Source organism: Myotis nattereri, assembly GCF_964212035.1.
Source record: "Myotis nattereri genome assembly, chromosome: 10".
NCBI classification, from domain to species: Eukaryota; Metazoa; Chordata; class Mammalia; order Chiroptera; family Vespertilionidae; genus Myotis; species Myotis nattereri.
This window is the reverse complement of record NC_138085.1, coordinates 81,279,482-81,419,946: the sequence shown is the minus strand read 5'-3', so window position 1 is coordinate 81,419,946 and position 140,465 is coordinate 81,279,482. Positions and strand designations below refer to the sequence as shown.

Below are 140,465 nucleotides of genomic sequence, written 5' to 3'. Positions count from 1 at the left end.
ACAGCATGAAGGAATAGACTTATTATTTAGAAAACACATTTAATTTTTAAACAATCATACTATGGAAATATTGGCTAAAGTGGAAACACTATATGAGAATTTTTTAACGTGAGGCACATTAATTCAGTGGCAAGTATTTATTAAGTTCAGGCATAGTGCATTAGGGGTTTGCTTATTTTGTCCACACTTACACTTTTTAAAATTGACTTGAGAGATGGAGAGAGAGAGAGAGAGAGAGAGAAACATCGATTCGTTGTTCCACTTATTTATGCACTCATTGGTTGATTCTAGTACGTGCCCTGACCGGGGTCAAACCCGCAACCTGGGCGTATCAGAAGGACGCTCTAACCAACCGAGCTCCCCGGCCAGGCCCACAGCCACACCTTTAAGGGCACGGAAAGAGCCAGCGTTGCACATGAAGAATCACTGGCAGCTTGAGGTGTGTGCACACGGGACCTTCTGGTTCCCCCGCGGGCTAGGCTGCCTCAGATCTTATCGGCTCCCTGCTGTCAAGGTTTGACAAGTCTGGTCTCCACCTTCTGAACATTCTTAGAAGTAGGAAGTGATGCTATTGATTAGAAATGCGAGTGCTGCCACAGCGAGCCTAGAATCAATATTTGACCACTGTTACTGTGCTGCCTGCGGTCTGCAGGCAGACGCTGTGCCCTGCAAAGGGCAGGGAGGCAGAGGCAGACCCAGTGTGGCCTGGGGCCGAGCCCAGCGATCTTGCCAGGTGCTTAACCACAAAGACATCACTGCTCCGTTTTTTGGTTTTTTTTAACAGGACTTTGTAAACTATGAAGAGCTATACAATTTTATGGAATCCTCGTTATTTTGTTAAGAAGCAGAAAGTGCCCTAGCTGATGTATCTCAGTGGTTAGAGTGTCTCTCAGGGAGGTGTGTGTGTGTGGGGGTGGGGGGGCGGTCTGTGGTCAGGAGGGCAGACTTCACCCCGAGAGAAGCCGGGGATGGATTTAAGCAGGGCCTGCCATGGGCAGATTTGTAATTCGCATATGTGTATCTATGTCCATGTCATTGACATTTCTCACATCTCCAGCTTGGTAGATGAAATAAAGGCAGCCTTCCTTAATATTCAAAGCTTAATGCCCAGATCCCCCTCCCCTACCACCCAGATTAGCAGAAAGACTCTGTCTTCAAGATTCTCTTGCCCAAATATTTCTAAAGACCTCCCTCCCCTCCAGTCGGCTGTCTCACGGCACAGCTCCTTGCCAAACCCAGGTGGACAGCGCATCCACACAACCATGCTGATAATCAAGAACGTGCGTCCGTATTTTTCTCCATGAGGCTGCAGCCAGACAAGCCCACGATGCGTACACGTCAGCGAATACCCGTGATCACACAACAGGCTGTTTGGTCATTGGTAAAAAGAGATCCTCTTATGCAGGATGCCATGCGTCCGACTTTTTTCTCCCAACATCACCTTCTGGACATCCTACTCGTCCAGAAAGCTCTGATTGTCATGGCTGCACACGTCGTGATGTGAAAATAACACACTTTCTTCACCTGGTCCTGTGTTTACTGATAATCACTTTGTGTCTGGCTTTTGCCGCTGTGAACAATGCTAACACATGCGTGCACACACACACGTGCACACACACACACATGCATACCCCTTTGTTAGAGAGACAATGTTCTTTCTTTGCAATAGAGTCGCAGAAGTGGGATTTCTGGGCGAAATAGATGCAGCCAGTCAACACTATTTCTCATGTCTGCTAAGTGCTTAGTCAGTGCCTGTTGCGTAGTAAATACTCAATAAAGTGACATCACCGTTATTCTCATTGTTAGCTGGAGTCCCATTGGGAAAAGTGCAGTCATTTCTTAGATCTCCACGCAGATAAACTGCACTGACTTTAAAGGCCGGGTTATCTAATCACCGAGCTCACCCGCCCTTTGTTTACAGGAAGTCAAAAGGAAGTGGGGCTTCCCTGGGAAACCGAAATAGACAGGACCGCTTACCTCACCACGCTCCTGTGAGGCAGGAACTGGGAAGCCGCAGGCCTCGCTCCTGTAATTGGAGATGCTTGTTTTGTGTTTTGTTTTCATTGTTAGCAGCTTGTTTGTCTGATTTGAAAAAGAAAAAGGGGGCTCATTAAAGGGGGTTCCCTGTTGTGAGAAAGGAACCATTTGTCGCCTTCGAAGGAGGTGAATGAATGCGGTCCTGTGTCAATGAGGTGAATGGCGTGTGCATGTGTGCGTGTGCGTGTGCGTGTGTGTGTGTGAACCCTCACTGCTCAGGGCAGAGGCTGGCGGGGGCACAGCGGGCAGTTTCTGGTTGGAAGGCTCTCATGACGTCCAGGTGCCCGCCCTCATCGTCGACCAAAGCCCAGGCCGCTCCAGCGTGGGGAGGGCGCGTGCCCGGCGGTGGGTTCAGGACGCAGGGCTCCTCTGTTGGACCAAGCGGGACGTGCAACAGATTTCCAAGTCGCCACCGCCGTGGCATCTCGCAGGGTGGCCAAGGGCCAGGGCCGGGCCCTGGACACAGCCTGGCCGCGTCCCCGAGGGCCTCTGGGAGTGAACAGGCGCACACAGTGTAAGGAAACGGGAAACAGGAACCCCCGTTGTCTGCGCTTTGTTCCGCTTTCGTCTGGATGCCAGTGAGCCAGGCAGCGGGAGGCCCGAGTGGGTGTCCTCGCCCCTGAGCTGCCCAGTGGGGGTGCCCCGGGCCACAGAGTGAAAGAGGCTTCGGGTCACCGTCTCTCAGACATCATCTCTGTTCCCCCGCCCTCTGGTCCGCATGCCTGACTTCTGACTGGCTCGATGTTTTTGGTTTTTTGTTGTTAATATATTTTTGTTGATTTCAGAGAGGAAGGGAGAAGGAGACAGAGATAGAAACATCAATGATTTGCCCTAACCACTTTGGCTCAGTGGATAGAGTGTCAGCCTGAGGACTCATGGGTCCCAGGTTCGATTCCGGTCAAGGGCATGTACCTTGGTTGCGGGCACATCCCCAGTAGGGAGTGTGCAGGAGGCGGCTGATCGATGTTTCTCTCTCAGTGTTTCTAACTCTCTATCCCTCTCCCTTCCTCTCTGTAAAAAACCAATAAAATATATATATATTTTTTAAAAAAAGAAACATCAATGATGAGAGAGAATCATGGATGGGCCGCCTTCTGCACGCCCCCTACTGGGGATCAAACCCCCAACCCGGGCATGTGCCCTGACTGGGAATTGAACCCAACCTCCTGGTTCATAGGTTGATGCTCAGCCACTGAGCCACATCAGCCGAGCCTGGAATGAGGGCATTTCCAACCGGTGCTGGAGCCTGACGCTGAGTCTGACCCGGTGCCAGCGCAGTGCTGACAGGATTCACTCTGAACCCACCTGCTCGGCCTCTGTCTGCGGAGTCTGGGCCTCAGGCTGCCATGGGGAGGGCCGAAGGGCTCGGCTTCCTTCATGAGCCCCAAGTTCAGAACAGGCCTGGTGAGCTGGCCGGGGTGAAGCTGCTCCTTCCGGTTCCCCCCCATTCTCCTGGGAGGGGAGCGTTTCTCGCTCCCCCCCCCTCCTGGCTGGGTGCTCCGTGTCTGTCACCCCAGGGAGGATGAACTCCCTCCCACCCTCCCAGGAGACTCCCTCGGGCGCCCAGGGCGGGTCCCCTCCAGCCCCAGCTCCTGAAGCATCCACTCCCCTGCTCCAGCCCAGGGTCCCCGCCTTCTGAGCGCCCTTCTCTCCGTCAGAAATGTCCCTCCTCCTCTGGCCAGACTCCAAGCTGACCTCGCTCCAGCTGGTTATTGCGTCCCCAGCGCCCTTCCCTGACCTCCTGTGGCTACAAGGGTGTTTTGCTCTGACTCCTAGTGTCCCAGCGATTTTGGTGATGAACTTTTTTTCCCCCTGAATCCCCACTGGACTCCATCTCATTCTCCATCACATCCTGTGGCACCTCGGCCAGTGCTCAGCACATAGTAAGTCCTCCCAGCACTGAAGGAATGAGCATGACCTCACCCCCCACGCCCTCAGCCTGACTTGCGCCCAGACCCCCACGGCCCCCGCTGGCCTGGCGGGGCATCTGCCCAGCGGAACCAGAGCCCCTGCAGCTGTCCCCAGGCCGCCCCTTCACTGCCGCCTTCGGCGCCTAAACTCGAACAGGCTGGGCTTCCCTTGGGGTCTGCTTCTTCCTTCCTGTCTGTCTCTTGCTCTGCTGGCCGTCACCGTGATGCGGGAGGGACGTCTGGAACACAGGCCATGGTGTGTGTCAGGCTGGGGTCAGGGTGGCGGCGGGAGCCAGTGCAGGGGAGTTAGCTCGCGGGATTTGCAGATGGCTGCCTCCATGCCCACCTGCAAGGATTTCAGAGATGAATTAATCAGTCCTTGGCCTCCAAGAGCCTAGCTCAGCCGCGGGCAAACTACGGCCCGCAGGCCGAATCCGGCCCGTTTGAAATGAATAAAACTAAAAAAAAAAAAAAAGACCGTACCCTTTTACGTAATGATGTTTACTTTGAATTTATATTAGTTCACACAAACACTCCATCCATGCTTTTGTTCCGGCCCTCCGGTCCAGTTAAGAACCCATTGTGGCCCTCGAGCCAAAAAGTTTGCCCACCCCTGGCCTAGCTGGTGTGGCTCAGTGGATGGAGCGTCGGCCTGCGGACTGAGGGGTTCCAGGTTCGATTCAGTCAAGGGCACATGCCTGGGTTGCAGGCTCGATCCCCGGTGGGGGGTATGCAGGAGGCAGCCAATCAATGATTCCCTCTCATTGATGTTTCTCTCTCTCTCCCTCTCCCTTCCTCTCTGAAATCAATAAAAAAAACCATTTTTTTAGAGAAGAATGAGCGCCAATAGTAGTGTGTGTCACTTGTTAAGCACCTGCCACGTGTGGGGCACTTAGGACTCCCCATCTTCCAGGTGTATATCGGCCTTACAGTGTGTGGCTTCGTACTCTTTTATCGGCTACAAACTTCAGCTACATCTATCAGCGGGTGGAAGCTTCTGGCCCAGGATTTAAAACCAGACCTTGGCAAAGAATGGCCACAACGTGTTCCTGACCAAGATGTCACTGGGGCCCTGGCCGGGTAGCTCAGGTGGTTAGAGTGTCATCCGGATAATCCAAGGTTGTGGGTTCGATCCCCAGTCAGGGCACATACAGGAAGCAACCAATGAATGCATCCAGTGGAACAACAAATTGATGTTTATCTCTCTCTAAAATCTATAAATTAAATAAAATTTAAAAGGACGTCCCTCGGGGGCTGACTAATCTTAAGAGCGCCTGTGAGCTTCTCCTCCCAGTCCCTTCCTCTCTGGGACCCTCACACAGCAGAGCGGGGGCGGGAGGGAGGGTGCCAGGCCCTCGGCCACAGCACTCAGCTCTCTGTTCTGCCAAGAACACCTGCGTCTAATTTAGAGGGTGACTCAGAAGTCCCAATCCCAAAATAGGCGACACGGGCCCACACACGCTGTGGCCCCCTCTTCCACCGCGTCACAGTAACCCCCACTTCCCACCCTGTTTTCTGAGACTGGAAAGGAGCAAAGCCGGGGCAGCGGAGCAGCTGTTCCCAACCTCAGCCCTGGACCCCGTCACGTTGGCAGGCACACATCCCCGTGCCAGTACTTGGTGAGAAACAGGCTGAAAAAGTGCCACTCACTGAGACTTAGTAAGCGGTGGGCTGTGCGTGTGCGTGTGCGTGTGCGGGGAGTGTTATTAAGAAAAATGTCTGCCCGGCCGGCGTGGCTCAGTGCTTGAGCATCGACCCATGAACCAGGAGGTCACGGTTCGATTCCTGGTCAGGGCACATGCCCGGGTTGCGGGCTCCAGCCCCAGAGTCGGGTGTGCACGAGGCAGCTGATCAATGGCTCTCTCTCATCATTGATGTTTCTATCGCTCCCTTCTTCTCTAAAATCAATAAAAATATGTTTTTAAAAAAGAAATAAAAAAGTCTATCTGCAGAGTTTTCACCTTTGGGTTCTCAAACCAAAGGCACCACACGGAGTTGCCAATCACACCGAGATGCCAGTCACACGGAGATGCCAGTCAGCTAGGAGGACTTGACCACCTCCCACTCCAGGGGGACTTCTCTTCCCTCTTTTGCAACTTGGTGTCTCCATGCGCCTGAGGACCAAAAAGAGTTTTCTTTTCCCACCAAGTAAATAAGTCTACGGCGAGAAGCAGGGCTCAATCCTAGATGTACTGGGAGAGACACCCTATTTGCTCGAAAAAGGTTCTGCTTAGAACTAATCCCAGCCACACACCCGTGGATTTTCGAGCAACCAGATATCTTTGGAATCCACTCCTAAGGACACATGATGGCAAAAGTCCACTGTTTTAGAGGAGAGAAACCACGACGTAGGGGGAGCACACTGGTGTGGGGTGCGGGGGACGCCCTGCCCTGCCCTGCCCGCCCCGGGCGCCCTCTGTGAGCTGGCCGGGCCCTCCCCGTCTGGCTGGCCCTCCCTCTCCTCTGCAGCCGTCTCTCTCATGAAGTGCTTCCTCCGGCAGACGGGCCCTGTGCTGTTTTGAGGTCTCTCTGTGGCATCCCTGGAATGTCCGTCTTCCCGGCTCGGCTGTTCTTTCTCGGGAGCATGAAGGCAGGGAAATAAAGGGGCCTATTTATGCTGGCCAGGCCTCCACAGGGCGCATCTCACTGCGGAGCACTGAAGGCCGTTAATGTCTCAGGGACAACCTGTGAACAGCCTGGCGCCTCTCCAAGGGGGCGGATGTGCTGCCCCCTGGCTCTTGACCCGGGCTGGGTGCAGCCTCCGGCCGGGGTGCCTGCAGCTGCGCAGTGCTGGCGCCTCCCCCTAGCAGAGCTGCAAGCTCCCTCCTCCTCCTCCTGGCCCCGAGGGCCCTGAGCTCACGGCTGGCTTTGCGGGATCAGTGCCAAGCTGCCAGCGGCGACTTCTCTAAGGAGACTGGTCACCAGCCTGCGGACAGCCCCCTGGAGTGGACAGCACGCTTTCATATGCAACCAACCACCCATTCTCCCCTCACAAAACTCAGAGATGTGGGCCTTACTCTCCATATTTTAATATATATATATATTGATTTCAAAGAGGAAGAGGGAGGGAGAGACAGAAACATGAGTGATGAGAGAGAATCATGGATTGGCTGCCTCCTGCGCCCCCTACTGGGGATGGAGCCTGCAAGCCGTGCATGTGCTCTGACCGGGAATCGAACCGGGGTCCTCTTGGTTCCTGGGTTGAAGCTCAACCACCGAGCCACACCGACTGGACTCAAAGTTTCTATTCTTGATTCAGAGCTGATGCTTCTCATCTCTGCTAGGCCCTGGGATGGGCGGCCCGTACTGGCGGGCGCTACGCTGCCACGTGCAAACAGAGCCACGGAACTCGGGACAAACCCTGAACCGTCAGGCGATGCCCCCAGGACCCAGGGAGACGGCTCTGACAGCTTCCCTCGGTTTAGTTCCGGGACTCTCGCGGCCCTTTGGCCCCTGAAATATCCCTGTATCTTTGTGTAACAGAATGTTCTATTAGGGCTCGCATTTATGTAACCCAATGACCTATTAGGATTAAAACAATTTTTTAAATGAAAATATCCAGCAGCTGCTATGTAGAGAGACGAAGATAAAAAGGCCCCTGTGAGGCTGGTCCTGGGTGCCTCCCTGACACCGTAGCCCAGGCCAGCCCTGGCTGGGCAAAGCCAGGCCCTCAACGTCTGCAGAGCTCCAGGTGGGCACAGGGCCCTGGGCAGGGAGAGGGCCCCTTTCTCCCACCCACTGAGAGGGAGGGCTGCAGAGGGCATGGAAGGTGTCCCAGCCAGAGCCGGCGTGGGAGGACGGCGAGGCCCCGGAGCAGCGGCCGTGTCTGCGAGCTCTGGGCTTCCTCCCGCTTCGAAGGCACCAGGTCAGCTTCTTTGCAGGTAAGAGGCAGCCCAGCTCCCCAGCCCCTCCAGCTCCCCAGCCCCTCCAGCTCCCCAGCCCCTCCAGCTCGCCAGCCCCTCCAGCTCGCCAGCCCCTCCAGCTCGCCAGCCCCTCCAGCTCCCCAGCCCCTTCAGCTCGCCAGCCCCTCCAGCTCCCCAGCCCCTCCAGCTCGCCAGCCCCTCCAGCTCCCCAGCCCCTCCAGCTCCCCAGCCCCTCCAGCCTGCCCGCCCCCCACCCCCTGCAGCAACAGGCCTCGTGGACATAGAAGAGGAGCCCTCGGCCTCCTCAGGTCGCCGTTGCCATCTAAGGCTGGACTGCAAACTTGGGGGTGGGGGGCGGGAAGGGGGAGAGAGCCCCCAGCTCTGCCTCCAGTGACACCCTCTTTCCGCTGAAGCCATTTTGAGTGAGACTCTGTCCCTGTGATCAAAAGACCCTCGTCATGTCGGCGCCGGAGGAGGCGAGGGCGGGACGCTGGCCCTGGTCCAGGTCGGGCCCCAGCGAGGGACGTTGGCCCAGAGGCCTTTCCTTCAGGCTCCTCGTGCAGCCAGGTGGCTCGGACCCCTTGTCCTCCAACGGGCACAGCAGCAGCACCCACCGCGGGCGCCTGGGAGCCATGGAGAGCCCCTCCCCATTTCAGCAGGTTCCACACTCCCATCCCCACGCCCCTGCAGTTCAGAGCGGGAGCTAAGGAGGACAGTCCCTGTAGGACCTTAGAAAGGCTGCCCGGGAGGCGGGATGGGCGCTGCCTGCTGACAGGTAGGCACTGCTTGTTGGGCCATGAAACATTGTGGAATCAGGTGGTGGTGATGGCTTTACAGCTCTGGTGACACTGAACCCTGAGGTACACACTTTATTTTACTATTATTTTTGTTGTTAACCCTCCCCCGAGGATATTTTTTTCCATTGATTTCTAGAGAGAGTGGAAGGGAGGGGAGTGACACAGAGAGAGAAACATGGATGTGAGAGAGACACATCGATTGGTTGCCTCCCGCATGCCCCCGACCAGAGCCAGGGATTGAGCTTGCAACCTAGGTACTTGCCCTTGACCGGAATCGAACCCAAGACCCTTCGTCCACGGCTAACACGCTATCCACTGAGCCAAACCAACCAGGGCGAGTTATACACTTTAGACGGGCACATTTTCTGGTAGGTGAATTATATCTCAATACAACTCCTTTTTAAAAAGAGATATGGGTGTTGAGAAAGAGAAACAACCAACCTCAGGACACTCCGGCCCAGCGTTTTTCTCAGAGACCCGCGATTCCTCCCCAGGGAGCCTGCGTCTGCCCCGTGCCTCCCGGCTCTGTGCACTGGGCTGGCAGGAAGCATGATGGTGGATGGTGCGGTGGCTGGGAAGCGACTTGGGAAGGAAACCGTGAGGGGCTCAAGGCGGAGAATGAGGGTGGACAGCAGCCCCTCTCAGCAGCCATCGTGTCCCCTGCCTCTCAGCCCCTCCCCACCCGACCTCCATACAACCTCCTCCGCCACCAGACAGCTTGGGGGAAAGTGCGTCACGTTTGCAATTCTCTGCAGAGCCCACTGCAGCTGGCTGGACACAGGACATTTGTGCTAAAGAATGTTAAAGCACAAAGCTTTAGAAAACGAGGGGCCAGTCCCGGAGACCCCAGGGCCTGGGAGCTGGAGGGCATGTGGGGGATCAGGCCTCTGAGATCCCAGGCCCAGCCACACCTGGCCCAGGGGCGCCCCTGACCCCACGCCCCCCTCAGGTTGACTTCTGTCCCAGGCTCCCCTGGCAGGCGTGAGTAATAGCTGCTGAACACGCGATGGTTGCCCAAGCTCAGAGTTTTTGGCGAAGGAGACATTTAAGGAAATGAGACGATTCGGTAAGAAATGGATCCTTGGCCTGGGGAGGGCTCCGCTCACGTTCTGATTCCGAGGAGCCTGGTCACCAGCTTCCCTGGGGAACTGCATGTTCCCCTCCAGGTTGCAAACATCCATGAAACATGTCGCCACCCTCGGTGCTCCGAGCCACCCAGAAAGGGCGTCTACAGGCAGGCGTGGTCTCAGGGCTGGGCCGAGTGACGCGTCACAGGCGAAATGCTCCCCGCCCCCTCCCCACCCCCACTGTTTTTATTATTAGTTTGCCTATTAAGCAGACAGAATCCACCCAAGATTAGCGCTTTGCCGGAGTTTCTGGGGCGCATGATAAAGCACAAATATTTCCCTTTCCAAGACTCTCTGAACTCCCAGCAATATTTCTATGGCTGTCCGTCTCCTATTCACAGAAATAAACCAGCTAAACTCAGCTTCCCTCCGCCCTCCGCCTTTTCCAGGCCGTGGGACGTCTGAAATAGCCTTGTTTGTTGTCGCAGCTCCTGGCTGTGATAAATGTTCCTCCCCAAAACCGTCAGGGGACCTCTGGGAACTCAGTGCTCTGATGCGGAGACTCGGGGATGGGCTCGTGGGCCCCGGGCAGGGGCCGCCTGCCCCCACGCTGTCTCCTTCTCCTTTAAAGTGGACGGAGCCCGGCCCGCGTGGCTCAGGGGTTGAGCGTCGACCTAGGAACCAGGAGGTCACAGTTGGATTCCCGGTCAGGGCACAGGCCCGGGTTGCTGGCTCGATCCCCAGTGGGGGGCGTGCAGGAGGCAGCCGATCTATGATTCTCTCTAATCATGGATGTTTCTATCTCTCTCTCCTTGTCGCTTCCTCTCTGAGATCAATACAAATGTTTAAAAAATAAACACACAAAGTGGACTGAGACCAGGTTTCAGAGCCGGATGGAGCCTCCACGTCTTAGTCTGTTCTGCTGCTGTAACGGAAACACCATGGGCGGGTGGCACACACCACAGACATGTCCCCTCACAGCCTGGAGGCTGGACGGCCAAGATCGAGGTGCTCTGTAGAGTCGGCGTCTGGTGGGACCCAGCCTCCGGGTTCTTGGAGGGACGTCCTCTCGCTGCGTCCTCAGGTGGCGGAAGGGGTGAGGGAGCTCTTGGGGGTCTCCTGCATAAGTACGCGCGCCCCATTCCTGAGGATGTCCCATTCTCCACCCTCCGCCCTGATCAATCCCACAGGCCCTGCCTCCAGGCACCATCCCATTGGGGAGGAGGTTCTCAGTGTGTGGCCTTTGGGGGCTGCAGGTATTCAGTCTGTCTCCCCTGTGGAGCCACTTATTACCCATGCGACACTGGGCAGTTCTTTTACTTCTCCAGCCCCAGGTTTCTAACCCTATTTAGTCAGGAAGAGAAATAAGTGATAATATGTGAAAAGTGCTCGGCTCCAGTCAGAGTTTTATTTAATGACTAGAGGCCCGGTGCACAACATTTGTGCACGGCGGGGGGGGGGGGGGGGGGCTCAGCCCGACCTGTGCCCTCTCGCAGTCCGGGACCCCTCGGGGGATGTCAGCCTGCCTGCTTAGGCCCGAGATGTCCTTAGCACTTCCTTGGAGGCGGGAGAGGCTCGGGCCACTGCCACAGCACTCGCGATGAGGGCGGGGGCAGGGGGATTCCTGCTGGCACCCGCCTTGGCTGGCCTGGGACCTTCGGGCTGAGGGAAGCTCCTGAGTTGAGCATCTGCCCCTTGGTGGTCAGTGCGCGTTGGTCTGCCATTCAGTCGATTTGCATATTATGGTTTTATTATATAGGATAATTCTTTACTGTTAACCTCTTGCCCCGGCAGGGAAAGATGTCCCGGGGATGTAACATACAGCCTGGTGACAATTGTCAACAATATCATGTTGTACATGTGAAGGTTGCTGGGAGCCTGGATCCCAGAAGTCTCCTCACAAGAGAAAAACATTTTGTAACCACGTGGCGTGATGGGCGTTAACTAGATATATTGTGGTGACCAGTTCCTAAGGTATAGGTATATCAAATCATTAGGTTGCACTCCTGAAACTAATATGTTATATGTCAAATATATCTCAATAAAAGAAAACACACAGTGAGAAAAAAGCAAATGAGTTATTTTTTTTAAAACCTGTTTATAGCATCCTGATTATTTCTACTGTGCTTCAGCCCCCCCACTCCCCCCACCCCCACCCCCACCTCCCAATTTGTTTCCACCCTGACCTAGCATTTGGGGACCATGGGTTAGAGGACAGATGATGGCTTACAAGCTGTCAGGGTGGCACCAAATTTCAACCCCAGGAACCAAACCTGTTGGCATGTCCCTTGCTTCTCTGTCACACCATCTCCTGGGCTAAATACACCTCAACTCGAAATCAAGAGGCAAGGCCAGGCCCTTCCCCCCACGCCCAGCTCCCTCACTCTCAGGGCTCACCTCTCCCCAGTGTCCACAGCCGCTGGCTCCGCTCCGCAGGGAGCGGAGATGCTCGCCTTCTTGCTAAGGCTCGGGCGGCTGGAAGGCCTCCTCTTGCTCCTGTTCTGTCCAATTCAGATGGGTGCTCACCCAGTGCTTCCCGCAAGACAGCAAGGAGCTTTCCTTTCTTCTTTCTCTTTTAAATTGTTACTTTATTTTTTAAAATATGTTTGTATTGATTTCAGAGAGGAAGGGAGAGGGAGAGAGAGATAGAAACATCAATGATGAGAGAGAATCATTGCTCGGCTGAGCCCACAGCCCGGGCATGTGTCCTGACCGGAATGGAGCCGTGACCTCCTGGTTCATAGGTCGCCACTCAACCACTGAGCCACACCGGCCGGGCTCGCCAAGGAGCTTTCCAGTATCAAGGATGCGAAGGGACACACTTAGGAATGAACTGTGTCAGGGAGGCAGGGTGACTGGTCACCTGAGAGAAGCCCAATGTCTTCCTGGGGACCCTGATTTCCCGTAGGTACGCATGGGACCCCATGTTCTCTAAGGAGTCTCAGGACTCTGACATCCGGGAGCCCAGCGACCCTGAAAGCTGTTTACTATGGTAGTAAAAGGGTCCCGAGTTCGTGTCTAAATTTCCTGGCAGCTAAAACGAAGGGAGGAATGTAGTATTGGATTACACAGTTTTCTTTTCTTCTTCTTTTTTTTTTTTTTCAGACAAAAGAATGCATGCAGATTGATTTGCAAGAGCCTGACATTTCCCTGGGAGGAAGCTCCGGGGACCGGGGTTATGGGATGCAGCGTGGCCTGCACCACACTGCTCCCCAAGACCGGGGCGCTGTTCCAACGGAGGAGGCTGGTGGGGCGTTTCCAGAAAGACAGAGGTCGCCGGGGACGGCGTAACTCACGGAGGGCCTTGCCTTTGATGTCCCTGTGCGGCTGGGACAGCTCTGGCGGAGCCCAGTGAGGACGGTGCTTCACCCACACTGAGCCTGGGCGCTCACTCCGGGGGCCTCACCGCCAGACCCAGTGCGGACGGCTGACAGGTTATCAAACACCACACACACACACACACACACACACACACACTATGCATAGCCATGCACTGACAAGTGTGTATGTGTTTTTTTTAATCTGAGCCTCTGCCGGTTTTGCAGATGGTTATCTGTGAAAATCTGTCCATTGGAAGACGTGTGTGTGTGTGTGTGTGTGTGTGTGTGTGTGTTGGGACTTCTGGTCTTAGCTGCTCACCTGATTTCACAAGGCTGCTTCCTGGCCAGTGCCGCTCAGGTCGTGGCCAGCAGTGAACCAGGGCTCCAGAAACCCACGTGTAGGTCGTCCCGGGCCCTAGACCCAGGGTAACAGCCACCACCAGACGCGGAACAACCCGTGTGTTCCAAAGGTTTCGGCCCGAGCGTGGGTCCTGTGGGTCCCCACCTGGCACCTGGCTTCAGTCGGCGGAGCAAACAGAGTTTATGGCCCTTCTGGTTGGAACAGTAACTTTTTACGACACGCAAGGTGGCTGAGTGGCGATCAGGGAGAGAACGCCAAACCGCCCCCTCCTCCGCACCCTCGCTATTTGCCATGGGCGGTGCCTGCCCTGCGTGTTAGCTTTCTAATCTCCCAGCAGCCCCGTCTGGTAGGTGTTGGGGCTGCCACTGTCAGATTCTGCTCAGAGAGGCTCGGAGACTTCACCGCGCTCACACCGCAGCCGGCAGGCCTGGTTCAAATCCAGGTTTCCCGATCCCTCCACCAGCATTCCTTTTCTTTTCTTTTCCCCAATGTTGCTCAGCCCATTTTGATGGCAATTCTACTCGTTAAAATTTCATCTCTGAGCCCAGCCAGCATGGCTCCATGGCTGAGTGTCAATCTATTATGAACCAGGAGGTCACGGTTCGATTCCCGGTCACGGCACATTCCTGGGTTGCAGGCTCGATTGCCCCACATGCAGGAGGCAGCAGTCAATGATTCTCTCTCATCATTGATGTTTCTCTCTCCCTCTTGCCTCCTCTCTGAAATCAATAAAAATATATTTTAAAAAATTTTATCTCTTAGTTTAGTTAAACCCTAGGCTCCCCCACCTCCGTGGGCTGATGCCTCTCACACCTGGGTGGGTAAGGCCCTGCTGCTGTGTGCGCATCGCTGGACTGAGGATTCACGGAGGGCTCGGCGAGGCTGGCACGGCGAGCGCCTCAGACTGGGTTCAGAGGGGTAGCGGCGGAGTCCACAGCACCCTGCCCAGCTGCACAGCGTGCTAAGCTGGCTTCTGTGACCCTCTGACTGGGTTGTGCCCTGCCTTCTGCCCGGGGACCATTAGTGGACACTTAGGTGTTACCCAGACCCCTTCCCCAGAGGACTCGCCTCGGTCGTGGCCGGGAACACTGTCATCAGACACGCTCGGCTGTCCTCCTTCAGAGCCTGCCCTCCTGGGCTGGCTGCGTCCAATAGGGATGGAACAAAGGCGTGGTCAGCTCTGTCCACAGGGAGACGACCATGAAGGTCATTGCGGCCCCCTCTCCCTCTGCCCAATCCTGCTCCTTTCCCTCCTCTCCCAGGGGAGGGTACCAGTGACACTTTAAAATATATATATATTTATATATATAAAATTGATTTCTGAAAGGAAATGAGAGGGAGATAGAAGCATCAATGATGAAAGAGAATCACTGATCGGCTGCCTCCTGCACACCCCACACTGGGGATCGAGCCCGCAGACCAGGCCTGTGCCCTTGACTGGGAATGGAACTGTGACCTCCTGGTTCATAGATCGACGCTCAACCCCTGAGCCACGCCGGCCGGGCTGGCAGTGACACCTCTTAACAAACAGCCTGTCCGTAAACCCTTCTCCAGGTCTGCTTCCTGGGCCAGCCCACGCCCGCACCACGGCCTCCTCCCTCCTCCGCACGCCTCGGGGCCTGGACCAGCGGCCCTGCCCGGCCCTGTTCTGCCAGCACCCTTCTCCCAGCACTCCACCGCACCCTCCCTGGTGCGCCTCTGGCTTCGGGGGCGCCGCCGCGTAGCCATCCTCTCGGGCGCTTCTGAATTCGCAGTCCTGGGGCTCCTGGGGGTGGCGGGTCTTCTGTGGCCCCCCAAGCCCCTAGGACCTTCTCACAGACGGTGGAGCCGTCATCGGACAGCTTCCGGCCCAGAGGGACGCGCTGTTCACGACTCCCACAGCCACCAATTTAGTCCAAAACCCAGGCCATGGCTGCGCTTCATCACCTGCTTTCCAAGTCCTCCTGCCCCCAGAGGGAGTGAGCTGATCGGGCATCGGCTGGAGACAAGAAGTAAGTAGATGCAGTTGCTGGGCTCTGAGGAGCTGGTGTCTGCTCGCCTCCGCAGGGTGTCCTTGCTCTGGAGGATCTGAGATGAAAAAAGGTCCCGGCCCTTCTGCTCAGCAGGTGGGAGCCACTTTATTATTATTAATGAAAGTCTGAGGACTAGGACTTGGTCAGCTGAACTCCTGCAGGGGTATCACCGTATCCGCCCTGCCCACCACACTGTGCCTCCTGCTGAAAGGGAGCACATGGCTTAGGATTCTTTGGTTGCAAGTGACAGAAATGAACTTGACCTAGTCGAACAACAACAGAAGCCAGAAAAGGCGGGAGGGGAGATTACTTTAAGGTGTCACCCCAACCTAAGGTCGGAAATGTTTCGAGGACCCAGCAAGGGATCAGACGCATGCTCTAGGACCTGTCCCTGAATTCTGCATCTGTGCATCAGTCCATCAGTCTGTGTGCATATGTGTATGTGCATATGTGTGTATGCTTCTGCATGCATGTGTATGTGTGTGTATCTTTCTCCAGACCAAGTGCCTCATGATGGCAAATAACCAATTGTCCGTTCCAGGCTTTCTTGTATAAGCAGATCAAGATACTAACGGAGCTCTTTCTTGGACTCAATCCTAAATTCCTGGGGATACAATTTTGTTGGGGGTTTTAGTTGGATATTAACCTCTGATGCAATTAGGCATGGATGCTGGGGACGACCATGCAGTGCAAGCCTGCAGCCAGGACCCACCCCGTGGATCTGATGGACAGCCCTGAAGTGGGCACTGCCAGCCAGCCTTGCAGGTTCCAGCGAGGCAGCTCACTGCGCTCCCCGACCGAGGCAGCGATGGTTCTGCTGCAGGTTAAAATCCTGGGGTCCCGTGATCCCCTGCAATGCAAGTGCGGCAACCAAGAGCCTCTGCTGACATCTGCACACGTTTCCTGAGCTCACCTGGGTGCAGTCTGGCCTTCACGGATCATACATCCCAACAGAGGGCCACCGAGAGGTGAAAATACAATGAACTGTGAAATGGGAGGCGATCATCTCTGTTTAATAAGAGAGACTACCGGTTGTCAAATGATTTTTATGTACCAGGCGTTTTATCTCTAAACTTCACAACACATTTTGCAGGAGACATTATTATATGTCCATTTTACATATCTGAAAACTGATGCTCGGTGAGGTTAATTAACTCCCTGCACAATCCCGTTGCTAGTTTGTAATGCAATTTAAGATTTGATTCCAAGACTGGTTGGTTCTACAGCAGTATGTTCCCAGAAGGGTGTTTCGTCTCCTAAATGACTAATAGATCACACAAGTAACACCTCAGTAATTCAGTAATTGCATGACTCAGGAATGCCATCAGAGGCTACGTGATGCCAAAACCAGTCAATGAAAATGAAGCATTCCAGACTTCAGTTTATCCCAGCCATTTATGGGATGGGAAGACCTCACTAAATTAATTCACTATTCCTGTCTTGTGCTTATCGATTGCTCTGACAACCATGCTGTGTTGCCTTGGTCTAGGCTTACGGTACAAACCCAGAGTGACACGGGGAAGGAGGAGCTACTTAGCGCCCAGGGTCTTTGGTTGAGCAGGGAAACAAGGGAAGAGGTGGGTGTCTACTGCGCACGAGGGCGGGGTAGTGGAGTAGAGCTGGGAGTCCCAGTATCTGCTGTCTCGCTCCAGCCTGGCCTCTTAGCAGGGCTGGGACTCACGCCGACAGTCACTCACTGGGCTCCAGCTTCCTCATCTCTAAAATGGTCTTAATAAATCCCACTTACCTCTCTCTCTGCACCGGAATAATAACAGCTAATCAGTGTGTGATCATGCAAGTTCCCATCCTATACTACTATAATAAAAGCCTAATATGCAAATCGACTGAACAGCGGAATGACCATTCACTATGATGCGCACTGACCACCAGGGGGCAGACACTCAATGCAGGAGCTGCCCCCAGCCTGCAGGCCCCAGGCCAGCCAAGGTGGGTGACAGCAGGGGGGCTCCCCCCAGCCGGTGGCAGCAGTGGGGGGCGGGGGGCGGGGCCGGCAAGCAGGCAGTGCCAGGCCGGCCAAGGCAGGTGCCAGTAGGGGGCCCCCCCGATTGCCCCTCTGGTTGCCCCACAGATTGGCCCTGATTGCCAGCCAGGCCTAGGGACCCTACCCGTGCACAAATTTCATGCACCGGGCCTCTAGGCTACTAATAACAGTGACACTTTACTGCCACTCTCATTTATTTCTTCACAACTATAAGAGGTTGAGCTTCTTATTTGACCCATTTTACAGATGAGGCAACGGGGAGCCCACAGGGTGAAATAACGTGGCCAAACCAAGTCAGCGTGGACCCAGAGCCTCCGCAGAGCACTGCTCTGCTGTCCTGGAAAGAGTCTATCACTTGTAAAACTGACATTGTTGTCAGACAAGGCCCGAACCCAGGAGGCCACGCAGAGGGGGACCTCTGCAGGGTGGGAGCTGAGGTCAGGGACAGACCCTCTGTGCCTGACTGCCTCACCTTGCTCATCATCACCAAGGAAACCAGCAAGCGCTCCTTTGCTGTTGCCATGGAAACCATCTCACCTTCACCATGGAGACAGCCAACTGGCAGGCAGCTCCTTGAGTGGGAGGAGGTACCTGCAGGGGGAGGGGGAGAAGTGCCCCCAGACACTCCTTTGTTGCCTGAGAGGCAGCCTCTGGAGCAGCCAGCCAGGCCTGGAAATGCCCCTCTGCTCAGGAATGCGGAGGCATTCCCGGAGGTACCTGCAGAGCTCAGTGTCAAGGCCAGGATGTCCTGGAGAAGCAGAGGCTGGAAGAATGGTTTTCTGCAGGTATTTCTGGCAGCGGCCCTTTCGCTAAGCCGCCTTTGTCCGGGTCGGTGGAAATGCTCACGTTTTCATGCCCCACAGATGCTGGAAATCTGCCAGGCCAGCCCCCCTCCTTGTCTGAATTTGCTTCCCACCTGCTGGGGGACCTTGGGTGACTCAACAGCCGCTCCCGGCACCTGCCCAACAGGGCAGAGGGCATCTCATTGCCTGGGGCTCCAGACCAGGACAAGCTGTATTTTCTATTTGTATTGATTTCAGAGAGGAAGGGAGAGGGAGAGAGAGAAGAACAGCAATGAGAGGGAATCATGGATCGGCTGCCTCCTGCACGCCCCACACTGGGGATCGAGCCCATACCCGGGCCTGTGCCCTGACGGGGAATCAAACTGTGACCTCCTGGTTCATAGGTTGACGCTCAACCCCTGAGCCACGGCGGCTGGGCACGGGTGTTTTTTTTCAGTGTTTTTTTTTTAAAGCATGAAGCCCCAACCTAGCCTGCCAGACGTTAATTTTGGGGGATAAGGACGTAAACATGCATAAACTGCCCTCACTCTGCAGGGGCAGGTGCGTGATGAAGTCAGATGGCGCCCCTACCGCCCTGATCCGTGGCCCGCCCGACAGCCCAGGTGCCAGCTGGGTCTCTGTGTCTTAGTTTCTTTGGAAGTAAAATTAGGTTAATAATAGCATCTACCTTTTAAGGTAAATGAGAGAAACTGTGCAAAAGCTTTTAGCACTGTGCCCAGCCCGTGGCAACACTCAATGCACCCTCCCCATTATTTCATAAAGGGTGTTTGGCAACAAATAAAGAAAAGGGGGGTGAAGAAGCAGCACCCGCTCTCAGCCAGAATGACAGGGATGAAATCGCATGTGTTCACATTTTGGAAAAAGACACTACACTGTCCTCATGGATTCCCCATTTCGCCAGGGGGACCCTGAGAGTCTCTGGCGTTAGTGATATTTAGGTTCTTTTTTAAAGATTTTCTATTGATTTCTAGATAAAGCGGAGGGGAGGGGAGAGAGAGAGAAACATCCATGTGAGAGTGGAACATGGATCTGCTGCCTCCTGCACGCCCCCTGTGGGGGATCCAGCCCGCAACCTGGCCTAATCTCTGCCCCTTGATACGTGCCCAGCAGATCAGGGCTGGACGTTTTCCATTTCCCACCAGATCTGCTCTCCGCTCTTCTCCACCGGCTCTCATGTGGGAAGCTGACCTCACCGCTGCACACCCTCTGGCCCCCAGGTGGGCTTGGCCAATGGGAGGCACCAGCAGGAAGTGGGCGGGGGCGGGAGGAATCGGCGATGGGGTGTCCATGGCTTGGGGGTGGCAGTGGCTCCTGCCTGGTGGCCCTCTCCCGTGGGCACAGCTCTCAGCCGATTGCAGGAACTGCTTCTCTCTCTGCCCCTCTGGGCTGGTGGGCGCAGGCCCTTTCCGGCTCTTGCGGCCCCAGGATGCTTCCCTCCCGCATCCCGATCCCCTCCGCTGCGCAGACCTCCGTAAGCAGTTGGTTTATGCTCCGTGACTCAGCTCTGTGGGGAGTGTGTTTCCTGCTGCAGGCCCGGATGACAGGGCTGCTGCTGGTGCTGCTTTTAGTGGGAGAGCCATGTCTGACTTCCTGTGCGATCCCACGGAGTCAGCAGGGCTTCCTGAGCCTTGGTTACATGAGAACACAACCCCCAGCCTTTCCTGGTTCAGAGGGCAGAGTGAGCATTAAATGAGCTAATATGGGAGGAGATGCTCTGGGGGGAAAGTGTGATCGTCACTCTATTATTAAAGATCATAAAAGTAATCCAGGTTGTGCCTGCCCGTAGGTCGCCTCGGATCCGTCTCCTCTCCAGCACCAGAGCCGTGACTCAGGCTGGGGTCCCTGGCAAAGCCACTGCCCTTTGTTGCAAAGCCCCGAGCTGCTGAAAGCCGAAGCCCTGTGACCAGACACAGCACAGTTCTCAGTGCTGGGGTGCAAGGCTCCGCAGAGCCCCTCGGAGCCCCCTCCCGGAGCAGATGCCCCTGCCCTGGCGGCCCCTGGGCCGGGTGGTTTAGTGGAGCCCTGGGCCTGGCTGAAGCCACGTGAGCACCAGCAGAGGGAGGGTGGGTGGAGCTGAGTCGGGAGAGCGGGTGTGGCCTTGGGCTGCTGCCAGCTCCTGGAAGAGAGAAAATGGCGAGTGGAGTGCCTCGGCCTGGTGGGCTGGGATTGCCCCAGAGCCGGGAGCCAGGACCATGGCCCAATTGGGGCTGGTTTTATCGCTTGTGCCCATTTCAAAAAAGGAGCCTGCGCCTTGCGGGCCTCTCCTGCCCTGCTTCCGGCCTCAGCGTCAGGTGCGCCCATTGCCCACCTCCCAGCCCATCCTCGCCCCAGGCATGACAACAGGGACAGCAGAGCAGCAAGGCTGAGCAGTGGCCTTGGTCATCAAGAAGCCTCTGCCCCAAGTTATTGACAATCAGAAGCCAATACCCGTGAAGCTACAAAAATAACCATCAGGAATTGGGTTAGGACTGGGCTCTGCTATACTCAGCAGAAACCTGTAGTTGATTATTCAAACAGGTTTGTTTTTTTCCTTTTCTATTATTATTATTATTATTATTATTATTATTATTACTAGAGGCCCAGTGCACAAAAATTTGTGCACTGGCGGGGGCGGGGGGGTGGGTGTCCCTCAGCCCCACTTGTGCCCTCTCACAGTCTGGGACCCCTCGGGAGATAACCACCTGCTGGCTTAGGCCCGCTGCCCGGGTGGCAGATGGCAGTCCCGATCCCTCGGTGCCTGCCCCACCTCCTCAGGTCGCGCACACGGCAGGGCCGATCCAGAGGTTGAGGTGCCACCCCAGGTCGCACACACAGCAGGGCCAATCTGAGGGTTGGGGCGCTGCCCAGGGTTGGGTCACACACGGGATGCCTGGACGGCGGCCAGGCGGGCCAGTGGATCGCTGCTGCCCCACCCAGCCGCCCCAGTTGGGTCGCACACAGGATGCCCGCCACCCCAGGTCGCAGATAGCAGACCCGGATGGCAGCAGGGCAGGCGGGATGGTGCTGTCCCGCCCTGCCTGCAATATGCAAATTAGCCGCCATCTTTGTTGGTGGTTAATTTGCATATCATGCTGATTAGCCAATGGGAGGTGTAACAAAGGTACGGTCAATTACCATGTTTGTCTATTATTAGATAGGATTATTATTATTTTTATTTTAATCCTTACCCAAGGATATTTTTTCCATTGATTTTTAGAGAGAGTGGAAGGAAGAGGGAGAAACAGAGAAACACCCATGTGAGAGAGACATCGATGGGTTGCCTCCCACATGCCCTGACCAGGGCCTGGGAGCCTGCAACTGTGGTATGTGCCTTTGACCAGAATCGAACCCAGGACCCTCAGTCCGATGCTCTATCCATGGAGCCAAATCAGTTAGGGCTCTTTTTCCTTTTTCTGTTTGTAAAGAGGGAAGCAGACAGCCTCGGACTGTTCCAGCTGCTCAGGACGATGTGGCCGTGGTTCTCACCGTGCTGATGGAGGCTCACCTCGAAGCATCCTCCGCCCCCCAAGCCTGAGACAGGAGGAGGAGGCCAAGGGCTAACTGAAGACGCTCGACACTATTTCCTTTTGAAAGCTGACCCCCACGTGACATCTCACCCGGGATATCGCTAGCACATCTGGGTGGCAGGGGTTTCTGTGGTCTGGCCTAGGGGTCTCAGCCCTCACTGATCACATGGTGCCCACGGGAAAGTCTGCTCCGACCTTGAACTCTGTGTCCAGTTGACCTTTTGGGCATGGACCAACGCCATGTTGGAGAATGTCTGGATCAACCGAATCAGGCACGTCCAGTCCGGCAGTGAGGGTGGACTGGGACCGCTGGGAGGAGGTTGAAGATTTGGAGAGGAAGGGAGGGGAACACAGGCAGCACAACAGTGTGGCGCCGATGGGGGGGGGGGTGTGCAGGGGGCTCCGGCACGCGTGGCTACCTGCAGTCACCAGGCAGCTCAAAGGTGAACACGGCTTCCCACAGCCCCACCTCTTGTCAAGAGCCTCCCCCGGACCCTCCCTCTTCTGTCCGTCTCTGGTCGATGGGAAACCGTGTGTGGCCCACGCCTGGGCCTGCTCCTCAGGGCTCCTGACACTGGCTCAAGCGATGGGCGGGTGTGGGAGACTTGCAGGGCTTCCAGACTTCAGCCAATCCCTCGGACCTGGGACGGAAGTTCTGTAGAGAATTCTGTTACGGTCAAGTGCCAGGGGATCTATTTATCTGTGCCTGAGATTCTCATCTCTCTTTTAAAGAAAAATACCACACATTTGGCCAACAGGCAAAGTGGAAAAAATGTCCTGTTGAACAAATATCCAGAATGGCTGCTCAGAATGCTTGAAATGATGAACTGTGTGAAAAAAATGCCCGTGGCAGATTGTCAGCAGGCTATATTTGGGGGGTCCAAAGCCAGGGGCCCTGCCAGCCGGCTCACACAGCCCTCCTGTTTGTCTGTGTCTATTTATAACCATCCACACATTCACTAACCAAAAATGCAGTGGGCTCGGACTTCGCTTATAAATGACTAAAATGTTCTGGCCGGCTCAGGTCACAGCACGTGACCGCCTTTGATTCCGCCCGAGATTAGCCTTGCTTACCGGAGAGGGGATTAAACAATGTACAGAAAACAACGTAATTGGACCCTTTGGGAATTTAAAAGTATGAGAACAAGTTTTTTTCTTCATTTCCTTTTTAAAAACGGAATTCACATCAACAAAACTTTATTAAGCACTAACTATAGGAACAGCTTTGTGAGACCTCAATCTGAGGCAGACAGTCTCTGATCCCATGGAGTTTTCTGGGGAGGCACAGACACGAAAATAAAACATCGGAAAGGATGACCGGTGCCTTCATAGAGCAGCTGACAGATGTGTCGGGCACACAGAGGAGAGGGAACGGGATGAGCACCTGTGTGGCTCCGGCATCCATCCCTGCTGCTCCCTGGGGGTTGGGTGGTGGGGGGGGGGGGCACCTGGTTCAGAGGAAGTAGATCCTCCCTCCCAGCGCCCGATGTTGAACACAGGACCTGGCTGGCCCAATCAGTGCACTCCATCCCTCTGGGCACAGTGATTGGCTTCGGGGTGACCATGCCCTTTAAGCAGCCAATCGGAGTGAAGATCAAGCCTTTGGCGGGAAATGCTAAAACGAAGACGCCCTGTTTTTGTTGGATGGGAAGGAAGGAAGGCGGCCAGGGGCTGCTGGAAGGTCGGTCTTCAGGTGAGGTTGACTGCAGAAGGTGAATGAAGAGACAAGAAAGAAACCAGTCCCCAAATTACCGCAACATTCCTTACCTAACACCACGTAGAAGCAAGATTTGAGAATTAATTCTGGCCTCGCCGAGAGTGTCCTAAGTGAACTATTAATGGAACGACTTCCGTGTTGTTTGGAAATTGCAGATCCCTGGGCGGGAAGGCCACAATGTCTTGCTCTCTCCAGTTGCCTGAGGCAGCGTTCTGGGGTTGTCTCGGTGAGCCCACCGGGTTCTGCATGATGAGGGCCGGCCTTCTGTGCTTCCAGGCAGAAGTTCAACGACGAGTGTCCTGGACACGCTTCCATTTGGGGCCCCCACGGTGGCCATGTCTGTGGGCAAGGTGGAAGGGATCATCCACGAGGAGGAAGTGGCCCCAGCGTTGAGATAAGATCCTGCGGTACATGGGCTGGATGAACCCAATCTGACCACTTGACATTTTGAGTCTAGAAAACCTTTCAATTTCTAGACTCTGGCAGGAGTAAGGGAACATCTTGGGTGTTTATGAAATCCAGTGACCTCTTGAATCCGTTCCGCTTGAAGGAAAAGTTGAATTTCTGGGCCCCAGTTTCCCCAGGCTTTCCAGAATGGACGCGTGCCATCAGCTCCCCCTGCAGGTCTGAGGCCTCTCTGCCAGGCGTTCCCGGAGGTCCACCGGGAGCGTGGCTTCTGGAGAGACAGACCTCTCAGGGATGGAACACGTCCACGGCTAGGAATTGGCCCGCCTTTCTGCCACACGAGGGAAGGCACCTGGGTCTGAGCCTGAATGATACATAGATGTGCCACAGGAAAACAAGAGACCAACCAGAATTCCAAGGCCTCGTGAGTACATTCCTTGCACAAAATGCATTTCTAATATTCTATTATCGCTCTCCTTCGTAAGCGCCATAGCTTTTTAATAGATTCATCACAGATAAAATTGTCTCTGTGAGAACCATGTGCTGAGAAATGACGCATATGCCTGTGGTATGGTAAGTCCACAACTTGTTTCTCAAGCAATTGTGGATTGTCCCAAATTTTATATGCTAGTTGTCTCATTCATTCATTCATTCATTCAAGAAATACTGTGAGCCCTAGCCAGTTTTGCTCAGTGGATAGAGCACCGAACTGTGGACTGAAGGGTCCCGGGTTCGATTCCAGTCAAGGGCACATGCCCAGGTTTCGACCTCTATCTCCAGTAGGGGGCATGCAGGAGGCAGCTAATCAATGATTCTCTCATTAATGTTTCTATCTCTCTCCCGCTCCCTCTCTGAAACCAATAAAAATCTATATTAAAAAAATACTGTGATATGTAATTGGTATGTAATAGATCTTATTTTAGGCACTTGAATAAAGCCAGGACCTTAGCCTAAGGTCCGATCCTGTGGAGGTTAAGTACCAGGCGGAAGACATACAATAAACTCATGTATAACTATTTCATGTGGGGACACACTTTTCTAGAGAGTGGTCAAGGTCAGTTCAATCGGAACCCGGAGAGAGTGAGACAGTCATCCATGCCAAGTTGTGGGTAAAGGGCATTTTAAGAGCAAAAACAGGAAGTGTAAATGGCCTGGGGCAGAAATGAGTTGGATGTGTTCTCGATTCAGCAGGAACGCCTCTGTGACTACAACAGAGCGAGTTGAGACAGTGATAGGAGAGGTGGGCAGGATCTTACAGAACATGGCAAGGAGCTTGGGCTTTATATGAACAGTCATTGGAGCCCTTCATATGTGATGTGGAGCAATGAGATCTCATTTATGGTTTTAAAATTTCCCTCTGGCTCCTGTGTGGAGAGAAGACTCCAGGAGAGTAAGTGTGGAGCCAGAGAATCTAGTGCGGGTGGGGTGGGGTGGGGTGGGCTGCTGCAGAATTCCAAGGGAGATGTGACGGTGGCTTGCTGGCAGTCATCAGAGTGGTAAGAAGCAGAGAGAAATTCTGGGTACATTCTGAGGGGAGAGCCCTAGGATTTGCTGGTGAATTGAGTGGGGAAGTGCGAGAGAGAAAGATATCAAGTGTGACTGATGCTGGGTTTTGGGCTTGGGCAACGGGGCAACTGACTGAAATTGGGTAGATGGAGGGGCAAGGTCCGATGGGGGTGTGGAATACGCGAGTTGAAGAAACGTACTCACGCAGGCAGGTGGATGGGAGAGTCGGCAGCACAGGCTCCACACAGGACTGTCTTGGGGAAACGATTTATGGCGAAAGGCGATGGTACAGCGGTGAGGAGCCTGGCCTCGCCTTTCTCGTTGTGAGATGATGGGGTCGCTGGTCTCTGAGGGCCCTTTCAGGGCAGAGATGAGACAGAGCGTCCACATTTACCTTCACGGAGCAATGGGAGTGGGCTGGGATGTAAAACCAGGAAGAGAAGAGCCAGAAAGGACGAGCAGCTGGTCTGAAGGACCTGAATCGGAAGCTCATCTTTGCAACCGTCGGTGCTGCTGCCAGAAGGGGGCTGCCGGGGAAGGAGTGGAAGGAGAACTTGCTCAAAGGAAGCAGGGCCTGCGGGAGGGGCGGGAGGGGCCGCCAGCCCGTTCCCTTATCACCGGGCCGTAAGCACGGGCACCTGTGTCTGCCAGCAGCTGTGCAGCTCAAGAACCAAAATGTCCAGAGGGGACTTTTTTTTTTCATTTTTAAAAAATATCTTTATTGATTTCAGAGAGGAATAGAAACATCAATGATGAGAGAGAATCCTTGATAGGCTGCCTCCTGCACACCCCCCATTGGGGATCAAGCCCGAAAACTGGGGGTGTGCCCTTGACTGGAATTGAACCCGGGACCCTTTGGTCTGCAGGCTGATGCTCCATCCACTGAGCCGAAGGGGCTAGGGTGACATGGGAGAATCTTAAGTGCAATTTAAGCTTCATGTGTATGGTGCTACGCCTGCCCACCTGAAAAGGTTCCATACTGTATGATTCCAGCTCTAGGACATTCTGAAAAAGGCAAACACTGTGGAGACAATAAAAAGAGCAGTGGCTGCTGGGAGGTGAGGGTGGCGGTGGACGGGGAAGGAGGGGAATCGATGGGGGTAGGGGGTTTTGGATGGGGAAACTATTCTGTACCGTACTGTAATGGTGGCTACGAGACCCTGTGCATATGTCAAAGCTCACAGAACTGTATGACACAGGGTGAACGCTAATGCAACCTTCCAACTTCAGTTAATAATAATAATGTATTGATACGGAGTCATCCACTGTAGCAGATTTCGCACTAATAGATGCGATGACAGCGGGGGAAATGGGAACTCTGGACTCTGCAGTTTTGCTATGTGCCTAACACTGCTCTTAAAAACAAAGTCTGTTTTTAAAAAGTCATTGAAAGTCAAGTCCAGCAAACACAGATTTTAGAATTGTAGACTCCTCCACCGTCCTGCCCAGCGTGTTTCTTTCTCTTCCAGGTACAGTGGCACAAAGTGAGAACAACACACACCTCACGTCTTCCCTCATCCGTCCTGCAGTTCTGTAGGGAGGTGTTTCCATGTCCCCATGACCCACTCAACTCATCCGGTTAAGTTGCTGCTGTAAAGAATGCGACCACTGTTCTCACTGCGTAAGCGTGGTTTTATGTGGGGGGCACCCCATCATCTTTTTTTTTTTTTAATTCTCACCTGAGGATATTTTTTCCATTGATTTTGAGAGATTGTGGAAGAGAGAGGGAAAGACAGAGAGAAACATCCATGGGTTGCCTCCTGCACGAGCCCTGACCAAGGCCCGGGCCAGGGAGGAGCCTGCAACCGAGGTACGTGCCCTTGACTGGAATCGACTTCAGGACCCTTTGGTCCCCAGGCCAACGCTCTATCCACTGAGCCAAACAAGCCAAGGCCCCATCATCTTCACGGGAGAGGGAGTCAGTGGAAAGATTACACTTTCCCTTTCGGATCTGTCCACTACGTGTAAGAGCTATTTCTAGAAGAAAGGCCTTGATACCCCTGCCAAATTGTAGCTTCGTCAACTCATGCCAAGTGAGTTGTGTTCCAGGGACGGCGACTCATCCAGTTGGCATCACCCCACACGGCCAGCGACTCAGGATCCAGCAGCTCGGGTGCTGACGTCAAACGGATGTGAGGATCCTACCAGATTGGAAACGTGAGCTTGCCCACAGATGTTCCAACCAGCTGACAAGTGAATCCTCAAATGCTCCCCGTCTCTGGTTTGTTTAAAAAGTCCAAGTAATTCTTCATGGTCTCAGATTGCTGTGGACGGTCGCCCACTGGAGAAACAGGGCAGAAATGAAGGGGAGACTTGCTGAGGCGGGGGAGGGAAAAAGGCCCCGAGTAGGAAAAAGAAGTTCCGCTGCCGAAAAAAAATAGACGGAGATTCCGGACCGAGAAGCCCCATTTTTAGGAAAGTGGGCTGTGCTGGTTTATTTTTAAAGCGGGAGGCCGTGAATGGCACGCTGCATGCCGACCTCTCCCCTGGTTTATTTCCTCCACGCCCACTCGCCCTTTGCCCCACTTTCCTTAACTCTCTTTAAAAAGTAGTGGACTGCGCATTTTCGTAAGATGTTGGCAATGCTGTTCGGTGCAATGTGAAGTGTCAGTAAAAACGCCGTATTCAAAGCGTGAATGATAACTTTCCAGATGGGCTGTGACATTATTGTGGGTCCGTCTGCTGAAAATCTCTCACATCAAATTCCCTCTCTGAATATAAATCAAAATCTAAATAGTTGCCCAGCTGGCGTGACTCAGGGGTTGAGCATCGACCTATGAACCAGGAGGTCACGAGTTCGATTCCCGCGGTCAGGGCACATGCCTGGGTTGCAGGCTCCATCCCCAGTGGGGGGCGTGCAGGAGGCAGCCGATCCATGATTCTCTCTCATCATTGATGTTTCTATCTCTCTCTCCCTCTCCCTTCCTCTCTGAAATCAATAATTACATTTTTTAAAATTCTGAATAGTTACCCTGGAATACATGTGTGTGTCTATGTGCAGCCCTGCCCGCCAGAGGTACCTGATTAGTATTAACTGCGAAACCAAAGCCAGAAGCAGGGGGCCCCGTTCACCTGGTCTCATGACACCACATGTTTCAGACCCATACGCACCGGTCAGAGGAGGAGAGAATTGATCAGTGATAAAGAAATGGAACTAGGTAGTATGCTTGTCACAATTCGATAGTTATTATTTGCCACAACTTCTGAAGAGTTGTCCAAAGATTAAGACACGTTCTCATGGCTACAGTATTGAGCCCAAAAGTTTCTAGTTGCTTAAACCACATAACCTGGCCCTGGCAGGGTGGTTCAGTTGGTTAGAGCATCGTCCCGATACGTCAAGATTTCGGATTAGATCTTGGGTCAGGGCACATGCAAGAATCAACCAATCAGTGCATAAATAAGGGAAATAAATTGATGTTTCTCTCTCTCTCTCTCAAATCAAAAACAAAAACCCACAGAACCTGGCATGGGTGTCACCTTTAAAAAAATTTTTTTTTTTTATTGATTTTAGAAGAGGAAGGGAGAGGGAGAGATAGAAACATCAATGAAGAGAGAGAATAATTGATTGGCTGCTTCTTGCACACCCCCTACTGGGGATCAAGCCCACAGCCTGGGCATGTGCCCTGACCATGAATTGAACTCATGACCTCCTGGTCCATAGGTTGATGCTCAAGCACTGAGCCACGCTGGCCGGGCAGGCAAGTCACCCACCCTCTCAAGCTTCAGCTTTCTTGTTTCTCAAGTGAGGATAAGGGTACCTCCCTGACAAGAGAATGTGGAAACTCAACTATTTATATCCCGAACTCCAGTGACTGGCATGAGAGAAGGGCTCAGGAAGATGAGCAGATAACCGTCACTAATAAATGCAGCAGGAGTCATAAAAGCAGGTCGAGGCCCCTGCATGATCCAGTCACGGCCCCAAAATGATACGACATCTACCTACCACGCGATTTTCCTTTTGCACCGAGTTAAACCCAGCAGTGTAACTGAGAAGAAATGGCTAATCTTTAAAAGGGTTGTAAGTGTATTTTCAAAGTTAAATATTAGACGAGGGTCTGTCTACAGACAACCACTCCGGCTGGTGACACCATTTGCGACTGAAGTTTGCATGAGAGGGGCTGAAAGAATTTTGTGAAGTCCTGGACAGGATGTCCAGCTCCTCCGCGAGCTGACAAGTGCTCAGCAGTGGAGCGCCTGCTCGTTATAAATAGCAAGCCAGTGTCCCTCACCAGATGATGCGACTGAATAAGTCACCACGTGCTGGACGGACACTTCTAGAAGGGTTTTAACTGAGCCACATTCCAATGTTCCTTTTAAGTCTGAACTAGTATTTCTTTCCTAGCACTAACACATTTTGTTTTAATCCTCACCCGAGGATATTTTCCCACTGATTTTTAGAGAGTAGAAGGGAGGGGGTGAGAGAGAAACATGGATGCGAGAGAGACACATTGATGGGTTGCCTCTTGCCGGTGCCCCCGTCAGGGCCAAGGGATCAAACCTGCAACCCAGGTACATGCCCTTCACTGGGAATCACACCCATGACCCTTTGGTTAGCAGGCGGGTGCTCTAACCGTTGTACCACGCCAGCCAGGGCTACCAGGGCTTTCTTACAGGACCCTGACAGGTACAGCACTTGGAAGCGAATGGTTGTTGCCCTGGCTAGGCGGCTTGGCTGGTTGCACACTGAAGGGTCTCAGGTTTGATTCCTGGTCAGGGCACATACCCAGCTTAGGGTTTGGTCCCTGATTGGAGCACATACAGGCGGTAACCAATCGATGTTTCTCTCTCTCTCCCTCTCTAACGTCAGTAATTTAAAAAACAAGCATATCCTTGGGTGAAGATTAAAAAAAAAAAGACTGGGTTTGTCTACCACCTTCGGCACACATCTTAGGACATTTATGGTACTTGCTGCTCCCTGACCATGGGGTCCAATGTCACGGCCCCGTGTGATGCTGTGAGGGTGTCAAGACAATTAAGGTCTCTGGAGACTAGATTATGGCAGGAACAGAAAACTCGGCATAGGCAGGTATTGTGCCTTCTTAATGGCTGTAATTTTTCTTCCCGTCACTCCATTTGAATTTTAATATGTAAAAATTACTATCAATTCCCTTTATCAACAAAATGCTATTCCCTAGCACCTGCTTCATTGAAAGCAGGTGAAGAAACCCAAGTCACTCAATTCTCCACCAGATGGCAGCGTCACCTGGACCTGTGGCCTCCCTCCCGACAGGGCGTCCTCTTCTGGGGAGGGAGGGACAAGTGGGCACACGTGAGCGCTGGGACGAAGAACAGGCAGCTTCGGGACAGGCCTTTTCCTTTTAGAGCAAATCCAGTTTGTTGGTTTGTGTGTTTGAAAAGTCAGGCTTTGCTTTCAAATTCTTGGGAATGGGCTGAAGCCAGGTCACTTTCCTCATCCAGCAAAAATGTACCGACCACTACAGAAATGTGGGGAGCATAAGCCTGGGGGTGGGGTGGGGTGGGGTGGGGTGGGGGGGTGGGCTGGGCCCCTCCACCGAGAGCAGGAAATGCCGGTGGGGAAAGCCGACTGGAGGGTGGGTGGCTACCCAACGCACTGTCGGGCCTGGCCCGAGGGGGTGGAGTGGAGGGCGGGTGTCAGCGGGGATGTAGCTTTGAAAGCAGAGAAGAGGGGGCAATTCCAGGCAGAGGATGAGAGCAAAAGGCAGGGACGGGAAGTCAGTGGGTTGCAGGTCCAGCCACCAGAACAATGCAGGTGAGTGGAGGGAGGGCTTGCACGGGAGTAAGATTGGAAAGCGAGGCCTAAAGGGAGCATGGGAGCACCCCAGGCCCCCGAGGGGGGTGAAGGACAGGAAAGGACAGTGTGCAGAGTTGTCAGCGTGCGGGGAAGGCAGGGCTGGGGGCCGGCTCGGGGCTGCAAAAGCAGCTGTAAGAAGACACACCGGACACTGGAAGATGGGGAATATTCCTTTATATCACACATCTATGGTTACAAAGAACTGTTGTTCACATGATCTCATTATATCCCCGGACCAATCTGTAAAGCTGAACACTTGTCACATTTCGAGAGGAACTGCTGCTCAGAATCAATGCTCTCACCTCTGGCCACGATTCCTTGGTTGGTTTTTGGGGAGACTACCTTCCTTACCCCCGCCCCCATTCCTTCTCAGGAAAGGCCTTTTCTCCTATTTCCCCTTCAATACAGATGCTCGGGGCCCCTCCTCTTCTCCGGCTCTACCCTCGTTGGATCAGCGGTCGCCAACCGGCGGTCCGCGTAGCACTGGTGACCCGTGAGGTCCGAAAGGTTGGCGACCGCTGCACTAGATGACCTCACCCTCTCAGGGTTCTGGCCACCACATGTAGACTGACAGCTGCCAGTTCTACTCTGCAGCCCCAATCTTCTCCTTGAGACCTGACCCATATACACTCCTGCTTAAGTCCCACACGGGAGCACTCCCAGCAGCCCAGGCCTGGAGAGAACGCCGGGGGCGGGGGCTGCTGGGGGAGGAGGCCGGGGGCACGGAGCACAGGGGAGAGCCACTGGAGTGCAGAGGGATGTGCATCCTCCACAGTCAGCACTATTTTTCAATATTTTGATTCCTATTTTAAACCTTTTTATACATGATCCTAATTTCAAGTTGCTTCAAATTTTTCTTTGAAAACGAGACATTTACAATAAAAGTCTGAATGATGCTTCCAAGATCCCATCTGGCAGACAAGCCATGTACGTTTAGTCTGGTTTTACAATCCACTCGCTGGTTTGTTCAGCGATGGAGCACGCCTTTGTCAGGCATCGTGCAAGGCTCTGGGCGTAGCACTAATTAAGACAGAGTCCCTCCAGGAGCTCACAGTCTCATGGTAACTCGAGTGAGCTGAGGCACAGGGTGGTACGTGATTTACCGGTGAGGTAGACATAGCTAGGTACTTGGAAAAGGGGCTGGAGCGGGAGAGAGGGCAGGGGACAACTAAAGCCTGAATGCTCCCCTCTGAGCGAGGAGCAAGGCTGCACACAGAAACATCGCAAACCTGCTGGCAAAAAGCTTAGAACAGCTTCCAGCTGTCACCGTCATCCAATTCCTGTCTCACACTCTTTAAGCCACTACCTGATGGAATCTCCACACTTTCCCTGAAGGTGTGAGGCACGCCACCCGTCTGCTCAGACAGTAGCTGCAGGTCACCTGGACCCCATTCCACCACTGGGAATCAGACTGAAAGTCTTTAATTAAACCCATGATCTTTAAGTTCAGAAGATGCTAATAAGTTACAGATACCGCAGAAGTCAGAGGATCTGTTAATTTCCATATATACATTATTTTGGCTATACAATGGCGAGGAGACTCACTGAGACACACAGAAGCGACCTAAGCACTATACAGATATATACAGACATCACACTTAGATGGCGTGTGCACGCCCACCCACTGCGCAGCAGCTAATGCAGACGTGAACTCGCGTAAGGCAACTGCTTTTGTGATGACGATACATGATCCTCGAAGGGAGTCCACGCGGACTGACCGTTTCGGGTTAGTGATACTCTGCGGAAGGTAGTAGGCAGGATATCTAGTCCACTGACAAAAAGCAGTGAGTTATAAGAAGAGTTGCTTCTGAATGTGGAAACCATAATCATCCGGGAATCTAAGCAGTGAGCCACTCAAAGACACTACTGGCCTGTGCCACTGCCTGAGGGGCACTTCACAGTGGCTGATCGCTGAGGATCAAACGCGATGCTAATCATCCACGCGACGCTCCAAAGCCACTCAACACACGGGGCTCAAATCCCGTCAGTCACTCACTTCACTTTGCTGTGGAGGATTTTCTTCTGAAAAATAACAAACACAAGAAATTCTTCTAATGAGGGTTTAAAAAGCAACCGGGTAACAGCACACAATTCAACTGCAGAAAAAAGACGAAGAACCCTGGTCAGGCGCCACGTGAACGGCCTGAGGCTGACGTTCGGTCACAGGAACACACTGGAGGGCAAACATGTAGCCGAGAGCCCCCGCCGAGACTGTGGACGGCCTTCTCCAGCCACAGACCTCCCCAGCTGGTCCACACGGGGACACCGCGATCCCAAGGTCTCACTCTCAGCAAAACCACACGGAAGTTAACTGTCAGGTTCGAGTACGTTCTCCCAGGCGGCGGGTAGCTTTCATTTTGCTGGTAGTTTCCTTTGCTGTGCAACTTTTTAGTTTGATGTAGCCCCATTTGTTTATTTCTTTTGTTTCCCTCCCCCAAGAAGACAGATCAGAAAAAATACTGCAATGTGAAATGTCTGAAAGTTTACTGCCTATGTTTTCTTGTAGGATTTTTATGGGTAAGTCTAACATTCCCCCAACACCCTTTATTGAAGAGGCTATCTTTACCCCATTGTGTGTTCTTGCCCCCTTGTCACATTTTTTAAAAATATATATATTTTTATTGATTTCAGAAAGGAAGGGAGACAGATAGAAACATCAATGATGAGAATCATTGATTAGTTACTTCCTGCACGCCCCCTACTGGGGATCGAGCCCACAACCAAGGTACATGCTCTTGACAGGAATCGAACCCGGGACCCTTCAGTCTACAGGCTGATGCTCTAGCCACTGAGCCAAACTGGCTAGGGCTCCCTTGTCAAACATTAATTGACCATGAAGGTGTGGCTTTACTTCTGGGCTCTCTATTCTGTCCCGCTGACCTATGTGTTTCTCTGCCAGCCCCAGGCTGTTTTGATTACTGTGGCCTTGATGTCATACCACCTGATACCAAGTAGTGCGATTCCTCCAACTTTGTTCTTCCTCAAGATTGCTGTACCTGTTCAGGGTCTTTTTTGCGTTGAATCTACAGACCGCTTTGGGTAGTACTGGCATTGTAATGATGTTAATTCTTCTTACCCATGAACACAGTATATGCTTCCACTTATTTGTATCCTCAATTTTTCCCCCAGAAACCTCTATAATTTTATTCAGCAACATCACCCAGTACATTTTTAAAAAGTATTATACAACTTAAAAATCACAAGGACCTGACATTTCCCGAGACCAGAAAAGCGGCGTTTACCTTTGTCAGGCGTTTCTGAGTGTTTGCTTTTCTTAGCCGCCGAGGGGCCTGCCGCTGCCGAGCCCTTCCTGCCGGAGCGCCCCTGCTCCACCTCACACAGGTAGACGTCGATGGGCCCCTTGGTGCTCCGGATGTGCACCGTGATGGAGTCCTGGCAACGACACGCAAGCGTCAGCGTCAGCCACGGGTTCCGAACTGTGTCTGCCGCTCACCGGACAGAACTACGGGTTCCAAGGGACTTTTCTAAACATGTAAATGCAGAGAATTTCCTTTCCATGTTTGAGAAGACCATGTACTAAGCTTCTGTGACATTAAAAACGGCTCCTTGACCACAGAATGATGGTTCCAGAGCCATCGCGCACTGATGGGAACGCCTCAGTCCTCAAGGGCCCACTTTCCTCCCCGCGGGGTTGACTGACCCCTTCAAGGAATCTGTACGTGAGCCAGAACCCAGTGTCCTGACGACAGACAAACCGAGACTCCCCTGTGGTCCCAGGTGACCAGGGTGTGTTTCGATTTCCAGACCACGAAAGAGCTAGCTGCAAGACCATTCTTTTGTCCACATGAAAAAGCAGCTGAGATCAAGACAAAATATACCTCCTGTGATTTAAGCCACTGGAACCCACGAGCACCAGGAAGTTGGGAGCTTCTACAGGGAATGATGCCATGTTCTTAAGGAACAGCTCCAGTTAGAAACGGGTCCTTTGTTCTGACTGGGAGTGGGTTCGACCGTCAGCCTTTCTCCTCCCGTCCGAGCGGTGGGCCTGGGCTGGGTAGCACGGCAGCGCTGCCCCTGCTGCACAGCCCAGTGATCTCGGAGCAGAGCCCAGTGAGAGGCCTCAGGACCCCGTGCCGCCCTTCCTACAGCCTCCTGGGACCACAGGTAGCTGGAGAGCATCTGCACCCCCTTGGACAGTGCCTGCTGGGACAAGGAAGGTGGGTGTCCAGTCCTCCTCCCTACAGGGAGGTAAATCCCTACAGCATCACTGAGCACCCCTGGCCGACCAGCCTGTCAGAGCCGACCGTCTGTCCCAGGAGTGGCCACACTCCTTGGTTCCGACTCCATCCTTACCAAGCAACTGCTGATGACAATTTCCTTTCAGTACTAACGTCCCTGCAGGGGGAAGAGTGTGCTGGGCACTGCAGCTTGGTAAGAGTAATATTTTCACTCACAGGGCAACTGCACTTTTCACTGTTACTGTAGGACGTAATATTCTAGTTTCCTCAGCAGTCTTTTCTGAGCTGAGTTAGTGAATTAATCCCCTAGAGCAGTGGTCGGCAAACTCATTAGTCAACAGAGCCAAATATCAACAGTACAACGATTGAAATTTCTTTTGAGAGCCAAATTTTTTAAACTTAAACTATATAGGTAGGTACACTGTTATTAACTTCATTAGGGTACTCCTGAGGCTTAGGAAGAGCCACACTCAAGGGGCCAAAGAGCCGCATGTGGCTCGCGAGCCGCAGTTTGCCGACCACAGCCCTAGAGCCTTGGCTGACACCAGATTTCCTTCTGGAACTTCAGGACTTCAGCCAATTCCTGGTGATTCCTCCAAGGGGCCGATAGCCCAACAGTTGAGAAGACAAACGCTCGGGGTTGAAGTCTGGTTGTTTCTCACTCTGTGACCGCGAGCAAGTTCACTAATCTTCTGTGCTTAGGTTCCTCGTGTTGCGCTTGTTGTGTGATGTCAGTGAAAATGCGCACAGGGCCTTGAGCAGGACCAGGGTGCCTGCGAGGGTCACGCAGTTAGCGAGGCTGCCAAGCCGCAGAGCCTCGGCAGCTGCCCCCCCACCCCCCGCCCGAAGGCTCCCTACAAATGCAGGTCACCTACTTCTCTGGGGGCGGGGACGTCCAGCCTGGTCTCTGCCGGCGCTCTCACCGCGATGACTATCTGCTCGTGGAAGGCCCGGATGCTGTGGATGTCTTGGTACGTCACATACGCGAGCGTAAACCAGTCAAGGATCTGCAGAGGTCTGCTCTGTGGGGAGGTAACTCAGCTCTTGTCACACAGGAATGCGAGTGGAATGTCAGAATATGACCAACGATTAGGGGGGCAGCTGGTAAAAATATTTCCACACAGAATTCACATTTCATGTCTCAGTGTTTTACATTTATAACTCAATTTAAGAGTTCCTTTAAACTGTACTATTGTGATTATGATGACAATTTCTGGAGAAAAATATTAATAAAGTCTGAATTCCCAAGACAAACACAACTGATAAAGGTATCAAGTGCACCCACCCAATTCCATTCCCTCCTCACTGCTAGCACTCACGCTAAGAACCTCTGGGAGAAAATGTTCAGAGTTTAAGGGATAAGAAACCTTAAAATTGAGGTGGAAAAAAATCTCTAAAAAGTAGAAACATCCCAGCCGGTGTGGCTCAGCTATTGTCAACCTATGAACCAGGAGGTCACGGTTCAATTCAGGTCAGGGCACATGCCCGGATGCATGCAGGAGGCAGCCGATCAAGGATTCTCTCATCACTGATGCTTCTATCTTTCTCTCCCTGTCCCTTCCTCTCTGAAATCAATAAAAAAATATATTTTTTTTAAAAAAGTAGAATCAACTTAGAGAATTTAGTTTTTCAGGATTATCACCTAAATGGGATTTCTCGTCCAACCACCTGAATTTTTGTACTTGGTTGCTGGGTTGAGTAAAATTATAACAAGTGCGCGTTTTATTGGGTTACCAGCATTCCTTTTTACTCCACAGACCTCCCGACTGAGTGTAGTAATGTTAGCAATGGCCTTTCTTTTAACAGCGACTGGAACAGCAGCCTAGACTGCTGTCACGTTTACATAAATTGGAAGCACAGAAAGCTCGGAGTCGGTAACAGCTCCCCGAGGTGCCACCAGGGGAGCCCAGCAGCAAACAGCTCAGGAGCCCCAAAGATCAGCTGCAGAGACAAGTCTCCCCTCTGATCCAGACACTGAGCTGAAGAGAATGCTGACGCGCACGACCTCGGCCTTGGGGCCTGGAGGCGCAGTCGAGGCGCCATTTCAATGCCATTCATTCCGTTTCAGAAGTAAACGTGATGGAGAAATGAGGGGAAATAGGACTGTCACAAAAGCCAACAAGCCTTCTGCCTATAATACAGCAGCCAGGTCCCGGAGGAACGAGAATGCCCGCTAGTTTAACTGTAAATGCAACGTCAGCCTCAGCATCTTACTGCACGGCTCAGGCCAGGACGCAGCACTGAACGGAACCACCGCCACACCGAGACGCTCCGGGCCAGGATGGGTTACTAGGCTACACGACTAAACCTTTACGCCCTTCAACTTCTAAAAATCTGATTCTGTCTCATCTATATTACAGGCTAACCCCCCAGGCTGGCTACTCTTGAAGGCAGCTGCTCTGGGAGGAGACAGCTTTCGAGAGGCACGGAGCTAAAGGATATCTTTCATTGTCTTTGTCATCCGTCAACTCGAACAGCTGCTGAGCACAATCCTTAATCAACTCGTCCAGAGCCTCTTCCATGGCCGACAGGTCGGACAGCTCTTCCCGCAGCTTCTTCTGTTGGGGCACTGCTCCGAAATTGTTGAGATCGGATCCTCTTGGAAAGCAGGGGACAAGACCACCATCGGCCGCGCGCAGATGGCAGAAGGACCAGACTGGTTAGTGCCCTTCCCCAAGCTTTCGGCAGCTGTTTCCCACGGACAGACACTCCGACTCCCCCCCTGCCCTCCCTTATTCCCCATTACCATTATTCTCCCTCCGCACAGGCTGGGCCTTCCCCACTTCTCGCCCCTTTCACAGGGACTTAACCAAACAGCATAACCCCACGGGAAGCTCAATGAAGAGGCAGGGAAGGCTAACGAGACGATCACTGCACTGAGAGTCGGCGGTGCCCAGTGTGAGCCCAGCTCTACTGCACGCAGCCTGACTTTCCCAAGTTAGGGTCTTTCAGGGCCTCGGTGTCTACATATGAAAAGCAAGTCCTGGCTAAACGACAGTTCCTCTGCTAAAGTTTTCAGTCTGTATTCTTCCCTACTGTGCATATTATACCTAGTTCTATATGAATATAATGATTATATTCATTGTTCTTAAAACATTTATTTTCTTTATTATTGTCTAACCCAATACACGACCTGAGTAACAACTGCTCTTTTTTTCTTCAAGCTTAATGAAAATAAAGACAGAAAAGACTGCTACCGCTATCTTTTCCTTGCTCATTTTCAACCTGATTCCCATTAGTGATTCAGAAAACAAACGATAATAACCACACCCCGTGCTGTTTAATGTTATTTAGTAAACATGTTCCAATTAGACTTCAATCTGCATTTCTGTACTATTGGAAAAACACACCTCCTTGATAAACCCCTTTCCTCTCATCACCTTTAATTACTTAGAGTCATTCTGTGATCTTTGTTGGAGCTTCGTTTGCCTGCAAGGTCTCTCTGTACTGACATGCTGGGACTGTTTCTTACCGGATGCTTGGAGCTATTCCCCAGGCCACTTGCCTATTGTAAGCTAACAGCTTTCTTCTTATGGTATGTGCAGCCCCCTCCCCCCCCCCCCCCCGCCCCATACACCCAAATCTACCGACATCTATACTGTAAGGGCCTCTGTCACGTGACCCTTCCCAATCACATGTTGTCTTTAGCAATTGCCCTTTCGACATTAAGTCTACCCTTTTTCATTGAGGGCCATGAGTTTGTAAGTGTGATCCATCGCCTACCCACATCATCACGGGGGGTGGGAGGGGGTGACACTGTCCTCCAGAACAGCGACCCCAGCCCTGGGCTCTAAGTGTCTATTGCACTGTCTGCAAGAACCACTGTGCTACAACCTCACCTGATTCCGCTGATATGAATCATCAATATGAACTGAAGAAATACTTTGAAAAGTGAGTATCTTCAAACCAATCATATTCCACTTAACTTATCCATAATATCCTACTGTCTCTGACTCTTCAGTAGGAAAAAATAGCTATATATTTTGTGGGACAACGTGAAAAGATTTTATAGAACGCCTTTTCTAACAGAAGTCAAGTTTTCTCTCGTGAAACACTGCTCATACCCAGTTTGCGTTAAGCATGGCCTTGTCACCTAACGAGAAGGGAAAAAGCCATGAAGATTGAAGCCAACTCACATCCATCGAATGTGGTTCTTCGATTTTTTTTCAACCAGGTCGATCCCATCTAAGACATTGGTGATGTCATACACTCTTCGTTTCCGGACGCCCAGCTTTGTGGCAACCTTGTTTAAGTCAAGAATCCCCCCAGGAGCATTTCTGACGAGATCCATAAATTTCCGAGTTAAATACACCAGTGACACATCAAACCGAGGTGTCTTCACTTTTAGAGTTTCTGGGAAACAAAACAAACCCATTTGTAAAATTTTAAATATCATTTCTTTCTAAATTCATCCTGATTAGTAAGCACAGACACCTACAGAAATTCTACACACTGACCAAATCACAGCTAATTTTTATGAAAGATTTAGGAAATAATTTTATGAAATAGTTTCTCAAACTGGATAAAAATTAGCCCATCCCAGGTAAAAGGCTTTAGACCAAGCATGTCAAACTCACGGCCCACAACAAATATTTTTGAGGCCCAGCCAATATAAGGGTATGTAAGAAACGTTTTAATAAAAATTTTGTAACTTAGTTCTTACAATATCCTGTTATACATAATTATTAATAACGAACTACAACGTTTGCTAATGACTGCTGACTATAATCGTGCTGCATCCATTTCCCGTACACGCAGGCTCACCATCTCTCTCCACTAATATTAGCAGCGAATATTTTAGCAGCCGATTGCCGTGCCATTAGTCTTGGGCTGACTGGAGGCGGTGTCTGAGGACTGGCCAGAACTGAATGTTACAATTCTCCTCATCTTTCCCAATTTGATACTGAAAAAGAGTTCTTATGGTTTGGTGTGCAAATCACGTAGCTGTTCTAGTGTGGAGTATATGAATTTTCTTTTTCTCTACGTCCACAGCATACCACAGTCAGGGTGCCTCAAAAGAAATATTCACACCCCCTCCATCCGAAGTGCCCCGTCCAGAACCTCTGCAACGGCACACGCTGCTTCAAGACCACACGGTTTTTCCAAGAAAAGCACCTATTTCATAACATGAATGTCTCCTTTGTGCAGGCCATTCCTACACTTGAGATTAAACAGGCTTAAAAAGAAATTAAAAAAAAAAATTTTAAGTGTAACTAGAAGAAAGTCACAATTCTACAACAAACCTTGGAAGATTACAAATTAGAAATTCTAACTTTAAGAAGCATGCAGCTAGTCCTGGCCGGTTGTGGGTATAATCATTGAAAGGTTGTGGGTTCGATCCTCAGGGTGCGTACAAGAGGCAACTGATCAATATTTCTCTCTCACATTGATGTTTCTCTATCTCAGTGGTTCTCAACCTTCCTAATGCCGCGACCCTTTAATATAGTTCCTCATGTTGTGACCCCCAATTTCATTGTTACAAATGGAACATAATTAAAGCATAGTGACTAATCACAAAAACAATATGTAGTTATATATGTGTTTTCCGATGGTCTTAGGCGACCCCTGTGAAAGGGTCGTTCAACCCCCAAAGGGGTCACGACCCACACGTTGAGAACCGCTGCTCTATCTCCTCCTCTCCCTTCCTCTTTCTCTAAAATCAATAAAAAATAAACTAAAAGAAATAAAATAAAAACCATGCATTTAATTAAACTAGATTACTAGCAAGACATAGTACTATAAGCTCAGGACAAGTTTCCTATCATGTTAGTCCTTTTATAAAGAACAGACATGAGTTAAACACCTATAACTTGAAAGTGGCTGTAGGGAGATAATGATTAAAAAGATCTCCACACTAAAAGCTTTCCCGAGTCTAGCAAAGGACTTGACCACAACACCGTGAGGGAAGTGCTAGCGAGGGATTTAGTTACTTAAGATGAAATGAAGCCGTAACTGGAGCGGGAGCTGGGAAGCCTCCAGCAGGGAGGTGCTGGGAAGAGAAGAGAGACGAGGAAGGGGTCCTCCACTCTGACGGGGACACACACGTCAAAGGACAGAGCAGCGTTTGAGGCCACGGCGCCTGGGCGTCCGCAGGCAGCGGCTGTGGCAATGGGCGAGCAGCGAGTGCGGGCGCGGGGACGAGAGGTGGCCTTCCAGGGCCTTGCCGCTCCGTCCATTCCCTCCTGCCTGCTCCTTCTAGGGGTATGAGGTGGCTTATAAACTAACACAAATAAGTAAAGCCAAGTAAATGGGGAGCCGGGGCCTTCTCTGGAGTCAGGTGGAGTGACATCGCAGTCCCATTTCCGTCCCGGGAAAATCACCCGGCAGCAGAGGGCTGAGCCTGGGAGCAGGTGGCCTACACGGGAGGCGGTGCCCGCCTCAGGCTGGGAGCAGCTGAACTGCAGGCAGCGGTGCAGCACAGTGGTTAGAGTGTGGGCTGCAGCCAGAGAGGCCCACGGCGGGCTGAGCCCTGACTGAGCAAGTTACTTACCCTCTCTGGGCCTCAGTTACTCGTCTCTACAGTACGAGTAACAGCCCACACCCACATTCTGGAGGGTTGCTGTGACCGTCCACGCAAAGAGCTAACACGGGCCAGGTCTGGTGAGAGCTCAATGAGTGCCAGACAGTTCACGAAGCTGGTGGCGTGGGGCAGAGGGAGGAGCACCTCCAGGGTAAAACCTGAAGACCCACTACGGTGAGATGATGGCTGAGGGAGAAGTGAGGGCTGACGTTAAGGTTCTACATGGGCATCACGTATGCACCGTGGTCCAGTGAGCGCAGGGCCACATGAGGGGGCAGCGAGGAGTGGGCGCTCTCCTAACCGTTTCCAGGACAGGGAGCGGGGGCAACCGCAGTGCCTCCCCTTTCACTGACCGACTCTGCCCAGGGCAGGAGTCAAAGGAAGAGACAGGAAATCCCAGGAGCCAGGAGGGAAGGGCCGGCTCCTGCCTCCTGCCGGTCGCTGGTTCTGCGGACGGCAGCGTGGACGGCCCCCAGCCTTCGGGGAAACGCAGCCGAGCGGACACGCGCCGTGCACAGCAGTCAGCCCACATCCCCAGGAGACGCCAAGGGGTGCACCTCAGCGCAAATAACACATCTTATTTCAGTCTCTCGTCAACTCATGTCCATTTAAAAGTACCCACTTAAATCATAGTTCAAACTCAAAACCTAAGACCGATTCAAGAATCAACTTACTTCTCATGGACACATACTGTACATTATCTTCTAAGTTAATCATTATTTTTGATGGCTGGAAAAAAGAAACAAAGAGAAATTTAACTCAGTAACTTAAAAACAACAATGCACATGAACCGCATTTTACTGGATAATATAGAGATTTTCTTTTTCGCCCTGGGGTAATAATTTGGGTGTGAGAGAACCAGTCCTTCTTCCAAATTACATCTAGTCTCGCTGTAATCATATCTGGCTGTGTCATAGATTCAAATCTCTAAAGTAGTTCAAGAGAGAAGGGGAGGAGACATGAGGAGGGAGAGAGAAAACACGGATAGGAGAACATGTGACTGAACGGCCATCCATTTGCTGACTGCATCAGATACGGAGGAAGAAAGAAACGCCGAAATGACCAGGACGCTCCCTGACTCTGGAAGGCTCCGTCGGGGTTCAGCGATGTCTAAGTCAGTAAGTGCTCCGTGTGAGTGGCTCCCACAGACGTGCGCGGGCTCTCCCAGGCAGCCGCGCGTTCCCATCAGTCGATGCACACGGAGCAGCCCTTCTCCGCTGGGCAGTTCCGCGCTGCACAGCCAGCGGCTCTGGCATTCAGACGAACAAAGGCTCCTGTGAATTCCTGAACAACCAGGAAGTGGTGGCTCACATCAGCGTGTCGCCGCTTTATTAGCTATTCAGACAGTGAGAGTTTACAGAAACCTTCCGACGCCGCTGCGGACACAGGAACCCCCGTAAGCTGCCTGCTTACAGCGAAGCAGTGAGGTGGCTCCAGACGGGCTGTGACCAACCAGGGTTAGCTCCTGTCCGAGTGGAAAACCTGGCCTCCAACAGGCACAGCGAAGCGGAGGTAAAGTGAGTTCTACGAGGTGCTCCCCGAGAAGGGTCAACAGGCTACCGTGCATGCACACCGAGGGACTCAGGGTTCCCAGGGAAGGGCATGCTAGCACCAGGCTCAACATGGAAGACCATGAAAGCACACTAAGGAGTTTAGACTTTCTGTTTTAACCCGTGGAGACTCACCACAGATTTCTGAACAATAATATGGCGTATGCAAGCTCATAGTTTGGGAACGTAAGTCTGGAGAAAAAGCAAAAAGACTGGGGCCTGGGAAAGCCTGAAGGTGAGCAGCTACAAAGCTCTCTGTTGATGAGTTACAAATCCTGGGCACCAGGGCTTCCATATTGTCTATGACATGATGACCGCCCCTACTAACAAGTTAACTTGATATGGAGCAATTCCCTGGAAAGAGAATTGTTGGGGTCCAGCCCCAGCAGGTCCAGGGGTTCCCAAAGGTGTGGACGGAGTCGGCAAAGAATGAATGACACATAGGCAGCGTTCAGGTGATCATCATAGCCAGGTTCTCTAGCCAGGTTCTCCAGCCAGGTTGTTGTTTTATTGTCTTGTTACATCTGTATTTATACCAGTTGATTTTAATCCTGTCAATTTCTATTGCAAAGGTTAGGGCATTTCTTATCTCCATTCCAGGTGTAAAGATTATGTAGCTTAAGCATGACTGTTTGTAGTTAAAGTGATTAACTACCTACCTGGCACTTAGTTAAGGGGTTTTATCTCCTCCCTAACTTCAGGGAAAAATCCCTACCTGGGGAAACAACCTTTCTCAGAGAGGTGACCTTGGTTAAAACACATAGCGCCAAGGGGAGCAAACATATTAAAAACAGCATGCTATACACGCCAGGTCCCTTGAAACATATGCTGTGCAGATGTTTCTTTCCTGCAGCAACCGTGTCAAGCAGCAAGGATGGACCGGCTTCCGGCAGAGAATTATGCTGTAAGATTAACTGCGTGTCAGGACTTAAAGAAAAATGTAGTCCTGCTGGGGTGTGCGGAATCCATCCTCCTCATGTCACTTAGCCCCAGATCACCGCATGCACCTCACCCCTGGAGAGACTGGCGGGCTCTACACCCTGAAAGGCCCTTGTGAGGCGTCACCCGAGAAAATGGTGACAAGGTGGAGTGGAGTGGGGCTGCCACTTGAGCTGAGGATAACAGGCCCCTCAGGGTCACCCGTTTCCTTTTTATTCTGAAACAATCTCAGCCTCAGAGAAGGTGCAGCAACGGTGCGAAGAACTGCCACCTCCCGTCTCGGCCAGTGTTGCTGAGAGGGCAGAGCGTCAGCTCAACACTGAATGGTCCAGGGCTCAACAGTCAAGGGCACGTACTTGGGTTGCAGGTTCGATCCCTGGCTCCAGTCCAGGTCTCTCTCACAACAATGTCTCTCTCTCTCTCCCCCTAAAAATCAATGGAAAAAGTATCCTCAGGTGAGGACTGACCCAAAAAAAACAAAAACAAAAACAAGCCACATCCCTTTCACCCAAATATTCATGTTTTTACATGACTTTATCATGTTTTGTCCCATACCCACACATGCTTTTTTCTCGGAATCATTCATGCCTGAAGAATTCCATGTGTAGCTCGGGGCATTCCCGAACACGACCACAGTATAATTACCGACAAGTCTGTTCAAGACTAAGCAGTCTTGGAAAAGAGCCAGTGGAACCTGGACCCTGAGGGCACTGGCTGCACCGCCGGAGGAGCACGCTGCTGGCAGCTGGAGCTGGCACCTGGAGCGGGCACCCTGGCTGTGCTGAGAGCCTCAGCACCCGTCACTGCAGCGGTGTGGACAGCAGATGGTCACGGTCATCTAACTAGGAGGCTGCCGTGCACAGGGTGGACGGTGGCACCTGGTTGTCCCTTGCAGTTCATAGTCAAATGTATTGAGGAAAGACCTGGTAAACAACCAGGTAGTGGCTTTAACAATTTTGAGTGTCTCCAGAAGCTAAAAATTCATGACTTCCGAGAAAGACCGAATCTAAGGCGCTGCCAGGAGAACAGCCGAAAAAGGGAGGCACGGGCACGCCCGCACGCTTCTGGGTAACGCCCCAGCGCACCTGCCACCCTCAGGTCCTGGAGAGAGTGCCAGGGGAGCCGCACAGACCACCCCCACCCCAAGCCCAAGGTAGAGGGTTTGTCTCGAAGAAATCTGTGGGCAGGACGCTGGTCTACTGCGTAAACCACAAGTTTCAGTTTCTGACAGAACTGGGGAGCAGAGGGGACCGAGGTGCAGAGGGGATCGGGGTGCAGAGGGGATGGGGTGCAGAGGGGCCGGGAGCAGAGGGGACGGGGTGCAGAGGGGCCGGGAGCAGAGGGGACGGGGAGCAGAGGGGACCGAGGTGCAGAGGGGATCGGGGTGCAGAGGGGCCGGGAGCAGAGGGGACGGGGAGCAGAGGGGACCGGGGTGCAGAGGGGATCGGGGTGCAGAGGGGCCGGGAGCAGAGGGGACCGAGGTGCAGAGGGGCCGGGAGCAGAGGGGACGGGGAGCAGAGGGGACCGGGGTGCAGAGGGGATGGGGGTGCAGAGGGGCCGGGAGCAGAGGGGACCGAGGTGCAGAGGGGCCGGGAGCAGAGGGGACGGGGAGCAGAGGGGACCGGGGTGCAGAGGGGATCGGGGTGCAGAGGGGCCGGGAGCAGAGGGGACCGAGGTGCAGAGGGGCCGGGAGCAGAGGGGCCGGGAGCAGAGGGGACCGGGGTGCAGAGGGGATCGGGGTGCAGAGGGGATGGGGTGCAGAGGGGACGGGAGCAGAGGGGACGGGGAGCAGAGGGGACCGGGGTGCAGAGGGGACGGGATGCAGAGGGGATTGGGGTGCAGAGGGGACGGGGAGCAGAGGGGACGGGGAGCAAAGGGGTTGGGGAGCAGAGTGGACGGGGTGCAGAGGGGACCAGGGAGCAGAGGGACGGGGAGCAGAGGGGATCGGGGTGCAGAGGGGGCGGGGTGCAGATCTGGGGGCCGGGGAGCAGAGGGGACGGGGTGCAGAGAGGACGGGGTGCAGAGGGGACGGGGAGCAGAGGGGATCGGGGTGCAGAGGGGATGGGGTGCAGAGGGGACGGGAGCAGAGGGGACCGGGTGCAGAGGGGACGGGGAGCAGAGGGGACCGGGGTGCAGAGGGGACGGGATGCAGAGGGGATTGGGGTGCAGAGGGGACGGGGAGCAGAGGGGACGGGGAGCAAAGGGGTCGGGGAGCAGAGGGGACGGGGTGCAGAGGGGACCAGGGAGCAGAGGGACGGGGAGCAGAGGGGATCGGGGTGCAGAGGGGGCGGGGTGCAGAGGGAACCGGGAGCAGAGGGGACGGGGTGCAGAGGGACCGGGGTGCAGAGGGACTGGGGTGCAGAGGGGACCAGGGACTAGAGGGGACGGGGTGCAGCCGCGGGCCCGGCCGGGGGGGCTGCCGATCCAGGAGACGCTCAGACCAGCTTCCCGCGCAGGGACCGAGGCTGCCGAGCCTGGGACCCGACGGGACCCGATGACGCCCCCACTCCCCGCCCCGCGGCGCCCGGGCGCTCAGGACTCGGCCGTCGCGCGGACTCACCAGCAGGCCCTCCACGTTGATGGGGTCTCGGCACCGGCGGCGCACCGTCTCCTCCGCCGGGTCCACGAGCTCGCTGGGCAGCCTGCGCGCCGGCCGCTGCTGACTCATGCCGCCCGCGGCCCCCGCCCCCCGCGAGCCGCCCGCCTTCCCGGGCCGGGCCGGTCGCCGCCCCCGGAGCCCGGCTGGAGCAGCGCCCGGGCCGCGGACGGACGCGCAGGGCCCACGGCGCGGAGGTACCGCGCGGGCTGGAGGCGAGCAGGTCACTCGCGCCGCCCCGGGCGCCCCGCCGCCATCTCCCGCGTGCGCAGTGCGCCGCCCCCAGTGCGCAGGCGGCCGCGGGAACGCCCGGCCAATCCGCTCCCGGGGCGGCGCCCGAAAACCCGGCGGCGGATCCGGGACGGGATGCGAGGGCGAAGGAAGAGGCGGAGCTGGGATCCCGGGAAGGGAACCGGGCAGGGGGGTGGGGGTGGAGATTGGGGGGTGGGGGGTGGAGATTCGGGGGTGGGGGGTGGAGGGAGCACACAGAAAACAGGGGCCGGGAAACTGCAGCTGTTCCTCGGAATTTTATTATTTTCTTAATCCTCACCTGAGGATATTTTTCCTATTGATTTTTGGAGAGTGTGGAAGGGAGGGGGAGACACACAGACAGAGAAACATCCATGTGAGAGGGACACATGGATTGGTTGCCTCCCAGATGGAGCCTGCAACAGAGGTATGTGTGCCCTTGACCTTGACTGGAATCGAACCTGGGACCCTTCAATCTGCGGGCCAATGCTCTATCCATTGAGCCAAACTGGCTGGGGCAGTTCCTTGGAGTTCCTGACACTAAGGACAATAGGAACTGAAAGTGCTGAGTGGGCAGAGATGTTAACTTATTATTATTACCAGAGGCCCGGGGCATGAAATTTGTGCACAGGTTGGGTCCCTAAGCCTGGCCGGCGACCAGGGCTGATCTGTGGGGTGACCGGCGGGGCGATCCAGAGACTCCTGCTGGCACCCACCTTGCCTGGCCTGGGGCCTGCAGCCTGGGGGCAGCTCCTACATTGAGCATCTGCCCCCTGGTGGTCAGCGCACATCATAGTGACCAGTCATTCCACTGGTCGTTCTGCCATTCGGTCGATTTGCATATTAGACTTATATTATATAGGATTTAAAAAAATTTTTTTGGTATTATTGACTGTCCCCCGCCCCCGCCTTTACCCCCTTCCACCCAGCACAGGAGATATTTATCTGAAGTTGGCACAATTTGACTCAATCTCAAATTCCAGGGGCGGAGATGGGTAAAGAGAACCCTTCAGATGTGTTTTCAAATCCTGGCTCCTTCTAAATGTACAAGACCTGAAGCAGGTTACCACATTGCCCCGTGCCTCAGTTTCCCATTCTGCTAAATGGGAATAATGGCAGTACCTACTCATAGGGTCGTTGTGAGGATTACATGAATTAATGAATGTAGATTACGTAGAGCAGGAACAAGCACACGTTTGAAACAGAAAGGCGTGGACCGTGGTAAGGACAGGGTCGGAGCCAGGGGATTGGTGCAGGGGTTGCACTCACGTAGCCTGGGGTGGGCAGGGGAGCTTCTGGAGGAAGTCATCTCCCCACCAGACCATAAGCCGCTTGAGGTCAGAGGCATTCTCTAATTTTCACATCTCCAGCATGTAGCACCGTATCTGGCAAATATAAGTGCTCAGTAAATGTTTGCTAAATGAATGACTTCAAATAAAGCTAGGGGAAGTCTCTGGAAGGTTGGGTTTTGTTGCAGAATGAAGACTTCCCAGAGCAGTTAAAAGGTGCTTTTACCGCCCTGCCAGGGGGGGCGCAGCGGTTGAGAGTCGACCTGGTCAGAGCACATGCCCGGGTTGGGGCTCAATCCCCAATGTGGAGTGTGCAGGAGACAGCCAATCAATGATCCTCTCTCATCATTGATTTTTCTCTCTCTCTCTCCCTCTCCCGACCTCTCTGAAAATTCAATAAAAATATATTTAAGGAAAAGAAAGAAAAAGATGCTTTTACCAACTGGAGTCTGGGAGAGGGCAGGCTCTGTGGACCGGGAGTGGCTGCTGTGAATCAGCGAGGTGTGAATTCTGCATCCGGATTCTGCTAAATGCTCTGCCTGCGTTTTTCTCATTCAGTTCTTATATTAGAACTGAGAGATGGGTGCGGTTTTCTGCCCAATTTACAGATCAGGAAGATTACAAACATTATGCCAAGTCCTGGCAGGAAGTGGCAGGGGCAGGATTTGACACCACAATGGATTGATTTACTCTTCCGATCCTCGAGAAGGCCCCTGAGAGCTGACTGGGTTTTCTGCAGCCAGAAACGGAGTCGGGTGAGTGAAAGTGGGGTGTGGGTCAGGATGGGGGTGGCAGCGGGGAGTCAGGGCACTTACAATTCCTGCGACTTGGCAGGAAGTTGAGTGAGTTCACGCCCTGTGCAGCCACGGCCACCTGCTAAGAGTAGGGGGCATGGCAGAGTGGAAGATCTGGGAGACCTAGCAGGCGCTCAGCAAATATGTGTACAAGGATGGTGGCGAGGATGGGGGACAGCAGAGGAGACTGACTTGGGAAACGTAAGATTGAGGGGTCACATGGACATTCCTTACCTGTCTGGTGCGTGGCTGTCTCACAGTGGCTGCGGCACACATATCCTCCCACCGGAGCTGGAGGAAGAAGAGGCGTGTGTAGGAAGCACAGCAACCTCCATCTTGTATAAAAACTGCCGTCTGGAATTCTCTGCTGTTGTGAGATAGTCCCTTGTTCTGTAAACTCTGTCATTTTTAGACAGTCTCTTATTCTACAAAATAACTGCTTTAGTTTGAGTAATAGAAAAAGATAAAAATTTAACTGTCTGACCTTGCAAGCTGTCCATCTGACGTAAGGGGCTAATACTGATAAAAATTCCCATATTCTTATACCAAATGTTTGTTCTTTATGTTTCCAAGATTACAAACTGTCTGTGACCATAGCTCACACAGAGCTCTTTGTAAAATCTGCAAAGAAGCTCAAAAGGTATAAATACAAGAAACTTCCCGTGTGACTTCGCTCAGAGATTTGGAAGAAACACCTCCCTCTGGGCCGCGCAATAAATGGCCCCTAATTAATGGGCTCCTGAAGGCGTCTTGTACCTCACTCGCTGAGTTACAACACGACGTGTAGAGGGTGCGGAGGAGACAGGGCGGCAGTCGGACTGCTCCCCGTTAGTTTTTTGTGTGGAACCAGCTGGTCATGGAACGCTGGGGCAGGAAGGGATCCTGGAGGCCATTTGGTCAAACCCAGGAGGGAGGGAGGTGACTTGCCTTAGAGAGAAAAGATGGTCTTTTCCTTGCAGGGTCGGTACACTTTAAAAAACACACACATATATTTGTATTGATTTCAGAGGGGAAGGGAGAGGGAGAGAGAAACACCAATGATGAATCATTGATCTGCTGCCTCCTGCACGCCCCCTACTGGGGATCGAGCCCGCATCCCGGGCCATATGCCCTTGACCAGAATCGAACCTGGGACCCTTCAGTCCACAGGCCGATTATCCACTGAGCCACACCAGCTAGGGCCGGATCAGTACACTTTTTGTGAAATTGAGAGGAGGACAAACACCAGCAGGAGAGGAGTGTTGGAGGGAGGGGAAGGATGCTGATAGAGGAGGGGGCATGGAAGAAGGAAGAGGCAGACCCGCCGGAGCCAGGCTTGCGTCAACACTGGCCAGTATCTAACCTTCAGGCCCCCGGGGTCTGTGTTGTGAACATGCACGTGTGTGTTAGAGATAAGACACGTCCGGTCGGGGTGTGCAGTCCATCTTCCACGGTGGCAGGAACGGTGCGATTTCACGGGGGCTGTTTTCTACCCGAGTCTCAAAGCTCCCGACTCCAACTGCGGTGACTGCAAACAGTTGTAAAATGACATCAAACGGAACAAGAGCAGGGCAGTTAACTCTTCGTTCCGAGGTTTTGTTCAGAACCCGACTGGCTTTCCGGGGAGCTGGCGGGAGGATGCTCGCCATGAGGTTTTCATTGGTCCAGGCACACGGACCCAGGCTCTCCACGAAGCAACAAGATTGGCCTCCTGCTTCCGGATGAAACAAACAAAAAGTGCTCCTGCAGCCACAGGCACCGCCAGGACAACCCCCCGTGCAAGCTGTCCCAGGCGACCGGTGGGAAAGCTGCGATGCCCGCCTCAGTGAACCCCAGTTCGAGGCACGAAGGCCGTCAGCTCCATTTCCAGAGGGGCTTTCAGCCCTCCCCTCCCGGTTCCCACTGCTCCCCGACTGTTTCCACTGCTTCCTACTTCCTTCCTCCCTTCATCTCTCCGCCCGTCACTGTCGCGGGACTCTACACTGTCACTGTCAAAGGAAACATTTGGGTAACTGGTTTTTTTTGTGCGTGTTTTTTTGTTGTTTTTTTTTAAATCCTCACCTGAGGATTTTTTTCCCCCATTGATTTTTAGAGAGAGTGGAAGGGAGGGAGGAGGGGGAGAGAGAGAGACAGACAGACCCGCCGGAGCCAGGCCTGTGTCAACACTGGCCAGTATCTAACCTTCAGGCCCCCGGGGTCTGTGTTAGTGAACATGCACACCTGTGTGTTAGAGATAAGGCACGTCCAGTCTGGTGTGCAGTCCATCTTCCACGGTGGCAGGAACGGCCACCAATGTGAGACAGACACATCCATGGGTTGCCTCCCGCACGCGCCCCGACCGGGGCTGGGGATCGAACCTGCAACCCAGGTCCATGCCCTTGACCAGGAATCGAACCTGAGACCCTTCGATCTGTGGGCCGACGCTCTGACCACTGGGCAAAACTGGCTAGGGCTTGGGTAACTGCTGACCTCCCATCACCAGAGACTCTGGGGCACAGACGTCACCGCATGGCTCCTCTGCTTCCGGGTAAAATCTGTCCGGGTGCTTTGTGTCACCTCCCCTGGGCACGGGGCACTTGCCCGCCAGGCTGTCGCCCGTCACACTGCTGGAGGTCAGGGGTCGAGTCCCCCGCCATCAGGAGCCCCCGACCACCTTGTCAGGGGACACTGGTTGGGTCGTGCTCCCTGGTCCCGTCACATGAATCTTCCCTCAATCCCTCGGAATCTGCGTCGCTGCAGAGCCTTCTCACAGGTTGTGTTCTTTGCCCAGAACCTGCTTCCTTTGATGTTCCCTCTAGCAAACTCCCCGTTTTAGACGTCCTTCCCCGGGAAGCCTTCCCCGAACCCCCAATGAGGTCAGCACCCCAGCCTCCTCCCCATGGGGTCTGCTAAGCCCCTGGATTGATGTCCTTAATAACATTTCATCGTCAATAGCTACGTTACGTTCTAAATAACAAAACAGAATTCGAAAAAAATGAACACCTCTGCTGCGGCTAACCTTGCAGTTTAAAGTCTAGAGCAGAGCCAGAGAACACAAGATAAAAAGGCAACATTTTGTATCAAGTGTTCTAAGCACACCTTGCAATGGATTCTGTTTGGACTCAGCGTTATCAAATTACTGCTAAGTTTAGCAACTTCTCTTTTTCCTCCTGCTTGAATTTTAGGCTGGGTGAAACCCATTTTTCTTGGTTGTTTTTTATTTTTATTTTTTTAAATTAGTGTAGGTTTAAAGTTGTTTTATCTGGGAGGAAGGGTGCCATAGCGCCAGCAATGGGAATTCCCGGGAGTTTAGTTGATATGGGACCCACTTCAGAAAACTTGCGCTCAGAGCGTCAGGTGCTTGACTGTGCATCTGGCACAGATCTGCAGGGCTTGAGTTTACTTTGTTAGAGATTTTATCACAGCAAAGCTCCGTTGGTAATAATTCAGATGAGCCATTTGTGCACTGGTCCGAATGTAGTGAGTTATCAAGAGTGGATGTACAGTCTGTTACAGATGAGCCATTTGGATATTTTCTTTTGTATTTTCTGTATGTAGGAGTATGATTACAACTCACTTGAATTGTGTTGGGGGAAAAGAGAAACGCAGTCAGCAAACTTGAAATCTTCTGTTTTGTTAGCTAGTTAACCTATCATTTACTTAATGTGAAGTTAAACTGTAATACCCTCTCCTCAAAGAAAAGAAAGTGGCCAAGTATTAGGCAATAATCACATTGGTTTCAGACTTAGACTGTAAAAAATTGTAATGTTTTTAGACCGTTGAGAAATTTTGGTCAAAGAAAAGGGTACGAACAAAAGCATTTTAATTCATTTTTTGAATAGATACATTGACATAAACACTGAAAAGTCCCCCATCTCATCCCCATCTTTCAGCATAGAAACATGGATGGGAGGTTTTGGAAAAATGTTTCTGTACACATAATAAATATGAACGGAGCATCTTCCCAATCAAACTTTTATATAACGTTCATCTTTTCTCATTGGGTGGGGGCAGTGCTAAACAGTCAGGTGTGACTATGTTGCAACTATATAAACATACATACATATATATGTGTGTATATATATAATATATATAATGTTTTATTTTATTTTTTCCATCACCATTTATCCCCTCTGTCAACTATACATATATTGATTTTTTACAGAAAAGAAGGCAGAGGCATAGAGAGTTAGATATATCGATGAGACAGAAACATCCATCAGCCGCCTCTTGCACACCTCCTACTGGGGATGTGCCCGCAACCAAGGTACATGCCCTTGACCAGAATCGAACCTGGGACCCTTCAGTCCGCAGGCCGACACTCTCTCCACTGAGCCAAATCGGTTAGGGCTCAACTATATTTTTAAAGAGTTCCATCAAAGTTGAATTCTCACATTCAGTCCACTTGAATTCTATACAAGCACAATTTGGTTTGCTTGCTCATGTCCTGTTGATTGTTAAATGTTCGACTTATATGTTCACCTCCCATGAACTGCCCCCATGAAATCTACCTGTTGCACTAACTTTGCCCTCCGACTCTTGTCCTTGTTTGTCTACTCCAGTATTTGATACCCGCCAAGATGGCACTAGCAGGGCAGGTACACGCTGGTCTCTCATTAGCTGAAGTAATAGTGCCTGGGCTCGCCACCAGGTGGAGCAGTTTCACTTCAGGGCGGCCAAACCGAGCAGCTGGATTTGGGGTGGCCAGAATTCCTGGTAGAGGGGAGGTGGATTGGGTGCAGAGCGGGTGCAGTCAGATTTCAGGGTAAGGTTCCAGGTGGGGAACCCCCACACCTTTAGCCACGGAGTTGCTATTGATCAAGGTGGAGTTTAGTATCTAGTCCACACCATGCGCAGCAACAAGCCTAGGTCCTGCTGCTACGAGGCCTTAGCAGGGGCTCCGGTCCAGTGCAACTGGTATGCTCATAAGAATAGGAAACGTGGACACAGGTACGCTTAGAGGGAAGGCGATGGGAGGGACGCGGGGAGACAGCCGCCTACCATTCAAGGAAGAAAGAAGCCTGGACAGACCTTTCCTCGCGCCCGCAGGTGGACCCCATCCTGCTGACATTGGGTTGGGGGCTCCCAGCCTGCAGCTCTCAGAGTCAATAGATGTCTGTCGTTCTAGCCACCCGGTTCGTGGTGCTTTATTACAGCAGCAAACGAATTGGCCTACCGCGCACCTTTTGGGATGACTTAAGCAAGCTGGGTTCAAGCACTTCCTACCGCCGGGGAACATCTTCCCCGGAAAGCGACCATGAACGTTAGCTGGGTTACAGCCTGGAGCTATATCACTGAGCGAGAATACACTTTACTCTTAAGCCCTTCAGAAGCGCCCCTTTAATAAAAACTCGGGGCATACTGATAACAAATGATTCTAAACTACATGATGTACACAAATGAGGCTCCTCAAGGCTCCATCCCAGTCCACCCAGGGGCATTTTATTTTATTTATTTATTTTTTAAAATATATTTTATTGATTTTCTACAGAGAGGAAGGGAGAGAGAGAGTTAGAAACATCGATGAGAGAGAGACATCGATCAGCTGCCTCCTGCACATCTCCTACTGGGGATGTGCCCGCAACCCAGGTACATGCCCTTGACCGGAATCGAACCTGGGACCTTTCAGTCCTCAGGCCGAGGCTCTATCCACTGAGCCAAACCGGTTTCGGCCCCTGGGGCATTTTAAGTGGCTGGTTGTGATGCATGTGACTGCCAGAGGACGCGGTCTGTGCCCCGGGAGGAAAGGAAGGAGACTGTGCACATGTAGGTACATGTGTGACTGGGTGAAGCAAACATACACACATATGCAGACGTGGGAGAGGAGTTTGTATCTGGGTGCAGTTGTGTGAAAAATGCGTGCATGGTACGAAGAAAACAGTAGTAGAGTAGTGCCTGCCAGAAACAGAAACATGAGTGCAAGGGGCATGTATATGTGAAGGGGAGAAATGCTAGTGTGAAAAAGTGTGTGTGTGTGTGTGTGTGTGTGTGAGAGAGAGAGAGGGAGAGAGAGAGAGAGAGAGAGAGAGAGAGAGAGAGAGAGAGAGAGAATTGGTGTCTGTGGAAAGAATGTGAGTGGCATATATATGTGAAAAAGAGCCATATGGATGTTTAAGCACTTATGCTGTCTGCATTTAAGGAAGCAGATCTGTGTGTAAGGAATACATGTGTGAAGCACACACATAGACACGAAGGGGAAACGTGTATGAGGACAAGGGCATGTGTGTGTGTCTTGAGAATGATGCCGGTCAAAGAAACAAACGTGCCCAGGAGCCATGTCTGATCGCCTGCCTGCCCGTGGCCCCTCCCGGAACGCTGGCGTCCTGAATGAGTGGGTGGAGAGCCACCGCTCCTGCCACGTGTCAGGTTGGCCACAGAGGCTTCCATTTGCTCCCATTCTTGTCAACATTTAAACGAGGTTGATTTTCCTCATTTAAGAACATATCTTGAAGTTACTTTTTCAAGTTTTGGTTCAAGTTCAGTCAAGACATAAAATAAGCCCTAGCCGGTTTGGCTCAGTGGATAAAGTGTTGTCCTGCAGACTGAAGGGTCCCGGGGTCAATTCCGGTCAAAGGTACATGCCGGGGTGTGGGCTTGATCCCCAGTGGGGGGCGTGCAGGAGGCAGCCGATCAATGATTCTCTCTCATCATTGATGTTTCTTTTCTCTCTCTCTCTCTCCCTCTCCCTTCCTCTCTGAAACCAATAAAAATAAATAAAAAGTCTTTTTTAAAAAAGACATACGTGGGTCAGCTTCAGTTCAGGAAAAGCAAATCTAATCATTATATATGGGTGCTCATGCTTAAATCAATGGCTAGAAGCAAAAGGATGATTCATTAAGCAGGAAAAAATACACAACTTTTAGAAATTGAATCTCATTTCTTATCTAGTTAATTCTTAATTGGTAGGAGTCTATTCATTTCTAAGATTTATTATAGATATTCAAAAACAGAATTAAGTGGCTTCCCCAAAGCCATTGTATTAGGTAACTAAGGTATAGGGCATCTTCCGAGTAATGTTTCCCTAGTAGTACCATTATACTCACTTTGATTCTTAGGTTGAGCCAAATTATATTTTTGTCTTTATTAAAAGTGACTTCCTTTTTAGTGTTGGTTTCAAGGAAAGAAATAACCCATGTTCTGTAGAATTTTATAAATTGATAAAATGTCAGCTGTCAAAATTTGAGGGGGGGACAGCATTTCTTACAGTGAACACTGGTATAGCAGTTGCACCAACTTAAACGGCAGAACAAACAGAGTGGCTAATGTTAACTCAACATAGCTGCCTCTCCATGTGTTCACAGGCGTTGTTGAAAAAAATGGGCTGTGCCCTAGGAACACGAATGCAGTTTCAAGAGTGTTCGCTGCAGTCATGTTTGTCACCATGAGAAACTGGACCAGCTCAAATGTCCATCGGAAGAATGTACATAGGAATTGTGCCATGTTCACACAAGTGGAATACTAGTTGGCAGTGAAATGAATAACGGGGAGCTATGTGTATGGTTAGATGGATCTTACATTGTACTGAGCGAAACAAACGGACCGGTTACAGAACAAAGCACAGAGGATGATAACACAGAGAATGTTGTGAAGCTGGTAACCATGCTATACCTCGTTTATGAACACATGCTTATTTATGTAGTAATAGCATCAAAACATGGATGGGATGTTTGGGGAGAATACTGGGGTGGGGGCAGGGGTAGGGCAGGGAGCAAAGAATTGGGATCAGGGACCAGGGAGGGCTGTCCAGGGACTGTGTACTGTGATTTATTTCTTACGCGAACATCTCCAGCAAGCATGGCTGCGCGTCAGGACTGGCTGGGTCTGGGGCACACAGGGGCGCATGATGTCAATCTCCCTGCTTAGGTGTGTTTGGAATATTTCATTAGGAGAAAAGGAAAATGCTGGTGTTGCCAATCATAGCACGGAGATGTGCAGAGATTCATTCGGGCAATATTTGCCCCGAGGACTTGTGGGTTTTCACTTGCTGGGGGCTATACCCTCATTCAACCTTGACGGCCTCCCCTGTCTGCACGGACACTGTTAGGCCATGGCCACATGGGGGTCGTGGGAGGGAGTGGCCAGGAGCGGACAGGGTTGGCCGGCTGACTAGTTCTGCACCCCCTGCAGGTTCCTGAAACCATCACGGGTCTTTCCTTAAAGAAAGAAAGATCTCCGAGTTTTACGGCGGCCCCGTGCTCATGGCTCCGGACCACCTCAGCACCAGTCCCCAGCAAGGTCTGCAAACACTTCTCAGGTTGTTCCTTCGTTCCTTCCTTCCTTCGTTCTTCTGACCAACACTATGTCCAGGATATTTGCCTGGGTCCCAGACCCAGGTGCCCGTGTTTCCAGAATCTTCCTTCTCCTCTGCTAGCCTCATGCAGAGGCGGCCGCTCCCGGATCTGGGCAGTTGGAGAGCCGGTTCCCCAACCTGCGCCCTTGGAGCCGGTCCTTAGCCGGGAGGGAGTGGGCATGGGCTGCCAGGGTCCTGCGGGGCGGCCGGGACCCCTGGCGTGGGGTCGGTGGGAGGCTTGGGCTCCTCTCCGGTGTCTCCCAGACCTGCGAGTCCCCTCTGGGCGTCTGGGTCCCAGTGGCAAAATGACCTCTGTTCTCCAAGGTTCTTCCAACTTCTGCCCACACTCCCTGCGCCGCTAAGTCCCTGCGGCTGGAGGGGCTCCCAGCTGTGTCCCGTGGGCACGTCTGAGGGGTGTGCACCGGGGCGATGCGAGGCCGCTGGGGGAGAAGGGGGGCCCTTCGCGCAGAACCGGGAAGGAATGGACACTTCCTGAGCCCGGCGGCGCACCTCGCCCAGTGCCTGGCACCTCGGGTGCGGAGTTGGGCATTTCCTCGAGGTGGGCGCACGGACAGCGCCAGGGTGCCGCCGGCTGACCGCAGACCGGCCTTGGCTGGGGCGCGGAGACCCGGGGACAGGGTGGGGTTCCGGCGTCCTCCGCGGGGGCCAGCGCGGCCAGGGTCACCCTGGGGCGCCACCCCAGGGAGAGGGCGTGGGGGCTCGGCTCCGCCCGCGTCCCTCCACCCCTTCGCTCGCGTTCCCTCCCCGCCCCCCATCCGCCCGCCCCTGTCCCTTCCTCGCCCAGGTCCCGACCCCGCGCCGCCGCCACCACCCAGATCGGTCCCCAACGCTGGTCCGGGGCAGCCGAGCCCCCGCCCCTCCTCCGCGGCCACCCCGAAGACCCGGAGAGGCGGACTCGGGGGCAGCGGTGTCAGGGGTCGGTTCCTGGCGCGGGCGCGCTCCGCAGATCCGGGTTTGCCGGGCGCCCCCCTCGGCCGAGCCCGGAGCCGGGGTGTGCGGGCGGCGAGGCTGGGCCTCCCCCTCCGACGGCGCGGGGCGCACGCAGCGGGCAGCGCGCGAGGACAAAGGCCCAGGTAGGTGCGGAGCCGCGGGCGGGCGGGGGCGCGGGGCTGCTCCGGGCGGGCTGGGCGCTGGGCGGCCGGCTCCGGAGCGGGGCCCGGGGGGAACCCGCCCTGCCCAGCCCGCCGGACGGAGGAGCCCGAACGCGGGGCGCGCGGGACGTGGGCACTTCCCGGGCCGGACCCGTGAGGGAGGCGCGCAAGTTTCAGGGTTCAGCCCCAGCCCCGTGGATACCTGCGGACCTGGGTGCTGCTGCCTCGTGCGTGTGTGCGCCTGTGTGTGCGCGCGCGTGAGAAGGGTGGGGGGGGGGGAGAGAGAGAGAGAGGCGCTTGGCTCATGGGGAGCTGCGCTGCATTGGTGAGAGCTAATAAAAATGACAATGACAGCAAGGATCCCTATTTGGAGGGTGCGCGTGCACGCGTGTGTCTCTGTGTTCCGAAGCCCGAGGTGGCAGCTCCATCTCCTAGCCCTTGGGGCCCGGGAGGACATGGGCTTCTCCCCGGGGCGCCCCGGGGACCGTCTTGGAGGGGCGCCTTCATGTGGCCCGGCGGCTGCAGGGCGCGGGGAGCTCAGAAACTGCGCCCGGTGTCGGGTCCTGGGAACAAAGGCCGCTCCCCGGAGTCCCGGGGGAGCGCGCGCGCCGCCGCCAGGGCGCCGGTGCCTGAGGACGCCGGGCTCAGGACCAGCAGGAGAGGAACCGCTGGTGTGTACGCTGACACTTTTCTTTAATAAACTTTTATTACGGAGGTAAGTGTCCTTCGGAGCTTGAGAGGTTTCTTGGTATCTCTGTGAAACCAGAAATGTGCACAGTGAACTTGAATAAAAACTTGTATTCCCAGTGATATCGTTCTGATTTGTGCGTTTAATTCTGGGTGTTAGTCGCAGGGCCCTCAGCTTCATCGTATCCAGGTGTCCCCCAAAATGTATACACACTCTGAATAATTATTCATTCCAAGGGGTTAAGTCTGAGAAGGAAGAACCATCCATGGAGCTGTCAGCGGTAAAGTGTGTATACTTTTGCGGGGAGGACAACCCTATGTTGTGATAATGTTGCTTGGTGTGCACCGCTTTGTAGGAAAAAGGTTTTGGAAGTTTTAAAGGCCAATTCAAATTCCACCTCTATTTTTTTTTTTTTAATTTCACTCTGGAATGTAAAGCTCTGTATAAAGTATAGTTGGCGCTAACTATCTTCCTAGAACGTCTTACATCTCTGGGTAGGTTTGAAGGGTTCTTGATCGCCAAGCTATTGCTTCCAGAGGACCGTTTTTCGGGCTTTTCCAGAAAAGTTTGTTTCTAGGAAACAAAAACCAGATTTCAAATGTGAAACAACTGAACGAAGCACCGGTGAGGAGACGTACCTACAGGTCCTTTCATGCCGAAATCTGGGTTGTCTGGAGTTTACAGTGTGAAACGGGGTGTTACCCGTTCCGCACAGAACCAGTATGCTTTATGGAGTAAGAAGTAAACTCCGGTTAAGCTGCAATTCCGTCCTGGCCTTTCTTGTTACTGCAGATGGTTTAGACGATTTACTTGAGGCTTAAAATGGTTTTAGTTGATGAAAATAGCCAGTTGGACCAATACCTGTAATCTGTTACTGGGTGGGTACTTTGCAGCTACACTTTAAATATCTGAGTTTTTGTCATGTCATTTTTTTTTTTATAGGAGAGCTTATAATCTGTCCAAAATATTCGTGCTGAGTAGGAAGCAGATCACTCTTCATTTCGTAAGCGATTTGCTGGCCTCTGGCACGGTAGATGTCCCCTCTCATATTACCACTTTACTTGACACAAGAAACCCCCCTTTAAAGAGAACTGTGTCCGGTTCGCGGATTCAATATTTTAATTAGAGAATCCAGGGTGTTCTTTACCCAAATTACGGGCTTCTTGAGGACAGACATTTGTGCCTTAATTTTGTCTGAATTCCACTAGTGCCAGCCGAGGCTTGTCACGTCACAGATGTTTACAATCTTCTTTTTGGGGGGCAGCATGTTTCCAGGACTGTGTGGGAAAGCTGAGTCCTCTCAGAGATGTGCATGACAAACTGGATCCAACAGGTTCCCAATAATTTATTATGGAAAATTGGGAACATCTACCACAGTAGAAAAATATTATAATGAACTTCTTTGCGATCATCACTCAGCCTCAGAAATTGTGAACATTTTGTCAGTTTTGTTTCTTCTAACTTCTCCCTCTCCACGCTGCAGCTCCACTGCGTTTCCATGCAAATTCAAGACATAGTATTCCATACCCCCCCTGAGTTTTTGACCATGAGTTTTCCTCAGAGGCGATGAGAAGGGGGTGTCTTGGGGGGCTCAGCAGGAGGTGGGTTTGCCTGGAGGCTGTGTGACCCAAAGGCCAGTGACCTGAGAGTTTGACCCTGAGAGGCCAGGTTCTCACCTCTGGGCTCAGGGCATCGTCTGTCTACCTGAGAGGGTGGCCTCGGTAAGCGATTAGCTTTCTTCTTACTTTAACTTTGTTCAAGCATAAGGTCTACCTTTCAGTCTAGGGTGGCGGTTCTCAGCTTAGAGCTCTTGGACCCGCACCTTCAGCATCGCCAGGAAACTTGTACAAAGTGCAGATTCCCAAGCTCCTTCCAGCCTGACTCAGCAGCTTGCGGGGAGGGGTGGCCAGGACTCTGCCCTGAGAACCACTAGCCTGTGAGGGTAGCCAAGAGGTCTATAAACTCTTAAGACAAACGCAGACACGAAAGCCTGCTGGGAATTGTGCATTTCCCCACCACCTAGTCTGTAAATCTTGATCAACGGCAGACTGCTTCCCCGGGTGCAGGGTGGTATTAACTGGAGTGACGGGGATCTTTGGTTGATCAGGAACCCTGGTGACTAGTTACCTGTTCTTGACTCAAAAAGATCTTACCATTTGTCACAGCGTGGATGGGCCTGGAGGGGATTAAGCGAAGACCGAGAAAGACAAATACCATATGATGTCACTTATACGTGGAATCTAAAGAACAAAATAAACGAACAGACGAAATAGAAACAGATTCGTAGATACCGAGAACAGACTGACAGCTGTTGGGGGCGGGGTGGGGGTGGCTAAAAACAGATTTTGGAAAGAAATTGTGATCACAGTTTCTGAATAGGGATATGGGGAGGGAATTTCCATTGGAAAAGTGGGTTGAGAACCGCTTCGTGTGACACACCACAGCTGTAACTATATATTTATTTGTTGGAGGTCTGATCGGCCCCCAGTGCATGGCAGGGGCTGGAAGGATCGAGGGCCTTTGTTCACCATGGAGCCTCCCCTCCCACCCACCCAGCACAATGGCTGGCCCATAGTATGTGCTCAGTAAATATCTGAGGGATGAATGAGCTTTTGTTCTTTAAGGAACGGACAGAACTCTGGGTAGAGAGCCAAGCCTCACGCTGGTGGAAACAATTAGAGGACAATTAAGGGTTCTATCTTGAGGTCTTGAGCCAAGAGGTCAGCTCATTTTGCATCCGTTTCGCGCTTAGCAATGCCTTAGACTCGGGTGGGGGAGTGGGGGGGAGTATGGAAGGAAATGCAAGAGAAGAATAAAGCAAGGCGCTCACCCAGGTGAGTTTTCCGTGGATTCACACCCACCTTTCATGCCACTGTTTTCAGGTCCACGCGAACGCCGGATAATAATTATTACAGCCATCACTCCTTGGGCCTTTAGCGCATGGAAGTCTTTTCTGTGCATCTGAGCCTGGTGCACCCTGTCCTCTGCCTTTCACAGTGGCCCCGTCTTACAGATGAGCAAAGCCCGTCTTGGGTTGGGACTAGCGTCGCCAGCCGGGTCTTCTGCCAACGATTTGATCACCATGGAAGGGAACAAAAGTGCCTCGTTGGGATTTTTATTTTTATTTTTGTTAATCTTCACCCGAGGATATTTTTCCATTGATTTTTAGGGAGAGTGGAAGAGAGAGGGAAAGACAGAGAGAAACATATTGATTGGTTGCCTCCTGCATGAGCCCTGACCAGGGCCTGGGCCTGGGCCTGGGAGGAGCCTGCAACCAAGGTACGTGTTCTTGACCGGAATCGAACCCGAGACCCTTTGGTCTGCAGGCTGACGCTCTATCCACTGAGCAAACCGGCCAGGGCCTCGTTGGGGTTTTTAACCCGCGGTGTATATTTATCTGAGGTCATTTACGTGGGTGAGCAGGAACAGGCTCAGACCAGGCCCTTGGGTGCCCCCTGCTAATCTCCGTTACCGTGGTACGAAGCCAGCCAGTTCCCGGGGGATTTCTCATGGGAGACAAGGGCAAGGGGCAGCAGCGAGTGGTCCCCAGCCCTGTCCCCACTCGGATGAACAAAGCAAGGAGCACCTAGATCGCGAACATTTTCAACTGTGTGTTCTTTCTGGAAAGTTTTATAGTGTTATGTTTTGCGTTGGAGTCCGGGACCCTTTTCGAATTGACTTTTGTGTAAAGTGTAAAGGTTTAGGTCACGGGCCATTTCTTTGCCTGTGGGTGTTCAGTTGTTCCAGCACCATGAAGGCGACCCCCCCTCCATCGAATTGCTTTTGCATTGATTTCTTATAAGATTTTAAGAAGTGGTGCTTTTTATTACAAGGATAAAACAAGGAGCTCATGCGTGTGAGTCAAATATATTGAGCCATAACAGTGCCTAAGCCCTAGCTGGTTTGGCTCAGTGGATAGAGCGTCAGTCTCCAGGTCGAAGGGTCCCAGGTTCGATTTTGGTCAAGGGCACGGACCTTGGTTGCAGGCCCTGGTCTGGGTGCATGCAGGAGACAACCAATAGATGTGTTTCTCTCACATCAATATTTCTTTCTGTCTTTCCCTCTCTCTTCTATTCTCCCTAAAAATCAATGGAAAAATATCCTCGGGTGAGGATTAAAAAAAAAAAAAGTGCCTCAAGTTTGCGCAGTAGATTGGAGTTGCTATCTAGCCAATTCTAGGCATCAGGAGGCCCATAGACTGTTCAGCTGCGGACGCTGAAGGTCAGGACTTGGTGGCAGCTAGGTGGGGGTGCAGGCCAGGGCTCAGGGGATCTGGGGGGTGGGAGGCCGAGTTCCTGTGGCCTTTTACTGCTGCTCTGCAGCTGGGCAGCCTTCCTCTCCAGGCAGGCGTGGCGACAGTGGGTGCCCGGGTCAAGCTGGGGCACACTGACCTTGGGTGGCGTTGACCTTGTGGTGGGCATAGGCTGGACCTGGTCAGGCTCCCACTTTGTCTCCCGACAGCTGCGGCCCTGCTGACCTCTGGCTGTTGGCAGCTGTCAGCTCCTGTGAGGCCCCCGCCCATCCCCCACCACGCGGCTTCCAGCGCCCCATCCCCCACCACATGCTTCCAGCGCCCAGCCGGCCGTGTTAAAATCTGGGCACGGAACACACAGGACTCCAGCGCAATTTTGGAAGCGTGGGCTGACATTTTTTAAAATTATCATTATTTTTAAAGGTTTTTATTTTACACAAACCTGTTTCTTGGAGAAAAAGGAGATAGCACAGTTAAAATTGACCTGGAATCCCCATAGCCTGAGAGAATCCCTGTAAACACTTCATTCTCACTTGAGCTGGGCCGGGAAGACCCAAAGCTGGTTTGGGGGGAGGGGGGAAGGTTCTCTCACTGGCCCAGTGTGGAGAGAGGCGCCGATGCGGCCTGAGGCCGTGTGGGCGCAGAGGTCAGCCTGGGAAAGCCAGCAGGGCCAAAAGGTGGGCGCCTGAGGGCGGCGGGGCCAGGCCGGCCAGGATGAGGCTTTGTTTCCACTCCCGCTGTCCAGGCTGATGGCTGAGGACATCAAAGACGTGTCCAAACACTGTTATCTGGCCCTGTCCTTTGCCCCCACTGTGTCAGGGTCTCCCCACAGGGAACCCTGGAGAGCAGAACTCCTATCATGCCGTTCACGCCGGGCAAGAGCCAATCAATAATATTTGCATTAACCATTTACGCCAGTCTCCTGTTTTCTTCTGGGGGAAATTTATTTACTTATCTGATAAAAAGATTGGAAAGCATCCCCCCCCCCCCCGAGTTAAAACATTGTATGTGTTAACTACAGAAAACATACAACACAGAAAAATTCAAAACAAAAGACTGTAATTCCTCTCCCTAGAAATAACCATTGAAGCATTTTGGGGAAGTTCTTGATTTATAAAAAAAATGCTATCCTCCTGGCACACCGTTTCCCTGTAGGTGTGCTAGGAGACTTTATCCATGCCGTTACTCTAAAAACTGTACTACACAGAGTTTGATATCTGCGGAGTATTCTATCTTACATCCTTTTTACGCAATTTCCTTACAGTATAGAATTGTTACCTTTTTAAAAAGAGATTCTCACTGGAGGACACACTTTCATTGGCCGAGAGAGAGAGAGAGAGAGAGAGAGAGAGAGAGAGAGAGAGACATCAAAGTGAGAGAGAAACATTGATCGGGTTGCCTCTTGTATGTGCCCCAACTGGGATCGAACCCACAACCTTAGTTATGTGCCCTGACCAGAAATCAAACCCACAACCTTCTGGTGCACTAGGCCACGTTCTAACCAACTGAGCCACATGGCCAGGGCACAATTGTTTCTTTTTAAAAAATCAAAATGGTATTGTTGCCTTTCCTGGTTAGTAAGGAATTTTTTTCCCCTGCAAAAAGCTTTATTGTCTCACCTTGTCCAGTGCATGGGAGGGGGCTTCAGGGGGTTGAAAGAATGGCCAGTAGTTTCAGGGAGAAGCTCAGGTAAGAGCCAGACCCCAGGGGAGGCAGAGGGGCCCACAGGCCTCGGGCTCCACAGGCTCCTGGTGGTGCTGGAGGGGGAGCCTTTCGAAGAGACACGGGCCCCGCCCAGCCTGGGCCCAGCCTGCGGAGGTGAGGCAGGTGTCACCCATCTTCTTGATGAGCTTCACCTCCTCGCCCTGGAAGTGGTTCCCCAGGAAGTCGCAGCGCTGAGGGTCTGCTCGGGTAGAACCCAGGGCCTGCAGCTCCCCAAGGGCTGGGTCAGGCTCCTCTCCAAGGCCCGGGCGGCCTCCATGGCGTCCTGAGCTTTGCCCCCTCATCCTGGGGCGGCTCCTGCACGTCCTGGAGAGAAGGCGGCTTTCAGAGCCGCTCAGCGCCCTCGCGCTTCTCTGCCGCCTCGGGAAGGAGTGGCCCCCGCCTGCCCTCGAGAGCCACATCGTCTGGTGGAGATGGAAGCCCAGGGAGAGGTAGGTGTGGCGCCCGCAGAGGCAGGTGGCCAGGCGGCGACCGCAGCCCCCACCTGGGGGAACGATTCTGACGGATTTGGGGGCTCCTGGTTGTTGGCAAAAAGGAGTTCAGGCAGAAAAAAAGGCGTGTTGGCTGGTCCCGGCGGCGGTTCTGCAGGTGGGGACTGGGCGCCACGCAGGACAGGGGCCCTGAGGCAGGACGCTGTTGAAGCAAGAGACAGACCGGGGACCGCGAGGGCATTGCCAGTAATTCTTCTTGTGCCACCTAAAAACGCTGTCGGTAAAATTACCGGCCTGCTAACAGGAACTTTTCAAAAGTGTCATTTAAGTAAGAGACTTACTTCCTGGCCTGGAACTTGAACTGAGGATGAGTTGGTGGGAGCTGCAAGGCTGTGGGGAGGGAGGTTTGTCCTGACCCAGGCCTCTGCCTGAGCATGGGGGGCTCAGCGCGTGTGGCGAGCGCCTTGGGAGGGGGTGTCTGGAGGTGTGCGGGCTGGTGGGCAGCAGTTTGAGGCAGGGGTTGGGGGTGGGAATGGGGTCAGGTCTGCGGGCTGCCCCCCAACTCAGTCTTTTCAAGCTGCCTCTGAAAACGTGATGTTTCCGCGAGGCTTCCTTCCATCCTTTGAATGCAAAAGCGGGCGCAGCTGGCGGCTGGACCGTGGCCCCCAGGTGCCCTCCTGGGCCCCGTCCAGATGCCGCCCCGGGGACTGGCGTCAGTGTGCGCTTTTCCAGGCAGTCGCCGTGATTGGTATCGCCATGGTGCCTTCCCTAAAGCTACTCCTTCATTGCAAGAATTCGAGAACTCGTTCATTGCAAGGCCCAGGGATGGGGCGACCTCCCTCCTCTCCCCTATCCACACCCTGCCCCCCGGGAAGTCCGGGGAGGGAGCCCTGGTCTTCTAAGAATCCTCCCTATGTCCGCATTGTTCTCTGACCCCCGCCCTCTCCCCTGTGTGAAACTCACTGTCCGCACTAAGCACTGGGGGAAGAGCGTTCAGTGTGAGCACCGTGGACGCAGGCAGACCCTCAGTCCGGGATGGCCGAGTAGGGGGGGGACGCTCTCCGCTCCCCAACGCTGCGCACGTGGCCCGAAGCACCTGACAGCCGTCTGCCATGTTCCTGGCAGCTGGAGAGAGACCAGCGCCGCCTCTTCCTTTGCTGTGGGGCCCTCCCCGGCTCTGGCTCCAGCTCCGTCCACGAGTCAGGGGACCAAGCGAGAGGGTCAGGCATTCACAGGCTGCAACTCAGTTCAGATTTTCGGGTTCTCCGTTCATTCGCCAGAAGAGCCCCATCTTCTTCCTCCCTCTGCATGTGTGTGTGTGCTTGTGCATGTATGTGTGTGTGCTTGTGCATGTGTGTGTGCATGTGTGTGTGTGCATGTATGTGTGTGTGTTGGGCGGATGGAGGTGGGGGCCACCTTCTTGGCCCCTGAGAGGGCAGAGGTGAGTGACAGGGGCTTGATCCCTGGGCACCAGTGTCTTCTCAAGGCTGCCAGGTGGATGCATAGGTAACGACCCGTGTCCGTGGCCACTTGGGAGATTAAATTCATTGAACCCTGCGTGTCACGTGGGGAGGGTTGCCTGTGGTGTGCTTAGAAATGAGCATTTCCCTTGTGGCCATGGGCGTGTGCGATGCATCATGGACAAGGAGATGTGTTTGGAAAATGGAACATGACTGTGTGCCGGGGGTTTTCTTAGAGTTCTGGTCCCTGTGGTTGGCAGAATGGAATCAGGAATTCGAGGTCCTCGGGCTGCCCCAGGAGCCCCTCCGGTGGGGTTTCCTCACCTGGAGAAGGGGGAACGAGACTGGTCCCCGTTCAGGGAGCCCCTTCTCTGTAGCCCAGCGGGAATGTTGCAGCCACGCTGGGCATCCGCATGCTTCCCTCGGTCCTCGCTGGGAGCAGATGCTGGGGGTCGTGGCCCTGAGCGAGGCTGGGGAGGGAGAGGATGTGTATGCGGGCAGCTAGCTCTCAGCTGAGCCAGGGCGGCCGGCCAGGCCGTGCACACGGCTCCTCTGGGGATGGAGCCTGTGTCCGTGGCCGAAGGGGACCCAGCCACTCTCTCATCAGAAGGGCCCACCCATCATGAGAGCCCCTCTTCGGGGCCATTGCTCTCCGGGCACCTCTCTGGGCCAGCAGCTCCTGTTAGATGAGGAGAGACCCGCTGTGGCCAATGGAGATCAATCATCAGAGGTTTAGCTGGTGTGTTTGTTATTTTTCATTAGACCAGGTGCCTCTGCAATTGGTGAGGAGTTGGAGGTGGCTTTTCCCAAGGGTGATAGAGTCCCCCCTCTCTCTCCTTCACTCATTTAGTCCAAGATTGTTACGCTTCGATGTTGTGATGTGTGCTGAGGAGGAGGAAACAAGAGGGCCTGGGCTGGCCGCTGGCGTGGCTGTGGAAGGGGTCCACGCACCGTCCCTGCAGGGTTGAGGAGGAGCCCCTTGGGGGGCAGGGTCCCAGAGAGCTTCCTGGGGGGGAAGGTCCCTCTTGACAGGGACACAGTTTGGGCAGAGTCTCCTTTTTAAACTTTAATGATGAAAAACTGTAAACTACACAGCAAAAGGAAAGAGACCATTATAATAAGCCTCCCTCTGTGTAGTTGGTATTTTAAAAACAGCAACACGTGGACAGTTTTATCTATTACTCCTTCCCCTCCGCCCCCCAACAGTTTTCTTTTCCCTGATGATTATTTTATTTATTTATTTATTTTATTTTATTTTTTCAAATATATTTTATTGATTTTTTACAGAGAGGAAGGGAGAGAGATAGAGAGTCAGAAACATCGATGAGAGAGAAACATCGACCGGCTGCCTCCTGCACATCCCCCACCGGGGATGTGCCCGCAACCCAGGTACATGCCCTTGACCGGAATCGAACCCGGGACCTCTCAGTCCGCAGGCCGACGCTCTATCCACTGAGCCAAACCGGTTTCGGCCTGATGATTATTTTAAAGCAAATCCCTTACACACTGCTTCATCCAGACACCTGGTGTGTATCTCCATGGGCAGCCCCTTTTTAAGAAACATAACAATTCCATCATCACATTCAAATTGAACACTCATAACGATTCCTTTTTTTAAAAAAATATATTTTTATTGATTTCAGAGAGAAAGGGAGAGATAGAAACATTAATGATGAGAGAGAATCATGGATGGGCTGCCTCCTGCATGCCCCCTACTGGGGATCGAGCCCACAACCGGGGCATGGGCCCTTGACCAGAATTGAACCCTGGACCCTTCAGTCCGCAGGCCGACACTATCCACTGAGTCAAACCAGCTAGGGCCATAACGGTTCCTTTTTATCCCAAATATCCAGTTAGTGTTCAGTTTCCCCTGATCAAGCATGTCAAACTCACAGCCCGCAGGCTGCATGCGGCCCACAACGAATACTTTTGTGGCCCAGCCAATAGAACGGTGTGTAAGAAACGGCCCAGCCAATAGAACGGTGTGTAAGAAACAGCCCAGCCAATAGAACGGTGTGTAAGAAACGGCCCAGCCAATAGAACGGTATGTAAGAAACGGCCCAGCCAATAGAACGGTGTGTAAGAAACGGCCCAGCCAATAGAACGGTATGTAAGAAACGGCCCAGCCAATAGAACGGTACGTAAGAAACGTTTTAATAAAAATTTCGTAACTTAGTTTTTACAATATCCTGTTACACACAATTATTAACGAACTACAATGTTCGCTAATGACTGATGACTATAATCGGGTTGCATTCGTTTCCCTTACGCGCCTTACGCATAGGTGCACCATTTCTCTCCGCTAAAACCAGCAGCGAGTATTTTAGCGGCCAATTGCTGCGTCATTAGTCTTGTACTGGCTTGTTTGCAACAGGAAATACTTTCCTTTTGGAGAACAAGAAAAATAGGTTTATTTGCGTTACGCTTATTAATTTGTGCAGTTATACAGTGTCTGGTAAGTTAATGATCAATAAAAAAAATTAATTTTTATTAAAATGTTCTATTATTTTATGTTAACAATGACTCATTTATTTCAGCCCTTTGCATTTAGCATGTCTCTATTGAAATAAACCTATGTTTCTATGAAAATTGAAGCTTTTGGCTTTTTGCGGCCCACATACGCTTAAACCTTGTTTATTTGGCCCGTGTTAGCCTTTGAGTGTGACATGCCTGCCCCTGATGCTTCATTAATGTGTTTTTGCGGTTGAGTTGTTTTTGGAGTCGGGATCCAAATAAGGTCTGTGTGTCACATTTTATTGCTACGTCTCTTACGGCATTTTGGATCCATAACAATCCCCCCACCCCCCCACCCCCCTTGCCATTTATTTGTTGAAAACACCAGGTCATTGGGCTCTTGCAGTTTTCAACCTTCCGGATTGCACCATGGGGCTGTTGTTGACCTTGGTCAGCCAGGTGGGAGTTTGCCGAAGAGCCTTGGTCAGATTCAGGCTCGGCATTTGGCCAGAGCTGCCCGAGGATGACACCTCCTATTGTATCACATCAGGAGGGACGTCATGTCTGGTTGGCCCCTTCGGGTGGGCCAGTGGGTTCAGGGCTTGTCAGCCTCCTCCGTCCCTTTAAACATTTCCCAGCACCTTTCATCATTGGGTGTGGACACAACACACAGCCACTGCCGAGATCCCCGAGTTCACCTGGATGGCGGGGTCCGCCCCATCAGCTGTTCCAGGAGCCTCTTTGTCATCCTTTAAGGTCCACTTCCTTCGGGAAGTCCTCCCTGATCTCCTTAGCTAACTGGGTTTCTTCCATTTTCTGAGCTTCTGTAACCCTGGGTTGGAGTTTTATTCTGACTTAGCAGAAAGTTAAATGGACCGGATCATCCCCTTTCCTGATCATTCTAGTTAATCGAGGGTTCTCAGTCTTGTTTTTAAAAAAATAACAATCAGCCAGCTGCCGTGGTTCAGTGATTGAGCATCGCAACCTATGAACCAGGAGGTCATAGTTTGATTCTTGGTCAGGGCACATGCCCGGGTTGCGGGCTCGATCCCCAGTAGGGGGCGTGCAGGAGGCTGCTGGTCCATGATTCTCTCTCATCATTGATGTTTCTCTCTCTCTCTCTCCCTTTCCCTTCCTCTCTGAAATCAATAATAATAATAATAATAATAAAAAAGAACAGCGGCGTCCTTACAGTAATTCCCACGTAGCCAGTACCCAGCGTTTGTGGAGTGCTTTCCTCGCCTGGCCTCTGCATGCTGAGAGTTGCGTGTTGGCGGAGCCCTGGCTTGGCGTGTCCAGCTGCACTCACGTGCCTGTGATAGGACTGGTGGTGGCAGCCTAATTTCTGGTTTCATTCCGCTATTATTTCTTGAATAATATAGCCTGTGCCAGGGGCTGTAGGGCTGCCAGGTTCCCATCACTGCCCTTAGGAGTGCAGATAGCGAGGGGAGGAGGAATCTCCCACTCACTTCAACAGAACAGGAGCTGGATGGGTGGGAGGAGTGGGGGTGGGAGGAGTGGGGGTGGGTGGGGGTGGGTGGGACGAGTGGGGATGGGTGGGAGGAGTGGGGATGGGTGGAATGAGTGGAGGAAGGAATCTTTGATCAGGAGCCAGGGGTAGAGAGTTGGGTTGATACAACAGAATGATGGGAAGTGTCTGGTGTCCCCAGGCCCCAGGGAGCGGGAGGCCAGCGATCGCTCCTGAGGGGGAATGTCCGTGGGCCAGAGACCGTGTGAGGCGTGTTCGCCTTCAGTTCTCATTTAACTCAAATGCTCCTCTTGTGTGGATGTTCCCATGTTCCCGTTTACATACGGGCGAACTAGGACTCAGTGGAAACAAGGTACGTTCCCAAGTTAGCGACTGCGTTGTTGAACTTGGAATTCACCAGTCGGGGACTCTGACTCCAAATCTACCCCGTCTCACTGCACGCCCTGCTAACGTGCACCACGGGCCACCTCCTCACTTCTGTTACCTGGTGTTAGTGTTGTGTCTTCTGGCGCTGGTGCTACTTAACCACTCTGCGGGGGAGGGAAGGGGCCCCCAGCCATGCTTGCCTAGGAAGGGGGAGGGGTGCTGACTGCAGAGGGCCCGTGGAGGGAAAGAACTGCAATGAACTCTGGAGATGCCGTGGGGCCACAGGAATGCCACTCAGGTGTGGGAGGTCATACGTTGAGTCCAGGGGCCAGGGGACCCTCGGGAGTCTTTGATGAGCCAGCCTGTACAGCCCCTCTCTCTGCGGAGCCCATGGCTGCCTCCCTTTTGTTATGGCGCCTACCATGTGCTGACTTAGTGATTGGCACTTTGCCCTGCTGGACTGTGAGTTCCTCTGAAGTTGAGAGCAGGTGCTGTATCCCCAGTGCCTAGCACTGTGCTTGGCACAGAGTGAGTACTTAAGAGATGTTTGCTGAATCCATCCATCTACCTGCTCAACCATCTACCAATCCATCTATCTGGCCATCCATTTATTCACCATCCATCCATCCACCCATCTATCCCCCCACTCATCCACCTACCCCCATCCGTCTATCCATCCACCCCCCCCCCCATCCATCCATCCCTCCACCTGTCTATCCATCCCTTCACCCACCACCTGCCTGCTCATCCGTCTTTCTCCCCGTCTGCTCACTCAGGCCTCCGTGAGGCTCTCTCCGAGCAGCACCATGGGCCTGGTGTTAGGGCCGGTGCCGCAGTCACCGAGATGGAGTCAGATGCAGACCCGGCTCCCGACAGCTCCGAGGCTAGGAGCAATGAGCAGAAAATGTGGTAAATAAAAAAATAACCGAGTGAAAAATTATTGTCCCCAAGCCTGTGACTCTAGGACAGTGATGGCGAACCTTTTGAGCTCGGCGTGCCAGCATTTTGAAAAACCCTAACTTAACTCTGGTGCCGTGTCACATATAGAAATTTTTTGATATTTGCAACCATAGTAAAACAAGGCTTATATTTTTGATATTTATTTTATCTATTTAAATGCCATTTAACAAAGAAAAACCAACCAAAAAGATGAGTTCACGCGTGCCATAGGTTTGCCATCACTGCTCTGGGGAGATACTTGTTTTTTTCTTTATCTTAAATGAAGTGGATCTGAACGAGGCAGCCTCTCAGTGTGGCGCTTCCCGGTGTCTCGGCCCCTCTGAGATTCCCTGGCACCATCTGGCGCTGCTTCTGCGGGGAGCCCTTTGAGCCGGGATGCTCCCCACAGGGGGCTGCGTTTGGAGGGCAGGGCAGGGCAGGGGGCACTGACCTGGTGGCTTCCAGGTGGCACGTCGTCTCTTCCCGCCTCTCCCCAGGAGGAACGCTGCCTGAAAGGACCCAGCAGATGTTCTCTGGGCAGAGCCATCCCCCACAGCCCCTCCTCTGGGAGCAGGGGTGACGGCACATTGACCTGCGAGCAGAGGCTAATTCCGTTGGCATTATTGTCGGTTCAGTTTTGTGACACACTGCAGACCCCCGAGGGGCAGCGTTCATTCATTCACCTTCTCCAGCAGCCGTGGGGACTGTTGCTTTTGTGAGAATTCATCCTACTAATAAAAATCTATGCATGGACCCAGTATGTTTTTATTGATTTCAGAGAGGAAGGGAGAGGGAGAGATAGATAGGAACATCAGTGATGAGAGAGAATCATGGATCGGCTGCCTCCTGCACGCCCCACACTGGGGATCGAGCCTGCAACCCCGGCCTGCGCCCTGACTGGGAATCGAACTGTGACCTCCTGGTTCCTAGGTCGACACTCAACCACTGAGCCACAGGGCCGGGCTGGTGCCTGCGATCTTAAGCATTCAGCCCTGTCCCCTCCTCTGTGCAGCAGCTGAGCTGAGTGCTGGGTGCACAGCGGAGCCCTCACACTTACCCAGCGAGGGACGCATTCATGTGGACTCTTCTCAGAAGAGAACTGATATTAGTCAAGGCGAAGAAAAGTTTGGAATACCGGAGTCCCTACAGTCTGGAAAGATGAAACTGTTGTGTCCTAATCAGCCGTCTGCCTTTGCACGTTTACCTTGATCTGAAACGCTCCCTTGTGATCAACTCAAATACTCCAGTTCTGTTCAGGGTTCTCCTTAGCACAGTGAGGGCAAGAGAAGCAACCTCAGCTAAGGAGGCCCTGCTTTCTTCACTGTCATCATAGACCTTGCTCTTATTCAAAAGAAATGTGAACCTGTAAGCGCGTCTCCTTGCAGATTTATTTGACCGTCTTACAATATGCAGATAACGTGGACCACGTCCGGCTTGCCGCTTTCTGCCGTCTGTCCAAGTGTTCCGTGTCATGTCACTCTGAAAACAAGCCGCTGTTTGGCCTTGGATGCCACAGGGGACACTCCGTGGATGGGGACTCAGGCCTTCACAGTGTGGGCTTCTGGAATGTGTGTTTTTCCTCCGGCACAGCCGGCGGCATCTTTTCCGTGACTCAGAGATCTTAACCACCCTTGGGGCCTGCGGGACGTGCCTTTGCATAAGTGTTTGGCAGGAGTGTCCCAGGCGGGGATCCCGAGGTGCTGATTCACACTCAGGCCAGAGGACAGAGGCCCCGGGACTAGCCCTGGGGGGGCCGCGGTCACTCTCCCTCCTGCTTCTGAGCCCAGATGACTCACGGGGCGCCGCCTCCAGACGCCCACAGGAGGCCCGCTGCTGCTCTGCCCCTGGCGGGCTGTGCCAGGCCTCACTGGGTTTTGGGGTCTCTGTCAATCGCCCCTGTCCCACCTCGTCTGGCTCCAAGTGCCTGGCACGGATTGGAGGCTCTCTGAGTAGGTACTCGGGCAAGTCTTTTCTTGGGGTTCATGCAGGCTCAGCCCAAGAACTCTTTATTCACAGAAAAGGATAGCAATTTAGTGCATCTGAGGAACCCCACCGCCACCCCCCCCCCCCGATAGCATTGCATTTAAATTTGCCAATGGAGCCCTATCTGGTTTGGCTCAGTGGGTAGAGTGTTGCCCTGTGGACTGAAGGGTCCCGGGTTCGATTCCGGGGAAGGGCAGGTACCTCGGTTGCAGGCTCCTCCCCGGCCTGGGCCCTGGTCGGGGCTTGTGCAGGAGGCAACTAATTGATGTGTTTCTCTCACATCAATATTTCTTTCTCTGTCTTTCTCTCTCTCTTCCACTCTCCCTAAAAATCAGTGGAAGAATATCCCTGGGTGAGAGTTTTAAAAAAAAGGCCAATGGAAATCTGTACTCCTAATAAGTAAACACCCAAATATGAAATTCACCCTTTTCTCCGTCCTCTCAGTGGAAGGTGTTGGCTGCGGAAGACAGTTTGGGCGGGACTGACAGGCTTGGTGAAGACCCACAGCAGGAAGGAGCTTGTTGCTGGGTCTGTAGGGGGAGGGCTGCCCAGGGCCGGCCCAGCCAGGCTCAAAGGCCGGGGTCACAGCCCAGGTGCCTGAGCGGCGTCAGCAACAGATCGCAGGAGGCCGGGTGGCAGCGCAGGCAGAGGCGAGGCTCTGACTCTTGAGGACAAAGCCAAGGTCAGCCTGTGGGACCGGCAGACGCCTGAGAGGGAGGTGGCTGTGACACTCGGTCTGGTCTGGCTCAGGAGCCAGAGGTCTGGGTCGAGCAGAACCGAGGCCATCTTGCCCATCTCCTCAGGCCAGTGTCCAGCGTCCAGAAGACGAGACTGGACATGAAGAAAGGTGGAGAGGTCCCAGGCTGGCGTCCTGGTAGCTTGGTGCTCAAATCCCGTCTCCGCCTCTCACCAGTGTCCTTGGGCAAGCAGACCCGTCCCTCTCGCCTTCACCTTTCCTCTCCCGCAAGCTCATGGCGCTGTGTGAGGGTGCCATGGAGTGGCGTGTAGAATGCCCAGCTCATGGCGCTGCGTGAGGGTGCCATGGAGTGGCGTGTAGAATGCCCAGCTCATGGCGCTGCGTGAGGGTGCCATGGAGTGGCGTGTAGAATGCCCAGCAGACGCGGCCTCTCGGGCGGGCATGTGCCACCCTTCCCCGGGGGCGAGCACACCCTCTGAGGGCCGTAAAGCAGCACTTTGATATTTTTGCATCCGCCTCGCAGTGTACCATGTCCGGTCTGAACATCCTCTTCTCCCCAGAAGGTCAGCGTGACCTCGCCGTCTGGGGCGGATTTGGCCTTGGCGTGCTTGGTCTTATCATCACTTTTCATACTGTGCTTTCCAGAGCACGTCCCTCATCCCGGCACTGGCTGAGCCGACCCTGCACTCGGTGCGGCCCCTTCCTGACCCCTGACTGACAGGAGCCGGCTTTTGTTCAGGAGAGCACCGTGCCAGGCGGAACACTCCATTTCCCAGGCTCCCCTGGAGTGGAGGGAGCCCTCGGACCACGCTCTGGCCAGCGTCTCGTCAGCAGAAGTCATTTGGGTGGGACATTGGGAAAACAGTTGCCCAGCCACACAGGGCCCCCTGGGAGAGAGGGGCCGTGCCCCTTGGGCCTCTGCCCTCCGCCCCCTCCAGTCTGGAGTCGGGACTGCCGTTGCCCCTTCGAGGCAGACGGAGCTTGGGTCCTGGATGTCAAGGTCAGGGTGCCTCCCGGGCCCTGGGCTCCTCCCTGCAGGCTTGTTACCCGGGAAGGATGAGTCCCTGTTGGGCTGAAGCACAGGGGCTGGGTTCCTGCAACGCAACCAAATGCGATTATCGATGAATGAGGGGAGCTCACCCCGACACGGCTCCGTCCTCCACATGGGGCCCTCTTCCAGCGGAAACCCGGGGGCTGGTGGGCTGGATGCGCGGCGCGTCTCTGCCCGGGCTTTTCTGTGGCTCATGCGTTCAGGTGGGAAGTGACGATGGAGACAGCGACTCGGGCCTCAGCCGGAGCGCAGCTCGGGGGGACACTGGCTCCCCACTCGGCCCCCGGTGGGGCTGTCATTTCCCCCGGGAGTGCCGTCACCCGCAGTAGCTGTGGCTGCTGAAGAGCCGGCCTCGCCCTGCCCGGGGTGGGATGGGTGCCCTGCCCGCCGGGGTGCGGCGGAGTCGGTCTGTGCCGCTCCTGCGCTCTGTCCTCCCATCTGTTCTGTGTCGCGCTGCCCCGAAAGGACTTGAGTTTGATGGAATGTCATGATTATCACCAACCCACCCCCCCATTCATTCCTACAAATTGCACGTGACCATTTGTAAAAATATATTAAAAAAAATACAGAAACTTAGGAAAAAAGAAGGTCTCTAATTCCATTTCCCCAAACACCCACTGTTAGCATTTGAGTGTATTTCCTCCCAGTCTTTTCTCAGTGCAGTTACAGACGTTACAATTATGTTAGGCGCTACGGATGGGAGGGGTACAGCTTCTGTCCCCGCTTTCCCTGAGGAGGGCCGTGCGTTTTGCTATTCGAACGGGTCGTACTACATATGTAGAAACTGCCCTTGAGGATGAGTCGGCCTGAGCAGGGATAAAGCCGGGAGTGCTCATTTATTCCTGGAGAACTTAGCAAAGACCAGTGACATTGGGTCATTCCTTCTCTTTTTTCTGACTTCTTGAAAATGGACCTGACCCGAGAGCACGCCGTCGATAAACACTCCCATGCTACTTATTTTTGTACGAGGTCGAGGTCTCGGGGGCAGCAGATGGCGAGAGAGGCTTCTGGGAGCTCGGTCGTGGGGGTGGGCACGAAAACCCCGCCGTGTCTCGTAAATGAGAGACGGGCGCTAATGGCTTCCTGGACGGCCTTGCTTCTGAAGGGCAGCGCTGATAAGGACCCCACTCTGGGCAGCAGCCACCGTCCTTATCTTCTCCGAAGCCTTTGTTTTTGTTTTAAGGTTCACCGCAAATGTTAGCAGCGCAAAGAAAAAAAAAATGCAGGAACTGGGTCATTCTGACCCAGAAACCAACCAAAATACTTCTAATTACTGTAGCCGCCAGCGATGAATCACAGGCGAGCTCGCTGCCTTGCCCTCAGATGTGTTTGTAACCAGACGCATTGTGCCGTCGCCAGCCAGGCGTTTGCTCAGCGTGTTTGGGCTTGGAGCGGGGGAGGGGGGGGATGGGGGGGGCGGGTAGGGTCTGCTGGCCGGTGCCAGCGCCATGGGAAGGGGAGCTTTGTGTTGTCTCAGGCAGTGGTTCTCAACCTTCCTAATGCTGTGACCCTTTAATACAGCTCCTCATGTTGTGGTGACTCCCAATTTCATGGTTACAAATTGAACATAATTAAAGCATAGTGATTAATCACTAAATCAATATGTGATTATATATGTGTTTTCCGATGGTCTCAGGCGACCCCTGTGAAAGGGTCGTTCGACCCCCAAAGGGGACGCGACCCACAGGTTGAGAACCGCTGTCTTAGGGACCCCAGCCTCCTAGGAGCAGGGCTGCCATGATGCGGATGCCAGTAAACCTGCCCTTTGCCGAGGGCCTGCCGTGGGCCGGGCTGGGCCCTGTGAGAGCTGCTTTCTGTCCTGGTGTCTGTGAGCCTTCCGGCAGCCCCGTGAGATCAGCAGCATCCTCTGCCTCCTGCTGAGGAGGGAGGCTCTGGGCAGCCCCGCACTCCCATGCCCGGTGTGCAGAGGCACCAGCAAATGCGAGTGAGGGAGTGAGTGCCAACGCCAAGCTAAGGGGAGGGGGACAGCAGGAGAGACCTGGCCAGGAGGAGCCACCAGAGTGGGTCCCAGAAGGAAGAGGTGTTGTGTCTCCCGGTTACTCAGTTTTTTGATGTTTGTTGTTAATCCTCACCTGAGGCAGTTTCCCCACTGCTTTTCAGAGAGAGTGGGAGGGGGAGAGAGGAACATTGATGTGTCTTGAGAGAGACACATTGCGCGCGCCCCAGTGGGGGGCAGGGAGCAAACCCGCCACCCAGATGTGTGCCTTTCACCAGGAATTGAACCTGTGAGCCTTCGGTGCACGGGCTGGCGTTCTAACCACTGAGCAACACCAGCCAGGACTCATGTTTGCAAATTTTAAGTTCGAAAGTCACATGGCAATGGGGGAGCGGAGGGGATGTCAATGTAGGCGGATAACACAAGACACAGCCGAGGGAGTAAGTGTGTGAGCAGCTACTCTTTTTCCTTTTGGTCCTAAAAAAAAAAAAAAAAAGGAAAAGGAAAGAGAAAAAGGTAAATGGAAAAATACATATGAAATGGTAGCTACTGTGCTAACTGCTCTAGTACCTTCTCTTATTTCATTGTCAAACCCCTTAGAGAAAGCCTTGCTGTCTCTGTTTATGGAGGAGGAGGCCTGACCCAGGGTCCCACAGCCGACAGGTGGGTGCGGGGCCGGGATGGTACCCTGGGCACCAGCTCCGTGGCGCCCCTAGGCCTCGGCCGCTTTCTAGCAAAGAAAAGCCAGGGAGGAAGATTTCATTATTTACCAACTGGCCCTGTCCCAGGAAGAGTCCGGCTCAGCCAGTGCGGCGAGAAGGCCAAGCAGGAGATGGAAACGGGGGCCACTAGAAATGCCATTCTTGGGGCGATTGAGGTGCACTGTCGGGCCTCTCGGCTTCCTCTGGGCACTGCGGCAGCATTTGTCACAAGTTCTCACTCGGGTCCTTCTTTGCCAGTTTTCCCCTCCGGATGAGGACAACTTGTGTCAGTTTAAAAGTTAGCAAATTATAGGCAAGATAAAAGAAGCGTGAACAAAATCCTGAATTCTTTTACTGAGAGGCAGTCACCGTAGACAGTGTTTCAATCTCCTTTAGACAATATATTTATTTATGTACGGGCTGGATGCTTAGTAGTGATAATTGTTACTATTATTATGAGCTATGTAGTAAATACTATGTATGTGCCATTCACTGGTCCAAGCACCCCATGTATAGTAATCCATGGAATTCACGCAACAACCCTCAGAAACAGATACTTGGACCCCTTTCTACAGACTGGGGAAACTGAGGCACATCAAGATTAAATAAGTTGCCGAAGGTCGGACATCCAATAAGCCAGAATTCGAACCCAAGCCTGGGTTCAGAGCCCATTCTCCTAAAAACTCTGCTGCTTTCTCCCCCTCTCTCTTTATATATACATCTATGGACTGTATCATAAAGCATCATGTATCACATCACATATATGTATATTTGCGTGTTTTTAGCTCTATAGTTCTATAGTAATTTACAGTCTTTTCCCAACTGAATGTTATGTCCTAAGTCTGTGTCATTTAAAAGCTTTTGTGGCCCAGCCGGCCATGGCTCAGTGGTTGAGGGTCAGCCAATGAACCCGGAGGTCACAGTTTGATTCCGGTCAGGGCACGTGCCCGGGTTGTGGGCTTGATCCCCAGTGTGGGGCGTGCAGGCGGCAGCCGGTCAGTGATTCTCGCTCGTCACTGATGTTTCTGCCTCGCCCTCTCTCCTCGCCCTTCCTCTCTGAAATCAGTGATAAGAAAAACAAACTTGTTTGTTCACAGCCTTCCTGCCTGCGGATCCTGGAGACTGCGCTCAGCATCCCTTCCGTGGTGGCCTGTGGAGTGTCCAGCTTCCTGCCGCCACAGGCAGGGCTCTGCGTGGCAGAGGCGGGCACTCCAAGCGGGTCACGTTCTCTCCCACCCCTGGTCCTCCTCCCACCTGATCTGTCTCCACAGAGGAGTGAAGCCAGGGCAGGGCGCCTGGGGCTTGCTTAGACGCCCCCCCCCCCACCCCCCGCCTCTCAAGCGGGACCACCAGGGGGCGCTGCCCTGCCCTTGCTGGGAATGAATGTGTGGTGCTGGGTGTGGTCCCCGCTGGCTCTCCCATTCAGCCCAGGAAGGAATAATTAGGTCTGTGATGGGGGGCCCTCCCTTCCACTCTTTAGTGCCCGTGCTTTTGGGGGCCGTCTAGAAACAGCTGACCAGGGGGCATCGGCAAGAATAATCCAGTCTTTTAAAAAAGTGCTTTTATTGATTTCAGAGAGGAAGGGAGAGGGAGAGATAGAAACATCCGTGATGAGAGAGAATCACTGACTGGCTGCCTCCTGCATGCCCCCTCCTGGGGATCGACCCGCAACCCCGGCCTGTGGCCTGGCTGGGATATGAACCATGACCTCCTGGTTCATAGGTCGATGCTCAACCACTGAGCCACGCCGGCCGGGCAAGAATAATCCAGTCTTCGCCCCAGCTGGTTTGCCTCAGTGGATAGAGTGTCAACCTGCAGACTGTAGGGTCCCAGGTTCGATTCCGGTCAAAAGGGCACATGCCCGGGTTGTGGGCTCGATCCCCAGTGTGGGGCATGCAGAAGGCAGCTGATCCATGATTCTCTCTCATCATTGATGTTTCTCTCTCTCCCTCTTCCTTCCTCTCTGGAAAAAAAAAAAGAATAACCCAGTCGTTGACTTTTGTCACAAAGGGTAGATGACATGGAAACCTCTGGGTCCCAGCCAAGTCATCTTTGCAGGCAAAGGAAAGACCCAGGCGAGAAGGTGCCAATCAGAGTTAAAGGTCTCCAGCTCCAGGGGGCTCCTATTTTCTTTCCTTTTCCAACTGGGATTTGAGCAGGTCCTGGATTTATACATGCTCACGGCAACAGGAATGAGTAGGAAGCTCTGGACCACGCTGTGCCTGCCTGATTCCCATCGTAGAAATGATTTAAGTGAAAGGAGTGTAGGAATGAGCATCTGTGGCTCTCAGGGGCATTTCCCTGGGCATTCACGGAGGAGGATTCCTTAAGGGGGCACGCCGCCCCCCACACCCGGTCAGCCGCACGCCTGGGGCCCTCCGGGGGCAGCAGACCAGGCTGCCCGTGCCCTGTGGCAAAGCCCTGCTCTCCCTGACCCTTCGTTCTCCGCACAGAAGCACACAGTCCCTCTCCGAGTACGGAGCTCTCCCGGTTGCAAAGACTCGCTGTAATTGCTGGCGGTTAGACTGACAGATCGCTCTGTACCTGCGTGGGGAGCGCTCTGACCCAGCAAAGCGCTTCGGTGCTAACGGGACGGAAACTGGCATTTGCTGTCTGACCCGCGGGAGCTGAGGTGGACGCCGCTCGAAGTGGAAGGTCCGCCGCTGACTTTTTTTTCTTTCTTTTCTGGTTGTCGTAGCCTCAGGAGCAGACAGCGGCTTCGAAGCCTTTCGCCAGGCGGCTTGGCTGCCCCTGCCTCCCTGGGCACGGGCTGGGCAGCTGGGGGCCAGGCCAACCGAGCACTCGGCACCTTTCTCGGGGGCATGAGGCTCCCGCGTGATGGAAGGCAACCTCTGCCCACGCTCCCACGCCGCCTGCTCGTGGCTGGCAGGGGCATGGCTGCCTGAAATGACCAGGTACCGTGCACCGGACTGGGCAGCGGGGCCCCGTGCTGGGGGGGAGAGGTCTGTGTTGGCTTTTGCTTCATTATAAGGACGGCGTCGGCCTGCGTTAAGCGGAATAACCGCAAAGCCTCCGCTTTTAGGAAGGTGCCGGGGCAGCAAGCCGAGGGATCCTCGAAGTGAGTTAGTTTCCTTACTTCTCGGGGTGGCAGTGTATCCGAGGGGGTTGGGAAGGGTACGTTTTGCACACGGCGAACGCAGCAGCTGTGGCACCGTCATACGTGATGTGCGGAGAAGGACCGCCCGCGGGGGGCCTGCCCGGTTGGTTCCGGAGGAAAGTGTCTCAGTAGGTTCTCCTCCCCGTGTCTTCCCTGGCTGCCCCCTGGCCTTGCCCCTTCGCTCACTGTCTCACCGCTGTGAGGTGCCCGGCCATGGGGAGAGGTGGCCAAGACAGGCTTCGTAGTTCTGTCCAGAGACCTGAGGGCCCTCGGAGCAAGTGCAGCACACGTTCTGGGAGCAGCTGTCTGGGGGTGACCACAGCAGGGCCGGCTCCGTTGGAGAGACAAGCGGGTTAGACAAGTCCAGCCCTCGGCCTGGCCTGTCCGCCCGTCCTTCCTTCCTTCTTTCCTTCCTCCCTCCCTCCCTCCTTTTCTCCTGTGAGTTTATGAGTTCCTGGGGGAACCTGGGAGGAATCTACATGAGAAAGCCGCTTCCTGCCCAGGGACCATCACAGGGTTTATAGGCGACCCTCCTGCCGCTGAATGCGTTTATGGCCACATCATATATTCAGGCCGACCGCCCCGCGGGACCAGAGGGCCCACCTGCGCCTTCAGCGGGCGTGGCTTTTGTTTTCCGAAACTCTGGACTCCTCCTCAGAAATACGTCTCCATACTTCGGTGCTGGCTGGAGGTCCTTGGGTTGCGCTGTAGGGACGTTGAGGAGGAAGGAACGAGGGCGTTTGGGGTGTTCTGGGTGGGCTGTGTCGCCGTGGCCGGAAGGTCAGGTACCTGCCTGTGAGGACAGGATTGTTTGGACGCGATTCAGGAGGCAGAGGGCTAACGGGAGGGGAGGGTTTTCTCTCTCATGGACTTGAACTCCAGCCTCTGACTCCGGAGCTCCCCCCTCACCCCCTTTCTTCTCTGCATGGTCATTTCTCCAGGCGAGGGTGAGAGGACAGATGATAAGACAAGTGGGGACCCGACCGAGCGGGCAAGGCGAGGCATCGCACCCAGGAGGGCTCAGCCAGGGCGGTGGCTGGAGGGGCCTGACGCTGTGCCCTGAGCTCCTCGGCCCCGCTGTGTCGTACCTTCATCCTGGGCTGCTGTGGTGACAGGCAGCCTGGGGTCCCCTTTGGTCGCATGCCTTGCAGGGTTCTCCGACAGGCCCTCCTTCGGAAGTTAGGTGACCTGCCCGGTACCATCGCTGCAGGCCTGTCCAATCCTCCTGGCTCCACGGGCGATTCTGAACTGGCCCCTGCCACTGTGCTGTCCCCGCTCCCCCACATCCACCTGTGCTCCGGCCTTGCAGGGCCCTGTGATCCCGTCACACAACGGGTATCACTCTGGGGCAAACCGGGGTGCTCCGTCCCCCTTCTGCCCCGAAGACCCTTTCTTCTTCCCAGCTGCAAAGGCATGCTCCCAGGTTCACCTCCTCCCGGAGGCCCTCCGAGATTGCCCCCACTCCTGTCTCTCCTGGCAGCTGCCTCACTTTACCTGGCGCTGCCTTGTTCACCTGCCTTCCTACCTGCCTGCGAGTTGCTTCAGCTCAGGGACCCTGTCTGTCTCACTTTCGCCCTTAGCTCCAAGCAGGAACGAAATCTCTGCCGTGTATCCAAACTGGATTCCTTAACTTAGTTTAAGGCGGAACCAGGGACCTGGAGGAGGGAGTTCTCTGTTTTTCACAGAGAGGCATGGTACAGGCCATAAGTGGTCAGGGCAGACCCGCTGTGTGAACTTGGCCCTGAGACCCCGAAGGCCCAGCTGCGCCTTCTCTTCCAGCCTGGGGTGGCCCAGGGGTGGTCAGTGGGAGGTGGTTGGTGGGGTCATTGGCCGTCCCTGCCAGATCCACTGTCCATGAGGAACCGTCCTGGGCTCCGTGGGGAATGGAGACCCGAGTGGGCTTGGTGGTGCATCCAGCTCTTCATCCCCCTACCAGGAGGTGGGAGACACAGACACGGTCTGGAGCCTTAGGGTGGACAACGCAGAGCCCAGTGAGGTGCCAGCATGGTGCTGGGGTTCTGGACGAAGAGGGGGCCATGAATTTTCCTTCAGGTCAGGCAGGAGAGGGACGGCACCCGTGGGCCATGGCGGAGCAGGTGTCCGTGAGGAAAGAGCGCAGGGCATGTCTTGTACCCCGATGCTCGTAGGAAGTGCTCCCCCCCAACACCTGTTTGGACCGGAAACCGTGGGTGAGTTGAGGGGGTCCCGGGGCAGGGTGGCATCAGCTAAGACGCTTTCTGGCGCACTCCTTAAGGCAGCTGGGCATTTAGTTATGTCCCCTGGAGTGCAATGGGTGGAATTCAGTCACGACCTCTGGCTCACCTGTGGAAGCTGGAATGGTGAGCAGGTAGTCCCACGTTTAGAGAGGAGGCTAGGGTTGATGAACGTCTCTGCGGGCCAGCTGCCCTCCATGTGCTCCATCCTTTACCCGTCACTGCAGCTCCGGAAGGCGGTTCTTATTAGTCTGGTCTTACAGATGAGGAAATGGAAGCACAGAGAGGTTAGGTAACTTGCCTAAGGCCACACAGCTTGAGAGAAGGGTAGCCCTGAATTAAGCCCCTCTTGACCTTATTCACAGTCCGTGCTATGTAGCACCTGGCAGGGGCACTGTGGAGGAAATGGGGTGTTGGTGACTGTCCGGGAAGTGACTGAGATCCCCGTGGGCACTGGGGCAGGGGGAGGTGACTACTTTATTTTTATGAGCAAAATACAGTGGGGTCCACAGAGGGGGGCGTTATCTCAGGAAGTGAGTTGCAGCTCATTTCGGGAACTCAGTAGCTGCTGGTGACAGACCCCGGCTTTGGTTTAGACAGAGGGGCCTCACCGCCTGGCCGATAAAAGGACAGGAAAAAAGTCGCGGGCTCAGAGCCGAGCTGGACACATCACTGCTGTGAGTGTCTGCGAGCCTTTCAAGATAAGTGAGATTTCGGCCTCTCGGGCAGCCCTTTTGATATTCTCATCTTAAGAAAAGAAAGACAGAAAAAGGGCGGGGGACTCACTTGAAGGGGGTGAGGGGGGGAGCGAGGCTGTCTCAGTGAAAGGGCTGGAGTCGGAGGCTCCGCTTTAATCTCGGGGAAGGGGGAGGGCCGCGGGCCGGTGGGGGCGACACTGTCCAGGCCCCGGCCCAGCCCAGCCCAGCCCAGCCCGGCCCCTGCTTGTCTCTGTGCCGGCTCCCGCCCCTCCTCCGGCCCCTCCTCTGGCAGACGCTCTTCAGGCCACATTCTGAGAATGCTCTTGGCTTTCTTTGTTGTCTGGAAATGTCCTTTTAAATGGCTCTTCGTTTATTTACCGAGGCTTCATTTTCTCATCCCGCAGCCCCCCTTTTTGGTAAAGCTCCGTTCAGAAAGAGCCGAAGGCGGCCCTTTTTCTAAGCAGACGTTTTAGCTTGGCCAGACGAGCGAACGTCACGCAGACAACCACCACCTTAACGCATGCTCCCTTCCCGAAGCCAGCGGCTTCACGGAGAGCACCGTCCCCCTGCCTCAGGGTCATCGCCGGACGTTCTAAAGCTGCACCCCAATGTGCGACCTCAGGCCGGCCCCCGGGCCCCTCGGCTCCCCAACGTGTGACATGAGAACCATGGCCGTGGTGTGTTAGCCGTATTAGCGCTGTGATGAAAACGAAATGAAATGACAAACCACCGCCATCCAGGAGAGGCGGCAGCGCGCAGTGGCCCAGCGGATGGGGCTGTTATCTTGACGGCACCAACATGCTCCGGCTCTGGCTGCCACAGGACGCAGTAAAGATGGGAGACAAGTGCTTTTCAGTCCCAGGCCGGGCTCTTCTCCGCCATCACCCGGGGAGTGGGCGCGTAGTGAGGACCAAGCAATTACCGGGCTTCTCAGTTTTTCGTTTAAGCTCAGGTCTTCTCTATATTTATTTAATTTTTATTTATTTTTAAAAATATATTAACTTCAGAGAGGAAGGGAGAGGGAGAGAGAGAGAGACAGAAAGAAACATCAATGATGAGATGCCCTTAACTGGGGATGGAGCCCCCAACAGTGCCTCGTCCAGAAGGGAATGGTGATACTGATTTATAACCCTTCACGGAGGGCGTCTGGGCGTTCATATCTGCTTGTGTAAGCTTCCTAACACCACTTTTCATGGGAGAGAGTCTTCGGGGATGGGCTTTCAGTTGCAGACCAGGCACTAGCTGTGTGTCATTAGGTGGGCCCACAGCCTCTCTGAGCTTTAGTTTCTTCATCCATAAAATAGGGGTAACAGCAGGGGTAGAAATCGTGCAGACAGGACTGTTGCCAGGGTTACACGAGGGAAGGTGTGGGATACTCCCCAGGGGCCTGCCTTTGCTCTCAGTCTGAGCTTCTCCACGACCTCCAGCCGCCACGCTCCGGAGATTCTGTCTGTCTATCGTCGCTTTTATCCTGCATTTCATTGATTTTATTTTTTTCAAATATATTTTATTGATTTTTTTTGCAGAGAGGGATAGAGAGTTAGAAACATTGATGAGAGAGAAACATCAATGAGCTGCCTCCTGCACACCTCCTACTGAGGATGTGCCCACAACTGAGGTCCATGCCCTTGATCAGAATCAAACCTGGGACCTTTCAGTCCGCAGGCTGATGCTCGATCTACTGAGCCGAACCGGTTAGGGCTGCATTTCATTGATTTTAAACTGAAACCTGTAGTTTTTAATAAATGTAAATATGCACTTCTATAAAGACATTCTATTCTATTCTATTCTATTCTATTCTATTCTATTCTATTCTATTCTATTCTATTCTACTCTATTCTATTCTATCCTATCCTATCCTATCCTATCCTATCCTATTTCATTCTATTCTGTTCTATTCTATGATTTAAGATGAAAAGCAACAGCTCCTCTGCTGGCTGTGAGGTGCTGGGCAGCTGGCCTCTCTCGGGAGCACCTCCTTTCTGTTGGGGCTCATTCCTGGAACGATCCCCCCACAGCGCGGTTGCCCAGGCTGCGCGCGGGGGCTGACTGGGGGCTGACTGGGGGCTGAGCTCGGGAATTACTGCACCGGCAGGCAGTGTCTCCTGGTTTCCATTGGCTTCAGGTGGAAGAAGAAAGGCCTCGGGTCCAGTAGAGGCAGAGAATCCCGGGAGGGAGGCCAGCCCACCCCCCTCCAGGAGGGATGCAGCGCTCCGGGAAGGCACCAGCTGCCCCGTCCTGAAATTGCTCTGCCCCAGGACAGGACGGGGAATCCTTCGTCTTGAGTCTAAATGTTGTGCATGGGAGCGCCTGGCTCGCGAGCTCGCAACCTGCGCTGCGGCGTCTGGGTCGCTGTCAACGAACCGGAAGCTTCTCTCTTGTGGTTGCATCGGAGCTGGCCTCCTGGGCTGCTGTTCAAGTCAGATGCTACTTTGAAAGTCAGCAGTCAAGTAGACAGGAAATAGACAAGGCTGTCTATTTCCCATAGGAGATTTGAATAATTTAGCTCCTTTCATCCCCTGAAGAGGGTTTCTACATCTCTTTTCTATTTTTCTATATATTTATTTATTTTTTGAAATATATATATATATTTTTGAAATATATTTTTTAGTGATTTCACAGAGGAAGGGAGAGGGAGAGAGAGAGAGAAGCATCAGTGATGAGAGAGAGCCATGGGCTGGCTGCCACCTCCATGCCTTCTGCTGGGGATGGAGCCCGCAACCCTGGCTTGTGCCCTGAATGGAATCGAACAGGGGGGCCTCTTGGTGCACGGGGCGATGCTTAACTACTGAGCCACACCCATCGGGCTCTTCTCTCAGATCGGTAGTATATTTGTAAAAATCCATCGCGTGTCCTCCTGAAAGAAACCCTTGACAGATTTAAAGAATTCCTAAGACTACAATCGTGATGATAATCCAATACAAATTAGAGAGGAATAATACAAGGCTGACCCCCTCCTCCCCAAGTCTTGACCATTTAGAAATTAAGTACGTGCTCTGGATCATGACCAGATCAAAGAGGGAATCGGGACGGAGATCACAAAGTGTCTGAGGAGAAAGGAAAAGGAGAGTGCACCGCACCAAACCTCCGTGCCGTAGTGAAACGCGGCACCCAGGGAGGTGGATAGCTGTAAACGCTTCATTATTAAAGAAGGAAGATGGAAAACAAAGACGGAGATAAAGTCATTATTTTAAGAAGTTTGCAAAAAGTACAGGCAATTCAACCAAAAGGAACTGGAGCGAGGGTAAGGGGAACCAACAGCTAGATTTCACGACGTGGGATTTCCCCACCTGGGAAACGTTAGGGAGGAATGTAGGTGTCAGTGGCGGTTCTTGGCAAGGACCGACTGTTAGAGATTTAACCGTGTGCATGCTCCCCGAGAAATGTGGGAGCAGATCCCTGCCCCTCCACGCAGTGGAATCTGATGCAGCCATTCAAGCTGTTTGAAAACAGTTTGTAAGAGGATTGGGTGGAGATCTTAGACATAAGATCTAAGTTAAAAAAGCATCAAGCCTTGAGGTGTAGAGCGATCATGGCCGCAGGAGCCACCGATTGCCCACCTCCCTCCCGCCCCCAAGTTCTGAAGGGAATTCAGTCTGGGGAGAACACATCACGATGGGAATGGCATACTGACGCTCGCTACAAGGCAGGGGGACCTCGAACACATGGCGCCGACCGAGAGAAGCCCGTCCCAGAAGACGGCGCACTGTGTCACCCCATTAATGTGAACTTTCCGGAGCAGGCAAATCTACAGAGACAGGCAGTAAACTAGTAGTTGCCTAGGGCTGGAGGGCTGGGGTCGGGAGTTTGGGAGTGACAGGTAAAGGGTACGAGGTTTCTTTTCGGAGCGATGAAATGTTCTAAAATTGACGATGTGGCCCTGGCCGGTTCAGCTCAGCGGATAGAGCATCGGGTCTGCGGACCAAAGGGTCGGTCCCGGGTTCGATTCCGGTCAAGGGCACGTACCTTGGTTGCAGGCTCCTCCATGGCCTGGGCCCTGGTCTGGGCTCATGCAGCAGGAGGCAACCCATCGATGTGTGTCTCTCACATTGAGGTTTCTCTCTGCCTTTCCTTCTCTCTTCCACTCTCCCTAAAAATCAATGGAAAAATACCCGGGGGTGAGGAATGAATGAATGAATAAATAAACAATCAGATAAATAAATAGAATTGATGATGCGATGGTTGCACTGAGAACACACTATGTACCTATGACTTGTGCCCATGCAGAGGGTGAATGGCATGCTATGTGAATTATGTCTGAACTAAGCTGCTCCCCAAAATAAAAACAACCCACAAATCGCAGTGCTTATCTCGGGAAATGAAAATATCTGTGGCTTTCCTTGCTTTCCACCCGCCTTTGTGATTTCCAGATAGAATCCTGCGTCACTTGTGTAATAAGCCATAAGCTAAACACCCAAAACCATTTTAAAGGAGGAACGTGAATAATCGGCCTGTTAGCGGCCAAGACAATGCTAGGAAGTCTGTGGCCACCTCCTGGGCGGGGGGGGGGGGGTGGGGTGGGGGGGCGGGGGGGCTGAGTCATCCCGCCACCTGGGGGCCGGTGGTCACCGATGGTCACCGCTGTCACATGGAGTGGCACGGGGCTTTTCCTCTGCGAGGCCAGGAACATAAGGCCTCAGTGGTCTGGGGTCTCTCCGGGGCAGCGTCACCACTCAGGGAAAAGCTGGGGTCTGGGAACCCCGGGAAGACTGGGAGCCCATTTCCAGGCAAATCCTCTAAGAGGTGTCAGAGGCTGCCTGCCCCCGAGCTAAATTAGCCAGAGCTGTGACTTATATAACTTCCTGTAATTGCCCCGGGGCTGGCTGTGGCTGAGGCCCCAGACCCACCCACTCCTCCTCTTTGCTGAGCAGGGGGTGGGGTGGGGGGTGGGAGTTGCCTTGTGCTTTTGGGCTCGGTGGGCCCGGTCAGTGTTTCTAACCGAATCTGCAATGCCGTTTGGAACAGAGGCCGCCAGCGTCTCCCGGGAAGATGGGGAACTCGTACGCGGGGCAGCTGAAGAGCACGCGGTTCGAGGAGGTGCTGCACAGCTCCATCGAGGCCTCGCTGCGCTCCAGCAGCCTGGCGCCCCGGCCCGTCTTCTCGCAGCTCTACCTGGAGGCCGAGAAGCAGCTCTCGGCCCTGGAAGGTACGGCCGCGTCTGTCCCCGGGCTGTGGGCTGTGGGCTGTGCAGCCCACGGTGGCCGGCGAACCCCATGCCCTCTCCCCTCCGCTCTGTGGGGGATGTGGAGTCGGGCAGAAAGGAATTGTTGGGAGAGGAGCGAGGTGCAGACGCTCTCACTCGGCTCCCGCTGAAGGAGGTTGCAGCCTAAGGTTGCAGCGGATGGAATTGGGGCTGAGAGGAGAGGGGAAGAGGGTGCGTTCCAATTGGTGTGACTTATGAAAAGGTTTGGAGCAGGAATTTTAACGGCTTTGGACCCTCAGCTACTTTCCCCGTCTTTGTCCTTGTGATTCGTGGCCATACCTTTGCAAAGCAGTGCAGGCAGTTTCTCCGGCGATAGCAGGTAGGAATGGGTCCCCTGGAAACGTAAAAACGCAGAACAAACCTTCATGGACATCACGTGTGCCAGGAATGACTACATTACTTCCAGGCCCGCGGACAGCGCGAGGGCCACTGAATTCCCCAGGGAAGAAAGGGGTGGCACTTTCCGGTCTTGAGTTTGCATTTTTACAGCCGGGTGTGGTCCTGGCAAAAGGGAGCCCACAGCAGTCCATGGCACGAGACGGTTCCTGTGATGAACGCCCTTTCTGTCGTTCATGGCCTCACCTGAGCTACCTGCAGGCTGCACTGAGCGTGACACGGGCTGTGGTTTCAAACCACCGCCAGTTAACTGATTGGATCAGAAAGCCTGCCGTGTGCCAGGTCCCGTGTGGGGCTGGCCATGTGTGCGTGTGTGTTTGTGCACGTGGACCTGTGTGCGAATGTGTGTGTGGGGGGCGGGGGCAGGCGGGTGGAGGGCTGCATACAGGGAACAGTGGGGCACGGATCTGCTGTGTGGTCCCTGGGGCCCCCTTAGCCCGGCGGGAGGGGTTCCCGTGTCCCTCTTTATCGCGTCCTCGCTGGATTCACCTTGTGGGGAGCAGCTACGTGCCTGAGCGGACTGGACCTGGGCCGGAGAGAAACTAGGCTGTGGTCAGAAGCAGGGGGTAGGAGAAGCATGCGTTCCCTCGTATTCGCATGGGAAGTACGGCCAGTGTCTGGCCGGGGACGCATTCCTGAGATGTGGGAGACGGGACATCACGGGAGAATGTCTTACCGACCGTTTGGCTGGCGGAAAGGCTTGGGACATACGCAGAAAAGGGTGGCCCTTAGCTTCCCGCAGCCGCGGAAGGCTTGCTGCTAATGATGAATTAACAAGAGCAATAATGACCAATAATGTAGTTCCTTGGAAGGGCACCTTCACCACCACCACTGAGGGAGCGGAACCCCAGGGTTTGGGAAGATGGCAGGATGGTTTGCTGGATGTTTTGGAGGAAGCTCACGTGGGGAGACAGAGGAGGGTCCCCTCAGCTTCCTTTACGTCTAAGATCTCCGCCGACCCTCGCGGCCTCTAACGGGAGGCTGCCTCCCGGACCTTCTAACTGCTCGGGTGCCCCTTCTGCCCACCGGGCGCTGGGCAGGTGACACTGTCCAGGGACGGTTTCGAACCCCCCCCCGCCCCCCCGTGCCCCGTGTTGAGTGCTGAAGGCTCCCACCAGCTGTTGGCCCCCGGTTCTGCCCTCCTGTTGGCATGAAGACCAGAGGGGCCTCCTGCTTTTCCCATCTGCCCAGCAGACGGGGGAGATGGCTTTGGGGATTCTGTTTTCCTAGTGGGGGAGGGAGAGGTGGGCAGGGGTCCTCTCTCCAGTTTGCTGACTGTCGCCATAAACCGCGCAGCCTCTCCAGCCCCGGCTGCTGCCTCGTAAACCGGCTGCAGGCCGCGTCTTGTTTTGTCTGCCTGTCTCCCCGTCAGGGCCCTTATCTCGTCGCGGCTTTTCCCAGGCGACAGCATTATGACCCCTCACGCAGGCAGCGTCTCCTGTGTTTGTGCCGGTGATTGGGGGGGGGGGGAATGTGTACTTTGTTCTCTGATGAGGGGGTCTCACCGTCTGTGTTATTTATTTTTATTTTATTTTTTTTTATTGATTTCAGAGAGGAAGGGAGAGAAAGAGAGAGAGAGAGAGAGAAATACCGTATCAATGATGAGAATCATTGATCAGCTGCCTCCTGCACGCCCCTACTGGGCATCGAGCCCACAGCCTGGGCATGTGCCTCTGACCGGAATCGAACCCGGGACCCTTCAGGCGCTGCCCCATCCTCTGAGCCAAACCAGCTAGGGCGTTATTTATTTTTTAAAAAGAAAAACCAACTGAACTAAAGACACCCCACCCCAGCATGTTGAGGAAAGTGTTTGTTAAAGAAAATGCAGGTGCATTTCTATAGCCCCCCGCCCTGAATGCCATGCAGGTTTTCTCGTGGGAAGAGAACAGTATTGGGGCGCTCACTGGAACAGCAGCGGCCCCAGGAGCCCAGGGCGGCCTGGGGACCTCGGCTCCTGTCGCAGTTCCCAGTTCCTGTGCGAAGGTCCCTTCCTGTTGGCTGCGTCTGGCGCCTTTCAAGCCCCCCCGCCCGCCCCCCCCCCCCCCCCCCCGCCCCCAGACCTGGGTAAACAGTCTGGGTTCTCCCTCCTGCTTAGGAGGTCTCCTCCGCTGGTCCCTGGCTGACTCATCCCATCAAAGGCCCCGGATGCCTTGCGTGGACCTTTGACCCTTAATCCCGCGTCCTTGGAGACTGGGTTTGGAGCGCTGTCTTCCACCTTCTGCGGCTTAGGACCCTCCTCCTCCATGCCTTCCGAGGGCCTGAACTCCGGTGCTTTCCGGCTGAGCAGAATCCTGTGCAGACTCCTGGGTGTGCCCTCGCGCTCCCAAGACTCTCTCCCCCTTTCCACTCTGATCCTCGGCTCCCTGCCAGCGTCCCCTCCCCACCCTCCACCCCCCCTCAGCCTCTGGGTCACCTGCTCAGCGTGGTCTGGATTTTGCACAAGAGCGTGCGTTCTATGCCACCCGTGCCGTAGGTGGCGAAGGACAGTGTGCGTGCCCACGGTGGGCTGTGCCGTGTGGCTGGCGCCTGGGGTCTGGGTGTGGCTCTATACCTTCTGCTCAGACATCCCCCCACTTCCTTCCCCCTCCCCCCTCCCCCGCCTGCATTTAATGGCAGGAAGGAAACATCCTGCCCCCTGCGTTCCCCCTGGGTTATCTTTCCACACTCTTCCTGCCACCTGTGTCCTCTCAGGGGCACCAGGGGTCTTTTTTTTTTTTTTTTAAATATATATTTTATTGATTTTTTACAGAGAGGAAGGGAGAGATAGAAACATCTATGAGAGAGAAACATCTATCAGCTGCCTCCTGCACACCCCCTATTGGGGACGTGCCCGCAACCAAGGTACATGCCCTTGACCGGAATCGAACCTGGGACCCTTCAGTCCGCAGGCCGACGCTCTATCCACCGAGCCAAACCGGCCAGGGCAGCACCAGAGGTCTTGCTTCACTCCTGCGGTGACCGTCCCAAGGCCATGGTCAGAGCTGGCTTGCCTCTTGTCCCTCAGGCACCTTTAAAAGAGTGCCCACGGGGAGGCCTGTTGCTGGTACCTGTGCGATTAAATCTCACCTCGAGTATTCCGAGGGCCTTGTTTCCCCACGTGGCCGCTCCTTTACGGGTGCAGGCACAGAGAGGTTAAATAACTTTCCTGTGGCCACACAGACGGTGGCAAACCCAAGTCCTACAGCTTGAGTTTCCCGATTCCCAGTCCCATTTCTTCGCACTGCACACGATTTCATCACCGACTTAAAGCCACTTGACCCCCTGGCTGGCTGGAGGGTGTGAGGGCCAAGTCCGAGAAAAGCAGGACAAATGGCCACCGAGAAGCCAGCAGGAAGAGAGGACATGAAGACGTGAAGGAGAAACCCTCGTCTCCTGGGGTAGGGCACTTCCGGGCGCTCGGAGGGACCCCGCTTCAGGGAAAATCTGTGTGCTCTTTATTAGATGATGTTTAAAGACAAGTCGAGAGATATTTGTTTTACCCAAAAGGTCTGTTAAAAGAAGTGAGAAGGACTGTATTTCAATGGTCCTTGATTGATTTGAACGCGCCTCTTTCTTTAGCGACGCTTTGGTAAATGAGGCGTCGCTGTGCACGCTCAGAGCAGGTGGGAGGTGTCGCCTGAGGAAGGGGTCCCCCCCTCTACCCCCCGCCCTCCAGGAGCTGAGAGTCTGTAGGGAGCGACAAGAGGCTGTGTGACAGCTCACGCGCAGGGAGCCGTGAGCCGTGGCATTTCCGTGGCGAAGTCCTGGCTCTCCGGGCACTTCCTGACCTGGCATTCCTCCCAACATACCAGCTCCCGTACACAGAGCCCCTGAGCTCCGGCCGGCGGTCCTGAGCCGGAATGGCCGCGCGTGGGTGTGGCCAGCTGGCGTGTTTGTATTTCTGGTGATGGTGCCTGCGCCCTCCCCGGGTACAGACTACCACCTGTCACCGCGCCCGCCTGCTGTGTGCGGGCGGGCCACCCTGGCCTGCGTTCTGCCTGCGCTGCAGCTGCCGAGAGCCTCCGCGTGGGCGCCCGGCACCTGCTCCTCAGCGCTTCACTGGGCAGCTGTGGGCCAGGGCGGGTCTCTGAGCCTCAGCGGCCCTGTCTGTAAAATGGTCTGTGTGCTTTTTAAAAAAATATGTTTTTATTGATTTCAGAGAAGAAGGGAGGTGGGGAGAGAGAATATCATTGATCGGCTGCCGTGCACACCCTCCACTGGGGATCAAGCCCGCAACCTGGGCATGTGCCCTGACTGGGAATCAAACCATAACCTCCAGGTTCATCGGTTGATGCTCAACCACAGAGCCACGCCGGCTGGGCTAAAAGGGTTGTTTTAACACCACCGTGCCTCCCACTCGGATATTCTTGGGGTGCCTGCTTTGCACAGGTTTCACGCTGTCCTTTTCAACCCGGCATATATGGACTGAACCCCGGTGCGTGTGCAGACGCGTGCAACCCTCGTGGGTGGGAAGAGATGCGACCCCGAATTGGAGGTCACGAGACCAGGCCCTGGCCTGAGTCTGTGCCCTTGGGACAGCCATGGGCCTGAGCGAGCCTCCGCTTTCCCTCTGAAGACGGCGACCGTGCCCCACCCACGGTGCGGGTGCGAGGACTGGGCAGTTACTCAGGAGCGGACACCTGCTGGTACTCACCTCTGCCTGTCCCCTCCCCTCTCCCCTTCCAGGTGGTAGCCGAGTTGACAATGAGGAAGAAGAAGAAGAAGGGGACGGGGGCCTGGAGCCGAGCTGTCCCCCAACCGCCTACCAGATGCACCCCCCTCCCGAAGGATGCTGCACCACGGACGGTGAGCTGCCAGCCCTGCCCGGCGGTGCCCGCTGCCCCGCGTCCGCGGCTGTCCCTGTGCCCACGGCCCCCAGAGGGCAGTGGCTGGGTGTCCTCCCTCCTGTGCGTGCAGCATTGGCTACCCCAGGCCCTGTGGGCTCTGCCAAGCTCACAGCCTCTCAGCCGCTGTCTGGACGTTACGAGTGGATTCAGATCCCAGAGTTCGTTTTTCTACATTAGTTATTTTAAAATGAACATGCATTTCCCCCACTCAGGTGCGTTTGCATCGCCGAGTGCTCAGCTCAAAACTGATTGGTAGGAATAAGCTTTCACATCTACCGGTATTTTACTGTCGAAAAAGCAGACATGCGGTATTGGAGGAGCCCTGTAAACTCAGCGACGTGAATCCCTGCTGCTGTGAGGCTCGGGGTGCCGGGTGGGGGACCGCTAGGCGCTTAGGCTGGGGTGGTTCCCCTTCATCCTCCGGCTCTGCCACTGGCCAGACCACCTGTGAGCTCATCCGTCCTGTTCTCAGACAGTCAAGAGGTGGCACTAGTTAGTGATTAGTCAGTTAATTAGTTAGAATCACAGCGCCCTGCTCTGGAAATACAGAAATGAAGGTACGAGAGCTCCCTCGTTGATGGAGAGTCCTAGGAAGCAACCATTTCACACATGATGTGGAAGGTGCTGGTAGGGTGGGCTGGGCAAGCAGGGGTGGGGTGCGTGGGAGCAGAGGAGAAGTTCCTGACGCAGGCAGGGAGGGCTTCCTGGAGGAGGTGGCCCTCCATCTGGGTTTTGGAGAATTCGCAGGAGTTAGCCTGGAGGCTGTAATGGGTTTGGGGACAGCCAGGACTGAGGAACAGCATGTGCAAAGGCCTAGCAGGGTGAGCGGATAGCTTGCTAGCTCAGGGATCTGCTAGCAGTGCATTTGCATAGGAGCCTGAGGGGCAGGCGGGGCTGGAGGAGTGATTCCCACGCAGTCTGCCTGTGGGCCTGTGGGTGCAGGATGGCCCACAGGGGAGGGAACCGGCCCTCGCAGGGGCAGCTCCTCCGGGCGAAGGGAGGCCAATCCCTTGGCTCTCCAAGAAGTAGCACGTCCGGCGTCCAGGCGCTCACAGGCCACCGATGAAGGAAGAAAACGGTGGACTCTCCATTGGTGGCCATGAGAGTGATTTTCAGAGAATTTCCAAGAAAGTGCAGTGAACACACCGACTGCCCACAGCGGGTCCCCCAGCTCTCCAGGAGGCAGGGCCCTCCACACAGCAGGAGGGGCCCAGGGCCTGGGGGTGAAGACCCGCTGGGCGCTCGACCTCAGCCTCAGCCTCAGCCTCAGCCTCAGCCTCAGCCTCAGGGCTTCCCCGTGAGGATGAAGGGGAACCACCCAGCCTGAGGGCTGACCCGGCCCCATTGCCCACCTCTCAGCAGCCTTGAGCCAATGATGTAAGCTCCCTGAGCCTTGATGTCTGTCTCGTTACCCTGGGGCAGCAGCACTGCCCCCTGGGGGCCCACGGCAGCTTTGGCGCTTCCCAGCCGGTGCCGCACACGGTAGGCCCGCAGATGTCCCGACGCTGCCTCCCGCCAGGGCCAGAGGGAGCCCTCGGAGACGGTGCGTTATGAACGGTGAGGCCGGTGCGCCCGGGGAGAGTCTCCCCAGAGCGCTGCGGTTTCGCAGCGACGGCCTTGGCGTCGTCGGGGTTCACATCGTCTCCCTCGGAAACCAGCGATAGAGGAAGCATCTGGGATCGGTGAGCAGGCTAAGCGAGGACAACCCTGGAAGGGCCCGTCCAGAAACCTCAGCTGGTCCCTTCTCCTTCCTTTTTCCCAGACACTTTTGGACACTTACTGGCACTTATTAAACAGGAGCGATGCAGGGCTGCGCATAGTAGGTTTCCAGTTGTGAGTATGCGAAACAGTTGGTTTTTGTGTTATTTATTAATTCTTGCCTTACCACTGTAAACCTACTTCTGCCTGCCCCGTATTTAGAAGCTCTTAAGTACAAGACGTTCCAAGGGTATAGAGTAAGAGTCTCTATGCTGAGTGTCCCCTGGGTCCTGGGCCCCTGGGTCTGTTCCCCGAGGCTGCCAGTGTCCCCAGGACCTCACCCCTTATTCCTGCCTCTCGCCAGTCCTCATATACGTAAAATGCAGGGTGTGAAAATACCAGGTCATTCGCCATTTCTTGCGGATTTATCTTAGATACTTTTAAAAAATAATATCCCATCTGGGTGCATCTGACACCGGTTTATTTTTTGTTGTTAATCTTCACCCGAGGACATTTTTTTCCCCATTAATTTTCAGAGAGAGTGGAAGGGATGGGGAGAGAGAGGAGAAACATTGAAGTGAGAGAGACAGATTTTTTTGGTTGCCTCGTGCACGCCTCCCTGACCGGGGCCGGGGATGGAGCCTGCAGCCCAGGTACGTGCCCTTGACTGGACTCGAACCTGAGGCCCTTCAGCCTGCAAGCCGACACTCTATCCACGGAGCCACACCTGCTCTTGTATACATTTCAATTGACCATCGTTTGTCTACAGTTTTCCTGTTGAGCTCCACATGTGCAGTAATTATATGGTGACACCGACAGTCATCACAGCATGGGGCTAAGTGTCACCCGTAACCACGGGGGCAATTGCATCTCTCAGGGTTGATCTCAAAGCCGACCACCCCCAGAGGTAGAGGTTGGTCCCGACAAGTCCCAGGATGCCCTCCTCCCTCTGTCCGGCGGTCCTGGCCCCGGAGCCCTCGGCACACCTGTCCCTTCCCCCTAGGGTTCTGCCAGGCGGGGAAGGACCTGCGTCTCGTCTCCATCTGCAGCGAGCCCATCGACGTCCCTGCCGGCTTCCTCCTCGTGGGCGCCAAGGCCCCCAGCCTGCCCGGCCACCTCCTGGTGTGCGCCGTGGACAGAAGGTTCCTGCCGGACGACAACGGCCACAATGCGCTCCTCGGTAAGCTCCCCCCCACCCCCTGCCCCTCTCCACGCCGTGGCTCTGTCCGCACGGCGGCGGGCACGGGTGGGCCACCTTTGGGGACGCGTCAGCATGTCACACACCACTTATGTCTACGATCTCTGTGGAATGGGATGGAAATGAGATTTGTCTTATGTATGTATTATTTATTTTTATTGATTTCAGAGAGAGTGGAAGGGGGAGAGTGAGAGAGAGACATAGAAACATCAATGATGAGAGAGAATCATGGATGGGCTGCCTCCTGCACGCCCCCCACCGAGGATCGAGCCCCAATCCTGGGCCTGTGCCCTGACTGGGAGTTGAACCATGGCCTCCTGGTTCACAGGGTGATGCTCAGCCCCTGAGCCACAGTGGCGGGCGAGGTTTGTTTTGAAATGTCACTACCTTCCTGTAGAAACTCCATCATTTAGTATTCCTTTTTTTTTTTTTTTAAAAAAACCCTGTATTCATGAACCCTCCCGTACGTGCTTACCTATGTCAGGAATGGGACCCAAACTCTGTCCTAGCCCCTCCCAGAAGCGATCGGACGTGAGGCAGGAGAACAAGGCTGAGTGTGTGTTCGTGCCTCCAGAACCTGCATATCCCGAGTAACTGCCGGGCACCCTCCGCCCGTCTCTCCTTCCGCTGACCTCGCACCTCTCAAGAGGTGTCCCTCTTATCCTGGTTTTAGAGGTAGGCTTGGCCCTGTTAATGAACTTGCCCCAGGGCACGTGAGAAAAGGAACAGGGGCAGGATTCGAACTCGGCTCTTTCTGGCTCCAAATTCTGCCCTTTCATGAACGACCACACCTCCCGGTCCTGTCTCCCGGTCAAGGTCAGCAGGGGGTGGTAGACACTGGGGCTTTGATCTTTCAACCAACCAACCGGCTCACGGAGACCCCGACGCCCGGGCAGAGTTGAGGCCAAGCTTACCCAGCCTGACTCTCTTGGTTCCCACATTTATCGAGCTCTTACTGTGTGCCAGGCTCTGGGCTCAGCTCACTCCCCCATCAGGGGCGGCCGAGAGCCCAGGGAGCTGGGTTCCAGTCCTGTGTGTGACCACAGCTTGCTCGTGGAGGCCTCAGTGAACTCCCCCACAAGGTGGGGAGGGGACGCCCACGCCTCTCCTGACCCCTCCACAGCGTCTCCCCTTCGCCTGGCCCTGGGGTTCCTGCGAGGAGAAGCTTGGTGATGATCTGTCTATTCCAGGCATAGCCTCGGGGACAGCTTCACTGTGGGAGCCAGTTGGGTGGTGGGAGTTTATGGGAAAAACTGGGTTAACTCCCTTCCCGGTTCCTTCTGCACCTTCCATGTGTACAAGCATTTAGACGTCCCGCGTGTGCTGGGTGGGTAAGCGCCCTTCAGGGGACATCTGCTGAGCATGTTTTCTGCCTGAGGCCTGTGCTGCGGATGGAAGGGCGGGAGGATCGACCCAGAGAAGGAAACGGGATAGCTCCTGCTCTGAGGGCGGGGGTGGGGGGACACGGCCCCCTGTGAACTCTGAAGCCAGGCGATGGATGCTGACTGGAGGGACAGACGGCCCTGGGACAATGGACGCCAGGGAGAGAGAACGTTGAAGCCATCTCTCCTCTTGGGCAGGTTCATGGGCTTGTTGTAACTAGTTCTCAGGAAACAAGAAAAATCCCAGGAAACTCACTCTTCCAAAGCCGTCCCAGGGTGGTTGATGGCGTCTCAGATTTCATTGCTTCTGAGGCCACTGGGGGTGGAAGGTGTGGGGGCCCGCACGGAGTGGGGGGCCCGCGTTTGATCCCGCGGTGGCGGCTCCCCGGACCCCACCGCTCTGCGACGGAAAGGAATTGTGAGGGCAGTAAACCCCGGAGGGTCTGCGAGGTGGAGACGAGGACCTTTCAGTCTGTTCCCACCAGCCCGGAAACCTCCTGCTCCTCAGGCAGCCAGCGGAGGAAGTGGTGTCTTTGTTAATTGCTCGCCAAAAAGCCCCGGGAGGCGGTCCGGGGCCGGTGGGCAGTAACCGAGCCTTTCTTCTTCTGAAGGAACTTTATGCTCTCGGCTTGCACGCTCCACACTGTGCAGGTTTCCTGCAATTTCCTGATGGCTGCACCGGGCAGGACCGCCCAGCCGTCCGGGGCGGGCGCTTCGGGCTTTGTAGCGGCTATAAAACGAACTGCAGGTCATCTTGGGGGAAGCCATGGCTAGGCGCCCCTCCCCCGCCCATCGTTGATCATGGAGAGTCTTGTTTTAGTGACCGAATCCACGGGGATTTTGTCTGAGAAAGTGGAGCGGTTACAATCCAGGTGTGTATTTCAGTTTTCTGTTTTGACGGGAATGCATCTAAATTGGCTGATGGCGGAGGCCGTGTTGAGAGAAGAAAACTGTAAGCAGAATGTTCATCGTGTAGGTGGGGGGAGCGAGTGTTTTGTTCACCCAGCAGGCAGGTAATGAAGCATGTGTGGAACGTGTCACCCCGAACTGAAGGTGGGCCTGAAGTTCAGCCTGGGTCGCAGAGCCACGGCAGACCCGCTCCTTCTCCCGGGTCCTCCTCTGGGGGCTCGGCGTCTGCTGGGAGACCCCAGGCAGCCGGGCTCGGAGGCCGCACCCACCACGGAGGCCCGCTCACACAGATCTCGGCAGGGCTCTAGCCAGGGTGGCAGCGTGGCGGGGACCGCCGAGGGTGCACGGCTCCAGGGACGGGAAAGCCGCCTCGGGGATGTGGTGTTCTAAAGGTTATCGTAGACCCCCCAGGTCCAAAGGGCGATTTCCAAAGAGAGGGCGTGCTGGATTCTTCCTCATGAAGAAGTTTACTGCCTTTCAGACAATTCCTTTGAAAGATTAGAATGAGGGCATGTGTTCAGCTGGTGGTTTAAACCATGTCCCGTCTCCTGGGCCCGGTTGGTCAGCCGGCCTGCGGTCCTCATGGTTGGCCCTCCCCAGCCCGGGGTCACCTCTCAGAAGAGCAGCAGCTTCTCCCGACCAGAAAGCGCCTGCCAGCGCCTCCCTGCCGCCTCCCTAGACGCTTCCTGTACCAGGGAGACCGAGGCTTCCACTGTCATTTCGGAACCACAGAGAGGCGGGCGGTGGCCTGTGGTTCCACCCCTGCTTCCGAAACGGCCCACAGCCCACATTTCTCCTGGGACCAAGGCCTCCAGTCTGTGTCTGGACAGGAAGGCAGTGCTGGCCTTGGCAAATGGCTCTGCGCATCCTCCGTCTTGCGGCTCCGTTTCTCGTTTGTCCATCATTTCAACACTCGGGTCAGAGTCCCTTCCAGGGAGCGTGGGAGGTTTCTCAGGGCCTTCGTCTTCGATGGCAGCTGAGCTGTGTGTCTCAGGGCTCCCACCTTGGAGACAAGGGGCTCAGCACACGTATTCGATGGTTACGTTACTGTGTATGCAGAGAAATCGCCCGGCGTTCACTCGTAGAGCTGCCTTGTTTCCAGTCGCCTTCCTTCCTCCTGTATTGACCAGTGATCTGACAGACCTGACACATGCCGGGCACTCATCTGTGCACCTACACCGACATACACAGACGCAACTCACACCCCACGTGGTCACACTGACCCATGGGGTGGTTATGGGGGAAAAGGCAGGGATCGCAATAACTGCCACACTAAGGAAGGCATCGCAAGGCCCTCTGAGCAACATAAAAAGGCTGTCGGGTCTGGAGAGCAGGGAGGTGGCCCTGTGGGACAGGGAAGGTGCCAGGAGGAGTGGGCGTTTGAGTGGAGTGTTGAGTGCTGGGCAGAGGGCACGCAGTGGGGCTTAACGGAGGGAGAGCTTGTGCCCGGAGGCAGGCGCGTGGGGGCATGGGCAGGGGGAGTCCGTGGGAGTGGGACCAGCCCAAGATGACGGGGACCTTTGCTCCGTGGGGTGCTCTGGTGGCTGGTCAGAGTTTCCGGGAACGGTGTGTGATGCGAGGAGGACTTTGCAGGGCAGTTGGGGAGGTTCACCCTGTGTCTCCCTCCAGGATTCTCTGGGAACTGTGTTGGCTGTGGCAAGAAAGGCTTCTGTTACTTCACGGAGTTCTCCAACCACATCAACCTGAAGCTCACCACGCAGCCCAAGAAGCAGAAGCACTTGAAGTGTTACCTGGTCCGCAACGCACAGGGCGCGCTGGCCCCTGGCCCCCTCATCTGCTGGAAAGGCTCCGGTGAGCGAGGGGGGGGGGGTGCGGGGGCCGGGTGCCCTCTGGGCGGGACACGGTGCCTGTCAGCAGGGCTTGGCAGAGAGGCAGCTCTGTAGCGGGCACGATCGCGGGCGAGAGGTCGGTGTGTGGCATTAAAACGCCACTTGGCATGACGGGCAGCCAGGGTACAGCGCCAGCCTAAGTGTGTGGGCCGTTTACAGTAAATTTTAAAAATAGGGTTTATGTCGACCAGGGAGAACTTGTGTCACGTTTCTCTCTCTCCCTGAAACGCGCACCCTTGTCCTCCCCTGCCAGTCAGTGTCCCTCGGCTGGGGGTCACGGCCCTGTCTTGTCCCGTAGAGCTCCGAGGCCGGCAGACCCCCGCCGGCCCTGGCTCCAGCTCCCTCTTCCCGCTGCCGGACAGCTCCGGGCCCCCGGCGGCCTGCTCCAGCGAGCCCAGTCCTGGGACGAACCCCAGCGCCCCGGTCGGGGCACAACCAGCAGGTGAGGCGACGGAGCGGCCCCCAAGGAGCCCCCCGCGTGGCTGCCTGGTGATGCGGCCAGCCCTTCAGGGTGCATCGGACTGCCGTGTTCCCTTTCTCTGCCACGCCTGTGCTGTTCAACTTGAACTTGGAATTGTTTTCAACATGGACTGCTCTCTCTCTCTCTCTCTCTCTCTCTCTCAGGCCCAGGCTCCGACCCCCCCGCCCTGCCCGCAGCAGCAGGCCCCGCGGTATTCAATGGCAAGGACTCCCCGCAGCAGCAGCAGCAGCAGCAGCAGCAGCTGGCGAAGGGCAAGCTGCCGGCAGGGCCCCGGCCCTCGGCACTAGGTAGCGGTGCTCCCCAGGCGTCTGCCCTTCTCTGGGTCAAGGCTTTGGGGGGATGAAGAACTGTCACCCAGAATGCCAAGTTATCCCCCCTTTCCCCCCCGGAGACACTGGGTACCAGAGGGACAGCTGCTGGGGACATCAGTGGGGAGACTTCATGGGCTCCAGCCTGCTGGCTGCGAGACCCAAAGGGCAGAATGTCTGCAGCTCCTCCGCCCGGAGCCTGAGCCCAGCCCTTCGCAGTTGGATGCAGGCCTTCTCGTTGTTTGGTTAATCCTCACCCGAGGGAATTTTCCCATTGATTTTTAGAGAGAGTGGGAGGGAGAGGAGAGACAGAGAGACATGGATGCGAGAGAGACACATTGATTGGTTGCCTCCCACATGCACCCTGACTGGGGCCGGGGATCGAGCCTGCAACTGAGGTACATGACCTTGACCAGAATTGAACCCAGGACCCTTCAGTCCCTGGGCCGACGCTGCAACCACTGAGCCAAACCGGCCTTGACACTTGGGGACAGAGGTCGGGGAGTCGGCGCTGTGACCTCAACACAGCCAGACCAGTAGCTGCCTCAGAGGCTGCAGCGTGGAAGGAACCCCCTGTTTGAAAGCTCCTTGTAAACAGAGTAGATTATGTTTTTAACTCTTTATTCACTTTTTAAAAAATGTTTTCTTGATTTTTAGAGAGAGAGGCAGGGAGAAAGAGAGAGAGAGAATCACTGATTGGCTGCCTCCTGCACCCCTCCTACTGGGGACGGAGCCCGTGCCCCGACCGGGAATGGAACCTCGACCTCCTGGTTCATGGGTCAGCCCTCGGCTGCTGAGCCTCATCAGCTGGGCTCTTTGCTCACTTTTTAAAGATGATTTCCTATCCGTCTAAGAAGGCGTGAGAGGGATTTCGGATCCCTTTTCCGAGACTGTAAAGCCATCCGTCTCCAGCTGCCGTGAGCTTGGGCTGCATGTGAAGGAGGCGTTTTCTCACTCTCTGGAATCTTTCGAGACGGGCGGGGCCCAGGAGCAGTCAGATTGCACAGGCCCTGCTGGTTCTGCCCGCCCCTCCTCAGGCCACGCGTAGAGGAACGGTGCTCTGAACAGTGGTTCATCTCCCCTGGAGATGCCTTAGACCAGTGGTTCTCATCCTTGGCTGCACATTAGAGTCCCCTGGGAATTTTTTTAAAATCCTGATTTCTGGGCCTCATCCTCCGGAAATTCTGTTTCTTTGTGATGGGTGGGGCCACAACATTAGTAACAAAGAAACAATTTCTGGAGGATGAGGCCCAGAAATCAGGATTTTAAAAAGATTCCCAGGGGATTCTAATGTGCAGCCAAGGATGAGAACCACTGATCTAAGGCATCTCCAGGGAGCATAGCCACGCACCTGGCCCCCTCCCCACCCAGGTGCTGGGGTCTGGTTTCCGTGGGATGGGGCTGCAGCAGGTGTGGAGGATTCTAGAAGCTTCTCAGGTGAGTTTAATATGCAGTCAGGATTGAACATGCAGCTCTAAATGTAGGGGGAATTTTGCATCCGAAAATTCTGCATATTGTGAATAATCCACGGACAGAGCGTGAGTCACAGGCACGCTGTCTCCCAGTGTGGGCAGGGTGACTCATTGGCAGCAGTGGGTACCAGCCTCTGCTCCCCTTGATTTTTTTAGTCTGAAATTAGCTTTCAAGACTGGGCGGGGGAGAGGAGCCCGGTGGATCGGTACTGCCCCCAAGTGGTGAAGTGTGGTGGTGGCTTGAATGTGTGGCCGTTTCTCGAGTGAGAGGCTGTGAAGTGGGTCTCCGAGGCCACCATTGATTGGGCCCAGACTCTGTGCTTTATGTATATTCTTTTTTTAAAAAAATATTTTTATTGATTTCAGAGAGGAAGGGAGAGGGGGAGAGAGAGAGAGAGAAACATCAGTGATGAGAGAGAATCATTAATTGGTTGCCTCCTGCTTGATTGGGGATGGAGCCCGCAACCCGGGCCTGTGCCCTGACGGGGAATCGAACTGTGACCTCCTGGTTCCTAGGTCCACGCTCAGCCACTGAGCCACCGCGGCTGGGCCACACAGATCCTCTTTAGTCCTGATCAAAGCACCTTGCGGGGTAGGTTTTCTCTCCCCTTTTAAAGGCGAAGGAGCGGAGGCTCCGGGTTAAAGGTCAGGCACCCGCACAGCTTTGGAGTGAAGCATCACAGTGACTGGCAGGAGGTGTCCTGAGGCCTAGTGATGCCAACAGACGCCGAAACCCATTGCAGACTGTGATTTTAAGGAGTATGAGTGAGTGTTCTGCGAGTCAGGGGGCTGTTTTATTGAAGCCCCCCCCCCCCCGCCCTGGTGACAGCCTGACCCTCCCTCTGAATGTTCTCCAGGTATCTTCTCAAACTCCGGGCCCCCCAAGAAGCGCCACAAAGGGTGGTCTCCAGAGTCTCCCTCGGCTGCGGACGGCGGCTACCCCCAGGGAGGGGGGAACAGAGCTAAGTATGGTGAGTGACAGGAGCCTTGGCCCAAATCAAGGCTCGGGTACGGCTGGTGGCGTGTGTGCGCGTGTGGGCCTGTGTTTTTGTGTGTTGGCGAGGATTTCTAGGGAGGCTGACTTTGGAACAGCTAAAGGCTCTCCTGCCGTGTGTTCGAGTTGCTTAACAAAGCCTAGGATCCCTGCACGGCAGTGAGTTCCCTGATCCCAAAGGAATTTGCAAAGGCGCTTGCCCGCCACCCGTCAGGGATAGTGGAGAGGAGAGGGGCTCACTTGGTGGGAAAGGTTGGACCAAGTGACCTTAAAGGTGCTTTTGGCCTCAGAAATTTGGGATTCCAAGACTTGGGTGCGCCCGTGGGTGTGTCAGGGGGTGAGGGTCAGGTTGTAGCAGAGGTGGAGGCCGGCCTGACCTTGGCCTGCAGGGGTGGATGCCTTGTCTGTGTCTTCCTAATACTCGCTGTCTTTCCAGAGAGCGCGGGCGTGGCCTGCGTGCCCCCGGTCGGCTTGGTGGGACCAGCCTCCGTCACCTTTCCTGTCGTGGCCTCCGGGGAACCGGTGTCGGTTCCCGACAACTTGCTGAAAATATGCAAGGCCAAGCCGGTGATATTTAAAGGCAGGTGCAGCGTGCAGCACGCGGCGGGGGTGGGGCGGCTGGAGGGAGGCGTGAGGGACAGGCCACATCCAGGCCTCGCTGCGGGCTGACTCCCAGGGTGTCCCCCCGAGAGCATGCGGACACTCCCGCCAGGTGCCAACCGGGAGAGCGCGCCTGTTTCCCCCACAGGCCAGCGCCCTGCTCTGCTCCAGGGGGTCCACTTGCTTGTTCACTTGTCCTTTCCTTCCTCCACTCCCGCCACCTCCCTGAGCTCCTGCCGGTGACGGGCTCGGTGCTGAGCGTCCGGTGAGAGATGGACCCTCAGCCTCTGCTGATGTAAGGGACCAGGAGCCGGTCTGGGCGTGGTCCGTGGTTGCCCGAGGCCGCTGGTGTTTCTGACCGTGAAGTCCGACTTCGGTTGGGCAAGGATAGCCAGCGTCACCACGGGGAAGCATGAAACACGAGATTGCATCTCTGTTTTGTGTCACTGGGCTAATGGGTGGCTGCTACGTGGAGGTCGATTGGGGGCTCACCTAAAGAAACCCCTTTGAAATGTGAGGACTTGATGACGGCACCCACTGCTGGCTCCTATGAACACATGCATGCACATCCACACACACGTCCACACATACCCCGCCCCACACACACACGCATGCACATGTGCACAGTCGGGTCCTTCTGAAGTGCATTAACACTGTATTTGGTGTCATGCTTGCAGGAATAGAGGAGAGGGGGTGCTAGGAAAGTGGGAGGGGTATCTTACTGCGAGGAAATAAGAGCAGGCACTCCGTTCTTTCTCCTTAAAACGGAAGTGGGCGGTATTCAGGAAGAAGCGGCACATGTGGGTTTCGAATGCGGCCCCGTTGGCCAACCAAAATGCAGGCCGGCATTGCATCGCCTGGCCGTGTTCTCTGCATGGCTGTGTGTGTCTGGTGGCCCTGGGGACACCTGGACAGGGGAATGGAGCAAGGCAGGCGCGGGGCGTGGTGGTGTGGGCAGGGCTGGGGGGCGGGAGCCCAGGCTGTGCCCGAGGCCCGCTGACCGGCCGATGCTGCTCTTCCTGCACAGGCCACGGGAACTTCCCCTACCTCTGTGGGAACCTGAATGACGTGGTGGTGAGCCCGCTCCTGTACACGTGCTACCAGAACTCCCAGTCCATCTCCAGAGCCTACGAGCAGTACGGGGCCCCCGCCCTGCAGCCCATCTCGGAGGAGATGCAGCTGCTGCTCACCGTCTACTACCTGGTGCAGCTGGGTGAGTCCCCCCTGCCTGCGGGGACCTCTGAGGAGTGATCGCTACAGGGGGGCGCCCCCGCACCCGCATCGCTGACCTCACTGGCGCCCTCACTGGCTGGTGGAGGTGGAATCCAGGGAAGGTGCTGGCAGATGCTACAGGGACTGCAGCGGTCATGCCCTGAGGGGCTGGGAAGGGCTTAAAGTAGGTCACACTCTATGGCGATAATTAAGAAAAGATTTACCCACGGAGCCGGAGTTGAGTGAAGACTGATGATCGACTGTGGGGTGTGGGCACCCTTGATGGGCGGAGTCTGACGGGGGACAAACACCATATTGGAGCTGGCTAGAGAAGACAAGCGTGGACGTGGCAGCGTGGACCCTAACCCTAACCTTGCTGGGCAAAGGGGGGTGGGGGGAGTGGTTCTGGAAAGGGAAGGGGCTCGGAGATCCCACAGCTAATCCAGTGAAATGATGCCACAGCCCAGCGAGTGGGTGGCGGGACCCCCATTGTTTCAGATCTGGCATCGCTGCTGTGGGGGTGTTCTCAGCAGAAATGCGGTGTTCTTTCCTCCACTCGCCCAGACATAGAACTGGGGCCTGTAAACCAGAAATACCGGCAGGAAACCAGTGTCGAACGTAGTCAGTCTCACTAGGCATCCAAGAGATGCAAGTGAACGAATCAAACAAGTAAAATTTTCCTCCATTAAATGATGGGCAACAACTCGAGAGATGGCAGCCCTGGCGCTAAGGGGGCGGTGAGACCGGTGACGCCCTGCGCCAGGACCTGGCCGTAAGCTGACGCAGTGAGACCTCTGCCAACAGCCTGGCGGCCTGCAGTAATTCCCTGCGCGCACGTTTGTGAGAATTCAGGCCGAGGACGTCAGCTCTGTAGCAGTGGTTCCCAACACGGGGCACACCATGTCTCACGGGGGCAATGTGATTTTAAAAAATATATATATATATATTTATTGATTTCAGAGAGGAAGGGAGGAGAGGGAGCTAGAAACACCAATGATGAGAGAGAATCATTGATTGGCTGCCTCCTGCACGCCCCCTACTGGGGATCGAGCCTGTGCCCTTGACTGGAACCGAACCCGGGACCCTTCAGCCTGCAGACCGATGCTCTGTCCACTGAGACAAACCACGTAGGGTGGCAGTTTGCTTTTTAAGGGGGGCAATTTGAGAACAAGTTACTAGGAGTGAAGTTTTTGCATATCTTTCGGTTCTAGGGGCCTCATATACAGTATATAAATATAGTGACATATTTATGCATTTCAGTTCTCTATATGTTCTGAAACTTTATTTGCTATTTTTTCATATCACTTCATATTATTATTTTTTAAACAATTTTCTAGTGATTTCTTCCTCAGTACTTCCACTGTCCTTTCCTTCTTCTATTTTTCTCTTTCATGGACGCCATGTTCTTTGGAAGCTTGTTTAGACCAAGTTCATGGCCTTTCAGGCTTCCTCCCTGTGAACAGGAGTCACTTTTTGAATAATAAGAATTAGGTGTCACAGGGGGGCATCCGGATGTTAGAGATGCTCAGGTGGGCGTGGCCAGGAAAAGGCTGGGAACCACTGCTCTCTGCAGACAGGTGCGCGCTGCAGACTTATCTGTGGAGGCGATTCTCTGGAGGCAATGACAGGACGGACGGTAGAGGCGTTGCTAAGTAGGTGCAGGTGCCTCCCTGTCATGAAACAGCACCGGCCCACTGGCACCTGCCTGTGCTGAGCCAGCTCGGCCAGGTTCGGTGAGCCTGAGAGGAGGTGGTGAAGGATGGAGAAAAGACAGACAAGAGAAGAAAGCTGGGTCTGGGTGGGAGCTGTCCTCTCCGATGGAGAGCTACTGACAGCACCTTGGCCTGCAAGCCGAGTCTTTATTTTATAGTCAGATTCCACGAGGCAAAGTAAGGGCGTGGTCAAGATGTTTACAACGTTCTTGTGAGTTTCAAATCTACTCAGTTACCTGCACCTGATCAAGCTTTGTTTTGGCAGCACTTGCTGCACCTCCCGCAGCCCATATCACTCAGCCACGTGGGACCACAGGTTCGGACCATAAGGTCAAGCTTACAGCCATAGCCTTTGGCCATAATTGTGCTGGGAGGGCTTTGCCCTCCAGGCTGGGACTTGCACGTGGCTGTGCCACGAGAGGACTGTGTCCTCTCATTAGTCCAAGGCTTGAACCTGTCCAAACGCTGTAGCCGCTCTCCACACCTTTCCACTGTCACCTGCCTAGTGTCACCTGCCCACTGTCACCTGCCCACTGTCAGTGCTTTTTATGAAGATGGTGAACAACATGGATGTGACTGAGGTGGGATGGGAGGGAAAGGAGACTGGCTCTGAGGTTGTCTGCCCACAGCCCTTACAGCTATTGAAACCTGCCCATGGAGGGAACGTACTGAGAAATAGAAATAGCTGTAGTTCGGTTAGGATGGTGAGATCATGGCTGCTTGTCTCTCCTTCCTGTTCCCAGCTGTCTGCAATACGATGCAGCACAAATCATTCAGATTATGTTGTTTTTAAATGGGCTTCGGCACAGTTCCCCAGAATTACCCCTGTGTTTGTATGAAACCGCCATGTGGGGCGCGTGGGGTGGACGCTGAAGCCTGTTCCGCCCGCCCTTCTGCCCGCCCCGTGTTGCCAGCTGCGGACCAGGTGCCCCTGATGGAGGACCTGGAGCAGATCTTCCTGCGCTCGTGGCGCGAGTCGCACCTGACGGAGATCCGGCAGTACCAGTCGGCGCCGCAGCCCTGCCCGCCCGCGCCCGGCCCCGGCCCCGCGGCGCCCGTCACCTCGGCGCAGCTGCCCTGGCTGGCCGGCCTGGCCGCCAGCTCCTGCAACGACAGCGTGCACATCATCGAGTGCACCTACTCCCTGGCCGAGGGCCTCTCCGAGATGTTCCGGCTGCTGGTCGAGGGCAAGCTGGCCAAGACCCACTACGTGGTGATCATCTGCGCCTGCCGGAGCGCCGCCATCGACTCCTGCATCGCCGTCACCGGTGAGGCCCCCGCCGTCTGTGCCGTCTGGCCCGGGCGCCGCGGCGGCTGGCGGGAACGCGGCTCTTAGCCGGGCGGGCTTGGTGCGGGGCTTGGGGGGCGAGGGATAGAGACACCGGCCCAGACCGCCACCGGGGCCTCCCGTGCTGATGCGAGGCAGAGGGCCCACGAGAGCTGCTGTTTTCCAGGGAAATACCAGGCCCGGGTGCTGTCCGAGAGCCTCCTCACCCCCGCGGAGTACCAGGAGGAAGTCAGCTACGAGCTGGTCACGGGCAAGGCGGCCTCCCTGGGGGCCTTCTTCAGCACCCTCTGTCCAGGTGGGCTTGTGGGGAGGCAGGTGCCAGGCATGAGCGGATCAGACAGATCAAACGAAGACACGGGGGTCCTTGGGGAGCCCTCCCCTCCTGACCTGCCGGGGCGTCCCTTGATCCAGACGTGGGGGCAGGACCTCTGGCTTGTGCATCAACACGTCTGGCCTCGGCTGGCATGGCTCCTGCATGGTCCCCTCAGCTGGCATGGTGGCTGTCATGGCTCCTGGCGTGGTCCTGGCCGGCATCTTCCTCACTAGCTGTGGGTCCTCCTGGGCTTTGCGGTTTCTGTCTTTTTGGGGCACAGGAGGGCCTTTAGCCTGCAGCTCTCTGCCCGTCTCTGCACCGCTCCTACCCTCCCCCCCAACCCCCCCCCCCCCCGCATTGCTTGCAGTCTCTCACGGGAGCCGGGTGTCCTCTGTGCCACACGCCACGGGGTCTGTGCCGTGCGTGCCCTGCTCTGTCCTTTGCCCGTCTGCTCCCCGTCAGGGTCCACCCAGAGTCCCGGAATTCTTCACGGGCCCCTCCTCCAGGACGGGCTTGGCCCCTTCCCTCTGTCCCTCCGTCGTCATTCCTTCTGTCCCGGCAGCTATGTGTTCCTGTGTAATTTCCCTTCTAGTTTGGACGCGGCGGGACCCTCCTGTCTTCCTTCTCTCCGCTCCCCTAGGCCCAGGGCGGCGCCAGGGCACCACCCGTGTCCCTGGGTGTTGGCTGAGTGTCCCTGGGTGTTGGTTAAGTGTCACGAGATGGAAAACCCATGTCTGTCCCTTCTGTTTTGGGCAGAGGGCGACATTGACATTTTGCTGGACAAATTTCATCAGGAAAATCAAGGCCGCGTTTCTTCCTCGCCCACTGCCGCCTCCGTCACCAAACCCATGTCCCTGGCTGTCGGCGGGGCCCCGGCGTGCGCAAGTGAGTGTGGAGGGGAGCTGGCGGCCAGGGCCCCCCTTCTGCCCCCCATCCCCCAGGCGACAAGGAAGCAATGTTAGAAGCACACCCAGAGGGCTGGGCTTCTCCTTAGCACCCAAGGAGCCCTCCTACCTACCTTTAACTTCAGTCTCTAGTGATGGAGGCCACTTACCCTGAAACGAGCGTCCCCTGGCTGGTCCTGAGACGGCGCATTTCTCTGTGTTGAGCCTCATCTTATACGTGATTAACACATTGCGTACCGCATGGAAATCTCTAAAGCATACGCCAGGGACCGCACGTTTTTGGGCAAACTGCACATTATTTAAATCATCATAATGCACTTTAGGTGTTGTTTTTCAATAATTATAACATTTTTATTTACAAAAACAAACAAAGTTCCTAGTACTTTTTTAACGTATGGTACTGCGTAAAACATTTTCCTCTATGAAGAGGGGCCAAACAAAATTTACATAAGTGTCTAGATTCGCTCCTTTTTCCATGGGTGTGAGACACGAGAACACTCGTGAGCCGTCCTTAACAGATGGCGCGCGAAACACGAGAACACTCCTGAGCGGTACGAAATGTGTTAAAATAGTTATTCTTGCCCTAGCCGACTCGGCTCAGTGGTTAGAGCGTCGGCCTGCGGACTGAAGGGCCCCAGGTTTGATTCCCGGTCAGGGCACAGGCCTGGGTTGCAGGCGCGATCCCCAGTGGGGGGCGTGCAGGAGGCAGCTGATCCATGATTCTCTCTCATCGTCGATGCTTCCATCTCTCTCTCCCTCTCCCTTCCTCTCTGAAATCAATAAAAATATATTTAAAAAATACTTATTCTGACTACGTTCCTGAGGAGCCGACATCCTTTCTTCCTGCAAACCTTTTCCCAAGTCCAAACTCAGCGCCGGCTTCCCCAGGTGCTGTCCCTGCCCCTCGGGTAGAGTAGGTCCCGGCCTCTGTCCTCGGACGAGTAAACGGGGCCGGTGTGCGAGGCGCCCCTGGCGGTGAATAGCCCAGAGCAGGCGCACGCTCGTGTGGGTGCCGCCCGGCCCTGTGACCTGCGCTCCGGACGGGCGCACTGTCCCCGGCAGCGGTCCCGGGCCCCTCACCTTTCCGGGCTCCGGTTCCAGGTTCGGGGCGGGAGCCGCAGCGCATCCGGCCCTTCCAGCTGGCCGTGGCGCAGAAGCTCCTCTCCCACCTGTGCTCCATCGCGGATTCCAGCACCCAGAACCTGGACTTGGGGTCCTTCGAGAAGGTGGACTTTCTGATCTGCGTCCCGCCCTCGGAAGTGACCTACCAGCAGACGCTGCTCCACGTCTGGCACTCGGGTACGGGCCCCTCGGGGGAGCTGGGGTGTCTGCGTGGGGAAGCGGCGACCTGCGTGAGTTCGGGTTGGAATTTGAACACCGTGTTTGCTGCTGGAGCGGACGGGGCAGGAAGTCCCGCCCCCTTTCGTAGGTCATGAAACTGAGGCTGAGAGAGAAGGACTCACCCGAGAGTTTATGCTCGGTTAGAGGGAGACGCGTGACAGGGTTTTCGCTCTGCCCCACGCGGGCCCGTGACCTACGTGCTGCTGTCCTGCCTGAATGTGCTTTCCCTGTGCTTTTGAGGGAACGGGATATGAAACACAGAGTCACTGTGGTGGCCCCAGGGCCCGGGACAGTCGGGCGGGAGCTGGTTTTGCTGGGGGGGGGGGGGGTGGCGGGCCTTGCCTTCCCCTCCCTCCTGCTACCGTGACCGGTGCTGGGGCCGCTGCGTCAGGAAGCAGCTCTGCTGGGCCCTGGGCGGGCTGCTGGGCACACCGGGCTGTCCGCCGCTGTCTCTGGGCCCCGCCCTGCACGGACGGTTTCACCACAGGCTTTCGTGGGGGAGCCTGCGCCCTGCCCCCCATGTCTCGGGCACCCCTGTGGCCTCGGGGCTGAGCACAGTGCCAGCGTGCAGGCGGCGCTCATGGCTGTCTGCTGAGTGAGTGAAGCCTGGGCCGGAGTTGGTGACCCGCTTCCTGGCGTGTGTTCACCCAGCGTGTGTTCCCCCGGCGTGTGTTCCCCCGGCGTGTGTTCCCCCGGCGTGTGTTCCCCCGGCGTGTGTTCCCCCGGCGTGTGTTCCCCTGACGTGTGTTCCCCCGGCGTGTGCTCCCCCGGGGTGTGTTCCCCTGGCGTGCGCTCACCCGGCGTGTGCTCCCCCGGCGTGTGCTCCCCCGGCGTGTGTTCCCCCGGCGTGTGTTCCCCCGGCGTGTGTTCCCCCGGCGTGTGTTCCCCTGGCGTGTGCTCCCCCGGCGTGTGCTCACCGTGCGTGTGCTCCTCCGGCGTGTGTTCCCCCGGCGTGTGCTCCCCCGGCGTGTGTTCCCCCGGCGTGTGTTCCCCCGGCGTGTGCTCCCCCGGCGTGTGCTCACCGTGCGTGTGTGCACCGTGCGCAGGGGTTCTGCTGGAGCTCGGCTTGGACAAGGAGCACGTGACCAGGCAGAGGGTGGAGCAGTACGTCCTGAAGCTGGACGCCGAGGCGCAGGCACGGTTCCAGGTCTTTCTGCAGAACTCCTTCCAGAACCCGCACACGCTCTTTGTCCTCGTCCACGACCACGCCCACTGGGACCTCGTGAGGTTAGGGGGGCTCTGGGCGGGCACGTGCCTCCTCTGAGGTGATGTGTGTGGCTGACACGTGGGGCGGTGGGCGCGGCCTCCCAACGGTGAGCGCTGCGGGTTTGGCATTGAAGGCAGATGCTTGGATGTCGCAGAACCTTAGAGCTGGACGCTATCCCAGGGGCATGCAGTGCAGCCTCCGAGAGGGGCCATTATGGAAACTGAGGCTAGAGGGGAGCATCTGCTCAGCGTCGAGGGGCTGGGGGGCAGCGGGAGGTGCTCGTGGCAGAGCCGGCCTGGAACGAAGGCCCTTGCACTACAGTCATTTAAAACATTTCCTGGTCATGGCGGAGCCAGACGCTTCGATTGTCGGCAGCGTTGGGGGGCTAGTTATAAATGTACCCAACTGCTTCATCCTGGTACAGTGACGGGTCAGCATCAGCCATTCCACTTACTGCCCCGTCTCCTTTCCTGCCCCAGCAGCGCCGTCCATAATCTCTACTCCCCGAGCGACCCGTCGGTGGGGCTGGTGGACAGACTGCTCAACTGCAGAGAGGTGAAGGAGGCGCCCAACATCGTGACCCTGCACGTGACTTCCTTCCCGTACGCGCTGCAGACGCAGCACACCCTCATCAGCCCCTACAACGAGATCCACTGGCCCGCCTCCTACAGCCCCGTGAGTGCCGGCTGCGGCCCGGGCGCGGGGACCTGGGGTTGGGAGGACGTCTCTTCAGTAAAGATCTTGATTAACTAGGCTGCCTGGGGGTCACGTGGATCCCAGCTCCTTGAATTTTTTAAAAAAATATGTCTTAATTGATATCAGAGAGGAAGAGAGAGGGAAACATGAATGAGAGAGAAACATCTATTAGCTGCCTCCTGCACGTCCCCTGCTGGGGATCGAGCCCACAACCCGGGCCTGTGCCCTGACCGGGAATTGAACCGTGACCTCCTGGTTCATGGGTCGGTGCTCCACCAGGCCGGGCTCCTTTGTCGTTTTAACAACCTCCCCAGCGTGGCTATGCTCTGAAGTTCGACAAGCTCTGATGTTAGTTTGGGAGGGGTTCTCTGCCAGTGTGAGTAGAATTGGTTAGATAAGTACGTTTTTCCTGTGGATTTTAATAGCAGTGGAAAGCAAGAGAGTTGATCTGGCTGTTCCTAAAACCAGTTTAAATTGTGGGAAAGAAGCTGTTTTAACCACGGGAGTTGTGTGTTACGCAGTAAGGCTGGGACCCTTCTTGACACGCACGCTGGGGTCGAATGAGTGGAAAGTCCCGGGCGAAGGGGCCCCTCCGTCCTTCAGGTGGGAGGCCCTGGGCCCTGTGTGCAGGGGAAGGAAACCCATGAGATTTCACCAGGGGCTGCCGAGTGGGCCCGCGGAGATCCCGGTGCCCGCCCGGCGGTCTGTGCTCCCGGCCGCGGCCCCGCCGGCTTCCACGTGCGATGCCTGCGTGACATGCTCCACTCGGTTCCAGGGCGCGGACTTGTATCCCGAGGACAGGAAGTACTTCGGGCTGTCGGAGTTCATCGAGTCGACCCTTTCGGGGCACAGCCTGCCCTTGCTCCGATACGACAGCTCCTTCGAGGCCATGGTCACCGCCCTGGGGAAAAGGTACCGTGTCCACGTTCCTCAGCTGCCCGGTCGGCAAGGGGAGGCGGGAGCAGCCAGGGCATTCCAGGAGGGGTCCGCCTCCCGCCCTCCCCGTGACCCAGTGCCTCCGGCAAAGGGCCCTGGGTTCCGTCTTGTCCTGCGTTTGGGGCCAGTGGTGTCTCTGCCTCTCTAAGGAGGAAGGAGGAGGAAGAGGAGAGCGATGGGCAGGGAGGCCATCAGCGAGCTGCCCGCCCTGTGGGCACGTGGGGTGGCGTGGCCACGGCGAGGAGCATGACTTTGTGGGTCGGGAAGTTTACTTTATCTTTGTTCCAAAGGCCCCCCATCAGGGGCTCAGTCCGGCTAAGTGGACGCTGACGCGCATCCGTGTAAACTGCGTGTCCGTCTCTGCTCCTGCTGAGACCCGGGGACCAGGGGTTCTGGGGTGTGTTTCGTTGTGGGGGGAGGGCTCACCTCTCTATGTGGAGACACATGTGGTAACCGTGGCTTCTGAAGCAGAACTGGGATTCCTGGTCTGACGGGATGTGTTCTGATGTGTGTGTGTGTGTGTGTGTGTGTGGTTCTTTATTTTATTTTATTTTTTTTAGAGAGAGGAGAGGGATAGAGAGGTGGAAATATCAATGAGAAAGAAACATTGATTGGCTGCCTCCCGCCCCACACTGGGGATCGAGCCTGCAGCCTGGGCAGGTGCCCTGACCGGGAATCGAACCCGGGACCTCTCGGTTCATGGGTCGATGCTCCACCACTGAGCCACACCAGCCGGGCGTGTGTTCCGTTTTGTAATTCGCTCTCTAACTGATCCTGTCTTGCATCTCTGTGAACTGTGGCCTTACTGTACTTGAAGGGAATGTACTGACGTGCCTTCAGGACGATCCCCCAAATCAGGGGCCCGTGGGAGCTACACTGATTTGATGGCTGGTGGCTCTCCCACTTCCAGTGGGAGCCTCGGGCACTAACTGAGGAGACTGTAAAGTACGCTGGTACGAGACTAGTAGACATTTATTTTATTCCTTCACTGAACCGGTATTTACTGAGCAGCAGAGAAACACCAGCAGCGGCAAACCCGTCATGTTTCCAGCTGGACACGCAGAGCAGCTCATGACTTCACCCCGAAGCAAGGCTGCTGGTTCAGGCTCCGGCAGCCGGCCTCGTGGGGACGCCGGCATTGCGGGTGGCTCGGGGGCTAGTGTGCCGTGGGAAGGCGTCCCGGCCCGGCGCCACCTGGCCACCCTGCGTGGCTGTGGCGGCTGTGCCCTGCGTGGCTGTGGTGGCTCACGCGGGCGGCTCACGCGGGCGGGTCTCCGCAGGTTCCCGCGCCTGCACAGCGCCGTGATCCGCACCTTCGTCCTGGTGCAGCACTACGCCGCGGCCATGATGGCTGTGCGCGGCCTCTCGCAGATGAAGAACTGCACGTCGGTGGAGACGCTGGAGATCACCCAGAACCTCATCAACGCGCCCCAGCAGTGCCCCTGCGGCCACGGGCTCATGGTGCTGCTGCGCGTGCCCTGCTCGCCGCTGGCGGCCGTGGCCTACGAGCGCCTGGCGCACGTGCGGGCGCGGCTGGCGCTGGAGCAGCGCTTCGAGATCATCCTGGGCAGCCCCAGCTCGGGCCTCACCGTCGGGAAGCACTTCGTGAAGCAGCTCAAGGTGGCGCGACGTCGGGGACGGAGGGGCGAGGATGCTGGGAGCGCGGGTGGGGCCTGGTGTCCGAGGGCGGGAGGCCAGGTGGGGACCAGCTCCTTTACACGAATGAGCCCATTGGGCCTCTGCACCGGCCTCCCCGCCAGCGCCCTCCCCGCCTGCATCCTTCAGTCCAGAGGCCACCCCCTCCCTGCTCCCCCAAAACTCAGTCTTGCTGTTTTAAGCTTCCAGACTGTGGCCAGCTCTTCTTTCTTCCTGGACGGCACTTCTCCTTTGCTTAGCTAGTGTCTGTCACTGCGGGACTCAGCATCTTTTCCGCCCTCCCCTCCATACCTAGGGCATCCCCCCCATGCCTGGGGCATCCCCCCCATGCCTGGGGCATCCCCCCCATACCTGGGGCTGGTTTGGTGTTCCCTGTCTGTCATCTGGCTCTTCCCCCAGGCGATGGAGGGCAGGAGCCACCCCCAAAGGCGCAGCCTCCCACCCCTAGCACAGTGTCGGGCCTATCGTAGCTTCTCACTAAACCCACAGGTGATGGAAGTGGCAGAACAAGCGTTAGGAAGAATATGGGGACAGTAGCGAGCAGGGCCAATGAGGGACAGGCCAGTCCCGCGGCTGAGAAACAGTAATGACAGTAGACACACATGTTGTGCTGCCCACGGACTCGGAGCAGGTGTTTCTCAGCAGCTAGCGTGCGTGCCAGGCAGCGTGCCGTGGTGGGAACGCGGTGGGGGAGCAGGTGACCTACACTTTGCAGTACCAGGAACTTTCCTTCCTGTCACAGGACACAATGCAAGGGCTTTACATCCACAGGAGGCCATGGGGTGCCCCTCGGGCTGGGCAGTGGGGGGTCAGGGTCTCAGGTTCCCCTTCTTCTGAATGGTCTGCAGATGTGGCAGAACATTGAGGATGCCGAGTGGAGGCCTCAGACTTACCTGGAGTTGGAGGGTCTGCCTTGCATCCTCATCTTCAGCGGGATGGACCCGCACGGGGAGTCCTTACCCAGGTGAGTGGGGGGCCTGCCATGTCTGGGACCTGGGACAGTCTGCCTAGTTCCCTGACAGACACCCTTTGTGCCTGTGGGGGCGGGGCGGGGGCGCTGGGTGGGGCCCTGCCGCTGGAGACCGGGTTTAATGCCTCTTGGTTTCTCCCCATGGCAGGGGGAGGGCGGCCCATTGAGGGCAGCATGGGGTCATTTCGGGGGCTGGGGTTACATTTCCCGCTGTGTCTAGGCTGCAGGGACAGCGGGTCCCTCCTGGTTTAGGAGGGGTCTTGGGACAGGGGAGGAGCTGTTCTTCCGGCCCCCAGGGCTGACTGTCTCCCAGGCTGTGGTGGCCGGCCATCACCGCTGAGCAGATGGCGGCCACAAGCCCACTGGGCGTCTCCCGGGTCTCACACAGATGGGCAGGCACTCGGGGCAGAGGGCACTGCCTTCAGGAAGCAGTTGCTGGAATGGGAGTGACAGGTTGGCTGGCTTCCCCCCCCCCCCCCAAATATATGCTTATTGATTTCAGAGAGGACAGGAGAGGAAGAGAGAGAGAGAAACATCAATGATGAGAGAGAATCATTGATCGGCTGCCTCCTGCACGCCCCCTACTGGGGATCGAACCCACAACTCGGGCATTTGCCCTTGACCGGAGTCGAACCCGGGACCCTTCAGCCCGCAGGCCAATGCTCTATCCACTGGGCCAAACCGGCTCGGGCCAGGTTGGCTTTTAAAGACGTACTTCACACCCACGGGGCAGGGCAGTGGTCATGCTCGGGGCCTTTGCACATCTTTGCTTGCGTAACGACAGCAGGAGCTGCAGCCGGCCACTCCACGGCAGGTGCCCCGGACACTTGCAGCTGCACCGCCGCATGTCGTGGCGAAGGCTCGCCGGAATGCACCGCTTTTCCGTGTGCACCATGCGGGCCCCGGGGCGGGCGGGCGGGCGCTGGTCCCGGGCGCCCGTGCCCTTCGAGGCCCTGCACGGACCCCTTGTGTTGCCTCCAGGTCTCTGAGGTACTGTGACCTGCGCCTGATCAACTCCTCCTGCTTGGTGCGCACGGCGCTGGAGCAGGAGCTGGGCCTGGCCGCGTACTTCGTGAGCAGCGAGGGGCCCCTGGAGAGGGGGCCGCGGAGCGAGGGCTTGGAGAGCGATGCGGAGAAGCCCAGCAGCACAGACAACGAGGATGAGGAGCTGGTGATGGAAGGTCGGCCTCCGCGTCTACCCTTGGGGGCGGCCTGTGCTGGTCTAGCTAGACAGCTGCTCCCCTTCCACGTGGCCCTGGGGCCAGTCTGCTGGCCAGCAGCCCTGGGGGAGAGCTACCTAGAGAAGGAAATGAATTCAGAGTTTGCTCCCCCCCCACCCCCTCCTTTTTGGTGTTGTAAGAAAATAGAAGTCCAAATAGGTTCTTCCTAGCTCTAGAATTTTTTTTTTTTAAAGAAGTTCACACCCTGGCCAGTTTGGCTCAGTCGGCCTGTAGACTGAAGGGTCCCAGGTTTGATTCCGGTTAAGGGCACATGCCTGGGTCGCATGCTTGATCCCCACTAGGGGGCGTGCAGGAGGCAGCCAATCCATGATTCTCTCTCTCATCTATGTTTCTCTCTCTGTCCCTTCTTCTCCCTCCCTCTCTGAAATGAATAAAAATATATTTTAAAAAAAGTTTACTCCTTTAAAAAATATATATTTATTTCAGAGAGAAAGGGAGAGGGAGAAGGAGATAGAAACATCAATGATGAGAGAGAATCATGGATCGGCTGCCTCTTGCATGCCCCACACTGGGGATCGAGTCTGCAACCCAGGCATGTGCCCTGACTGGGAATTGAACCCTGACTGGGTTCATAGGTTGATGCTCAACCCCTGAGCCACACTGGCCTGGCCCTAGCCCTAGAATTCTTAATGAATAGGAAGAAGCATTGAGGTTTTGTAGGGTCCAAGTTCACGCTCTGTCTGAATTGCTGCCTGGGATAAGGTTCACTCGTTATTTCCTCTGCGAGCCAACCTGACCGCATGTGCCCGTGACTGAGGTTCACGAACCCAGGCCGGTGTCCTGGGCGGACGTGAACATCCGACCCAGCATTTAAGAGGGGACACAATCAGAGCAGGGCATTCGGCTGCAGCCCACAGGATCGCGGGAACAAGTACAAGACTGTTCACACAGATGCAGAGCGCGTGCGGGGTGGTGTAGGGGAGAGACGGTGTGGGGTTGGAGACTGGGCCTCCTCTTCCTCCTCCACCTGCGACCCACGTGACCTTGGACAGGGCCTGTCGCCTGTCCTAGCCTCGGAGTGCTCATCTGTAAGATGGGCTTTGAGAGACCCGCCAGCAGGCAGCTCTCCCTGTGCTGTGGCAGACGCACACGCGTGAGCGTGACCCTCCACTGCGGGGCCTCACCTCCCTGCGGATGCATCCCTGGCATCTCACCACACCCAGCTTCAGCTCCCTGCTCCCTCCTCCCTCCTCTCTACCCTGCAGCCCAACGCCACACCCAGCCTCAGGGCTGCCAGGCTGTGCTCCGCTCTCGTCCCCCAGGCCACACAGACGCTTTTCTGGCTGCCCAGAGTTCCCTCTCTGCTTTCCCTGGAAGCCCTGCTGGCCCTTAGGACTCGGGGCGGGGCCACTTCTCCCTTCCTCTCCCCTCCTGCTCCTGCCTCTGTCCTGCGTGGGAGCCTGGCCGGGGCTCCCAGCCCATCTCTCTGCCTGTCTACGCCATCTTGTAGCTGCCCGCCCTGCCCCTCCCGCCTCCTGTCCTCTCCACGCAGTCAGAGGCGGGCGCCTGGAAGGTGGTGGACGGGTGGATGGGTACGCGGATGGGGGGAGAGGAGAGGTGTGAATGGAGTTGGTAAAGCGCTGGGGGACCGTGCGGCAGGCGATCGCGGGCGTTTTCAGGGTGTGTGTCTGGGCACAGGCTCCACCTCGGAGAAGAAGAGCCCCCTGAAGAGGGAGCGGTCCGGCTCCCGGGACTCGGCCTCCTCCGGCCGCTCCTCCAAGGCGTCCGGTAAGTCCCGGGGGAGAGCCCACGCTGGGCTGTTCTGAGATTTCGGACGTGGTTGGAGAGAGCCTGGATTTTCCCTGGAACTGGGAAGGGGGGACTTGGAAGAACTGGCTTTCTGGGCTGGGGCTGGGGGCCGGGAGGCGTTGGGCAGGACCTGAGGCTCGGCGGCTCCTTTCCTGGACGCTGTGGGCCCGTCCCCAGCGAGGGCCTGTGTGGGTGGTGGCAGAGGGCCACGCCCTCAGGCTCCAGGTTTGGATAATCGGGAGACAGGAGCAAGGTGAAGTGTTCGCGTGGAGTCTGGAGTGCCGGGAGGGAGACGCGGACTCACTGTGGAGAAGCCGACAGGCCCAGGGCTTCTCAGACCGAGGGGCCAGATGCTCATGGGCGGAGGGAGAGGGGAGTGTGAATAAAACCCCCAAAGTCTCTGCCCTCAGGGTCGTCCGAGTCTCTGGGAGCAGGCGGGACCCACACACAGTAGCACAAGTGTTTACCGAGAACCTGCTGATGTCTGAATCGGGCTTTAAAATAGGTTATGCATAGGTGCCCCCGAAGAATCCCTGGTTCCTGTGGCCAGGTTGTGTTGCCATCGGGCTGCTATGTTGTTTTTTAGAGGGGGTGGGGGGGGGGGGAGAGAGAGAGAGAGAGAGAGAGGATGCAGCCTGCTGAGTCGCGTGCGGCTCGCTGCCACTCCAGCTGGAAGCAGCCTGTGCGGTGCATGAGCCTGGGTTGAGCACTGAGAGTGAGGGCTTTGCGGCTGGACGGGCGAGGCAGGGATGGAAAGGAGGCCTCTGAGATGGGGCGGGGCCCCGGGGGCTGCAGGCCGGCTCCTACCCTGCGGGGACCCCAGCTGTCTCCCGCAGCAGATCTTGGGTTTGTCATAGGACAGAAGGGGTTATGTCAAACCAGAGGTGGAGTTTCGTTGACAAAAATGCCCGGTGATTGTCAAGTGAAGGGAGTTAGTGCCTCAGCCACAGGCAGCCGGCAGGTCTCAGGGAGGGTCCTTCCCGGTGTGGCCGACGGGGTCATCTCTCCCCAGGCCCGGCGCTCGGTGGTGAGACCTCGGCTCCGCCCGGGGGGCCCCCTCAGGGGGAGCAGACCAGATCCCCGCAGCCCTGCGGCCCTCCGGAGGACACACAGAGGCTCCGGGCCAGCCAGGGGCCGGCCCCCCAGCCTGACTCCGGCCGTCAGACCAGCCAGAGGAGCGTCCAGGTGGCGGTCCCCTCGCCGCGCCAGCTCCCCGCCGCGGGCGCGTCCTCCTCGCCCACGGGGCTGGCCGCGGGCGCGCTCGTGCGGCAGGCCTCCCCGTGCTCCCTGGCCAAGGCCCGCCGGCAGCCGCCCGTCGTCTTCCTGCCCAAGCTGGTGTACGACATGGTCACGTCCACCGACAGCAGCGGCCTGCCCAAGGCCGCCTCGCTCCTGCCCTCCCCCTCGGTCGTGTGGGCCAGCTCCTTCCGGCCCCTGCTCAGCAAGACCATGACGTCCACGGAGCAGTCCCTGTACTACCGCCAGTGGACGGTGCCGCGGCCCAGCCACATGGACTACGGGAACCGCACCGAGGGCTGCGTGGACGGCTTCCACCCGCGCAGGCTGCTGCTCAGCGGGCCCCCGCAGGTGAGGGCACCCACCTCGGCCTGGGCTCGGGGGGTGGGGGTCTGTGCTCAGGCCCAGAGGCAGTGTAGGGCTGACAGCACCCCCTTCTGCGCATCTTGCCATTCTCGCGGCAGAAGCTTCTGTGATGGCCCCACGTGGGCGGTAGACAGGGGTCAGGGCCTGGTGACTTCCGTCCTCTCATCTCCGTTTCCTCCACATGATGTGGGGGGCAGACGGGTTCTCGTGGTGCCTCTCTGGCCTTCAGACTGCGGTTCGGCATTTTCCATGTCACTTCCCTGGGCCCTGGGGCCCGGCTGTGGGATCTGTGCTCTCACATGGGAGGATGTGGGGGACACGGAAGTGGGAGGCAGGAGGTTGTCAGGATCCCAGCCTTGTAGGGGACCCAGCAGGTGCCCGTTTAACCAGCTGTGATCCACATAAACCCACGACCAATCATACACTCGCCTGGCGCTCACCTGAGGGGCAGGGGCTCCGTGACGCGACAAGGAAGAGAAGGAAGAAGAATTGCTTGCTCTCTCTTCCAGGGCTTGGGGCAGATGCGGCCTTTCTAAGTCTTGCGGGACGAATTCTGTTTTCTTATCATAGACGTATCGATGAAGACAAGACTAGTGTTTGCAGTTATGCGAGATTGAAGAAATGTTTTATGTTGGCAGTTTCTTTTCTCCAAAGCAGCCTTTCTTCAGCTTATGCCCATGTCCTATTTCCAGCGGCTTAAAAAATGCCGCCGTTAAAACCGGAGACACCTTCACCATGGTTTATATGCAGGCAGGCCCCTGGCTGGGGAGTCCCCCCGCCCACCCGCCCACCCGCCCCGCCTCGGTAGCCCCATTGCCCCTTGGCTGTCTCTGCACCCGCTGGCCCTCATTTCAATTAGGTGAGATCTTTAAAAGGGGGAGGTGCCTCCTCGGCCTGTTTGGCTCAGTGGATAGAGCGTCGGCCTACGGATGGAAGGGTCCCGGGTTCAATTCCAGTCAAGGGCATGTACCTTGGTTGCAGGCTCCTCCCCAGCCTGGACCCTGGTCGGGGCGCATGCCGGAGGCAGCCCGTTGATGTGTTTCTCTCACATGGATGTTTCTGTCTGTCTTTCCCTCTCTCTTTCCCTCTCTCTCAAAATCAATGGGAAAATATCCTCGGGTGAGGACTTTAAAAAAGTTTTCATAAAAGAGGGAGGTGCCATGAGGCGTGGCGGGTGCTCCTGGTGCGGAGATGGGTGCACTGACTGGCCTCCCCCCCCCGCCCTTGTGCTCACAGATCGGGAAGACGGGCGCTTACCTGCAGTTCCTCAGCATCCTGTCCCGGATGCTCATCCGGCTGACGGAGGTGGATGTGTACGACGAGGAAGAGATCAATGTCGGTGAGTTCCATCCTCACGTGTAGTCACAGGCGGGACACTCGGTCATCAGTGGGTCCGGGGACGGAGCTGGTGGCCTGGGATGCAGATGGGGTGCTGGTGGGCGTCCAGGTGCCTGCAGGACAGCTTCCGCTCCAGACGTGGTCTGACCCCTGGGGTCCAGCTGGCTTTTTCCCGCTGCTCTTCGATCTCCTGCGGCGGGAAGCTGACAAGTGGCCGTTAGGGACCCGATGGCCCGTGGTCCTAACACACGCAGTCGGGTATCACTCAGCCTTAGGAGCGGGGTCCCCCGTGTCCTCACGCAGCTCCTGCCGATGCTCTCGACTCTGCTTCCGTTTCGGGGGGAGTTCGGAACATGGGAGCCCGTGCAGCCGGGCCTCTCCCTCCGCCTCTGGGTTTCCCACGGTCCCCACAGTGTGGAACGTTGTTTCTGTTGCGTTTCTGCCTCCTTTCTCGGAGAGACCGAGAGCGAAGCCGGGACTCGAAGCCGCTCTCTGTTCCCGTTTTGTCCCGTGTCCCCGTGTCTCCCGACCCCGTAGACCTCCGAGAGGAGTCGGACTGGCGCTACCTCCAGCTCAGCGACCCCTGGCCGGACCTGGAGCTCTTCAGGAAGCTGCCTTTCGACTACACGGTCCACGACCCCAAGTACGAAGACGCCAGCCTCATCTGCTCATACCACCAGGGCGCCAAGAGCAAAGGTCAGGCTCTGCGTGTCTCCCAGGGCGTGGGAGTAGCCTCTGGAAGGGAGAAGCTGTGCGTGTGAGGGATGTGCTCCGTCCCCTGACGGAGGCCCTGAGCGAGGGCAGCACCCGGCACGGAGCGGAGGCCGCACCTCCCGGGCCGGGAGGCCTCTGAGGGGACCAGGAAGGAAGACTCGCTGCTCAGCGAGCGCTGGGGACGCCGAGGACACGGGCTGGGCTGTGTCACGGTCAGGATGTGCTAAAGGTCTTGGTTAAAGCGATACAAGGCATGTATCTTTTTGCTGTTAATCCTCACTTGAGGACATTTTACCATTGATTTCTAGATAGACTAGAAGGGAAGGGGAGAGGCAGAGAGTGAGAGAGAGACACTGATTGGTTGTTTCCCGCAGGCGCCCTGACCAGGGCCGGGCATCGAGCCTGTGACTGAGGTACATGCCCTTGCCTGGCATCAAACACCAGACCCTTCAGTCTGTAGGCTGACGCTCTATCCACTGAGCCAGACTGGCCAGGGCGACACGTATCTTTATGAATGGGATTGTGGTAACAGAATGCTCGTATGCCCTCTGCTCCCTCGGTCTCTTGTTCTCCCCCTCCTCCTGCAGGGACCTCTGACCGTCACCGTGTTATCACCTGCGGTGGTTCAGGGTCCCCATCAGCCGACACAGTGTTAGTGCCGGTGTGAGTGTAAACACGGACGGGAAAGCTTGGGGAATGCGGAGTGAGGGGAGTCGTCACCAGTGGCCATCGGACGACAATGTTCTCTCCATGGTTCTCAGGCCCTGGGGGTCCCTCACTCTCAGTCCCTGGGGGGTCACCCACTCTCAGGCCCTGGGGGTCCCTCACTCTCAGTCCTTGGGGGTCCCTCACTCTCAGGCCCTGGGGGTCCCTCACTCTCAGTCCTTGGGGGTCCCTCACTCTCAGTCCCCGGGCATCCCTCACGGAGGCGCGTCTCTAACGAAAGCCAGGTGCTGGACTCTCACTCCTGCTAAGTCACTGGAAAGATGAGACACTTCACCCGCATTGCAGTCTTTGCGTGTTGCCCTGGCGATCAGTTGTCATGTAGCGCGTCCTCGAGTAAACGTTGATCCAACATTCACAGGCTCACGTATGACATGACGGGTGGACAGTCTGTAGTGTGTCCCATGGAGTCTGTCGTGTCTGAGCCTCTGAGTCCCCGCGGGTCCCAGATGGGCTGGGGCCACCCTCGTTCGCCGTCTCCCACCCCACAGTAGCGTTTCGGCTCGTGTCCGTGTGAGTGGCGCGAGGGGCTCACCTGCCCCTTCGGCTCCGTGACACTGGGCTTCCCTGCAGACAGGGGGCCGCCCAGGAAGCCCGAGGACCTGTTCGTGCGGCGCCAGACGGCGCGGATGCGGCTGTCCAAGTACGCGGCCCACAACACCTACCACCACTGCGAGCAGTGCCTCCAGTACATGGGCTTCCACCCCCGCCACCAGGTAGGCCGCGGGCACTGGCACGCCCTGCTTCCCCTGGTTACGTTTCCATTCCGGAGTGGGAGGTGGAACGTTCTGGAAGCCTTGCTTCCTGGTCTGCTGGCGTCCTCAGTTCCCATCTGTAATCTGTGGAGTGGCTGCCGACCCCGCAGAGCAGGCGTTCTCCAGGTTACATGGGTTCTAGCAGAAGGCGAGGCGGCTGCCGGGGTCCGAATCCGCCTGACATCCTAGCAGTTTCTGCCGTTCAGGGTGGCAGACTCCCTGCGTGCATCCTGCGTGTCAGACACAGACGTGAATGAACGGTCTCCGTACGCAAGACTCGGGGTGTGGGATAGAGACGCACATGAGCAAAACCTAACAGCAGGAAGCCGGCAAGGAGAGCAGTGCGGCCAAAGCACAGAAATTACATAAAGGGAGCAACGTGCACATCACAAGCACCTACTGTGCGCCGGGCAGTCTGCAGGGCACGTTTATATCTCAGTACTGCCCAAGCTTTTACTTTACCTACTTTTTATTTTATTTTTTTAATTCTCAGCCGAGGATATGTTTTTATTCATTTTAGAGAGAGATAGAAAGGGAGAGACAGAGAGAGATAGAGAAACACTGATGGGAGAGAAACATGGATCTGGTGCCTCCCATATGCACCCCGAGTAGTGATGGGGCTCACAACCTAGGTATGTGTCCTGATCAGGAATTGAACCCGCAACCTTTTGGTGTGTGGGATGATGCTCCAACCAACTGAGCCATCTGGCCAGGGCCTTCCCAGCCTTTCCATGTGGTAGAAAATGTCCTTTGTCCTAGACCCGTGGTTGGCAAACCGCGGCTGTCGAGCCACATGCGGCTCTTTGGCCCCTTAAGTGTGGCTCTTCCACAAAATACCACGTGCGGGCGCGCACGTATGGTGCGATTGAAACTTCATGGCCCATGCGCAGAAGTCGGTATTTTGTGGAAGAGCCGGTGTTTTGTGGAAGAGCCACATTCAAGGGGCCCAAGAGCTGCATGTGGCTCGCGAGCCGAGGTTTGCCGAGCCGCAGTTTGCCGAGCCGCAATTTGCCAACCACTGTCCTAGACACTGGGTAAGTGGATAAGACCACTGGCCCAGCCCCTGGTCACCTGAATGGATTACAAGCCACACCTGTCCATTCAAGGTGCACTGGCTAGGAAACTGTCCTGTCTAGCTTCTTTTTTTTTTAAAATATTTTTATTGATTTCAGAAAGGAAGGGAGAGGGAGAGAGAGAGAGAAATATCAACGATGAGAGAATCGTTGATCACTGCCTCCTGCATGCCCCCTACTGGCGACCGAGCCCACAACCCAGGCATGTGCCTTTGACCTGAATCGAACCCGGGACCCTTCAGTCTGCAGGCTGATGCTCTGTCCATTGAACCACACCAGCCAGGGCCAGCTTCTTACTTAATTCTCACTGAAACCCCTAAGGCAGTAGCATCTCCCGGTTCTATAAAGCAGCGGCCGCCAACCTTTCGGACCTCACGGACCACCGGTTGCCGACGGCTGCTGTAAATGAAGCTCCTGGCCCGGGCGGAGCACGGAGAGGCTTGGGAGAGGAAGGCCTGCGGGGCCAGCAGGCGGGAGGCGCGGACACTGGCTCCCTCTGCTCTCTCGCTCGCCTCTCACGGATCCCTGGGCCTTTTCCTGAAATTTCCTCAGGTGCCTCCCTCTGTGCTCCCTCCCCAGCCCCAAATCTCTCTGTCCCTCTGGGGTCTTCGGGGAAGTTCTGCCGGACGCTGGCGACGGGCTCTGTCCCCTCCCCAGAGGGCGTTGTGGTTCTAGGGGAGCCACAGGAGCCGGTGTGCCCGGCCTGCGTCCGCCCTCTCGGCCTGTCATTCGGGAGTGCGCAGCGCACGCTGGCGGGCAGGGCGAGGGGTCGGGAGGCCCCCTGTGGGTGCCTGAGCTGAGGCCCGAAGGAGGCATGGGATGGCTTGGGCAGAGCGGGCTGGGAGGTCGGGCCGGAGAACCGGGGCACAGCTGTGGCGGGAGGGGAGGGCTCTTTGGACCAAGTGACTAGAGGTGAGACTAGACTTGGGGCCGGGGGTGAGCCCAAGACCTCTGATGCCAGTGTTTGCATCCCGGAGGGGGGCCTGCTTCCTACAATCGTTAATTACAGTACAGAGAGGCCTCGGGGTGGACATAGCGAGACCGGGGTGTACAGGTGTGCGCAGTTCTGTTTTATTAATACTCGATGACACCTGTAGTGACATAGGGTGGAAAAACACATTTGTTAGCCTAGAACAGTGATGGCGAACCTTTTGAGCTCTGCGTGTCAGCATTTTGAAAAAGCCTAACTTAACTCTGGTGCCGTGTCACATACAGAAATTTTTTGATATTTGCAACCATAGTAAAACAAAGACTTATATTTTTGATATTTATTTTATATAAGTGCCATTTAACAAAGAAAAATCCACCAAAAAAATGAGTTCGCGTGTTACCTCTGACACGCGTGTCATAGGTTCGCCATCACTGGCATAGAACATGGGGTCTCCAGGGTGATTGCTTAGCACAGTGGTTCTCAACCTTCCTAACGCCGCGACCCTTTAATACAGCTCCTCATGTTGTGGTGACCCCCAATCTCATTGTTACAAATTGAACATAATTAAAGTGTAGTGACTCATCGCAAAAACAATATGTAATTATATATGTGTTTTCCGATGGTCTAAGGCGACCCCTGTGAAAGGGTCGTTCGCCCCCCAAAGGGGTCTGGACCCCCAGGTTTGAGAACCGCTGGCTTAGCCGATAACCTAGCACCTGGGTCAGATCCGGAGTCCAGAGGGGTTGGCGCCGCCACCCTGGGTGAAGCGTGACCAGAATTAGCGACGGGATCCGGCTTCGGCCAGGTGGGCGTGGCTCCAGCGGCCAGACCTGGTGTCCACACCTTGTATGGGTGGTACCTGTTGGGCTTCTCGTGCTGCGGGGCAGAGGTGGCCGTGACCCGCGTCGTGGCGGCCACGCGGGCCTGGGTCTTCGGGGAGGTTCCGCCGGCCGCTGACCACGGGCTCTGTCCTCTCCCCCGCACCCCAGCTCTATGAGTCCACCCTGCACGCCTTTGCCTTCTCTTACTCCATGCTAGGAGAGGAGGTCCAGCTGCACTTCATCATCCCCAAGTCCAAGGAGCACCACTTCGTCTTCAGCCAGCCCGGAGGCCAGCTGGAGAGCATGCGGCTGCCCCTCGTCACCGACAAGGTACCGGCGGCGGCCCGGGGGTCCGATCGGTGTGGCTGCCAGGGGCCGCTGAGCGGGGGACCCAGGGCCGTAGCTGCCGATGAGCCCAGGGCAGGGGGGGCCCGGTGGAGGGACCGATGTGGTCCCTGGCCTTGACGAGGAGGCGGGGAACATCAGGGCTTTGAGGTCCCCCAGAGTCAAGTTTGAGCCTTGCTCTGCCGTTTCCGGGCTGCGCTATTTGAACTTGTCGAGGTCTCTGAGCCTCCGCTTCCTCATCCTGCACCCAGGCGGTCGTAAATCTTGCAAAAGCTTGTGGTGAGAGTTACAGGCGTCACGGACATAGGGCGCCGGCCCAGCTGGAAATGTGCTGAGCAGATGGTCGTGGCGCCCACTCTGTCCGTCCTTCAGGGCCCTCCGCTAGGGAGCACCCAGCCAGGCCAGGTGGTAGGAGAGCATGGCCCCCATCACCAGCTCCAACAGTTACTGACTCATGGCCGGTCCCGTCTCGCCATCTGTCCTTCTCTCCTCTCCCGCCTTCCTGTGTCATCTGGAAGCGAATCGCAGACACCGTGTCCTTCCCCCATAATCCTTCAGTGTGTATCTCTGAAGGCTGCTTCGCCTCTTGTGACGCCATTGCCCTTGCCCACCATCGCTGTGACCGCCCTCCTGGCGACGCTCCTCCAGGGGTGATTGATTGGCCAGTCCCAGCTGTCACTCTCAGCAGCCTCGCTGCCCTTGAGCCGGCCTGTCACCACGAGCTGGTGTGGATGCTGAGGGCGGGACGTCGGGGGCTGGACCCAGCCTTTCAGACAGACCCTCCTGTCAAGCCCTGAGGCATTTGTAAAGCACCTGAGGCCTTCGTCTCCCGCCCCCGGGCTGGGGTCGGGTGTGCAGTGGGCAGGGATTTATTCACACCTCCGTTTCCACCGACTTCCGTCAGCGCAGCCATGAGCACAGCGGCCTCACAGCGCATTGGCCGTGCTTGGAGGGCTTCCGGGGAGCAGAGCTCCTGACGAGGCAGAGCCGGGACCTCTGGTTCTCGGTGTCACAGATGCGCAGCCGGGCGTGTGACCAGCCGGGCGTGTGACCAGCCGGGCGTGTGACCAGCTGGGTGGTGTGGGTGGGAGGTGGGGCCTTGGGTCACACAGGAACCGCCTCTGCTCCAAGCACCAGCTTAGATGCTCCGAGGAAAGGGGAGTGAATGGAGGCAGCGGAGAGACGCTAGTTTGGGTTGCTTAGCAGACCGTTTCCAAACAGCATTTACTTACTAGTAGCTGCCGAGCCCGTGGGCTGGGAGTCTGGGCTCCAGGCGGGTTCCGCTGGGCGGGCTCACTCATGTGTCTATCGTTGGCTCCCAGGAGGGCTGGGGGCTGGCCGGCTAGGGTGGCCTCCGTGGGCCGCCCTCTCTGCTCCACGTGGCCACTGCCCCTCCAGCAGGCTGGCCCTGGCTTGTTCCTGGGAGGGTTCGGAGAGAGGGCGGAATGTGCCCGCCTCTTGCAGCCAATCTCAGAACTGGTGCCCCATCACTTAAGAAAAAAATTATTTTTTTATTGATTTCAGAGAGGAAGGGAGAGGGAGAGAGAGAGAAACATCAATGATGAGAGAGAACCATTGATCAGCTGCCTCCTGCACGCCCCCTACTGGGGATTGAGCCTGCAACCCAGGCATGTGCCCTGACTGGGAATCCAACTGTGACCTCCTGGTTCATAGTCGACGCTCAGCCACTGAGCCACACCGGCCGGGCTGGTGCACCATCATTTTTACTGCGTTTTATCCATAAAAGCAAGTCTCAGGGCTGAGCTGGATTCAAGGAGGATGGGGATAGACATGTCGAAGGGAGGGGAGTGACTGTGACCCCGTTTAGAAACGCTCTCCCTCCTTCTGCCTCTACTCCCCAGAGTCACGAGTATATAAAAAGCCCGACCTTCACCCCGACCACCGGCCGTCACGAGCACGGACTCTTCAACCTGTACCACGCGATGGACGGCGCCAGCCACTTGCACGTGCTGGTCGTCAAGGAGTATGAGATGCCCGTTTATAAGAAGTACTGGCCCAACCACATCATGCTGGTGCTGCCCAGCATCTTCAACAGCGCTGGCGTGGGTACGCTCCTCTCATGCCCCCTCGGTGGCGTCCCGGGAACCGAGACCCGAGAGAATGTTCTGGAACTGACAGTTCAGCATTTTTCACCAAGCCTGTTGGCTTTAAAATACACACACACACACACACACACTGATTTCAGAGAGGAGGGAAGAGGGAGAGAAAAACATCAATGTTGAGGGAGAGTCATTGATTGGGTGCCTCCTGCACGCCCCACACTGGGATCGGGGTCCACAGGCCGACGCTCTATCCACTGAGCCAAACCAGCTAGGGCAAGCCTTTTGACCTTTAAAGCTATTTTGATTTGTTTGAATATTCTTTTTCTTCTTTGATGTTTGGTTATTGGTTCAATTTAGGTTCTTAATTCATGTTAGAGAAGCAAGGATACTGTATGTGTATATGCATACCCCATGGATGCAGGCAGTGGGTGCTGAGGGCCTGAGGCGGGGGGTGGTGTGGGCTGATGGGATCGATGGGGGATAAAAGGGGACATATTTAATACTTTCAACAATAAAGATTAAGAAAAAGCGAGAAAGAGCCCTAGCCGGTTTGGCTCAGTGGATAGAGCGTCAGCCTGCGGACTGAAGGGTCCCAGGTTCGATTCTGGTCAAGGGCACATGACCAGGTTTTGGGCTCATCAACGATTCTCTCTCATCATTGATGTTTCTATCTCTCTCTTTCCTTTCCTCTCTGAAATAAATAAAAATGTGTTTAAAAAATAAAATTAAGTTAAAAAAGAAAAGAAAAGAAAAGCAAGGATAAACAGGCAGATGTATGTGCAAATGGGAGAGGTGTGTTTTCTCCTCTAGAATTTTCTCTCCCAAATCAACAGCTAAGAGTGAGTGGACGAGGGAAGCGGGCGAGGACCGCGGGGACTGGCTGGTCGGGGTGGGGCCTCGGTGAGCAGTGCTCCCTCTGCCCGGGGCCTGTGCCGTGTGGGTGTCCGGCGGGACCGGGGGTCAGCGGTGGCTTTGCCGCTGCAGGCGCCGCCCACTTCCTGATCAAGGAGCTGTCCTACCACAACCTGGAGCTGGAGCGGAACCGGCAGGAGGAGCTGGGGATCAAACCGCAGGACATCTGGCCGTTCATCGTGATTTCCGACGACTCCTGCGTCATGTGGAACGTGGTGGACGTGGACGGCGGCGGGGAGAGAAGCAGGTGAGCGCTTCCCACGCCTACAAGTGGGACAGATGCGCGCTCTCCAGCGGGGATCCCCCTCCACCCCTCATCTGTGAAATGGGCGGGAGGTGTGCCCAGGCCGGAGGGCTGCTGCGAGGATGGGCGATGAGGAAGCCGGTGCTCAGCCGGGCGCTGGCCCTCCGCGCGGCCGTGGCGGGTTCCGCCTGCACCAGCCCCGCCCGGGGTGTCCGCAGCGGGAGAGCAGCGTCCTGGCTGGCCCGTCCAGAGGGCCTTGCCCGTGTCTGCACGTCAGCCCGGGATGTCCCTCTCCCTCCCTCCTGAGCAGAGAGTTCTCCTGGTCGGAAAGGAACGTCTCTCTGAAGCACATCATGCAGCACATCGAGGCGGCCCCCAACATCACCCACTACGCCCTCATCGGCATGCGCAAGTGGTCCAGCAAGGCCGCCGGCCGCGCCGTGCGCGAGCCCTTCTCCCGCTGCCACGTCCATGACTTCATCGTCCTGAACGTGGACCTGACGCAGAACGTGCAGTACAACCAGAACCGGTGAGCGCCTGCCCCGCTGCCGCCCAGCTCCACCCCCAGGCCCCGCCCCCAGCCTCCAGCCCTCCTCCTCCATCCTCCCTCCTTCCTCCTCCCTCCTGGAGGGGCAGCCTAGGCCTGGCCGATAGCCGCTTCCCCGCTGCCCTGTAGGCCACGGAGCCAGAGGCCTCCCGCCCATAGCACCAGCCTGGCCCCTGCTGTCAGCTTTAACATTTTCTTTTTTTTTTTTTCTTAAATGTATTTTTATTGATTTCAGAGAGGAAGGGAGAGGGGGAGAGAGATAGAAACATCAATGAGCCCCACACTGAGGATCCAGCCTGCAACCCGGGCATGTGCCCTGACCAGGAATCAAACCGGGACCACCTGGTTTCTAGGTTGATGCTCATTCCTTCTTCCTTTTGTTCCTTCTTTCTTTCGTTCTTTCCTTTCCTGTTTTTCTTTTTCTTTCCTTTCCCTCCCTCCCTCCCTCCCTCTCTCCCTCCCTCCCTCCCTCCCTCCCTCCCTCCCTCCCTCCCCCCCCGTTGTATAATTCTGTGGCGAGGAGATTTGCATACGACCATTCAGCCTCCTCCGTGGACTCACACGCGCTTTACTTAGTGGCTCGCCGCGTGCTGTGCGTGTCCTTCCTCTGGCTGTTTGGCTTCCTCTCGGTCACAGCTCTCAGGAGCCTTAGCACCGAAGGAAGCGGCGACGTCTTTCCCTTCCGTGGCTTCCGTGTGTCCAGCCACAGGGGCGCTCAGCGGAGCCCAGTCGCCGACGCCCTGGCCCCGTCACCGCGTGGAGTGTCCCTGGGCCAGGAGGGGGCACACACCTCAGGTGCCCGTGTGGGAGGGGGTTTGGGACCAGCCCGCCCTGCTCGGGGTCTGGGTTCTGCCACTTGCCGGCTTGGCCTGAGCCTTGTTTTCCTCAGCTGAGAAAGTGGCTGATTTTTTTTGTTTTGTTTTTTTGTTGGGGGAGGTTTGTTCTTTTCAACAAACTGGTGGAAGGGTTTTGCACGTCCTCCCAGCGGGCCTGTGCGTCGCAGGTGGCGGTCCTTCCGTAGTGTTTGCCCTCGGGACGCCCGCCGTTCCTGTGCGAAGCAGGTGGCGGTCCTTCCAGGTGGCGGTCCTTCCGTAGTGTTTGCCCGCGGGACGCCCGCCGGCCTGTGCGACGCATCGCAGCCGGGCCGGCTCCCTGTTCGTTGGCCTCTGCCCTCCGGGAGGGGGGTCCGTAGGGAGGGCTGAGCCTGCCCCTCCCTGTCGCCCCGGCACCAGGCACACATGCCACGGCCTGGGGACGCGAGGGCCCCCCCGTGCGACCTGTCTCCCTCTCTGGCTCCGAGCAGGTTCCTGTGTGACGACGTGGACTTCAACCTGCGGGTGCACAGCGCCGGCCTCCTGCTGTGCCGCTTCAACCGCTTCAGCGTCATGAAGAAGCAGATCGCCGTGGGCGGCCACCGGTCCTTCCACATCGCCGCCAAGGTGCGTGGCCGGGGCGGGGGCCGTGGGCGGGGGCCATGGGCGGGCACCGGTCCTTCCACATCGCCGCCAAGGTGCGTGGCCGGGGCGGGGGCCGTGGGCGGGGGCCGTGGGCGGGGGCCGTGGGCGGGCACCGGTCCTTCCACATCGCCGCCAAGGTGCGTGGCTGGGGCGGGGGCCGTGGGCGGGCACCGGTCCTTCCACATCGCCGCCAAGGTGCGTGGCCGGGGCGGGGCCGTGGCCGTGGGTGTGGGCCGGCTGGCCGTGCGCTTTGAAAACCAGGTTTTCCTTTCATTCCCTCAGGAGCGTTCTTTAACTATTAGGTGTTTTGTCGTTATTCCTCTTTTGAGCAGTCTTACTTTTTCCCTTTAGGTTTAATGGTGCATTGATTATGGAGAGGAAAGCGAGTCGTGCTTTGTAACATGTCACTGGAATGAAATACTTGTTCTCATGGTTTATTCCAGTGATGGCGAACCTTTTGAGCTCGGTGTGTCAGCATTTCGAAAAACCCTAACTTAACTCTGGTGCCATGTCACATACAGAATTTTTTTGATATTTGTAACCATAGTAAAACAAAGACTTATATTTTTGATATTTATTTTATATATTTAAATGCCATTTAACAAAGAAAAATCAACCAAGAAAATGAGTTCGCGTGTCACCACTGACACGCGTGTCATAGGTGCGCCATCACTGGTCTATTCATTCAGTGTTGGCGGGGCGCCCAGTCCCTCCCTCGGGAGCAGGTCGCCTCAAGCCGAGCGGGGTGTTAAGTCAATATGGGGTGGAGTGCCGAGGTGATGAGCGCCCCGGGGCGACGCCTGGGTCACGGGGAGACTCTCCTCGCCGGCGGTGGGGGTAGCATCTGTGTGCGTGTCCCTGGGGCGGGACGTTAAGGCGGAGACCTGGAGGATGAGAGAGCGGTGTGTCCCGGCTTGGGGAGAGCCTGGGTGACGAGGCTGAGAGGGAGGAGCAAGGAGGTTGGCGCGGAGGAAGCGCAAAGGCCAGTGGGGAGCGTGGCAGAGGCGAGCTGGAGACGCAGGCAGGGCCTTCCTGGCCGTGGGAACCTCTAGACGCCTCTGTCGGGGCAGTGACAGCTCATTGACAGGGTCCAGCAGCCGGCCCGATGGTTTTCTTCCTGTCCCCGGCCTCGCGAGCAGGGGGGACATGCTGGCGAGGGAGGAAGAGATGGTGGGCTTGATGGGGCAGTCGGGAGGAGGGCAGTGGGGGTGTCTGGGACCTGGGGGTCCGGGGAGGCTGGCCGTGCCCCGAGGTTTGCATCCCTGGGTTTGGAAGAACGTCCCAAGTCCCGTGGATTCTCTGTATTTTTTCCTCGACCAGACAGCCAGTGTCCTACGTGGAAAGGTCAATGTCGACGATTTTTACTGATCGAGTCGATCAGTTGTCACCCGCCCCCCTTGGGGAAAACCTGATGTTTCTTAACAGAGAACTTTATCGTCCAAGTCGGTGTGTTCTCAGCACTGCCATGGGGCTCCCTTCCCCTGGCGGGGCCTCCGGCCTGGGTCCCCCCAGCCTGGCAGCCTGGGGAGGGCTGACGCCCCTCCTCCCCACACAGGTGTCCGACAGCCCCGTGGCCGTCGTGCCCGCCCAGTACATCTGTGCACCCGACAGCAAGCACCCGTCGCTGGCGGCGCCCGCGCAGCTGCTGCTGGAGCGGTTCCTGCAGCACCACAGCCACCGCTTCTTCCCGCTGTCCCTGCGGAACCACGGCCACCCCGTGCTGCTGGTCGACTGCTACCTGAACCTCGGGTCCCAGGTAACTCGGCGCCTGCTGCCCGTCCCCCCGGAGCTGCCTCGAGGGAGGCGCCCAGACCGAGGGCTCGGGATGCACTCAGCTCCTGCGCCTCGGTGCCCCCCCTTCACAGCCGGTGAAACAGGCTGCGGGCGTTTTCCTTTTCTCATGACCGAGTAAGAGGTTATCTTATTAGAGTCAGGAGCGTCCTGTCCCTCTCGGCAGCCTGCGCATCCCGTCGCGGTGACCGTCTCAGGCAGTGATGGCGAACCTATGACATGCGTGTCGGAGGTGACACGCGAACTCATTTTTTTGGTTGATATTTCTTTGTGAAATGGCATTTAAGTATATAAAATAAATATCAAAAATACAAGTCTTTGTTTTACTATGGTTGCAAATATCAAAAAATTTCTATATGTGACACGGCACCAGAGTTAAGTTAGGGTTTTTCAAAACGCTGACACGCCGAGCTCAAAAGGTTCGCCATCACTGGTCTAAGAACATGTTTGCACAGCACAGGGGCCTCGGCACCAGGCTCCCGCGTCAGGAGCCTTTCATCCGTTTCGCGAGTGGAGTGTCTTGCCAGCCCCGCCCCGCCCCCCATCTTCCAGGTGCTCGACGCCCAGGATTTGCGGCTGAAGGAAGTGGTCCCGTCCAGTCCTTTTCTCTCTTGGACTAAGTGTCAGGCCCTGCAGTGCCGACCCGCGTTTTACACCGCAGGTGCCGCCCCTTCCAATCAAGTCAGGCAGCCTCAGACCTGGCATACGTGTGTTCACGTATTCACGTGTGTTCGCGTGTTCACAGGAGAGCATGTGAATGGTCTGTCCCAATATAACACGCTAGGAATCAAACCCAATGCTGATGCCAAAACATTTCTTTAAAAAAATATCTATATATATCTATATATATCTATATATATATAGATATATATATATTTTTTAATTGATTTCAGAGCGGAAAGCAGAGGGAGAGATAGAACCATTAGTGATAAGAGAGAATCATCAGCTGCCTCCTGCACGCCCCCTACTGGGGATCAGACCCACAACCCAGCCTGTGCCCTGACTGGGAATCGAACCGTGACCTCCTGGTCGATGCTCAGCCACTGAGCCGTACTGGCTGGTGCCAAAACATTTCCGATTCTCCGATTAGTTAATGCATAGATAAATCCAGGTAAATCTCTTGGAATTGAGTTTCAGGCTGTAGATTTGGAAATAATACAAAAAATATTGTTTCTGGTCCCCCAAAACCTTGAGCGTGGCCGAGCGGTTGGCATGTTAGCGGCGCAGCCGTGGCGTGGCCGAGCACGTCACGAGAGCGGTGTCCCCTCGCGGTTTTCCAGATCTCCGTGTGCTACGTGAGCTCCAGGCCCCACTCCCTGAACGTCAGCTGCTCCGACTCCACCTTCAGCGGGCTCCTGCTCTACCTCTGCGACTCCTTCGTGGGGGCCAGCTTTCTGAAGAAGTTCCACTTCCTGAAAGGTAAGTTCCCGTCCTCTGTGTACCCCGGGCCCCGAGGTGAATGCTGGCCACCCGCTGCCGCTGAGGAGGGGGCTCCTGGTCGTAGTCCTCCTTCCCCAGTGGGTGCGCGGAGGCTCAGAGAGGGACCGAAACCGCCAGCGAAGTCCAGGAAGGTGGGCGCGGGGTTCCAGGACGCACTCCCCCGCCTCCCCCCCCCCCCCCCCGCCTGTTTGGGTGGAGATGAGACACATCCCCTTTCTTTTAGGCAAAAGGCAGAGATGTGTTCCTTTTCAGTGTATATTCTTTTTTAAAAAAATATTTTTTATTGATTTTAGAGAGGAAGGGAGAGGGAGAGGGAGATGGAAACATCAATGATGGGAGAGAATCATGGATCGGCTGCCTCCTGCACGCCCCCTACTGGGGATCAAGCCCACAACCCGGGCATGTGCCCCGATTGGGAATCAAACCGTGACCTCCTGGTTCATAGGGTGACACTCAACCACTGAGCCACATGGCCGGGCTCAGTGCAGATTTCTAACACCCGCCCCAGGTCCCCACTGATGTCTCTTCCTCTGGGAAGGCGAGGTCCTCCTCCTCATCTTGAGATACGGATGCTTCTGGACTTTTACGCGAATCTTCCTCCTGCTGGAGTTGGTTTCTTGCGAGAGTATTCAGAGCGGCAACCGTTCATTCTGTCTGACTTTAAAACGACGTCCCGCCCAGCGGCGGGCCCTGACCGATGTGCTTTCCCTGGGTGGCCCTTCACGCTGACCTTGTCCAGCAGGTGTTCCCTGAGCCCCGCACAGGCTAAGGCCTTGAGTAGTGAGAGGCTTACAGCCATCTCTGCCCTTGGCAGTCTCTGCCCTGGGGGAGCAGCTTGTCTAAGGGAGGGCAGGCCATGTAGGAGGAAGGTAGGAAGGTAGGAAGGCAGGTAGGTAGGTGGTAGAGAGGCAGCCAGAGCAACGGAATGAATGTACATGAATGTCTTGATTGTGCTGGGATTGGAGAGGAGGGAAAGCTCACCTGGTGGGCAGGTGGGGACAGGTGCGAGCGGATCGCCTCGAGTGGGAGAAGAAGGTGGTGTTGGTCCTGGTAGGGCTGCAGCTGAGAGAGCTTGGTTTGCATCCGACCAGTCTCTTTCCAGTTCTCCTTCTCTCTTGCCCTCTTGGCCACCGTTTCCTCGTCTCCATGTCATCTCGCCGGCCGGTCGCATCGCCGTGTCTGCCTTGATAACACTGGGAAACATTCCCAAAGAAGCGAGGCCCGGGGACACCCGGCCCTCCCCTTCCAAGCGCAGCCTCTTTCTTTCTGAGAGCCGCAGGGTCCAGGCAGTGGGTTTCCGCGGGATACGCTCGCCCTGTCTTCACACGCTCTGCCGTTGTCCGTGTAGGGGCGACCTTGTGCGTGATCTGTCAGGACCGGAACTCCCTGCGCCAGACCGTGGTCCGCCTGGAGCTGGAGGACGAGTGGCAGTTCCGCCTGCGCGACGAGTTCCAGACCGCCAACGCCAAGGAGGACCGGCCGCTCTTCTTGCTGACGGGCCGGCACATCTGAGGGAGGCGCCGCAGGCTTTCTGGGAAGAGTGGGGCCTTCGGAACCTCATGCTGTTGAGGCTAAAGAATTCGAACCACGGGGTGTTTGAACAGAAACGGGCCGCAGACGCTGTCTGGCACGTCCCTCGTGGCGCGCCCAAAGCCCAGAGGTGCCGGAGACTCGCGGGAGGGACGGGCGTCTGTGGGTGGCGAGCATCAGCAACGCACGCCCGTCCTCCCGGTCCCGGGCCGGCTGCCTCGCCCTGTGCTACGTCCAGGTCCATTTCACGAAGAACAAAGTTTTGCCTACTGTCATGCCATCCGTATGCTTCCACGGACGAACTTGCCTTTCCTCTTAGTCCTCAATCTCTCGATTATCTTGCAGAGGTGCCAGACGATGGGTAGGATGTGAGCCGTGTAGGTTCCCTCACCATCTACTACAAAGCAATATTTTAAAAAAGAATGCTTTCACTGTAAAGGCTGGAGGCAAGAAAAAACAGTGGGTCACTGCATAAGAATTGTGTCCTTGCCTAGAGGTTTGCTTTTTAAAAAGCCCAAAGGTATCAACTTGAATCAAGTAAAACGAACGGTTTTACTTCAGAGCAAATGCGATTCTATTAAGATAGTGTAGGGTAGGCACCCTACCTCTTAGAAAGGGCAAAAGGGAAAAGAAACTTTTTTCTTTAAAAGGTTGCAGGAAGGAAATCTGGGTACAGAGGCTGGTTGACCTGAAGAAACAGAATCTGCCTTACAAAGCAAAGAGGACCAAATGGTTCACTTGAAACGAACAATAGAAACAACCAAAGTGACACATAAACAGCTTGGTAAGAACTAGACTTCTGACCATCATTTTTTTGAAGCTCAGTTTGCAGTTCCTTAAAC

General features: G+C 55.5%; 2 protein-coding genes across 5 annotated transcripts; one reads left to right on the top strand and one right to left on the bottom strand.

Annotated features, from left to right (window-relative positions):
• Positions 1-31,236: 31,236 nt before the first annotated feature.
• E2F6 (E2F transcription factor 6) lies at positions 31,237-46,957 on the bottom strand. The gene is made up of 7 exons (XM_081101187.1): positions 46,848-46,957; positions 42,473-42,527; positions 39,415-39,631; positions 37,721-37,876; positions 36,154-36,268; positions 34,322-34,472; positions 31,237-33,101 (listed from the first exon to the last, which is right to left on the bottom strand). The coding sequence occupies exons 1-7, from the start codon at positions 46,953-46,955 to the stop codon at positions 33,064-33,066; spliced, it is 840 nt and encodes a 279-aa protein (XP_080957313.1). The 5' UTR covers positions 46,956-46,957; the 3' UTR covers positions 31,237-33,063.
• Positions 46,958-89,783: 42,826 nt separating this feature from the next.
• GREB1 (growth regulating estrogen receptor binding 1) lies at positions 89,784-139,605 on the top strand (the record flags this gene model as incomplete). Of its 4 annotated transcripts, none has more annotated exons than XM_081100874.1 (32): positions 89,784-89,940; positions 95,059-95,178; positions 97,921-98,097; positions 102,036-102,218; positions 102,555-102,698; positions 102,881-103,024; positions 105,375-105,488; positions 105,948-106,091; positions 107,139-107,324; positions 109,950-110,303; positions 110,490-110,618; positions 111,393-111,521; positions 112,643-112,840; positions 113,929-114,109; positions 114,569-114,764; positions 115,561-115,697; positions 117,002-117,341; positions 118,226-118,341; positions 119,329-119,518; positions 121,208-121,316; positions 122,350-122,924; positions 124,176-124,278; positions 124,815-124,973; positions 126,288-126,430; positions 129,463-129,624; positions 131,502-131,706; positions 132,687-132,861; positions 133,169-133,387; positions 134,709-134,844; positions 136,418-136,618; positions 137,934-138,072; positions 139,442-139,605. In XM_081100874.1, the coding sequence occupies 32 exons, from the start codon at positions 89,784-89,786 to the stop codon at positions 139,603-139,605; spliced, it is 5,829 nt and encodes a 1,942-aa protein (XP_080957000.1). The 4 variants fall into 4 exon arrangements, with proteins under 4 accessions (XP_080957000.1, XP_080957002.1, XP_080957001.1 ...); XM_081100876.1 differs by having other exon boundaries at positions 119,329-119,528; positions 121,227-121,316; XM_081100875.1 differs by having other exon boundaries at positions 119,329-119,528; positions 121,227-121,316; positions 133,166-133,387.
• Between the last annotated feature and the right edge of the window lie 860 nt (positions 139,606-140,465).

Excerpts from the sequence above, each read along its gene's own strand:
- E2F6 (XM_081101187.1), bottom strand. The coding sequence starts at position 46,955 with ATGAGTCAGCAGCGGCCGGCGCGCAGGCTGCCCAGCGAGCTCGTGGAC. Across the intron at positions 39,632-42,472 it reads ACAGTATGTGTCCATGAGAA|AAACTCTAAAAGTGAAGACA; the intron begins GTAAGTTGATTC and ends TTTGTTTCCCAG. Across the intron at positions 37,877-39,414 it reads AAGAACCACATTCGATGGAT|AGGATCCGATCTCAACAATT; the intron begins GTGAGTTGGCTT and ends CTGCTTTCCAAG.